The 144,179-nt window shown below is 31.9% G+C and overlaps 3 protein-coding genes and 1 long non-coding RNA gene across 7 annotated transcripts; 2 read left to right on the top strand and 2 right to left on the bottom strand.

The window, feature by feature from the left end:
• Nucleotides 1–22,516: 22,516 nt before the first annotated feature.
• Nucleotides 22,517–39,560, bottom strand: LOC124363767. Of its 2 annotated transcripts, none has more exons than XR_006922554.1 (3): nt 39,212–39,560; nt 38,081–38,190; nt 22,517–23,781 (listed from the first exon to the last, which is right to left on the bottom strand). It is a non-coding gene; the product is annotated as an uncharacterized LOC124363767 (long non-coding RNA). The 2 variants fall into 2 exon arrangements; XR_006922553.1 differs by having other exon boundaries at nt 22,517–23,699.
• A 10,547-nt stretch (nt 39,561–50,107) lies between these two features.
• LOC124363736 (pancreatic triacylglycerol lipase-like) lies at nt 50,108–83,416 on the top strand. Of its 2 annotated transcripts, none has more exons than XM_046819009.1 (13): nt 50,108–50,234; nt 54,620–54,693; nt 61,355–61,453; nt 66,756–66,891; nt 69,838–69,997; nt 71,814–71,917; nt 73,658–73,785; nt 75,307–75,450; nt 76,833–76,940; nt 79,042–79,159; nt 80,831–80,979; nt 81,626–81,695; nt 83,178–83,416. In XM_046819009.1, the coding sequence occupies exons 2-13, from the start codon at nt 54,624–54,626 to the stop codon at nt 83,383–83,385; spliced, it is 1,494 nt and encodes a 497-aa protein (XP_046674965.1). In that variant the 5' UTR covers nt 50,108–50,234; nt 54,620–54,623; the 3' UTR covers nt 83,386–83,416. The 2 variants fall into 2 exon arrangements, with proteins under 2 accessions (XP_046674965.1, XP_046674957.1); XM_046819001.1 differs by lacking the exon at nt 50,108–50,234 and adding an exon at nt 54,492–54,511.
• Nucleotides 83,417–90,386: 6,970 nt separating this feature from the next.
• LOC124363847 lies at nt 90,387–91,489 on the top strand. The gene is made up of 2 exons (XM_046819149.1): nt 90,387–90,882; nt 91,356–91,489. Exons 1-2 carry the CDS (start codon nt 90,387–90,389, stop codon nt 91,487–91,489), a joined length of 630 nt encoding a protein of 209 aa, XP_046675105.1.
• Nucleotides 91,490–92,731: 1,242 nt separating this feature from the next.
• Nucleotides 92,732–143,778, bottom strand: LOC124363752 (catalase). 2 transcript variants are annotated; one of them, XM_046819017.1, is made up of 11 exons: nt 143,611–143,777; nt 125,998–126,169; nt 110,125–110,269; nt 108,330–108,480; nt 107,102–107,281; nt 104,576–104,767; nt 101,300–101,452; nt 96,651–96,734; nt 96,368–96,519; nt 96,122–96,254; nt 92,732–93,448 (listed from the first exon to the last, which is right to left on the bottom strand). In XM_046819017.1, the coding sequence occupies exons 1-11, from the start codon at nt 143,662–143,664 to the stop codon at nt 93,356–93,358; spliced, it is 1,509 nt and encodes a 502-aa protein (XP_046674973.1). In that variant the 5' UTR covers nt 143,665–143,777; the 3' UTR covers nt 92,732–93,355. The 2 variants fall into 2 exon arrangements, with proteins under 2 accessions (XP_046674973.1, XP_046674978.1); XM_046819022.1 differs by lacking the exon at nt 96,651–96,734 and having other exon boundaries at nt 96,368–96,603; nt 143,611–143,778.
• Nucleotides 143,779–144,179: the final 401 nt, after the last annotated feature.

The following is a 144,179-nucleotide window of genomic DNA, read 5'->3' as shown; positions in this document are numbered from 1 at the left end:
CCCTCGAATGACATGGAGAGTTCTTGTATTAGGAATTTTGTCCCGGAGTTCTAGTGTCAAGTTCTTGGATAATTTAACGTTCTCGACAACCCCTCTAATGACATGAAGAGTTCTTGTATTGGGGGTTTTGTCATGGTGTTCTCTAATGAGATTGAGCCTTGTAAAAGTACAAGTAAATCTGGGATGGAAAGAGATTTTAGGTGATATTGTAAACTGGATTTCAGGTGACATTTATTAAACAGCATATTTTAACTAAAAACTAAACTAAAACTTATGTCAATTAAAATCACCCTTTATCAACATACACAATATATATTTTACGTTCCTCTGGTACATCAGTATCGTAAGCGGGCAATTATTAACGATTCCGTCTGTAACACCCTCATAACGTCCCCTCGTGCTGACCAAGTAAATGATGAACTAAGTTAAAATTACGAACAACCGTATATGTTAACAAATCGTCAAACAGCTATAGAGGCATTAACAAATTCAGAATAGTAAACAGTGGCGGTTTGCTCTGGTATCGTATTTGCGTAAATCCTTTCTAAACATCAGTAGTAATCTCTGAATAACCATTTTACAGTGTTTCTTTCTCTAAGTTTTAATTCTATTACAAATTGAACCTTCCTATGTTCTTGTACTTGGAAGATAAAAATGTATCCTATACACTATAATTAAACTACATTAAAATTATACTGTTGCATTTAAGAGAATGCCTATTTTATACTTTAAAATATTGACAGCATCAACCATTTGAGTAGAATAAAATATAGAAATATTGTGATCCCCGATCATGTTTTAAGTACATCAATCTTGACATGGCCTAACAATAGACACGTTCTCAAGAATAAGTTATGTCAAAAACACCTAGAAAACTGATTTGTATTAAATACATTAGTGACCAATATGATTAATAGTACTAAGACCAAAACATTAAAAAGCGCTTTACATGTTTCACACGTTGAATAATCATATAGATTATTCCTGTATTACACCATTGTATAAACATTTATACCTGCTGTTCTCCAGAATCACTGATATAAAGTAAGAGTATGCCACACCACGTGTCACGTAACAGGCTGAGAGTGTACATTGTACACATTTCATTTCATTCTGAGATGTCCTTCGAACAGACAGTCAATCATACAGAAAAGAAACGTTTACATCCCCTCGGTAGAATACCATGGATGGACATAATCGATCTCGATATTGCGTGTTTAGAAAAGAAACGTTTACATCCCCTCGGTAGAATACCATGGATGGACATTATCGATCTCGATATTGCGTGTTTAGAAAAGAAACGTTTACATCCCCTCGGTAGAATACCATGGATGGACATTATCGATCTCGATATTGCGTGTTTAGAAAAGAAACGTTTACATCCCCTCGGTAGAATACCATGGATGGACATTATCGATCTCGATATTGCGTGTTTAGAAAAGAAACGTTTACATCCCCTCGGTTAGAACACCATGGATGGACATCATCGATCTCGATATTGCGTGTTTAGAAAAGAAGCTGCATGCACAATTTCAAGGCTACAGGTCAGTTCGTTCACAAGATATTGTGTGGACAGAAAATCAGGTAGGCAGGCACACGGGAATGAAAATGTTACGAGTGAGTGGCTTCGCCAACGCTGAGCCAATTAAAACGTGTCTTTATATTAATGACATTTTTATATTCAATGCAAGAGGCCGTGAAGTGACGGTAACATGCAGTATATTTTGGTATAAATCATCGTATGAACGAGCATTATTAGTTTTTCTTAATTTATGTATTGAAATTATTACATAAACAATATGTTTGTGTATAAAAAATGTTCTTGATAGCAAACACTCATAATAAGTATGTTTTAGCCGTGGAGATTTTTTTAATGATACCCTTCTGAGAAGAATGATTGAGCACTGCACTGATAGTAAACTACTCATGAGAAATACATAATATCAGAGATTTAATTACGCTACTTTTGACACAAACAATCAAGGAAAGAGTACGAAGTAAACGGTAGAGGTAGAATATACGTGCAGCAGTCTCCCCTAAAGTACAGATCATTTATTTAACGTAATAACGTCGACTGTCACCGAGGGGGCTCCATTGCACTGAATAAATGAACGACAGACACGCAGGTAACAACAGAACGATATTTAGTGTCTAATTTACTTAGAAAAAATGGAATTATGTTGAGATTTGTGTTAATGTCAACTAATATATCATAACTTTACAATACGTAGAGGATTCGGCACAAGCAACTTGGAGGAGGCAAAGGTATAATTTTATGTTCCTCTCCCTAGAACGTTAAAGAATTTTAAATTTTCGCATTAAAACAAACCTCCAAGATGGTTGAAAAATCGTTTCCTGTTCAAAAAGAGTCTCGGTTAAAGTTTGACTGTATTGAGAAAATATTCAATTAAGTCTCCATATTATGGTGATAATTCGGGTTTAAATCCAGTCCATACTGTCTTTAATATAAGAAGATTTCCCATTAATTTAAGGATATCTTTATGGAGTGGGGTTACAATGATTCCCAAAAAAACTTCAGTATAAGCACGGATTCTTGTGTGTTTATGGTGAATCAAGCATTAAAGAATAGAGGGATGAGATTCGACCAAAATTTAAATTGGATAAATTGAAATCAATATTATTTATTAGCACATTTGGATCATTTACATGAAACTAAGCATCTTAAATACCACGCGCGCGCGCGCGCGCGCACACATACACACACACATACACACACACACACACACACACACACACACACACACACACACACACACACACACACACACACACACACACACACACACACAGGTTTCATTATAAATAGAATGAAAGGATATCCCATAAAAAGATGTACTACCATCGAACTCACTCTTGCTTATATACAAATGAAAGTTCAAGGAAAATATCTAGTTTATAATACAATTCGTTTTAGAGATATCCCCCTAAGTGATAGGCTTCGTAAATGCTCAGCCAACTGTTATGAACGTACATGCACCATCATTTAACCACGTGCACATGAAGATTTATGCAAAATTTCAAGTCTATTTATAGATCAAATTGATATATCCAGCGAATAAAATAGACAAAAGTTTTAGTAATAGGGTTCGCTAACGCACAGCAAATTGAAATTCAAAAGTTGTAAGTGGAGTATTTTTATCTACACAAAAAAGACGTTTCATCGTCTTTGAAAGGAAATAATTTACAACTAGTAAACCTGAACTTCAAAATGGGTAACAAGACTCAAAATTTGGAAATCCCAGTGATAAAACTTTCCGTGTGAGAACTCTCTTGACATGAACTGGGTTCCTCTTCTCCCATACAAAACAAATTGAATAATGTTTTCTTATTGTTTGCGTATTTGTCGCTGCTATTGTGCTATTCCATAGAGTTGCTATTCCAGAATCTATAGGGTTATTAGCAATAGCGGGTTTCGTTCTGGCTGGCTCTTATGTCCAAATGAAAAGTACTACCGACAGCCAACACCAGGGCACAACCAGCATCTGCCGCACTCATATTTGGAAAATAAAGCTCTTTCTTAGTAAGCAAAATAGAGATAAAATTTATGTGTAAAATTTTGTTGTATTAAGTTCGAGAGTTTCTGGAACTTCTGTTAGTTGGAACAGTTCACGGTCACGTGGGTTATAACGAGAATTAAAAGGAAGCATTATGGCCAAAATCTGAGTTGCTACCTCCCATTATTTTTTTGAAATTCTAATGAATAGAAATGTTCACAGATTTTCAAGGAGGTCCACAATTCAACTCAAATCAGTTTTACTTTAAACGTGTTGCCCGAAAATACTGCAGTTACAAATTTGAAGCCTCATCCCCCTATAACTGAGAAGGTTTCAGAGTTTAGATTATGGAATTTACAAAACTTATTTTGGCTATAAGGTTAAGAGTAGCACTTCATGTAAAGCAGTTCAATGGTACTAGAAACCTCGTGATGAGTCATTCAGTTTATTTGGCAAAATAAACATTAATACTGTTCCACTACAAAGAGCAAATACGAACTGAACGTCGCGTCGATTCGATTGTTATTATTTTCACCATAAACAGAGAAACTGTAACGGAAGCCAAGTGGAGACGATCGCTGACGGCCACGTGTGACACAATTGCCTGTAGCCACGCGAGAGTCATACAATTACGTGGAGAGCGGGATGTGTAGTAGTACTGTAGGCTCTCTCACATTTCTCGCCCTGTCCACAGTTCGCTGGCGTGCTCGGCATGTCTTGCTGCTGTCATTACACTATTACATGCTAGTAATCGGTGGTAAAGTAGCCATTCAGTAATATTCAGTCAGTTGTAATTTCGAACTTTTTCTACATCAAACATATTTTAATGACCAACCTCTTCTTGTACATTTAGCTGATTCACAAATAGTATATATTCTAATATTTAGCAAATACATTTAAATTATAAATTTCTTAGTTTTAAAACTACCGCCATCCTACAACGTGTTGATAATAATTAACATGTGGATCCTAAAAAAAACTTCCTATACCTGTCTAACGTTTATACTAGACAAGATTATCCATTCACCCGGTTTCATTTAGATTCATTATCAAATCTTTCTTCAACTTTCCCTTTGAGATTTCATTTTACGTTCCTGGTAATTTTATTGAAAGAATGAAAATTATATGGAGTTGAAATTGTTTTATTATATTATTCCTTATGTAACCTTACACTAACCATCTGGCAGAGAAACAGAATTGCAAGATTGCAATTTACTATTTCGATATACGTATCTTTTTGTATAGTTTTCTGACATTTTTGTTGGCGATAAAACTGTTGTTCAACTGTCGTACACTATGTAAATTTCTATTGATTGGATAGATAAAATAGTATATACGGTTTAAAGCGAAACATTTATATGTTATATTACGTAAATTAATAAATTCATTCAACAACTATATAAACAATTAATAATTATTCGTTCTTAATTTGGTTCCTTGCACCATATATCAAAATATCATATATCATTTATATATCAAGATAAATGTTAATAAGAGTTAGACTTATAAACTGCAAAACGTACACGGACAATTTTTCTATCACCTTATGTTAAAGTCTTATTAATCATATCTCTATGACTAACAAAAAGGCAGAAGAAAACCCATGCTAGTGACTAGTCCCCATTGCGATTCAAGAGGTTTGAAGCTTCAGAAGTTCTCTCTAGGCTCTGACTGCATGATCGGCAGGATCCAGTTACAGGAATGCTGACATGACAGTAACTGCAGCATTTATCAAACTGTAAACCAGTTAAGGCAGGGACGGTGTTCAAATACGCCACCAACGTCCCAACTTGGCAATATCGGAGTGGGCAGCGAGTTAACACTTGGCAATTGAATCATGTGCCATGGAGGGGGGTCCGGCCCACACGGACTTTTATCCTCTCGCGCCAATGTTGGAGCTCGCTCGTTGGCCAATTAAAACATCTACGCAACCTAATCAGTAAACAATAGTTTTGGTTATTTATTGTTTTATGAAAATTTATCGGATTCGTACAGTAGGGGGGGAAGCTTCTAAACGTACCACTGCACTTTCTAGCTCGTAATGTTATTCATTTCGGTATTAATGAAACAGGACTAACTTTAGACGAGTTAGAATTGGAAGAAACTGAAGAGAAAGTGCGTGTCTACCGATACACGATATAAATGAGCAAGAGTCACTGTGTGTGACACACGAGTCACTGTGTGCGACACACAGGAGTTGATTTGGTCACATTTTGGGGCCCCAGCAGGTTTTATCGCATAACGTCTTCACTACTACGCGCATCAAAAGACATCTACCAATAACAGATATACGCTAATTAGTAAATAACGTACAGTATTGAAGCCACCCTAGCCTGGATAAATACATATGCCGACGCATACATGGATGTCAAAAGATACTAGCATGTAGGACACATTTTAGCAGTTCATTCCAAGTTGTGTGTACGTGTTTTATCACAGTATTTGCACAGTGTAATGCATTAATACAATAAACATTAATGCCTAATCAACTGAGAGGTCCGCGTTGGTTGTTATGATAAATACATATTATGTAGCTATGGTGGGAAGAGTTGATTCAATGCGAATGTTGCGTTCAGCTCTAGTTCACCTTCCGCCTAATGCAACGTCTGAAATCTGGCGCTGTCACAGACTGGACTCCTGGAATCTAGAGTCGACACACGTGTTAAGAGATCCAATAGTCGGCAACGAACAAGCTCAAAACGAACTATTTGCATATTTTCGACATCAGACACCTAGATTACAAAATCAAATGTAGTCTACATGAAAACGTGTTTTCATTGTCTCATCAGGTGCAATTTTAATATAATTGAAGTAATACAGAGGATGGAATCTAGAGTCGACACACGTGTTAAGAGATCCAATAGTCGGCAACGAACAAGCTCAAAACGAACTATTTGCATATTTTCGACATCAGACACCTAGATTACAAAATCAAATGTAGTCTACATGAAAACGTGTTTTCATTGTCTCATCAGGTGCAATTTTAATATAATTGAAGTAATACAGAGGATGGAATCTAGAGTCGACACACGTGTTAAGAGATCCAATAGTCGGCAACGAACAAGCTCAAAACGAACTATTTGCATATTTTCGACATCAGACACCTAGATTACAAAATCAAATGTAGTCTACATGAAAACGTGTTTTCATTGTCTCATCAGGTGCAATTTTAATATAATTGAAGTAATACAGAGGATGGAATCTAGAGTCGACACACGTGTTAAGAGATCCAATAGTCGGCAACGAACAAGCTCAAAACGAACTATTTGCATATTTTCGACATCAGACACCTAGATTACAAAATCAAATGTAGTCTACATGAAAACGTGTTTTCATTGTCTCATCAGGTGCAATTTTAATATAATTGAAGTAATACAGAGGATGGAATCTAGAGTCGACACACGTGTTAAGAGATCCAATAGTCGGCAACGAACAAGCTCAAAACGAACTATTTGCATATTTTCGACATCAGACACCTAGATTACAAAATCAAATGTAGTCTACATGAAAACGTGTTGTCATTGTCTCATCAGGTGCAATTTTAATATAATTGAAGTAATACAGAGGATGGAATCTAGAGTCGACACACGTATTAAGAGATCCAATAGTCGGCAACGAACAAGCTCAAAACGAACTATTTGCATATTTTCGACATCAGACACCTAGATTACAAAATCAAATGTAGTCTACATGAAAACGTGTTGTCATTGTCTCATCAGGTGCAATTTTAATATAATTGAAGTAATACAGAGGATGGAATCTAGAGTCGACACACGTGTTAAGAGATCCAATAGTCGGCAACGAACAAGCTCAAAACGAACTATTTGCATATTTTCGACATCAGACACCTAGATTACAAAATCAAATGTAGTCTACATGAAAACGTGTTGTCATTGTCTCATCAGGTGCAATTTTAATATAATTGAAGTAATACAGAGGATGGAATCTAGAGTCGACACACGTGTTAAGAGATCCAATAGTCGGCAACGAACAAGCTCAAAACGAACTATTTGCATATTTTCGACATCAGACACCTAGATTACAAAATCAAATGTAGTCTACATGAAAACGTGTTGTCATTGTCTCATCAGGTGCAATTTTAATATAATTGAAGTAATACAGAGGATGGAATCTAGAGTCGACACACGTGTTAAGAGATCCAATAGTCGGCAACGAACAAGCTCAAAACGAACTATTTGCATATTTTCGACATCAGACACCTAGATTACAAAATCAAATGTAGTCTACATGAAAACGTGTTGTCATTGTCTCATCAGGTGCAATTTTAATATAATTGAAGTAATACAGAGGATGGAATCTAGAGTCGACACACGTGTTAAGAGATCCAATAGTCGGCAACGAACAAGCTCAAAACGAACTATTTGCATATTTTCGACATCAGACACCTAGATTACAAAATCAAATGTAGTCTACATGAAAACGTGTTGTCATTGTCTCATCAGGTGCAATTTTAATATAATTGAAGTAATACAGAGGATGGAATTAAAACTGTGGGCAAAAAGTATGAAAGCTCCAAAGTTCATATATATAAGGAAATGAGTTGTTCATCAAACGTTTCAAATGCCTTGGTGATAGTTGGTAATTTCCTGTTTCCGCCCAAAATAGCAATAAAAACTTGACATCCATTTCAACCAATTAGTAGTGAATCTCCAGGACAACAGAGAAGCCCATGTTATAAAACTCTGCTCAGTATCTGCTGTACGTTATTGATTTGTACAGTAACTTGGAATTTCAATGTTATAATTCATAACACTTCATTTCCGTATATCAGCTTTATACTAAACTTGTATTTCATTCATCGTACAAAAAATGAAGCTTTACGAATGTAAAGACAAACAAAACACTTTGTAACAATAATTCTTTTTTTAATTCAATAGCTAAAGTAATATTGCATCAATTATGACACCGGCCCTGAGTGGCTGTGTTTTCGTTAGTCAGTGTTGTGTGTTTTTATAAGTTCGTGCATGTTTAGTACCAAATAGTTGTATTGTGTTTTATTAATCGGTCCAGTGTGTAGTTCATTGTTTTAATACCAATTTAAAGTGTTTATTAATCAATTTTGTGTTTTTAGTAATCGGAATAGAGCTTTTAGTAATTAGTTTAGAGATAGTTGGTATCGTAAAGAGGCGAAGACTAGCACTGAGAACTGTCAACCCCAGACTACTATTATAGAGTGAAACACTAGTGTGAATAATTGTACTCTTCATCTTCACGCGGTGGCTGAAACTGTCCATCGTTATGGATTCTAAAAACATAATATGAGAAATGATCTGAATTCATAAATTCTTGACGTTCAGAATTACTTTAGGGCAATATTGTAATGAAATGGAAAATGACTATTTTGAGGCGGTGTTAGGGCCTCAACAGTAAAATCAACAGAGGGAGAGTCAGTTACGGGTAATATTCAACTGTAGCAGTGAAAGTTATTAATTTCTTCAGTTTTCGGACCTATCAGCTCATAGCACCTTCATGAAAAATTGTATTCTGATAAATCTTAATAATTTAAATTACCTTATTCAACCTTAGGGATGTCCATCAGTTTCAAGGGCTTGATTACCAATCTATGACAGGACACGGTTAACACGGGGATTTGATCAACTTGTATTTATAGTGTTAGGTTCCGGAATGTGTATTAGGTTAGTGAATTGTAATGTTCAGGAACTCAACACACGCAGAGCACGTTTCCGCAGTCGATAAACGATCACAACTTTTCCTCTGCGGTCCAACACTAAGTCCGGCAATCCGCTCCCGTGTAATGGATTACTGTATTCGGCGATACGGCTCTAACCTCTGGACTCCGCGGTAACCACGAAAAGCTTTCCAAGCGAGCAATTTAGGATTATTTGCTCCTTGTCCTGAAACTGCTAATCCTCGCTCATTGTTTGACTCCACAGAGTATTGTCATATACGAGTTGATTTCATAGTTCATAACCGGCAAGTCAACAAACATCCACATGTATTTAACATTACGATTGTGTGTCTGTAATTAAACGAACAAATAGTCTCTAAGCTATACCTTTACAAAGGAGATTTCTTAGTCAATGACGACTAGTTCTCCCACTCTCAATATCTAATAAATTAGTACAATTCTTCGCGTTTATGCTTTCAACATAAAAACAAAGCAATTGTTTTACAGTTGGTCAAGTATTCCTTCATATTTAATGTTCTGCCGTAAGATAGAAAATGAGAATTCTATTAACGCTATAAACAGTTGTATGACAATTCGATATGAATGTTGATACTTACTTTACAAAGACCAAAGTGTATCTGATTGGCATTTTAGTTTTGATTAAACAGTTTATGTGTAAAGATAAAATGTTCTTAATTGTTTAAAAAAAGGCGAGGAAATTGGTAAATATATTATATATATATATATATATATATATATATATATATATATATATATATATTATATATTGGCTATCTAAAAATATAAAACCATTTTCATACTTTAAATATGCAAGCATAGTTACATTTTTCAATTGTTTGTCTTGGAAAAGGCTTGGGAAGATTAAGATTTGTAGTGAAGTATTTAGGAACTTTTACCGTCTTAGTAGTACTCTCAAGGTGTACAAAGGATGAGGTACGGAAGTTGGGTTTCTACCAATTACCATAATTTACTTCACGGATGCCAGGAACAAAGCGATCGAGATAGGAGTCTATATTACACACCTGAGGGGCACAGGCCTCTGGATCTATATAACAGCGATACGGAATGTTTTGTTAAAAACATAGTGACATCTCGTACTGACGATCGCTGACAGCGTTATTATGGAACTTCTCGCCGTTCTTTGGGTTTAACAGGTTAACGTTTTACACTGATGGTTTAGCGTGTGTACAGTAAAATCGTTAAAAACATAGTGACATCTCGTACTGACGATCGCTGACAGCGATATTATGGAACTTCTCGCATTTCTTTGGGTTTAACAGGTTAACGTTTTACACTGATGGTTTAGCGTGTGTACAGTAAAATCGTTAAAAACATAGTAACATCTCGTACTGACGATCGCTGACAGAGCGATCGAGATAGGAGTCTATCTCGCCGTTCATACCTGAGGGTTTAACAGGTTAACGTTTTACACTGATGGTTTAGCGTGTGTACAGTAAAATCGTTAAAAACATAGTGACATCTCGTACTGACGATCACTAACAGAGCGATATTATGGAACTTCTCGCCGTTCTTTGGGTTTAACAGGTTAACGTTTTACACTGATGGTTTAGCGTGTGTACAGTAAAATCGTTAAAAACATAGTGACATCTCGTACTGACGATCACTAACAGAGCGATATTATGGAACTTCTCGCCGTTCTTTGGGTTTAACAAGTTAACGTTTTACACTGATGGTTTAGCGTGTGTACAGTAAAATCGTTAAAGAATTTTTTCCGTTAAAACATTTCACAAGTCCGGTTTCTTTAAGATGGTGTATATGAACTTATAACAAATACATTTTCTTATGACAGTTTTATTTTTTTTAATCCCATTTCCTTAAACTATGTTGTATTAAAAATATAATTTTCGTAAGCCTAATACGACTCATGTATGTACTGTGTAAATGACATTTTTATTTTGAGCTCTTTTAATTTGGTTAAAAGTGCTAACATTTCTTACTTTAGTTGCCTGGAATTCCTTGTGAGGGAAAAAATATATTTTATATTTTTTTGTCTTCAGGAAAGGAATCTTCATGGGCTATGAATGTCAAATAAGACAATATTTTCCCTAACAAATCGGACAAAGATGTTGTTGCGGCGGCAAAATGGCGGCCTGCACGTTCAAACGCGCAGACACCAACCACAGTACATTACCAAAACTTGCTCCATACAATATGTGTCGTACATTAAACGTTTTACATAGTGGTTTACAAAATTAGATAAGACTTTAAGAGCTTCATAACTTGACCAATGTAAATTTTTGAACCACTCTGTCAAGAATGAAAGTGAATATAGTAATTAAATAACAAACTTTTCTTCATATACCTATAAAACTACATACTCAACAACAGTACACTTGTACCTTGTACCTCTCCGAGTTATGAATTTTCAAATTTGAAGTTTGGATGCAATTCGCTAAAGCCGGTACTGTATTTCACTGTCATCAACATACTACTGGGAGTTATCCTTCGTAAATTATTTGCTTTATATACCTAAACACAAAAATAAACCAGCTAAATTTCAACGTGACTTCTTATTGAAGCCTTACTACTTACAGTTTAAGTAGTAAGGCTTGTGTACTTCTACACAAGTTTGTGGTTGACGTTCAAACCTGGGTATATCTCGTACTTTTTGATATGAGAGTAGGCTCTGTAATAAAGTTGTAGTTTTGCAGTTCTTTGAATTTCAATGTTTACTGCCAGCATGTTTTCATACCGATAAAAGATATGATGACGTCAGCAACGTTAAGTTTTAACAAGATTATTGGAGAATGCTTTGACCGATGTTTATTAAATTTTGCATGCGCGTCCAGTGGATTGGTTCGCGCAAGCCAATCATTTCGGACAAAACTGAGCGACGCAGAGCTAACGTTGTATGTTAAAAAAATATATATAATTTTATAATATTTCAAAATTAATATATGATTCTCATATAAAGTTATTAGTATAATACGATATGTAATATCGCTTTGCTTTCACTAGCACTAGCAGATTTATTTCGTAGTATTTAGGAATCGAGTAACACTGCTGGGAGTGATAGGTGTTCTCGTCACTGTAGGATTCAATTAGTGATAAGGCCTAACTGTGCAAACCGGTCTGGCAACAATAGAGTATTCTACCCATAGAAAGGGAGATTTTTATAACAGAAATACATACACAAAAAGTCATTTATTTTTAAAATGATTAAATTATATGTTATATTTTAATACTAAAACAATCAAAATGTTTAATATATCAATGTGTTAAGGCTTCAAATTAAAATGTTCAACCTCTCAATTCACAGCACAAATCTGGACAAAAGGCCTTTCTAAGAGTTTGTTCACTTAACAGACGATCAAAGTCACCCATGCTCTTTGAGTGTCCTTTAATAGTAACAGCAATCTTGGATGTACTGCTTTTATGTGTGAATAACTGAAGTAAATTTAATTACTGAGTTCTCGGTCCAAAATTATTATTACAATAAACGATATTAATTAATTATTTGTATAACATCTCACCCTTACTTTCCTCCAATTCTTTGACTATTTTAAATCCTATTTTTATAACTTTATATAACATAATTAGCTTTAGTTTCACATGTTAAATCATTTACTCTGCCAACACAATATATGTTTTTCATCTTACAATAGGGATTTTATTATTACTGTACACTTAGAGACTCCTGACATTACCGGTGTGACATCCTTAGAACTCGAAATAGGGGACGTTCATAGGTTAGAATAGTACTTTAGATGTCTTCTAGAGTTCTACACAAGCAACCAAACTACACCAGGCGGTGGTATAACATGTAATGACCACACCACGGCCTTAATAATAACACAGGACATGTACTCACAATTCAAAATCTATTACACGAATTTCTGGACATATTTCAGTAACTGACACTAGACATAAAAACGAAAAACAGTCGGGATATAGTCCATCCCACAACTTGTATCACCTATTTACTTGTTTATATCAAAAATAATCATTCCTCGTAAACAGTTTAGGTGCATTATTTATGCCTTAGAAGGAATTATGTTTAGCACTAAAAACTAACCAAATAGTTTCACAATACGGTTACATCTAGGTTACATTGAAACAAAATGTCTACAAACCATTTTAAGATATCATTAACAAAAACAGCAAAAAAATATACCTTATTTGCTTCAACCGCTTATGAAATATCGAAAAAAAAAATAATTTGTACCGCTTTATATAGTATAGAATTGTTTATTTCAGTAATTAAAAATATTTTTTAGTATTCCTTCTTCTAAGGCTTTATTTAGATAAAATGTCTGCTTTTTTCGGTTTTTGTAAAACTAACTAATTATATATCAAAACACCAACTATGTTTAGTACCAAAAACTTAAAACAATATTTTTAGGCCGTTTTTTAAAATACGGATCAATAACTATTACACATATAACACCCTACACTATTTACAAACATACGTTTTTGAAAAAAAAAAAAAAAAAAAAAAAAAAAATAGGCAAACGCTACACGAATCAAACAAATAATATTTTAAAAATTTTTTATTTATTTATCATAAAACTATATAAGTATATATATATATATATATATATATATATATATATATATATATATATAGTGTGCGAAGCAAACACAACTATATTTACTGTAACTTCTGTAAAGTACATTTTTCCCAGTATATTTAAAAATAAATACAAGGATCTAAATACTTGTATAGTCTTCACAAAGACTATAAATTATTAACGGTTTCAGTTAGAGCTACACGTAACGGAGTTAAATATGAAATTAAAACGAGCTTCCCTCAAAGAAGACGAAACTGGGGCAGCCAGTACTGGGTTCCGCAAAGGTCAAAGTTGAAACCCGCTGACATTCACAGACGTTTAGTGCAGCACGCGTACACTGCACATTTCGTCAAGTTAGGACGGCTTTATAAGTTTATAACTCAGTTACAAGCAAGTCAACTTAATAACTTCAACAGGAAACAATGCACACTGTCGACAGAATTTATATAGAATAATAATATGCACAGTACTATTAGCCGAAATACTAGTATGTATTTAATGTTTAACTATTTTTGTGAATTAAATCATTAATGGTGACTGTGTACATATACATGTATCGATTTATATAATAACAACATTAAAATACCCATGTACTACACCAAATATATACATATACTTATACACGGCAAGAAAACTCCAAATAAATGATGTTATAACTTTAAGAAAATTCAAATCTAAATGTTAAATTATAAAAATGGAATTTAGATAGTTTAACATGCCACCCACAAAAATTACGTATTGAAAATAATCCACAACGTGGCTGTAAAAAAAAACCACCCTCCAGGAAAATGTTCTTAGAATCGGTATAAATTATTTTAGAAATGTGGTAAACAGGAATCTACTTTTAACTGCAAAATGTAATTAAACAAAATGTCGTAAGGGACATAAAATTGTGCAGGTATAAACGGTTACGGTGTTTACATATAGTAACACTCAGTAAATGGAAAACATGCAGGGTACGTATTGGTTTTGAACAGTTTCATTTCAAAACAATGCTCCCAGTCCCACATTTTCTAGAGGGGTGAAGCTAGCAGGGGTATCCCATATTCCGTTCACTACGTTTTTCGGAGTCATCAGTATGTTTTATACAATCCACAGTGAGGCGGCGATGCTGTCATAATTCATGAAGGTATAAAGTAATGCATTTATATTTAAAAAAAAAAAAAAAAACGTGTCCATAACACTGCTAATCATCTTTAACATGAGGTCATATTATCATAAATACCGATAATTTGTCAGAAGCTCGTTATTAAGGCGTCCATGACAAGTACTCACATGATTGACAATGACCCATTTGGGAGAGTGGCGGCGGGCACACATGCACGTGGTGAAGGGGATCATGACGACTGAGTGGCTAGGAGACGGGTATGGGGTCGATAGAGGGGTCCGCGCCGGCGCTACACCTCCACCACGTGTCCGGGTACCATGCCCGGTATACTATACTAGTACAATAAAAACACTACCAACTCACGTATTTGGTGTGAATCTCCAAATATATAGTGTCCTAGTTGTTAAACGTCTACTTCCGTCAACTGTAATAGTTGTATCATTGAAAACCTCTTTTGGTATATTTCGTTTTTCCTAAAATAAGTGTTATAATTCCTACAGTACTATTCCCGAATCGTTTAATGTCTCGGAGCCCTGAAAGTCCTGAAATTAGAAAACGGAAGTGATCTTTAATGAGCACCTATAAAACATGAATGTTCATTGTTTTCCGGTTAAGCAGTTCTTAAGAATTCAATATAGGGATGGAACCCAAGTTTGGTACTAAAGATGGTTCTTGGTACGCGTGTATGAGATAGGGTGAATAGATATGTGCGATCTTTTGTGTATCATATTAATCTGAATACTATCTTAAACAATTTTTCATCCATACCTCCATTAAATAGAACTTTTCCTACCTCCATCAAATCAGAAACCTAGAAGAGAAAATAATTCTCAAAAACTGCAATTGTTGTAAAAACTGTCCAATTCCTGTAAATCAAATTTCGTCAGCCAACTAACTTGAATGTTTCAGAAAGAAAGGTATAAGCCAATCATCAAAACTGGAAATACCACCTGTAAGGTCTTTGCTCTCATACACAATCATATTAGTAACGATAGAAATTACTTCCTTTACAACAAAATCAAAATACAGTAAATATCAAACAATTGTAAAACATGATTAAAGATAAGGTATTCGAAATGGGATTTGCTTTGGTGCACCGTGCAAGATTTGAATTGCAAGATTTTTCTTTTGGTTTTTGAAATGCAATGGAATTTGTACTGAAAGTGTTCCTACTGATATGAGCCTAGGTGTTAGCTGATTGGTGACTAGGCCAAACAAAATGTTTTTAATTCTTCGCTTCTTCAAAAGACCGCAATCGAGAAGTCGGTATACATTTTTAAATACAAACATTAGGTGAAGTTGATTTTACGTTAATGTTTATAAGAAGACAAGAACAAATATATGAGGGAAATTAAATTTGGGCTTAAAAAGTGTCATTCTATGAATGAAAATCACAAAAATCTGACCCAAAAATGAATCACATTTAAAGTCACATTTAAAAATAATTGCGTGTATTGTTTTCCATACACGGAGTTTAACAAGAAAGATTTTGAAGAGTTTTGAAAAATTATTAACACTTTTTAATTTCTCTAAACGTACAAATTTCCCTTTACTCAAATCTTCAAGAAATGGGGGAATTTATCGAATTGCTATAACTTTTACACAAACAAACTAGGAAATAAGGAAACCCATTCGTATAACACATTATCTTCATTTAAAATTTTTGTATTTGTGAAATGCACTTAACATTTGTAATAGATTTATTAAAGAAATGTTAATTACTTTGTCCCTGTAATATTAAATTATCAAAAAAAGAGCCAGCACCTTTTAGACTTGCACATTTTATATTCTTCTTTTAATATGAAATTAATAGTTATTATATTGATATTATTAAAATTATATATAACCCTGACTACAATTACATTCCAGTATTTCCTTTATCAACTATCTTTATCAACTGGACAGCATGGCAACAAACTTTTTAAACCTCAATATACTGTTTCATTTAGGTACATGACCTTTAAACAGCAATGAGATTTAAGTCGAAGTTTTCCAAGTACCATCCAACTACTGAAGGTCACGGGGGGGGATGTGGACGATGTGCTTGAAGTATTAAAAGTAACTGATACTGCAAAAGCTCTTTGGCATAAACGAGCCAATAATCTCACATTTACTGACAGTGTCACGTTTTCTGTGTCAGATAGCTTTAAAAAGACAGAGTGTGTAAAACATACGAGTATGCTGCCAGACGCAAAACAATTGTACATCTTTACTATTGCTTCCGCTTCGCGTACGATACCGTATCTCGAGGAAGGGTGAATAGGACATAAAGTTGTGCAATCAATGTTCGGTTAAATATGTTTTAGAATTTTCCAAATATATTTTAGTGAAATTAACAAGTTGTGATAATTTCACTAACTCTAAAACTTGCACTTCATAAAAACGAAACATTTTTTGTATCACTAAATGATGGCAAATGTCCGGAAAATCCTGTTTCCTTCACTATCCTTCCATCGCCAAAAACAAAAAAATATTTTCTTCTCCTACGAGGAGTTGAAGGGATTAAATTAGTTTTTAGAAGCATCCCAAAAGAATATATAGGTTTTGATCATCCTTTACAAATAAAAATCAACCACTGATTTAGTATTTTAAATTATCATTTTTTATTTATGTAAAGTGAACGAAAAAATATTTTGCTTAACATAATATGTACTACTGATTAAAACGAAAGTATTATTAGTAATATTAAAAAGAATGCGGTTTTCAGTTTTTCCTCGTGTTTATTCCCGTAACGTAAACGATTGTAAGCCGTTAATAGTTTAAGTTTTGTTATACATAAAAGCAAAGGCCGACATCCTTTTAAGCCTTATTATGACCGCTCCCCTGGGCCTGTGCGAGGAGGATCTTATCAAGTATAATACAGAGGGAGTCGACAATACGAGGACGATAGTACTGACAAAACGTGTTAGGTCACAGGCAGGACGAACCTGTACTGTCTCTAGCTCAGATTGACAGTCCGACGTCTTAGACCGCTCAGCCATCGGCACTCCCAAAAATATATAAGATGGTCAGAAAATTATAACAATGGGCAGACAACTTATGTGCCAGACCAAACAGGGAATTCCAAAAAGTTTTATACGATTTTGTTTCTCCATTGATTGTTTATCAGTTTAATGATTATTCCTAAACATTAGACAATCCATAATAAAACAATATCTGTAAAAACTGCAACTGAACGAAGCTTACAAAAACAAAATGGCGCAAAAAAGAAATGGTCCACACAAAACACTTTACTTTTTGTTCAATTATAAAGGAATTTTTTAATATTAACTGTACAACATCACATGGAAATTAGATAATAATGTTTTATTTTAGTTTAATTGTTTGTTTGAATATGACAGCAGTTCATCAATACATTTCAATACAGTAGAGAGATAGACACTGAATTTCTTTCATAAAGCAGACCACAATTGTTCTTCCTCGATCATAAAGTTGTAATTTTGTAAAAACATCCCTAGGACCCCCATTAAAAAGTGTACAAAGTATCAAAATTAATAGTGGAGGAATGAACCATAGAAAATCAAACGTGTGCATCCCTATACATGGGACAATCTGTACGTTAAATAAGTAATAGTCACTAAATGTCACTGATAAAGGAGATATATGTTCATTCTAAAAGTATTACAAGTTGTTGCTGTTGGCAACAAAAACAACACGCAGTACTCCAAACACTCGAAATAATCTACGAACATGTAAAATCACTTGAGGTAATGAATCAGATTATGGATTAGTAGGAAAACTGCGCGTTGGATTTGTAAAATGGCTACAACCGAATCGTTGTCCATCCGTCGACAGCTGTCTATCTCAATTTGTCAAATACGAGTAAAGCCAGTTAAGTTGTATGTGATCAGTCGTCACATAATTCCTGGGTTTAACTCCCGTACAACCGTTACTCTAACAACACGTTTTATTTGTTAAATCGTTTTGTATCAAATGTGGAGTATGTCACCATACTCACTAAACCTTAGTGAGTAAAGTATGGTCAACCCGTACGTTTATAAACACTTAAAAAAAAAAAAACAAATACCGCGGCAGATAAAAAAGCGTATTGGCAGCAGATATTGTTAAGTTTTGAGTTGTATGGAATAAGGATGTCTATATATTAAACAAAAAGGTATGATGTAAAAGTGCATATATATATATATATATATATATATATATATATATATATATATATATATATATATATATATATATATATATATATATACATATACAGTATATAGTATAGTAGCATATAATATATATAACAATGATAGAAGGAGATTTTCACAATGGAAAACTCGTATACAACTTTCTTGGCCCTTGGGCCCACAGATCACCCTTATAGTTCTTTTTTGCTATTTGAAAACGTCCGATTGAGGTTTGCAATGAATAACAGAACCCTAAAAGCGAATACTATATGAACCAGTGAGACGTATGCATCGTAAATAATTTCAGAAATAAGTTTATAAAAAACGGACAAATATCTAAGAGACTTATACTATATATATCAATGTGATCAATTTGAATTTTCTAACTGAAGTCAAGCTCGTGGTATGTGCATTCATAATATTCAAGATCGTAACAATATTACAATCGGCGGCAATCTCAGACAGAGTTCGATGTGGTCTAAAAATACTCAATGGACCTTACTTATTTCTATGATTAGAGGTAAACGGTGTCTTTAAAATTACTAACAAGACTACGTAAAATTGCTTATAGCGCAGTCTCAATTTGTTGGGGAGACATTTCTTGCGTACTAACAGTTGAGTAACAGATGCGTCACTGCAACTTCAACTTCTGAGTTGTGTAATATTTATGAGTGTTCCCAGAGTAATTGGATACAATCTGCCGTGCAACTCTGTCATGTTAAATGTGATTTTCAGCAGAAGTTGATTTAGCCTTGCAGATGAGCCTGCTGTAATGTGGCCGCTACTCCCTGACACGATGTCAGTGGGCTAATCACGTTCAACTAAATGTGTATGCATCCCGTAAAGCTTTCTTAACTTACAGTATAATTTGTGATCACTTTCGTCATCAGGATTTTTCGCCTTTTGGAAATTCGTTATTGATCAAAATAATGAGCTCATTGAATTAACCAATGGCAAGTAAATGGGATACCTACGTTTGTGTAATATGTGATAACCTATTGTCAATAAGTAACAGAAATAATTTTAACAAAATCATTTCTTCAAAACAAATCTAATAATATAATGATTTGCTCAGATATTATCCTTGAATTATTGCGAGGGGCTACTTACTATAAACAATGGCAATATATATTTGTAGAGAAAAAACGTTTAAAGCGACGTTATCAATAGAAACCCCTTTAAAATGCGAAGGGTGTGTTATTACATTTATTGCAATACGAAGAATAAACCAATTTATTGTTATATTTTCAGAAATAATATTTTAGACTAGACAAATAACGACACTTGTGTAACGCACAGTCTCACATACTTCCGTAGTCAGTATTAAAGATCACAATGGCACAACAGTTTACGTCCAGTCAGGGTTGGTTACACATTCTGCTGACTTAAAACTGAGTTACTATATTGAACACAAACTAATTGTGTTTTGCTGCATCATCTGTATCATAAAAAAATGTGAAACGTCCACATACACAGGAATTCTCATTTTGTCTGATACGGCATAGGATCGGCAGTACGTAGCAGAAAATGTAATCATTTATGGGATTAAAGGGTAATCGTATAAGATTGTAGATTTGCAGCGAAAAAGTCCAGTAATGAGCGTTAGTATAATTTATTATACAGTTAACTTAGTTAACATTACAGACTACTTATCGTGTGCAAAAGTGACCGAGATGTGTACCCTCCATCTACGAAGGACTTATACAGCATCACATTTTTCTCTACGAGTATTCAAAAGAATTAAATCTTTGGTGTCGCTAAAAAAGAGGATCATTAATCATATAAAAGAATAGTAATCGTTTGAATACATTCTTTGATGTTTTTATATAATATAATATTACGTATATTGTATATTGGCGGTGACAACATTTTATAAAGCACTTTTACCAGGGAATCTCTCGTATACAAACAAACATACGAAATATACAAATTGTAAACCATTTCATTGTGAGTAGAATCAAGGCTAGTTAGTTCAAATCAAATAATAAATAGTTATTTCACGACGTTTATTCTAAAAATATCGAAATTGTCATATATGATCTTAAAACAAATAAATCTTATTTGTGTTTACTGCAAATGTCTCCTGGTTCCCACTAATATCAAACATGTCATCATTGCTGGTGTTAATGTTGTATGATTATGCATCTAATTTAATTAACATACGTGTTATTAATAATTATAAACACTACGACACAAATTGATTTTCAATTATTTTTCAGAATATCAGTTTTAATATGTTCTACACATTTTAGGGTTTATATTTCCACCGATATAAAATAAAGGAAGATATGTTTGAAATTTTAAAGTTATCCCCATATAATATTTCGATGTTGTGGCGTAAATGGAAATATTTTCTATTTAAAAAGAAAAGCATGCACAACGTTAGATCAAACTGTCATAAAATCTGTTTCTTTAGTTTTACACAGATATTTGTAAACAATATGTTAGTTGTGTATGCAAAGAAACCACCAGAGAATCTTCAACTTACGTGGTTTAAGTTATTAGAAGCTGTAACACGAGTAATGTGACTTAAGCAAACATGACGACTTCTGCTGAACGGTTGTTTACACAAGGCAGGTGGCGCATCATGATATGTATCTCTTACATCGACTAGATTGTAGCTAAACTGTGTATTGAGAGTTAAAAAATGTACTTTTACCGTCAGAAATCCAACCTGAATAGGCCTTGAAGTATTTCAAAATACTCAATCTACTAAATGGCAGGCGCTAGACGCAATATGCGTACACAACGCGGCGCCGAGATGCAATATAGATACAGTCTTACTGCATGCAGGGTTGAATATCAGTTGCAAGATTCTCAGATAACTTCTTTACTTTTTAAACTGTAGTAATTATTTATGAAACATTAACTATATCTTTGTCAACAACAATTATCTACATACATAGCATAACATTTCTATATTTCAAAATATAAATTTCATTATTTTCACGTTTGGTCACGAGGCTTTCCCTACAAAACGATTTATCATAAAATCCTCCTATTTACATTGTTATTATTGTAATAAAATCCAAGCTTTCTATGGATTTCTATAACTTTACGATAATTAAGGATCTTTGTTATTCTGATTCTTAGGAAACGCTTCTTATGCCATAGCTACAGCAACTATAAAGTAAACATATTGAAACATCGTGTGCAATTATTTCAGTTTAACGGAAGATAAATTCTCCGCGAAGTACAACGTTATTAAAGTCTTCAATCATGAACATTACGACATGATGTCACTTCTTGAATACCTATTTATTTAATTTATTTTTTCTAATATTTATTTATTCTAAGTACCTATTAATTTAACGAAACGACAGGCTGAAAAAAGTTTTTAATTCTTTACAATAAAAGCATCGTTCCAGTTTAATGCAATTTTTATCAATGTAGAAAAAGCCTAAATTATTCTTAAACTCAACAGACATTTAATTGAAATCTTCAATTTTAGTAAATTAAAATACGTAACGTACGATAGTTGCAGACTTTGATATTGAGAATTTTAAATTAACAACGTCCGGTGCTACATGCAGAATTAGCAAGTTTCAGGGATTGTGAGAAAAATAATAAGAATTCAACAAACTTATTAGGGAATGGAGAAAAGGATTGACTAACTTGTTCTATCACAACAAACAGACGAGACTCCGTCCGCATTTTGACAATAGTGTGTCAGAAATACACGAACCGCTATATCAGTGGCATATCGGTGAGCGAGGGGAGGGGGCATCACGTGACCAGTCACGTGGTACTGGCTGCTGTCGCACGCCCGCGGAACAGCTGACACTGTCGACTGACCATAAAGACTGTTGTTTCCGTTTCATTTTGCAAATGCTGAAAGTTTCATCAAGCGTTCTCGTCAATGGTTGATGAATTCTTCGATCGATCCCAAGACATCGTCGTACCACAAGCATCAAGATAGCATCATTACTAAACGACCTTTTAGATTATTAACCAAATGTCTCTGGAAGGAAATCACCAATGTTAAGACATTGAGTTTCTTACGGCCTCCATTCAAACACATATGAGTAGTCACAACATGACAGCGAAAGCTCCGTAGGTAACATAAACCTTTCGATCAATTTTTCGTTTTGTAGGTCCAGGTTTACCCGAGGACCTTATGTCATACACCAACAATAAATCTACACGTTAAAACGTGCTACACACATTATATTGCGTAACATGACACATTTTACATGGAACGTTACTTAGCTGTGGTTTATACCCATCTAATGTCGTATTTCACTATTAATTTATATACTGTTTGTTACTACTTACTTGGTATTTATATTACTCTCTTCATACCTGCATAATTATTTTGTTTACACATAAAAATCATTACTTCAACGTTTTTTATATAGTTACACCTTTACTGTTACACGTGCTATACTGTGTCTATTCCGTTATGTATCCATTTATATTATTATTGTTGTGAATTGAGTGTTCTCCAAATATAAAAAAAAATGAACTAGCCCTGTCTGGTGTACGATGTCCAAAAAGCCGTAAGTAAAAAGGTATTCGAGGCGTATATCAAAGGTATCACAACTTAAATAGTAAAAAAAATAGCCGTCACTTGATTAAATACTTTAATTTAAACTAAGGACATTGGTTGAAACAACTTTTCATTTTGTTTTTGTGTCCTTAGTTTGTTTATGTTTCTTGTTCCTAATGTCGGTGCTGGAGCGTTACGATGGTGAAGTCAGTAGTTCCCACTTCCACGCAACTGTGGCCTTGTGCGGTAACCTTGTAACAGTCGTAACACTTATCTGTAATGTCCTTTATTGACTGGATGACCCATAGAGCAAATGTTTGGTGAAGAATACTCCTTTAACATACAGTATAAATAAAATCAATTACCTTTACCTTGCTGCGACTTTAGAGAATCCGAGCTATCTGAAGCAAAGTCATCAGGTATGGAAAACAGACCCGTGAACAACTCTTACATTCACTACTAATAACTCGTATGAAGTTTTTGTAAGTTTTCAAAAGTTTCTTCCAGCTTTTGGCAAAATTATAGGTATGCAGATTTGTTCCAACATGTACAATAAAAATAGAGGCATGGAAAAAAACACTACTGCCAAGAAACTAATCAACCTAAATTTACCTAAATCTGGAATAAGACAGATACAGAAAGTACAAAGTTTAAATTAGCAACGTTTCATGTTAATGTGAGATAAGACAACAGTTCGGAAATTTAAAATATAGACTATGCAAGGTCTACTAAATGTTAATATTTTCCTACAATACATATATCACAACACTGACTGTTGCATGTACATGTTTTTATATTCAACAATTTAACAAAACATAATTTGGATGAGGAAATGATATAACTTATAGTTCAACAGCCACGTGTCGATAATGTTAAATTATTTTAACAGTTAAATAAAAAACTAAAATTATTAATATTTCTATCATATTGTGAATTTGAAACCAATCGTTAAATTTTATTTTGTTATATAACCTAATTATTTCCTGTCTCCTCATCTAAAGCAAAGAGATAAACATCAATCCCGGGCTATAATCTAATTATTATAACAAAATCACCAAAACTAATAAGTCTAAATTTTTATGTCAAAAGTGTATGAACTTTTTTTATTAGCTACACCAATGAAATGGAAATGTCCATGTGTAAGTTTTTTTTTTGTTTCACTGGTTTCAATTAATAATTTAGGTACCCCCGATCATTCTAAAAACTAAAAAATACAGCTTCAAAAACTCCATACATTTAAAAACGACCCTAAGACTGATACCTATGACTAATAAGTATACTACAGTATGTTCCAGTTTTTTGTTCTTAGCTCAAATAATGTTTTGACTCTTGTGACACAGAAGTTGAATCGTCCCCAAACAAGCTTTTCATTGACGTGTGTAACCATGGTCACTTTAACACGCCCTTCAGAGGCATGCAGGACTACCCAGAGATTTAAATGTTTTCTTGCTTTAATGTCTACTCAAGGATCAATTAAAGAGGAGCTTAACTTTTCTCGTATCTGTAAAAGTTGAAGTACACACAGATCTACAAGATATCATTTATTGATTATGTAGGCTAGGAAATCAATATTCTCTATGAAAATATGGTGAAGTTAAAACTTAGTAAGACAACATTGTTCGATCAATAAATAGATTGAAATGAAACTATATTCAAACACGTAAACATGGCTAAGTATATATTTCAAAAATTAAATTTTTTAACAAATATAAATTATTTGCCATAAATAATACTAAATATTATTCAATGAGATAGGATTTGTTCTTATGTATTCTATAATTACAAGCCATCTATATTGGTGACCATCCTGATTTCAGCCTAATAAGGACAATCTTAAACATGTTTACATCTTTATTTGCGGTGGTAGAATGATAGAAGATCTCATTTTGAAGATATTGAACACCCATTTGAACGCCTTTTGGTTTTTTAAATATTTTATTGGTTGTTTAGGGGATAATCAACTTGTTACACATTTTCGCTTAAATAACTAAAAAAATATACACTTTACAAGAAAATGTATTTGAATGTGTATTAACTATAAATTTCAAATGAGATGTTAACCATCATTCTACATCTCAATATAAGTGTGAAAAGTGTTTGAAGTTTAATATTGCACTTATCAGGTAAAACCCAAGATGATTTCACTACGGCCTTAGTTGTTTCAAAACTAGTCTATTATATTTATATAATATTTTGTATTGAACGAAATAAGTGCAATACAATAGAAACCAACATAAACAGAGAAGTCCACTTCCACTGTCGTGAGGGAAACCATCTCATCCTGCTATTGTATCGTGTGATGTGTGACTGGTACATGCTATGGAGATCTCTTCTACTCTGTCAATGTAGTTCTTATATTGCACTTAACATGAACTCTCGGTGATGGAAAATTTTATACATGTATCATTAAAATATTGTGTTTTATTTCAGAAATTCTTAAATGTACTTAATTCAGCATTAAATTATACGAAATTTTCAGTTGTGTATTTTTTGGTGCAAACTGGGGTAGTCTTTATTGCACATCATTTCCATTTTCTTTTAAGATCTAAACTAAAGATTTTCAGTGAAAGTAAACTCGTCAAAGTACACGTATCTGGAAGCATGAGCTTTTTTATTTTCTTTTAATTAATTCTCTCCTTAACCTAACATCCTCGACATGTCTCGAATTGGTGATAGAGAAAACAATATACTGTAATATTGAATGATAATGGAAGAAGTTCTCCTTTTGTCCTGGATGTAGATCTTATCTTATTCCAGATCTACAATATATTCCCTTTAAGATTTGTGGATTACTAGCTACTACCAGTAGCACCTCTCACATTCTCAGGCAGTGAGACCAGGAAATAATACTCAAACCCTTTATAAATGGGATACCAAGCTGTCCTGATATAATGTGGCCTGATGTGTGTCAATTACATTCAAATTATTGCTAGACAAAACTAACAATAATTATTATAAACTGAAGTAAAACAAATCAGTCACAATACTTCTGCTTGAAATAATCAACCATTGGCGGCTGTCCAGTAAATAGGCTGATTTACAATAAAGACAGTAGTTATAACAGGCAAACAAGTATAACATTGGTTGTTACTCCTGAGATGCTTGCTACAAAACTTTTGTTACCATTTGTTGGCTGAACGTTAGCGCAGCCTATCACTCATGGGCCTGAACAATTTCATTTCGGTCTGTCTGTCTGCAGGTATCTCGAAAATGAACTGACATATAGACTTGAAATTGTGCGTAAAGCTTCATTTCTACGTAAGGAACACTGAACTTGATTATGGTGAATGTCATGGGATTTTGCTGAGTGTTAAAGAATATTTTTAAATTTTTGGTTTTATGGGTAACCATGATATATAGCAACTAGAAAATAGCAGAATAAATAAATTTGTAAACAAACCCAATATACTCATACAAGATATTAACATTTGACATATTAACACATGTAGCCTAACTATCCTAGCCAACAACATACAAAGTATCATGGTAGAGTATTTTTTTTAATGTTTCTCCATAGTAATCCTACATGTATTTTAAAAGCATATATATATATATATATATAATGGCTTCTTTATCTGGATATTTATTAAAAGGAGACTCTCAGAAAAAATGTGTATTAATTTTCGTGGAGAAACAACAGGTGTTAGAGAACAGCAATATGGTCATGAAATGAAATTTACATTACATTTATAATTTATAATGATATCAAAAACCTGAAATCGGTTTACCTGAAAGCACATGTCATTTGTTTTAAACTTGTGTTCATTGCAATCTTAAACGCTTTGATTGTATAAATTGTAATTGATCTATCTTCGTGCCAGTTGCATAACCTTATGCTGTTGCAATTTTAAAAGTCCTGGAGAAGAATGTTGAACAGTCTTGCTCCAATATAGAAGTGTTTTTTGGAGAAAATTTTAGTTCTGTGTGCTGGCAAAGAAGAGTCAAAGATATGTATATACATATACACTACAAAATGCACTGGGAAAATGCTATTTTTTGTGGGATTCAGCGTATCAGGGTCAAGAAATAAAAAGAATACATAGTGCAGGATACAGATGTTATCATACATTCAAAGCTGACGTTCTCTAAACAGCAATCTCAAATTAACTTTAGCTGAAACTGAACCAAGTCATGCATGTCATTAACAACTGGATGGCAGATCATGGCCTGTCTCTGGCTCTAGCTGAGACAGAGATTGTCTCACCAAGATGAGGATAGAAACTGTCACATCTCTCTGCGTGGGTGGGGTGATGGTTCAGACGGTCTGAACTGCCAAGTACTTAGGGTAACGGTCTTGTACGCTGACTTGGAGGAACCAGATTTTCCGAACTACGGACAAGGTCACTAAGGAGGTCTAATCCCTTAGTCGCCTGATGACCAACATTGATAGCCCCAGCTCCAGCCGTAGAAGACTTCTGATGATGTAGTCATGTCCATTCTCCTGTATAGAACTGAGGTTTGAGCAGATACGCTAAACAATAAAGCGTATCGGATGCGGCTCATATGAGTGTAGCCTCAAGCACCACTCAGAGTCGCACTCACAGTCTCTGAGCCAGCAGACCGATCATTGGAGTCATCCCTGTCAAGCTCTTGATAGGGAAGAGGAAGGCGATCTATCAGCAACAGGGTGATGACTGTTTTAAAAATGAAGAACATGCTTGCATCTACTGACAATGGCAGAATGATGAATCGCAGGGACAATGGACTGCAAGACTCATCCTGCGGGTCCAACCTAGGGTGGAACGGCGACACGGTGAGGTGGACCACTTGCCGAGTGGACATGGGTACATCCAGTCTTACCTGTTTCGTATGGGCAAAACCGGGTCACCAGACTGCATCAATTGCCTGGGTGTTACCAACGACGCAGAACAAATTTTCATCTGCTACTCACGTTGGTAAGGACCCTGCCACAAGGCAAAATGAATTGTTGGTGCCTTTTTGGGAGACTCGGTCTGCCACGTGTTGCTGGAGGACCAAGAACAGTGGGCCTGTTGGTCGCACTTCATCCAGGATATCTCCCATGTAAAGAAGGCTGATCTAGATCATCATGGGGTCTAGACCTTAGTTCTTCGAAGGTTAGATCGACACGAGCCCTGAGGGGTTAGGTTTAAATCACCTAACCTGAAGTAATGTGACAAACAGTTTCCGGATTAGGATACTTGAAGTATAGAGTAGGTATAGAGACTAATCACCTGTGTGTAAAAATGCTTCCTGCCTCTCCCTCAAAAAAATATTTCTAGGTGTTAAAGCAAATGACTCAATTTAAAAGAAGTAAATTATTGCCCCAAAAGTATTATTACACAAAATTATGTTAATTCAATAATTTGTTTTATGTTTTTATCCCTAAAATCCACCAATTATACCTCACTCAAAACAGCCAACCAATTAGAATCACCAGGAATTGATTACCTGAAACAGCCCTAATATGTGAGCATACAAGACATGAAAAATTAGATCTTACAACAAAGCTGAGAAATATGAGAATCTTACCAATAAGAAATGTTCACTTTCAAGATCAACTTAAACATGTTACTGCACATAAATACATCTGAAAACATGAAAAATTCTTAAAAAGTTCAGAAAACTTAGTCTTTCTTAAACTTCACTAAACTTAGTCAAACCTGACAATGGATTCGTCTTAAACAAGTTAAACAACTGAGATATTCCAAATAAAACCTTACTTTTGACACCAAAAGTAAATTTACTGAAGATCTTTTTAAAGTTTGGGGACTCGATCACAGAGCTTAACAACATTCCGAAGACTACAGATGAGTAGGAATACCTGTCATCTAAATATTGAAGAAGGATGTCATCTATCTATGTAATGAGTACAAGTATCTTATCTTATAGGTACAAAAATCTCTAGGCTGCCCATATAGTATTATCATTATCAGAAGAAGGTACTACAGTAATTTCGTTATAATCTGTATTCTGTAATTTTGTTATGTTAAAATCTGTACGTAATGAATCACTATCATTCCTTTCACAGTCTGTTACAAAAACTCACACAATATAAAAATAACATTCAAAACATATTCTTAGAATTCAGAAAATTTCACTGCTTAGATGTTACTATGAACAATGAATGTAATAACTCTTCTTCTGTGTGTAAATTCGCAACAATATTCATGAACAACAAGTTATTTTTATATATTATTACATTAAAAATAGTGTCAAGTGCAACTATTCACAACACTTTTTACCTAGTTTTCATGATTGAGTTTGAACAATGATAAGAGTAATGATAACTTTATCAAAAATTGTTTAGATTGCACAGCACCTGTCACATGGCAATCTCCACAATAATCTATCACAATATTGGATACATTCTGTATTATACAATTATTTAGATACATTGGAATAAAGTCATTATTTTCCAAACATAATATAATTCTTAGAAAATATGGTACTGAAAGAAAATATCATAAATATTATTATACACCTAAACGGAAAGTTCACTTACATTTTTAGTTGTTTAATCTTTCTGCGAAAAACTTTGAGTTGTTTCACGAAACAATTACCCCAATTTATTGCAATCTCAGGCAGTCCAATAACATCAAAATTCCTAAACATCGCACAAGTTTCCCTCATCAACATCTCCTTATCAGCAACACTAAACTTTTTAATGCACTGCGTGACTCACTCAAGGCTGAAAGTTCCTTCAAAGCTCATGAAAAAAGCGTAAAAACTATTTTATTGAACAGTTGCTCGTATAGAGTTCAGGAATATTTCAACCATACTATTACAGACACCTGAATATTAAATATTTTACTAGATGTATATTTTAAATAGTAACAGTATAGTGATAGTTATTACTTTTTAATATCTATTTGTGTAAACACTGTTGGTGTTTTGAGTTCTGAGTTCAGACAAAAGAGAAATTGTCAGCCTACTGTGTGGTATTAGGCTTCCTTAGACAAATTCTATGGTTGGACATGCACCATCATAGAACTCATTCTTGCCTATGTAGAAATAAATAAATAAGTTCCTTATTTGTGAGTAATTTCAGTTTATGTAACTGTTTTACAAAATGCCAATAACTATAAATATATCTAATTTTAGGTACCTATATCCAAATTAAAATATATTAAACCATAGTATAAAAGACTGTACCCTGAAAACGTTATTTAATCAAGCCGGATATAAAGTTTGAACATGTTTATTTTTAATGTCTTATAAGTAAATCCCTAAAACATGGGTGGAAGGTACTTTGGGGTACTCGGGGATCCAAAGTAAGAGAACATTTTCTTTGTTGCCTCTAGCTTTACAAATGGCAGTTGTAGCATGTCATCCTGTAGTGTCGTTCTCTAATCATCGCTTGTGCTTAAATTGTTTAGAGCTTACAAAGATCCCTTACCATGTCAAGCAAATTGACTTGATTTCTATAGTGAGAAATAGGATCAAATTTTCTCAGATTATAATCAAACCTTAGTGCACAATTTTGCCTTCGTGAAAGTATCGAATGAAGCTCCTGAGTCACTTTACAAACAAAGGAAGAGCATAATTATTGTTAAAAATACGAAGCAATTAATCATCTGTAAAACATTCAATCTAAGCCCATGTCCATTGACCAGCTTTTTATATTGACCAACTTGTCATCAGTAAATTCCACAACTTTATTGGCACTTGAAGGAGGTTACCAAAAGAAGTTGAGTGTAGTCTGCACATGAGTAAAGGGAAAACCATGACAATTCATTCCATGGACAGTGGTGTATAAGATGAATATAAGTAGACCCAAAACAAAGGCATCTGAAGTTTTAAAAACTACAAAACTGGTTTTTGGTAATTTTCTTGTATTTTAGTTGTCTGTTGCCGTATTTTTAGTAAATTAGAACAGAACCAATTAAAACGGTATCAGCAAACTTATAAAATTTTAATTTGGCTAGCAACAATTTAATGTCCACTGAATCAAATGCATGAGAGAGGTTCAGCATCACTAGGATACTCCCATGGCTCTTATCCCTTGCCATATAGCCTACAGCTTATAATCTCTACTATTATATAAAAATCTATTAGTGTCTTTATGTTTGTGTATGTGTTGGTGTGTATGTGTGTCACTCAATCACGTGAAAACTACTGTACTCATTTTATTGAAATTTTACATGGTTATTCTTATGGCCTCCTGGTTAACATATTGGCCTACTCTTATTTCAAAAATCCTTCTAGGCTACTCCCCACTGGTCTTGAACTCTCCCTTTTTGACTTAATCAGCAGATAGTAAATGTGTTTTTGTAATCAACTGTACTTTGTAAACATTATAATGTGCCAACATTAATCATATGTTTAATTAATATAAGTACCAGTTTAAATTACTTAATGTTTATATTATTGGAAGCATAGAGTAAGCTTAAAAGTAACAACACTTCCTACTTCAAGCATCTCTTTAATCACTAATGAGCACAGAAGTTATCCAGATAATAAAATAGGAAGTTTTAGTAAAAATATACGTTTAACTATAAATTTGAGCAAATATTAAGTATGCAGTGCTTAGTCATTAGTGTAATGCAGACATCAGACAAATTTACTAATTAATTTTTGCTATGGATTTAAAGATTGTTATAAAACACATCTTAATTGGTTTTTGACTGAAGTAGGCCCTTTAGACAAACTCAACAATGGGACCAAAAATATATTAGACTGAAATAAACTACAATGGCCGTATAAACTTTTTGACTGAAATAGGCTTCTCAGAGTGGTGTATGTGTATATGTTCTTGATCGGGGCATCAACCCACAATCAACTTCCATTTCAAAATGACATAGAGTCCCATTATGCATTACAACATGAATATATTAACTTAAAAGCTAAGAACTTTAACTAGGATTCATCCACACTGGCCTAAAAAATGGATCAGAAAAATGAAGGCCACAAATTCCCAATTGTGGGAAATAAGTTATTTTAAGGACAATAGGTTACAAGTACAAAAATGTCATAAATATAATTTTTATGTGGCTAAGATTATCATGCTATAAAGATTAAACAACTAAAAATGTAAGTGGACGGAAAGGTAAGAGTATTCGAATCCTTAAAGATTGGCCTGAAGGAAACTTGTGAGTTATCCTGAATGCTGATCTCAATGCCCTCTTTTGAAATTTGAATATTGGCCTAGTGCATTCGTATACAAATTCCCAAATGGCCACAGCATAAGACAGATGGATATATCATATAATAAGCAGTAGAGTTTCCGCAAATTTGGATAAGGTAAGAATTACAAATATCCCTTAACTCAATCTCTTGCAGACAAAATCAATGTGATCCTGTAATATTAGTTGGCTGTCAATATACACCCCAAGAAACTTTGAGACGTCACATAGTAGCACAGTAATCTCTCCCAAAAGCAGTTTTGGCTGCTTCAATCGTTTGTATCTATTGGTGATAAAGAAATCTAGTACTTGAGATTTTGCTTCAATCAGCAATAGTCTGTTTCTTTGAAACAAATGCATTAAATTACTGGTTTCTCTAGAAGCAAAATTCTAAAGGTTGGTTTGTCTTTGAGACTTTATGGAAATAGAGGTGTCATCCGCAAAGAGAGAGACTTTAGCATTTATGGCAGTAATAAAAGATGGCAGGATGTTAATAAATAAGAGGGAAAATAGAGGATCCAGACCCTTGAGGAACTCTATACTTTATCTCCATTGAATTTGATCAAACAGAGCTTTTACAACATGTAGAATTCCCAAAAGAAACTGCCTGCGTCCTTCTCATGAGATATGAAGAGATCCAAGAGTGGGAAACTCCTCTAATCCCGTAATAGTCAAGTTTTTGTAGGAGCAAATTTTGATCGACCATATTGAAGGCACTGGTAAGATAAAAAAGACTCCCATAGCCAATTCTCCAACATCAAGAGCTTGCAAAAAAAAAAGAAAGCACATTGTGAATAGCCTCAGTTGTCAACTATAACTTAATGAATCCAAATTGTTTAGGGTGAAGTATATTGTTTTTATTTAGAACAACCAGTAGTCTACTGTATATCTGGAAAATCTTTTCTAAGATCTTAGAGAAAGTTGACACTAACGATAGTTGCAGCAAATATCCAATTTCCCTTTTTTGTGCACTGGTGTCATAATCGCATGTTTAAGAGAATTTGGAAACATACCCTCCTGAAATGACATGTTAATAAGGTATGCCAAGGGATTAGAAATGTCACTGAGTTCCTGTCTCAACAGTCTGGGGAACATTTCGTCTTTGAAGGCTTTGGTTTCAAGGAAAGAATTGTTTTACATACCTTTTCCTCTTTAACCATATTGACAAACAATAAATTTCTCAAAAGGTTTGAAGTTACTGCACTCGTTGGTATGGCTTGTGCCATGAGCCAACATGGAATAAAAGTGTTTGCAACCTCAAAGGAATCTGAAATGATATTACCACTCATGTCGGTTAAGTCAGTCATTTCTAACACATTCTGGGATTTCATGGGTTTCTCAGAATTCACACCTTCCCACGTAGCTTTTGATCTGTTAGGTGAAGAGGAAAATTTTTTTAGTATTTTATCCGATTTGGATTTTTTAATTTATTTCCTATACTCCCCTTTTGTTTTTTCGTAGGCTTGTCATGAATTATGATGAGAATCGAGATCCTTAGCAGCTATGTGCAAGAACTGGAGACAAATTTTTAAAGCAATTATTTCTGGATTAAGAACTGGCTTAGTTGAATGTGTATGAGTACTTAAGTTGCTTCCAACTACAGGGAATGATACTTCAAAGTAACAATGTAGGCTACTGTTTTTAGAAATTCATTGAATTTCGCATCAAAACCTTTTGCAGCCGAAACATCCACCCAAGTTTCCCTGTTCAAATAATGTAGGAAGGAGCTTACGCTTTGAGGACTGAATCTTCAAGACTCCTTATAAAAAGGAACTTTCAGTTGATTCATAGGGGGTATGTGTACAACCACTTCCTGGCCATGATGGTCAGAAAAAGCAGTCACTATAACTTTGCTGTTTATGTGACCACTCTCAATATTTGTAAAAATGTTGTTGATGGCAGATCTTGAGCTTTTCTCCTGTATATAGGAGGGTATTGTGTACCTCAACTCACACATTGCCATGTTATGGATAAATATCTTATTACAAGGACGCTCACTCAAAATGTCTTTGTTGAAGTCTCTAAGGACAACCACTCTAGAACCTTTGCATAAAATAAGATCTAGACATTGACTAATGAGACCAAAGAATTTGTTACAGTCATGACCAAGAGATCTATAAACAGCAAGGATCAGAAAACAATTCTTAATTTTTAATTTTAATTTTGATAGAGCTAGTTGGCATATGTTTTTGGAGGAAAAATCAGAAATATTAGCAGGCTTAACATCTAGTTTAGATTTCATAAATATGGCTACACAACCTTTCCAACGACGATGACAACAAAAAGCTGAGATACGTTTATATTCAGGGAGACAATAACACTCCAACTGTATTTGAGGTAAGTTATGCTCAGTTAGAGACATAATAACAGGACTATCACATTCCAAGTGTATTTGAGGTAAGTTATGCTCAATTAGACACATAATAACAGGACTATCACATTCCAATTGTATTTGTAGGGCCTCTTTTAATCATCCTGATGCCATTAATATTTTAGTGAAGTAAAAATATATATGCATTCCCCACACAGAAGTAAAATTATCCATGACCCGGCAAATAAAGAAACAAATGGATGCTACTTCTTTTTGCATACGGTTCTGATTTGACCTAAGAAATCCAGTTGGTTTTTTTAATTCATCCAAACAGTTTTGTGTGCATTTTGTCTTGAATTGGACTCAGTATCTAATTCACACAAATAATGTCTATTCGCTACGCTTTAAAGTGATATTAAGGGTCTGTACCATGAAAAAGCCAAACTCTTGTTCTGTACACTCTATGATGTGTTCTTTTATGTTTATAATCAATTGTGACCTCTTCGGTAGTTTGAGTTCCCATCCATCCCAAACCAAAAATGATCTTACAATAAGCCAGCAAGTTTCCTCTAATCCAATCCATTTAAATGCAAAACATGCTTTACATTAGAAAGTCTGGGAAATGCCTCAAGAGAAACAAAAGTGATGTGAGTATGGGTATCTGTAATTTTGCTTTTACGTCTTTATTTATTTCCGTTATTTGAGAGCTTAGGTTAGGTTTGTCATATCTTTTAGGAATTCCAAGCATGATAACATTAGTACTTTTAAGTTCATACAGTGTATTGGTAAGCATGTGTTGTAATCACCCATAGCGATCAAGAACATTATTTTTTTCAGCCAAATTTACAGCAAAATCCTGTTTTGAAAGTATGCAAAGATTATACTTTCTACTCTCCAAGACATTTATAATGGTTCACAATTCTTTTTATGTAATATTACAACTATGAAAACTTAATTGATTTAGATTATACATCAGACTAACTTATTAACTTCAAGTATTTGTGAAGATAAAGTAACAAAGTAAAAAAATTAAAAAAAGGAAGCAGAGACTTACCTTCGGTCAAAATACCTTCACCGTTCCTTAACAAAGGGACCACTTTCATCCCTGCCAAAGGGATGTAAAAATGGTTTTTCTGTATGATTTTCTATCTATCTATCTGTTCAAAGAAAGTTTCCAAATTCAAACAAAAATAAAATATCATATTTTTTCACAAGGTTTAGTTTTATACTTTTGAGTACCAGGTTCTCCAAACTTTAGGAAATTTTGTCCTATAGGAATTTGTGAGCATATTTTTACTTTCAGGTGATATTTTGGGATTTTTTTTATATAGTTCTAATAAGACATATCAAAATGTAATTTGAGGGGTTAGGTACTACATATTTGAACCTAAAACACCTTGTATCCCACAATGTTGAATTTTTAACCCGTATATCAAAGTTTAGAGAACTTTTTCAGGATTGTTTCTTGACATGGTTGTGTTCAACCAAATGAAAATCAAATTTGTATTAATATGCACTACATGTTCTCCTTCAAGTTACCAGTTCTAATATTCCACCTAATTGAATTTTTTTTACCTTTATGGACACTTATGATTTTTTAAATTGTACAGGATATTTCTGATTATTACACAGATAGGCTAATCTTAAATATTAAATTTGTAACAATACAAGGTGTAGATAAAATAATCTGACTGACGTTGGAAACAAATTTTACTTACAGATAATTACTGCCATCAATGTAGTCCCCTTCTCGATCTCTACACCACTCCATGCAAATTTTCCACTCATAACAATACTGCAGATCATTTTCCGTAAATCTGTTCGTGACTTTCGTAGCTTTTTCTTATACTGCTTTAACAGTCTCAAATCTCGTTTCTTTCAAAGCTGACGACATTAGGGTACATAAAACAATCACAGGGGGTTAAGTCGGGTGAGTAGGGTGGATGATCTAAAATGGAGATGTTTTGTTTGGCCAAAAACCTCTTCACTGACAAAGAAAGTTTTGTGAGCTAGAGCATTGTCCTGGTGGAGGATTCATGACTTGTTTTACCACAAATTGTTCCGTTTTCTCTGTACACGTTCATATAGGGTAATTCATACAGGACGCTAATGTAGTAGGCTAACTCTGATTCACTGTCTGCCTCTCCAGTACCCAATCAATGGGCATGATCCCTTTGATATCAAAAAAACAATCATAACGGCCATGAATTTTGATTTTTTTCATTTACGCTTTTTCTGCCATAGCGAAAAGCAGGAGATTTCAAAAGCATTGATTGACGTCGTCACCGTACACTTTTTGTAACATTACAAACGTTTCACTAGCTACAGATAATTTTAAGTTTGAAAAGAAATTTGACTCAACATTTTTCCGCCACAAACACAAAAGGTTAACTGGTGCTACGGATGGAATAAGTACAGGAGCCTGATGAAACTCGTGGGGGGAGAGTCATTTGACTAGCCATACAGTATTCAGCCTTATTGTGTTCGTTCTGTGGCTTCACCAATACTAATCCAATTATTTTCTAGCCACACCTCGTACACCCCACCCTCTGATACCTAAACACCTTGTGTCCTACAATTGTGAATTTATTCTGCATGGATTAGAAGACATATTTTATTTTTTGAGACCTTGATTTTGATTTATTACAGGTTATACATATTTGGCTGAACATAATTATAATTTGTCATAATATACTATTCTAATATATTTTTCTTTTAAGTACCTTGTGTTTTACAGTTTTTGTTTATTGTGCTGAGTTTTGAATGGAAGGTTTGTATATTTTTTTCACTGAAAGTTTTTGGTTTTCTATAAAATCTCAAATTTCTTGCATCATGCAGAATTTCATAAATTAATATCTGTTATACATAGTATATATAGACAATTTTTAAAAGGATAATTCTTGAATGCAGAATAACAATAAATATTACTCATATATGGAAAAAAACAATAGGGTACAGTCTGTTATTATTGAATTATTTTCAGTTACTTGATATGAGAAAATGTATGTGGTTAAATAAAACGTTCTGACTTATCACAGTAATAGTATATGTCACTGTTGTTACTGCTGGGACTTGATAATAAGATCCCTGTCTATAAATAGCTCAACTTTTTAATGCTGATTTTTTTATTTATGTACTGAGAATTAGAGAGAGGAAATAATCTTTTAAGACTACATAAAACTATTTACATATTATAATTACAGCTTATTACAGACAGAACAAGAGACTGCAGACTCACCAGTAGTAGCCAGTGCTGCGGGTTGTTCCACACCAAACAGACGGCATGGCGGCGTGCCAGAACCGTAGCAGGGACCTTAATGTCCAGTGGTAACTTTGGGATCTTCATATCTGTCAGGAAATACGTTAAGAAAATTAGTGCTTTACAAGCAAATTGTCAAAGCATACTTTATCTGCAAACAAGTGTAGGCTTAATGATTTTGGCTAAGAGTCAATCGGGGGACTAGAAAAATTTCATTTATTTGCTAGCACATCTCACAAACAAACTGACCTAAGACAAAAGTTTGCATTAAGCTTCATTTCTAAATGGTATCATTGAGTGTGTTGATGATGCATGTCACTCCATGGAATTGGGCTGATTATTAGCAAATCTTTTTACATTAGTCTTACGGGTTGCTATAATGGCAATGAGAAAATAGTAGAATAATTAAAGTTTTAAACAAACAAATTTCATTCATATAAGATTTCAACATGTGATATTTTATTCATAGAGTTCAAAGAAAAAGAAAATGAAAAGCCAATGTTTAGAGTTGGTAACAAGATTTGATATTTATAGCTATAGCTTAGTAGTATCTTTCCACGCTCACTAAAATTTTTATTATATGAACACTGATTTGAAAAAGAAAAAACATAATGAACAAAACAAATTGTGAATGTATCATGTGGCAAGATACTTAAAGAAAGATTTCATATGTAAACTTAATTTTGCATATATCATTTCTACATAGACAATGAGTTTTATTATGGTGTATGTTAAATCATTGAATTTTGCCTGAACATCACTGAAACCTATCAATCTTCCCCTTTGTCTGCCAGTGTGATATTAACATTTATTTTTGTACAATTGTCTATCTATCAAGAATGAAATGAGCTATAGATTTGAAATTTTGCAAGCAACCTCAGTGAAGCCTATTACACGACATTTAGTGTTGCTACTCCTAATTCTGTTTTATGTAGTATACTGAACCTTATGTTAAAAATAAAACTATTTCTAGATCCAGTTATCTCAAATACCTGTAAACTCAGTGAGCCAGGTCAATATGGTTTGTGAAGAATATTTAGATTAATATGACAAAATTACTTTTGTCATGCTAGGTCCTAGGTTGTCTGCCTTTACTTAGGTTATGCCTACCTTTAAATTATCCTGTATATGTCTGTAAATTAAAATAACCAGTTCGAAAACCTAATTTCCACTGATTATACCCTAAACAATACCACTGTACCCTTAATATGAATAAAAAATACAAAGCACCATCATAACCTAAGCACCAGGAACAGCCACAGTTGAGGTTATGTTACAGAACCATTTGCAACATATAATTAATAGATTTTATGACAGCATGTACATTGTAAATGAAAACTGTATTAAAAACTCCAAAGGCACTCCAATAGTTACTTATTTTCTATAAATTACTCTTTCCGCGATTAGAAAGTGTTATGTTATGACTGGTATAAACAATGACACCAACCATGTTTACAAAACACTTTTTGTAATTGAGTGAGTGTAATAACCGAACAAACACGTTCGAGTATTTCTTTTTGAATGGTTTCGGTTATTTGATTTCAATCTGTTTATTTGGATTACTCTATTGAGAAAAGATGGCCCCTTGAATAAACCAAATCTGAGGAAATAAAAGAATAAACTGAGAGTCTCCTCTCTGAAGAAGTTATTGAACTCTGCTCTTTACCTTGGTGAGCCCAGGTGCTTGTTGTTAAGGGTGAAGAAAGAAAGAAGCGATTGTGCAATGAATATTCACAAACTATTAACAGTTTTCCTACGCTAGATGCATACCCACTGCACGGGTGGAGGATATTATAAATTAACCATGAATCAATGCATCTCTTAATGAGGAATATTAACGTTAACGGTTTGTGAAATAATTTTGAAGACCTAAAGATGCTTATTAACACCATAAACCCAAAGTTATTATGCATTCAAGAGATAAAATTGTCACCTCAAACAAAATTATAAATTAATGACTATAACATCTTTCTTTTGGATAATTGTCAGGAAATAACCTGTGGTGGGTGTTGCGATACTAGCAGATGCCTCCCTAAATGCCAGAGCGTTAACCATGGCCACTAATCTGCATGCGATTGCAGTAGAAATCACCGTTACCTTTAAATTAACAGTCTAACCTTTACCAAATTACCTTTTAGTTTGGCTATACGAGATATTTACGAGATATAAGCAATCAGGCCCCCTCTCCCTTTCTTATAGTCGGCGACATCAATACAAATTAAATTGATCTATCTGCAGTTCGGCTTTGGCAACTCGAGTCTATTGGAGTGTACTTCCTGACGTGTCAGGGAATGACCATGCGCCCAATGCCATATCATTTCAGTCTTTTCCTCCTCTGACTATCATATTTTCAAGGTGGAAGGTAAAAAGACCCGATTGGAGTAAGTTCCAAAATAATACGGCTTCTCAAACCACTAACATTCGAAATACAGACATAAACACAGCAAATGCATTGTTTACATCTGCAGTTAAAACTGTGGTCGAGCTAAGATCCCAAAATCTTCTGGGAAATAAAGTCGACGACCAGTTCCTTGGTGGTCCGAGGATTTTTCAAATACTCTAAGAGATCGTAGGTAATGTTTAAAAATATTTAACAGACTTCCGATAGAAACAAATCTTAAAAGATACCGAAAAGCTAGAGGAAAGGCGAAACCAGTTTTCAGATTAAGTAGAGGCAGTCATGGTTGGATTACACAAGCAAATTACAAAGAACTACTCCCGCAGCAGATGTTTGGAAAAATCTGCGAGCAATTTTAACAATCCACCTCTTCGATCTGAAAAAGGCGATTACATAGTTACAGATCCTTGGATTATCGCCAATTTGTTTGCAGTTCACTTCGCGGATTTTTCGAAAACGTCCTCATATGCTCGTGAATTTCAATAAGAAAATATTGCCCCCGAATTTTGTAACAAATAAGAAATCCCCACTGAACCTTCCTTCTCTAAAGACGAACTAAACTCCTTAAAATCTGCATCAAATTTCTCACCTGGTCCAAATAATATTCTCTATACTATTTTGTACTATGGGTCAGGATATGACCTCTCCGGCTACCTCCCTCCAAGTTATCGGCTCACCTCCCTCATAAGTTGCTTTTACAAAATCCTCGAGAGGATGGTTAATCGGAGACTTGTGTGGTTCCTGAAAAAGAACAATCTTCTTTCTTCGATCCATCGCACAATGTAGAGTAAAACTCTCATACTGAAGGGACATTGAATCAATAGTTGTGAGAATATTAAACTTCTGGGTCACACTTTCGATACCAGTCTAACTTGGGGGGCACACCCAGAAGTCTAAGAGAAAAATTTTTAAAGCGGCTTAACATTTTAGAGCTCTGAGTGGAGCATAATGAGGGGCAGATAGGAGCTCATGCTCAAGTTCTATAAAGCCACCATTCGTTCTTGGTTGGATTACGGATGTCAAGCATATGGGTCAGCAAGGCCCAGTGCCCTAAAATTGTCGGGACACAATACACAATTCTGCCTTAAGGCTGGCCACTGAGCTTTTCCCTCAACTCTTATTGTAAGCCTTCTTGCATAAACAGGAGAAGCATCTATAGAAGAACGGAAATGTCCTTAATTTATTTTTATTCAATATCAACTAAACCAGACAACCCTTCTTTCGAACTAATTGTCAACAATCAATTTCAAAAGTCGTTCCTAGCAAGACTAAGATATATGTAGCTCTTCGGTGTCAGGGCTACAAGTCTATGCTGAAAACCTTGTCGCCTTGACAAATACGAAGTTAAAATTTCACGCCAGTGTGACGTCCCACCTTGAAGTGTTTCAAAGCCTTGCATCTGTGTATGGCTAATTTTAAGAAGTCGTCAACACCAGAAGCTGTGCACCGGCAAGAATTCCGACTAATAATAAATAGCCTCGCACCATGCGATGTAGTTTATACCGACAGCTCGAAAGGAAATTCAAGCACAGGGTGCGCTTTCGTTACCGCGAATTGTTGGTACGACTTCAGACGTCTAAATGATTTATTCATTTATACGGTAGAATTCACAGCCATAACAAAGGCTTTGAGCATAGTATGGTCTAGGACTGGGATGTTGGTAGTCTGTACAGACTCCCTTAGCGCCTTACAGGGTATAAGTGACATCTTCTCGAAGAATATTGTTGTTCGGGATATATAGAGCTCTCTCCACTACCTTCAATCTGTAACCTTTGTCTGGATCCCAGGTCATTTAGGAATATTTGGAAACGAGCTGGCAGATAAAGGAGCTAAAGAAGCACTTCAACTCCAGCCTTTCTCTACACGGATGATGGCATTAGACACATTGTCCCTGTGGCGAAGGCTAAACTAAAAGCTAGGTGGAGTTCCAAGTGGCGGAGAGCCGACAACAAACTAAGATTGATCCAAGCAGTGTTGTACCCATCGATGTATAATAGAACTGGATGAGGCGCTCATGTACTCCCCCTACCACCTGTAGGCAACAGAGCCCGGTGTAGGCATACCGTCTTATGGCATTTGTCGTGCACTCGTCCGTTTTATAGGTTTTTCATGTTTGTAAAGCTTTTTTATTTGAAAAGCTTTAGTATAAAAACCACTAAGTTTATTATTTTACTTCGTCTGTAAGCCAAAATTACAATTATTGCAATGATTAATAGGAAAACAGTTCTGACATAATTGGATCTCAGGGTAATTTTAATACTATTAAACAGGAACTATAACATCGCATGTATCCATCTTATTATAAACGTAAAATATAAGGTAAAATATAGTATCACAGTGATTAAAAAAAATATGTATTCGGAAGTAATATTACAAACGTAAATAAAACTATGTACTTAATGCCTGTTAATTATTTATACATTTCTAAACAAAACTAATTTGTTTAGTTTTTATCGAATGCCAAGACTGGCCAATACAGCGTTTGATGTTTTTTCTTTAGCTGAATGGAAACACACTATTTAAAAAAATACATTGGCAATTAATTTTACTAGCACCATTTCGTGAATATCTTTACTATAATCATAGCAACTAAAATGGCCTTTAAATACATTTTCAGCTAGCTTTCTACAGGCTAATATTGTTAAACATTTAGTATCTATTTTATTTTTGGTTCATTACATGTCAGGATGGTATGCAAAAATTTTACAATTTTCATAACATCAGAAGAGACTGATTAATTTTCCCCTAGACACACAGTCAGAGAAATGAGTGTAAGAGCTTAAATCTAACATACTTTTATACATAAGCAAGTTACAACATTCTTCGCATTTAATCGTAGAAAAATGTTTTTACTATAAATCCACTAATGTAATACAGGATATTGTTTTTGTAAATGAACAAATATTATTTTCGACTAAGCTTTTAAGTTTATCTATCTCTTCTACGTCTCCATTGTGTTGAATTCTCAATTTTAGCAAACTGATATCATCAAAATATAAACAATTACTATCTTCAGAGGCCTGTACAATATTTCTGAACATAAGTTTCCTCAAAGCCCACTGGAATTGCTTAACATTAGGATTATTATTATTATTACCTCCTTGAGACCTAATACAAGAAAAAAGCAGTTCCAAGTGATCTTGAGAAAACTGGTATGATAGAATATACTTAAAATCTAAATCAACTAATAATCTCTTAGCTAAAATTGTAATTACTTTTATGTTTATTAGGAATCCAAGAGCAAACGTCTTTCTTGGGTGTTTTAAAATAGATATACCACCAAAATCTTCAAATTAGATAAATAGTTTTTGTAACTATCATTTAGCATGTTAATGCACTCATTCAAATTGTTTTTCTTAGTGGACTCTTATGGTTTTTACCATAAGGACCTCTGGAATTAAAAATATAAAATAGTCTGTCTATAACCCTGATAAACTTTACTGTAGCCTCAGCTTCTACTAAGTCTGGATCCTTTTTCTTAGAGAATAGCATCAGCAACGCCCAAACTTAAAGCCTGAGCTGCAATGTTTACATTAATTTTTAAATTGGTTAACGTAATGTGTTTATTTGACAATTTATTTGTAAACTTTAAATTGTAATACTCTGTTTTATTTGTAAGGAATTATGTCTGTGAATAAACTTAAAATGAACGTGGCCATCTACAGATTGTATTTTGCCCTTTTTTGCTAGTGTGTTTCTTGCTGATTTTAACATATGGCATGCGTCTAAGATATGACATACTTTTCTGTGATTTCCAGTTTTAAAAATGAAAATTGGTTTGTCTGGTGATTTACAACCAAGCTTTTCTACATCAGATAATTATGTTCGTACATGTACCATCGAATGTTTTATTTTCTACATAAATACCTACATCATAAAGTTTTAAAATACATGTTTTTATTAGTTTGGAGAGAACGTGTGAGCTTATTTTATCAATATAAAAATAGCCTACTGCACAGTTAAAACTACCTGTCAAATGTAGCAACTTCAAACACAAGTGCCTTACTAGCCAGTGTCTCAGGAGAATCTATATGCTTATTATTGTTCAATGTGACATAACCACAATTTTGACCCGCATATAAAACCTGCTTTCTAATGCTCATTGCACCAAAAACTAAATTAACATGTTTCAAGTAATGCACCTTGAAACAGAACGCGCTAAACAACTGTAAACTGCAAAACAGATGTGCAGCAAGTGTGTGTAAACATAGGGTAGGCGCGCCTTCTTGCCTACATGGGGGTGGGGGCGGAGTCAGTGGCCGGCCGGCGGACCGATTTTGTGGCGTTTTCGCGCCTTCAGTTAGCGATCCAGTTCTATTATACATCAATGGTTATACCATGGGACACAGCGTCCTGACGGAACCGTCGCGAGGAGGGAGTGTTGTGTCGTCTCTGACTGGGACACACGCTGCAAACACACGATTACGTCATGAGTAGACACTCCAGCCGATCTGCGAAACATTTCGCTTCGCGAATCTGCCAGTCTCATTGAAAGAGTTCTGATGATGACTGTGTTAGACTCCTTAACTTTCATAAGGGGACCTCTTTATTACATATGATCTAATGTATTAACTGTTATTGTTAAATGCAAATAAATTTATTTGTTGTTAATATTGTTAACTGTTGTTTAATTTGTAATTTTTCTTTAAATTAGTATTAATTGTTATTTTTAATGAGTTGAGCCCCTTTACAGCCATTCGATGAAAGAGATTATTTGTCAGAGTTTTGAGCAAAATGTTTTACATTGTTATCTAGTTGTATTAGAATTATTATTTAGATCTACTATCTATATATCTAGTAGGTCCCTTTACAGCCACTTCGATATAAAAAAGATAATAAAACAAATTATTGGTAAAATCTCTAATAAGTTAGTTTACATGCTTTTATTGAATTATAGTATGCACGAGTATACTACGATTATATGACGTTCACGAAAAGCGAGTAGGTGTCAGCCTTCCTAAGGGCGTTGATAACCCAAGCATTTTACGTCCATAAAAAAAAGAAAATCACTGCTCAGTATGGTATACACTTGGCCTCTAAACGGAGGTCATCCGGTAAGAAATCATAAAACTCTAAATTATCTTTAGAATATTTCAGATACAAAATTAAAATAGGAGAAACTAGAATATCTACACTCTTATGTAAATCCATGGCTTCAGGATAGAACACAGTGTAAATCCTTGGCCACTGATCGAAAATCTTTCAGAAACGAACATGAAATTGGAATTCATTCTTAGTATCAGTGGGGTAAATGACGGACATTGGTGGAATTCCTCAACTCTGCACTATGTTGTTCAGTTGTTTTGGTATGGAATATACCAAATGAACCCTATTTTCATCTCAGTTTATAAATTAAATACTTTTTATTTTTCAACTATTTTGCCAAAATTCCACTTATATATTGTCTGGCTGTAGATTGTGCGTAGCGTGTATATCTGTAACTTGAACGCTGACTATAACTTTGAACATTCTGTACACACACTTATTTGCTTTAATTCTTTTTCCCTCATAATTGATGGAGTAGGGACAAGTGTGTTCTGACAGTTTCCCAAACATCAGATGTTAAGCACTTGTTGCTGTCACACTCAGTGATTGACGTAAGTGCATCAAGCAATCTAAACAGATTTTGTTCCATGTGGACCGTTTCTTCCACTTCACTAAAAAGTATTTAATTCAAGTTTACAAATATATCCGCTTATCTAGTTGATGGAAATGGCACGGCGCAATCGTTCTATAAGAGATACAGTTAGACCTTCGGAAGTGTTCCATTTAAACTGGAAATGATGAATGCTTCGTCCTTTAGAAAACTATTTGAATAAACCCTTTATGTTTTTTTTTATTTTGTTTTTTTGCATTAACGTTAACATTAACTTGAACTGTTTGTTTGGGATCTGGAGAAGCATTTTCAACACGCGCTCGAGTTTGCTCAAATGGAAATTCACACAAATAACAAGTATTACTATGTGTTGTATTATTCCTATACTTAATTTTGTAGTTGAATACACAGACAAATTTACATCATTAAACACGTTTAAGATTGATATAGCAGTTAGTGTTTTGTAAGATTTATACAAATGAGACTAGAGTTTTATAATCTGTAACAATGACAAAGGTTCTCCATATAATTAAAACAAGAAGTTGTAACACCCTAATAAATGTTCTTGCTTTCCGTGTAAACTTGGCTGTACGTTTTCACACATTTAGTGCGAGATGGAACCTTGTGACCCTTCAATCTCTCGTTACCATTAGGTACTATCCGCGGGACTGGTCAGGTGCCAGGTCCATTGTATTTTATTAATTGGACTATTATCAAAATATCACAATGTTTAAGACGATCTGATACAAAAAACAAGTATTACTGTTAATTATGTGAATTCAACAATACAAAACATTTCTTAATTTATATAATTACTTATAAAGTGTTGAGTAAAATTACAAAATAACTATAGAACTCCCTTTTCAGGTAAATGTATTTGCATTTTGACATTTATACGTATCCTCCATAGTACCAATACTGGGGCAGCAGGAAACTCCAGTAAGTTACCGGTGGCTTGTAAAGTCATCTAGGTCTGGATTTCGCTTAAATCTTAAAGATTTCTAAGAAAGCAACCAATATAACAACGTTTCTTTTTTTTTATAAGTTACTGAAAATAGCATATGACCTTCACAATATTCTCGGTTTAATAACTTTTTATTCTGCGATTTTCTCGTTGCCAATATGATTAGTGACAAATGTAACGAGAGTCGCTTTTTTATAAACAGAAATTAAGACTCCCAATCGAACAACACATTTAAATCCTCTTTGCTAATTTGTTCGGCAGTTATCGTGTGTACAGAAAGACAGAAATCAGATTTCGTTATCAGCAAAAACTGGCGGGAGAGGAATTGCTAAATGCACAGCTAATAAACTATTGTGTTGTAAACCAGCGATACTCAGTATGTTAATGGGAAAGCCCACAGTTTAAATACTGTGTCCATTAATAAAGCTTTATAGCTACAACAAAGAGTTTAAAAACTAAAAACATAAACATAAATGTAAGTTTAATGAAAACTAATAAAAAGAGGTCCAGTTTTCGGTAACATGATTGACAATATTCACTACATTCATAACGTTACATTGACAATCCTTTTTCATGGGGTAACCATATTGACAGTTAATGTCTGAAACGCTCAAGGAAAATTCAGTTTGACATTTCAGTTTTAATTATTTATTTTAATACAATAATCTAGAAATGGTATATTATTGTGTAATATATTCCCGCGTATGATCGAGATTTATCTTACTACAACAACTTTGCGTTATTGTATAGGAAATTGTCTAATATAACTTTACCCAAATTTCTATTTAACAAAAACCCACATCCTATGCTAGCATCACAATAAACAAAGAAACCAAGTTTGAGTATAATTTAATTTAACACTGAAGTCATTTCGTTTCAGTTTAAATATATTATATTGACAGAAGATGGGTCTTATCGAAGAGGCCACAATACTTGTAATTGTATCTCAGGGTAGTATTCGTTATTATTGTCTTAGCATCGTTTTGCGTGAACCGGGAAACTTTGAATATTCATGATGCCAGCAGAGTAAACTAAATAAACACATTATTATTTATAAACTTAAATAAAGATGTTCAGTATTTATATTGTAGCTATAACTCATTCTGAGTAAGTTTTCATTTATTATGTGTTTGAACCATGAAAAAGCGCTCAAATCATCAGTATTTTATACAATATTTACAACATATGTTAAAATCATGATACATTTTTAAATAATATAATTGGTAATACTTTTTTTAAATTAATAATTAATGGTAATATTAATTGTATGTTGAATTTGCTACTCTGATGGTGATTTTTGTGGGCACAAATTGGACAAATGTAGATTGTACACAATATAATCCCGTTTGAGATTTAGGGATTATTACGGGTCTGCCCTTGAATTTTTATAGAAGAGTTCGTTTGTTTAAACGTATTTCAAATAGAAAAGCTTCTCGAAAAATATGACAGATCGAATCGGCTTAAGTTTTTGAGATGGATAAAACCCCACAGAAATTTACAGATGAATGTTTTTCAGAAACGACTTTTAGACGTCGCAATTTTTATTTTACTAAAAAAAATTAATGCAATAATCTTATGTAAAATTTAAATGTGTTTTTAAACTGGACAAATGTTTTCACATAAATTAGAATATTGACTTTCATTATAATAACCTTGCAGGATTGTACACCTCTCCAAGAAGAATCCCAAATAAACGACATGCTATTTTAGGAAGTTGACTTAATAGTCCAAATCAATATAAGCTGTAGAATCTGAATATAATAATGTTATTTACATTATTTAAAATATAAATATTTAACGTAAAACCTCTTTGTTCACCCACATCCAAGAAATATATTCAATATAAATATGTTGAAAAAAAATATTCAATTCAATCAAAACTTAATTAAATTATGATACACTCCTTGACAAACTTTTGGTTAACTATTAACCACCTTATCATACCAGGTGGTTTGATCAAACAAACGTGATGAAATCACTCAATATAGTAAACTATTTGTAATTTTATGAAATTTTTATCTGACCTGTAGGACAGAGTTCCTACCGATAGTTATTTAGTAACGGTTACGTATAGTTTTTGAAATATTATTAAAGTTTTGGCCTTATTATTTTATATAAGTCGTTAAAATGTTATAAAGTTAAGTTTGAATTAACCAGTTTGACCATTTCGAACTATTAAGTTTGGATAAAACTATAAAACGCAAATAGCCTAAATCTAAGTTAATTATTCAATACAAAATATACAAAGCCTGTTTATGTGCTAATTTACTGTGTTTCCTATTTTAAAAATAAGGAGGTTCAGTTTCTTATTTAATGATAATCAAGATGAATAATGCCTGCACCGTAGAATCTGAATAAATTTCCTGAATTAAAAAAAAAAAACATAGTTTACAATATTTCATAAACATTAACTAGAAAATATATACTAATGTTAGTTATGAACATCACTGTATGTAAACATATCTTTCTGCATAAACATGTCAATCTTATGTTCGAAGAGATGATTTTAACACTAAAATCAATTATAAAATAGTGATGCGTTTCCTTATGGAAGAATAATTGATTACAGATAATCTATTAAAGAATTTCGCAATATTGTGATGAAAAATATCGTTCAATGCTCAACTCGGCAGTTCTCTTGCGGGGCTCGATAGCATTTTCACGAGCATTTTTCAATCTCGCGGCACTTTCGAAATTAGTAATGAAATTCATTTTTACTGTTCTTTTTTTAATGTATAGAACGGGAAAAGCTTGCAAATGAAACAGAAGAGGAAAAGTGTTTACGCTTGGATACAATTGAAATGCTCTTACAAAACTAATCACAAGAGGAACGCGAAGCGAAATTAATTGTGTATCATGAGTACACTCACAAGAAACCCTACTTTAACAAAGTAGGAATTGATTAAAATAAATTTATATAACTTCTGTTACCACCATTAAACCACGTGCGTGTAATAAATAAATTTGCATGAAGAATATAATGTTGATCAAATGTATATGTATTGGTCGGAGAGAGACATGATGTTTGCCTTGGAATCAAACATAGGCATTACACAGTGCAAGAACGAGGCTACCAGCTTGGTGTGAGGTAGGTAGGCTATTGGTAGTATCCATACGTACATCAGCTCAGTCTCATCTCGGCTAACGTCGCTGCTACTACCAGACTTTTAGCTAGGTATGTAGATATGTGTCAAGTTATACGTAGCCTTTTCTCCCCCACTTTCTACTCATTCATCTGGTACAATATATCAGTATCAATGGAAAATTTAACTTTGTTTTTCTCTCATAACAATTTAATCTGTTCGTATTCTATAACAAATTTGAAAAAAGAAACATGTAATTTTTAATGTGAACACTACATATAAATTGTTATATTTACTTATCGGAATGCTTTAAATTTAAAAAATTAGGTATTTATACAACTATTTAACTTAAATAAAACATCTATATGAATTTGTATATGATAACTTTTAAACGATTTCATTATTGTTATATATGATCCAAAGATCTCCAAGATTGAATACTTCCAAAGATCTACTATACTATAGTATATGTATTTGTGAATTAACAATTCACAAAAATTAGATAAAAATAGGAAAACATCTATTTACCATTTAAAATGTAAACAGGAGTTCATTTTCTATTACTATCTATTTCTACTGTGTGATTCTCTTATATATAATAAAGTTTTAATTGCAACAAATTGGTGCGCTAAAATAAAATAACGTCTTTTCTACATGTTTATAATTTTGAGTATAATATATTATACTATATTATAATTATAATTAACATTCGTAATTATATTTATGTGGTTACAATCTATGTTAAAATTAACTACCAAAGTGATAAAATGAATGCTTGATAATTAATGAATTTTTAACCAATTGAAATAAAACGTAAAATTAATTAATGAAATAAAAAATGCCTTTATTAAAGAGGCAGAGTTAGAGCTATTAAGCCCACTCAACCTCATATTGTATACAGTAAATTTACAATACTTTAATACAATTGTGGTAAACTATTAAATTGTTCTTTAAATAGAAAAAAAAAAAAAAATGCAATATACAAAATTAAATGAACTTAATGTAAAACTCTATATATTGAAATGAATTCCATACTTAAAATAAAATACAAAAGAAAAACTGTATACATATTATGATAAATACAAGAAAATTCAAAATGAAGAGCAAGACGCAAGAAACATTCAATCACTATAACACACCGCTTGACCACATAACCGCAACAAGCAGCACCACCGTCACCCCCACAGGCCCCCCACAGCAAGCCCTTCACCTACTTAGGTTCTCAAGCTATTTATATTATGCAATAATAACAATATAAATAATAATAATTGATACTGAGTAATTACCATTAAATTATATTTCATTACTTGTTAGGTCAATTATTTGAAAAGTTACCAATCGTTTGCTTTAAAAGAAAATATTCAGGTAATATTCAAAAATAGCTTTGAATTAAGGTGAACCATGTTAAATTAAACTCCTCTGCATTGTCAGTTTGATAACGGTTGAAAGTTTTTTTTATAAAATCGAATCATTATCGTTTTTGAACCACTCAAACAGAAGTAATATTTAGGTTATTCTTTTTGTTAAATGAAAATCCACTATATGGGGAAAACTCACTGTGTATATTGAGTTCCTAGGTGCAAGTCTGTGTTTTCACTGTGGTCACTATAATTACCTCACTGATGATTAATTTAAACTCCAGAATTACAGTACTTACATATCCAGCTGTGTTTTACAGGTGTACTAGACAATATTCGACAACTTTTAAATGAAAATATTACAAAACTCGTTGGAACTCTGCACGACGATATTAACACGTTAAACGTATCGTACGTGTTTGCTTGTGTACTCTATGTACAATGGCTGTGTTCGCGTTTTTAATGCATGATGGAAAATCACGATGACTAATGTACTGTACTAACTCTCTTTAAACTTTTTATGGTTGAGTAGGCGTTTCAATGAACCTTAACAATAAACAATAAACGTTTATTGGAGTTCCGCGATAAGCATCCCCAGTACTGATGTAAAAATACGTGGTAACTGTAAAATAACTCAGAGATCAAAACTTCAGCTTAACATGTTTATTAGTTATCTAATATTCCAAGGTGCCAAGAACTTTTTTTAATTTTCAGAACGGCAATTGAGTCAATTTTATTCTCGATAGCCTGGTTAGTTCGTCTTACAGATACATACAGTGACACAAACATTTTGTATTGGGTATTAACCCCTTTACCCGCGCCCTTGAGAGAGAGAGAGAGAGAACAAGCATAACGTTGCAATTAATTATTCTACATTACCCAACTTCAAATATCATTGACTAGACTTTTATTTATTCGACCATTATTTTTTAGTTCAATCCTACAACGAATATTTACTTTATCATTAATAATCTGCTGCTCAACCCGGTTTCTTCAAATCATTTCACTCGCATTGTCATTTGACGGATCGTTTTGGCGAATCAATTACACAAATCTTTGAATCGTTAGCATTCAATCAAGCTGTAACCTCGCAGCTTAGCACGTAGTAATCTTTAAAATCAAAATCCTTAGCTTACTTTATTAAAATACTTATGATCTAATATGATGGCTCCCTATGATATTGTTCTATATAATTATTCTGTCACCTAATTCCGGTCTAATATATTTCCGGTGCCATAAAAGACTTTGCCTTGTTGTTACGATGAAGAAAATATTAATATATACTTAGGATTGAAAATTATACAACGCCGAAAACTTCCTTATTCACGGTATAAGAGGGAAATCCTCAGGAAGTTTATGCATTGTTTCAGTAATTGTAGATTTTGAGGTGTAGAAGTCTTGAGTTCCGTACTCTAGCCTGGGAAAGAATGGCTCGTTGAAGCATGTTAGTGTAAAAACGCTAGATCACATTGTCAAGGAAGCGGACCAGTCTTGAGTATTTACACATTCTTGCACATAAACATCCATTTTCCTCATTAAGGTAGGTCTTAAAATATTTTTTATTAGTATTACCAAAAACAAACTTTTAATCAAGTATTTCCAAATCATTATATGTATTTAATGTTCACTGGCTTACCAAATGTACAGGAGCTCCAAAGCCGATGTTCATAATAATTATCTTAGCGAAAGTACTTGTGATGTAATACGATAGGATATTATAGTATTTTTGAAAAAGAATTAGTTACATATCATTAGTATTAGTCGTTAGTATCCATCCTCCAGTGTTCATGATAAATCAACCAGAGGTTAAGCAAAAATTAGAGTAATTCTAATTTCAGGTTTTGCACTTATAGTTCGAATTTATAATATTACAAACGCAGAATTGGAGAGGATTCAGAACAGTACACTTATCTAATTTGTATGGATATAGATATAGTTATTGAAAATTAAAAACTAAAAATCAACATTAATAATACAAACATAATGTGGAACCCAAGATCGAGGAAATGAAAATCACTGCACAACGGTGAGAGTGATTCACATAACACAGCAGAGTCAAACTCTAAAACGTGAGTTTACTAAAAAATAAAGTTAACAAAATCGAGAATAATGAGTTTAACACAACAAGTGTTGGATGTGAACCAACAGTAAAGTAGTTAGTCAAAACATAATGTGAAACCCAAGGTCGAGGAAATGAACATCTGCACAACGGTGAGAGTGATTCACATACACGGAAGACAAGGGGTACAGCGAAGGTGAGTCTTGCTTAACGGTTCAGGATTTCAGTGACTCCTTTCTAGAACGTCGTGTTTTAGTATTTTTTTACACAGTTCTGGCTAAAGCCCATAGAATCCGAGAGCCAATTTGTACTGTATAAACACTCAACTTTGTTTTTGCTTGAAATGAATAGAGAAATAGATAGCAATAAAAAGCCTATTTAAACATATCAAATGATATATTTTCTCAAACTATATTTTATTTACTGTGATACACTTCAAACTGACTGTCAGATACATGAATAATAGTTATATCATCGTCAGACAACTCGATAAAGGGACCGACAGTTACGCGGACAGTTAGGGTTAGCTGGCGCTGATTCACATGTATTTACGTGTTTGACGGTTCGTTTTAAATGTGTCGTATTAAGGGTTTATATCTATACAGTGCAAATTGTCTCTCCTGAACTACCATATTTTTAGTGCGGTAGTAGTTTTAAGACAGTAACGAACTACTTATTTTGGTCAGAATTGGCTAAAAATGAATGTGTTTTTGCTGTTGTTTGTTAAGTTAATAAGGTGAGCATGTTTCTTTTAACAGTTCCTAATTGTAACTTGTGAAAGAGGTATAACTAACCACTTAGAATCGAGGTACACAGTAATAATGAATTTGATATTTTTGTTATTTAGACCAACAGGATATCGTACTAATTGGAGCGATAATAGATCCACCAAAAACAAGTGTGACCCAAATACGCAAGGCTTTAAACAAATAACGCCCCAGCATATTATGAGGTAATGACATAGTAGAGTGTTTTTCCCATGGTTTGAAGTGTCGATCACATTTATAACGCGTATAATACACGCAATGTTCACGCAATCACTCAGTTATTTTCTGTCCAGAGTCATGGCGATGTCCCGCTGCGTCACCCTCCACTTCACGGTCCTCGCACTGCTGCTCGTGGACACAGAGGCTGGTGAGTTAGGCTATTGTTAAAATTATTTATAAAAAAATCAATATAATTTATTTTTAGAAAGATTTGTAACAGTTAGTAATTAAAGTCATATATGCACTGTACAACGTTATATTTAGTTTTAGATTATTAGATACTTTTTGTGATGACTACAATTAGTAACATGGAGGTACCTCTTCTTCAGCAAGAAATAAATTATATAAATTACTAATTTTATTTTTATAATGCTTTATAAAAACGAGGTAGTAGTACGCTACATCGTGTCTCGCGTGACAGGTTTCGCAGAGATCCCTGGCAAAATTTCGGATCTATAGCTCATACAATCATACACAAAAGAGATTTTAATACCCTTCGGCTGACAAAAGAGGAATTATGTCGGCGTACTGATGAAGCTCAGTCATATTCCATGGTTAGACATGCATCACCATAGAACTCATTCTTGTTTACGTAGAAATTAAATTTCATGCAAAGTTATATAGGATGCGGTAGTTTATTTTTTAGGTATCGTGCTGACAGACACAGAAATTTAAAAATTTCAAGCCTCTTTAGTGGTAGGCTAGAACCTACTAAAGAAATTTTTGTATCGAATTAGGAGTAATCAAAATTTGTAATGTCAAGCAACAACCGCTTAATTTTATCATATTGAATTACTTAGAGCAACATTCTCGCTGATATACTTTCTTCTTTCCGTAATGGGTTTTAAACTAAACAATATTTCATCAAAAATCTTTTAGTAGTTCACTTTGATCCAAATTTTAAATACAGTTCCACAATATATGACCTGAGGTGCCTTTCAACATTTGCAGACAGTAACTCACTAAAACTGGCTTATTGTAGATAAATCTAGACTGCGTTATGGCATTACATCTTGAGGGTACGCTACCTCTAGTTCAGAACATTTTTCTGATTCTTAAGAGAGCTTTTGAGGCTTGTCTGGGGCATTGGGCAGTGTGACAGTTGTAGAGAGCTGTTCTGATCGAGTGACACTCTTACATGACTAGTTTACCCGTATTTATATAGTAATATTGCTTAGTGTACAGTCATAAAATATTGTATCGTACTAAAATAAAATAATATATCGTAAAGTTAAAACCCAGGTTTGTTCCATATGCTCAGAAAACTAATGTTCTATTTGTTCAAATAAATGACATTATAATTTCTTACTAGCTCTTGTGAATTTTGATTAAATATGAAAGTTCGACTATATTGTTAAAATTAAATAAAACGCATGAGTTTAACTGTGTATCTATATGATAAAAAACGTTGTTCGTAACACGGAAAAAGGTGTCTTTCGACAGCAGCTTAATCGTATTTCCGACCAATTCGCTTCGCTCGTAAAACATGGTTTTGCACAGAACTCCACCACTTTTACTGCTAGTGATAAAAATGTACAATTACAATCCACATAATTCGTCTCTTAAATAACTATTTTCAGATCTTTCTTTATGCTACCGCACTGACAGGTTAGGTGGGCGTATCGAAGAGTTTCTCGAACAAATTCAACTTGGTTGATAAAATATTGTATCTTTTCTACAATTCCATTTTTTTATCTAAACTTCTTCCATATAACGAAAATAAAAAGCAGATTAAGGAAATACCCTTCCACAAACAGGCTGAAGTTATTTCGAAGTTATGAAGAGTAGTCAAAATAATGTATAGCTGTGTGTACACATTATACATTTTTTTAATCCAATACCAATTACAAGCATTTCAATTCCATCTTTGCTCATCTCAGTCAGTAAGATGTCGTTGTTGGTACAGTTACAATATTTTAAAATCTAAAAAGCCAGAAGAAACTTTAGTAGCAGTGAGTAGTCGTAGACGAGACAAGCGTCCTCCATGGGTTTTGACTTCTCAGTTCAGAATAGATAGACAACTGCTTTTTGACACATTAATTGACATAATGTACACAAAGTTACTAATTGATCAATTATTCAACATGGTTTTATTTAAACATGTGTTTAGCAACGCGAAAGTCACGAGCGAGTTTTGCAATTAAGCTGTCTGTCGTGCACATAAAACGTAGCATGACGGTTGCATAATTTTAAGGTTAGTCATAAAAACCAAGTTTGTAACCAGCCTTCCCCATTTTTAAGTTGTTCTAAAAATAATATAATATACGCAAGTTTAAAAATTGAATATATATAATGTTTAAAACATTATACAAAAAACATACAATAATGTTTTTTGCTTGGGTATACTAAATTTACGAGAATTAGGCCTATATTATTATACAAAATATTTTATAGATTTTTTTGTGGATATCAATTATTTATACGTGTAACAACAAGTATTGTATGTAGTTAATTTTACTTTTTTATATTTTAAAACCTGAATGCGTATTATTATCAAAGTTCATAATTTAAGCATAAATTTAATACAATATTTTCTGAGTTAGGGGTCACGTTCCATTTTAGTTGAATATTGTTCTATATTATAAAGCCCTCAGATTATACTAAAACGAAAGCCGGTCCTACCAATAATAAGCCCAAAAACGCATTTTACTCCTGACATGTCTAAATATGTCTTTATCTAAAGCTTTTGTAACTATCCTTCAGCTAAATTTATAAAGTGTATATACACCATTTTTGCTCTAAACTGATTTAGTAGGATACACAGTTCGTCGAGCACATTCATTTTGTTATCAATTTGTTTATTATCAAGTGACATTGAAATTGTGTTGAAGAATAAAACCACTGTCCAGCAACTGATAACTTTCAGCTTATAGGTGCCTTTATTGATAACGGTCAAGGTCGTGGTCGTTCTATTTTTACGCTGAAAACAAGTCAACTCCATTTAACTCGCTTATTTTGACGCAAACCCAAAAACTTTACTTCTATTAAAACTATGCGTAAAGTACAGCAAACGGTGGTGCTATAGCAGATTTGAGTTAATAGGTGACGAACTCCTTACGTGTATTATTTGTAGCTCTAAGTTCCAAAAGGTTGTATCCCCTCAAACAATGAGACATCCCGCAAAACATTCAAAGATGAAACGGTAACCATATAGATTATAAAGTCTAAAATAAACATAAAAGTAGAGCCGTGTGTTATATTTTCTATACTTGTAGAAAACGTGTAGAATAAATTGATGTAAAATTATCACAAAGCTAATTATCCACGACTTTGGTGTGAGCTAAGAGCATAATATGAGAAAAATTTCAACAGAATTAATGAAACGTGACATTTGACTTTTTTAACACGTTAAATGCGGCAAACGCATTAGTGCGGAGTAGTCTCGTGACACTACTTGTATCAGGATCACTCCGTGTAGAGCCGCACGTTCGAGATTTTAATTTGTTCTTGTGTATGTGGTTGTATTATTTTTATCTGAGCAAATATTTAGCTCTAAAATTCAGATTATTAACTTATTATTAAGAACTAAGCTTAACTTGTTACTTGTAAGGTGTAAACCACTGCGAGATTGGCGAATTATGGTGTGGGATTCACAATTCCGCTTACGCAAATAGTCAGGAAAAAGTCCGTCATCCCTAAATCTAACAGATGTATTATCATTACACTCTCGCCATCTTTCTTATAATTAATTCTTACAAAAGCAAGAATTGCTTAAGGCATTTATTTGTAATAAGTTCATTATTGAAAATGGGGGATTTTAAGGAACGCAGGACTATAGTAATTTCATTCAAATCAGTTTCAGTCTCAAAAAGCTCTTGCTTAGAGTGGTTCTCATCATATATTCTTATGGTATTTGCGCTATTTCGTGTATTTTCGTTTGTGCTCCTCCTGACATAGCATTGTGCTGAACCATGCTTGATTTGTGACGTCAAACTTTGTGTTTTTAACTTTTACAATGACGTTTTTGTCACTTTTTGCTTAGTTCTATAATTTTTGCATTTCTTATCTTATGTGTTAGTGTTTAACATCTGAAAAAGAGGCGGATATCACTGTAGATCTCGAAAAATCAGTTTATTTATTGGCAACCAAGCGGCACAAAGTCATAAATAGGGAGTGTCATAGAACACTATTACTGTGTCGTATAGTAGCGAACGTGTTACGAGTACCGATACTACTCTAACTGCAGTATACAATGTTAAACCATGAGCTTAATTTAAAAAGTAATGTTGATAATTTGCAGATAATTTTGATTTTAAATGCAGATTTGCTTCTTTAAACTCAACTAAAATATTGTGTATAAAGGATCCTGTTATATTCAATGTATATATCTACGTGTAATAAATATTTCTTTAAAAGTAGGGTACGCTACATGAGCTCTGTAAGGAGATAATAAAAAGATATAAGTTTTTTGTGATGTTCAACTCATATTAGTCTTGCAAGATGCTGTAATCCTCAATGAAGATTAAGTAATGCCACTACTTACTAACAGGCAAGTAATCAAAATTGTATTTGGAAAATAATTATATATTTTACATTTAAATTTAAAGGATATTGAAAAGAAGGCTTTAATTGGAAAGAGGACCAGTTTCTCTCCATGAATGAATGTTTACGCAAACTTTTGAGGTATTGAGTGGTCTCTATTGACACTATCACGGCCTGTGGAACACAGCCTTGAGGTCAGACACTAAACCCGACTGTAGTTCGCGTCTATAAGATTCACGGTTTAGTATTAAATCCAGCAATTTCATTAGGTTCAGCAGATAGAGTGCATTATAGTACTAATGAGATGTTGGCACACAATCTACCAACACAAAATATTTCCGCTAATTACCGAAATGGTCATGAAAGCAGGCAAAAACAACATCCTGCATACACACATGTAACCAAATACGAGAACCTAATACCATTTTTATGTTATACAACATGGCAACGAAATCTAAAATAAATTGTAATAGTATATTTACACAACGCTCAGTGGATTGCGTAGATTTCAAACCCATTTCTCAGTGAGAACTTGTTACTCAAAGATACAGTACGTTTCTTTCAATCCCCAGCGCTCAATATGTACGAAGATTTCGTTATACATTCATGAGATATATTCGAAGACAATACAAATGGATGAGCATATTAGTTACGAATCTTTATTTAAATCTATTTAAGATGCCTGGAGAAGACATTTTTTAGTCATTAATAGCGCCTCTAGAGCGCGTAATCACTCAAGAGGCATTCTTATGCACTTAGGGATTCAGATTGAATTGTTGCAGTCTAAATCGTCCCATGTGCTGAGAAAAAATATTTGTATGTAGCTGCAAGGTTTAGACAAGATACAGAAACATGTGTTGAGAGTGTACACACAGATGAGAAATTTATAGGTGAGTGCGTTTTAAATCTCAGTTTTACGTGAATTCTCCTAATGGGTATAAAGTAATCATAAATAGTTACGAAAATTACTTATCATTAGTATTCGTTACTTATAATTAACTAGCTGTTTCCCGCAGCTTTACACGCTTTTCGTAAGCTTTGCCCGTGTATGTGAACTTCTAGTTTAATTGAATTATATTTACAACGCCAATGTAGAGTTTGCCTTGTTGCCACGATCAAGAAAATCTGTTTATGTTTATAGCCATTGTGCACGTACATGTACTTTATTAAAATGTCAATTTATAAGGTTTTGAAGGTCCTAAATATAACAAAAATGATCACAAGAATGTGGCGAACAGTTACAGATTATGAAAGTTATGATCAAGAATATAATTCCCAATATAATAGCCTAGTTCTAAAAAAACAAGTTATTACAAAATGTGCTAAAATAAATGGGTGGAAATCCACTGGAGACTCAAGATCAATAAATTAACTTTACCTTCCTTCACATTATATTTGCCATCATTTTAGCAAATATTTCCTCCTCTAGAATATTTTCAACACTTTGATCTCATTTCTCCATACATTTAAAATTTATTTGTATATTATTCAATTTTTATCATATTAATCTAGTTACACACAGTTTCCTTATGAAGGAGACAACCAACTCAAGATCTAAAATATTGAAAAAGCCACCACTGAGAAAGTCTATGGTCGTATGTAGCCAAATTGACAGATGGGGTATTAATTGCGGATCTGCACACTAATGAGCAACAAGTACCCGAGTCCAGAATAGACAGTTGTTTTGGCTCTTAGTTATCACTACATCAGCTGAATCAACATCTCATCATTCTTTGATACATTACGCTGGTGTGTGTCTCATAATATAGGCATAACGCAATCAGATGAACTTGAAAACAGAAGATGTGATAAACATATACATCATGAACAAATGAACATTATTTTACACTTGATTACAAGTAATTGAATACTGTCAAGGTTGTGGAGATTTTGGCGTTTCACAACTTTTTCGTTATCCAGTGTTTTTATCTAGCTGGTGTGGATCCATGAAAATGAAGGGAAGGATAATCATTATTCACCCCACTCCAAAAAAAAGAATAGAAAAAAGTAATATTGTTCGTCAGTGCATCATTGAAATAAACTAATACAGTTTACAAATGTACACCTAGCATGCAAATTTAAACCAATTGTATCTTAAAAGAAGCTGAATATAAGGAGTAAAACACACAGACTTACTTTATGTGTCATCTTCGTAGTCAATAACAACTTGATAAAGTCATTATTGGACAAAAATCAAACTTATTAGAAGTCTTTAGATAAACTAGTATATTTAGTTGTTCTAATTAATTAACATTATATAAGCCAACAGTGTTTATGTTATATTATGTAAACCAACAGTTTTGATGTATTATTATATATGCCAACAGTATTGAGCGCCATGAGAGCAGCCAAATGTCTGGTGCCCAATGGTGTGGAACACATCTCCAGAGCAGCTATTCTCCAGCAATGCATCTCCAGAAATTATGGTATGGTAATGAAATTGACAACTCAGAGTAATATTTGTTATTATAAATAGCTTCATGTGTCTATAGCAATGTTACACTTGAGCTAAACACCCCTATGACAAATTAAGACTGAAAAAGTGAAAAAGATATTACTTTAGATTCATACCAATAATTTTAAACTATTTTATTCTTTCATAGGTTTTATATATTTTTTAGGTGCCTGACTAAATTCAAAGAAAATCAACTAACATTTCAGCAAAGTTTTAAAATGTCCATACAAATTGTTGTCTTTTTAAATTTACATTGATACAAAGGTTTTGCTTTAGTATATGAGTAAAATGAGTTGCACTATGGAAGTAAGATAAATTTATTTACTTTACAAACTAATCACATTTAATCAATAATCGCTATGTTTAGGTGCTGCTTTAATCAAATGGTGTATGTTTAATTAATAATCAAAGTAATGGTGGTTGCTGTGTTAGTAAATTTCACACAAAATCGATCAGTACTGTTGATTAATAACTATTAAATGCTCAAGATTAAAAAAATGTCACAACAAAAATATTTAACTGTTTCCAATGATTTAAATGTGTAATTCAGTATGAAGAATTTTTTGAAGCAATATACCATTATAGTATCCACACATTCTTTTATATTACACATTTTATCTTGAGGAAATACTAAAATGTCACTATTAACAAATAATTAACAAAAACCTAATAAGATATTCTCTGACATTAATTACATTAATAAACATACACAAGATATGATAACTGGTAGAGTTGTATCTTATGGTGAAAAACATTATAAGTATTAAATGACATAGAGTGACACAGAAGGCTGCTGTGCCTCTATTGAGAGATCACAGACATCAGAAATCAGAGAGGCTCAAGTCAGACATTTTGTAGCTTTCCTTGTAAAATGCATTTTTTATATTTAAACAATAAGTACAAAAATATTTAATTTTTTCTGAATAACCATTTAAAATATAAAATGGCCTAAAACGTGTTTAGAAAATTAAGAATGGGTGTTTATGGAGTATTTAAAGAAAGTTAAGTACATAATTAATTAAACTTTCAATTCATTTTTGGATGGGTGAAATCTGCTACTAATTAAATCAGATTTTAAGTAATATTGGTAGTAGAAAATCTATCAAGGAAATGAACTGTCTAGACAAGTTTTTAATAGACAACACAGCACCGACCTTCCATTTTAAACATTTTCTAAACATTAACCTCGATTATCATTTGGATGCTTATAAGTTGTGCTTTCAAAATACAAAATCTCACAAAATTATATGACTAAAATTAGGGCTAAAATAGTTTTAGATTTAACATTGTTCTTATAAGATAAAACATAGGTACTTGTTAATCTAGCTTTCAGCAATAATTTGTTAGTAGCCTAAAATATGTGCTGTTTTAATTTAATGAAAATATCTTCCAATAACCACACGTAGACAGAAAGAGAAACGCAAACTAGTTCTAGAATCTGAGAATAATTTGAATATAGCCTTGATAGTATAATAAGAAGTGAATACTAAACTACTAAAGATTTATGTAAATGATTCAGTGAAAAAACCCCATGATGTAACTAAACTCTTCATGCATTTAGATTACATGAATCTTTGAATAATTCAACAAATTACTTTGTCACAATCTATAAACCTGGACGATACAATATTTATTGAACAAACAATGAAAGCTATTATAACCATTAAATTTTGAAGATAAAAACCCAATAAGGAAGAATGATTTAATAGTTTCTGTCGTTTAGGAGAACCATATTTATAAATTTTCATTGTGTTTGGCTTCTCAAAAATTAAATTATCATTACATATGGCATTATTGCATATAATTAATATGCTGTAGGACCTAGTACTGTAAAACATTACAGTAGCATTTATTAACAACTTAATCGTTTTATTCATATTACGAGTTGACCCTCTGTTTCATTCTACTTGTATTTATTTATTTTGTTTCAAAGAAAAACCATTATGCCTTAAAAAATTTGATTTATCGAATACAGTGCTAGAGAGCCAATAAATAATTTTTGTCTATCAATAATAACTAACTGCAAACATCTAGTATATTATAATAAAAAAAATTATAAAAAACAATCTATAAATACATTCTAAATATGCCTGTAAATACATAATAATACAAACTTAATAACTAAATAACAACAAAGTGATGTAATGATAATATCAATAACAACAATAACAGTTATCAACTAAGATTAGTGAAGCAACGGGTCTTATAAATTTAAACAAGCTGAAAGTCTCCTCTTGAAGGTATCGTATCTCATACTAAAGAAGTCTAAATGACTAGGTAAATTGTTGGCCAGACGTTGAAGATGAGGAAAATCACTTTGGTACATGGACTGGGTTGTGTATTGCTGTTTTGCAAACAACTGGGAGTGGGGAAGATTACATGATGTCCAGAAATTCAGCTTCTTGAGCAGTTCAGGAGCATCAATGATGGAACAGACCAAATTCTTCAATAACATCAGATCATTAATTTTATTATATGAAGCGGTTTTAAGTTCAATTGAAGTTGCAGATCATTGGTTAAGTCTGAAGCAAGTGTGACACCTAGATCCTTGATCTTAGAACAAAGTGTAAGTGGTTGATTGTTAAAGTTATAGTGATTAAGAATAGGAGCTTTTGATCTAGAGTAAGGTATAATGGCACACTTAGAAATGTTCAAAAACATATCATTCACATGGTGTATTCCACCAACAAATCAATACTATTTCATAGAGCTACACAATTTTTCAAAGATGCAAATCCATTGAAAATTTAGCATCAAGAGCAAAATATTTAAATCCAGATATTCAACCAAATCATTAATAAAAATTGAGAACAGAACTGGGTCTAGTAGGAAGCCCTGACTTTCCCTGAAGCCCTGAATTAGAAAAATCAGGGAAAAGTTGGGATATAAAGCCTGCCACTCGCACTTGAAAAAACCGACATCGAGGTAACTCTCTAACCAGAATAAGAGTATCCCATTGACACACAAAGCACTAAGTTTTCCAATAAGGTGTTTGTGATTAACACGATCAAATTCTTTTGAAAAATTTGTGTATAGGGTGTCGATCTGATGAAAATTAGAGAAAACTGAAAATATGACTTGAAAAGATAAAAGGTTTGAGGTGGTTGAGTGCCCTTTGATAAACCCATGTTGTACAAGGTTGAAAACCCTCTTTAAATAGAACACCAATCTTCTGAGGATGAGCGATTCAAAAACTTTAGCCAAGGTAGACTGTTATGTGATAGTTGTTGATATAAGAAGAAGATTCAGAATTTAAAATAGGTGTTATATACTCAATCTTTACAATGGTAGGAAAGATGCCAGCGGCCATAAGGGCATTGAAGAAAATGGTAATATGTGGTAATATTACACTGCTACAATATTTCAGGATCATAAGAGAAATTTTGTCTCGACCAGCATCCTTATATTTGTATTGAGTGATTTTGTCTCAGCCTCCACTTTTTCACAGCTAAATTTGCTTGAACTTATTAAAGTAGTTGCTTCAAGGTTATATACTTGTGGATTAGAAGATAGAGGCCTATAGGCTGAGGGGAAAAATAGAAGAATAGGTTTGAAATATCTTGAGAGTTTTCAGTGGTTTGATTATCAATGTGCATTCTACAAGGAAGAGATGGTAGTTTCTTGGAAGACTTGATATAATTTCAGAATTCAGGAATGTTATCTTGAATTGATGAGTCTACAGTTAGGATGTATGCCAAGTAGCACTCTTTAACCAGTCTCTTGCAGGCATCACGAGCACCACAAAACTACAAATAAATTTTATCATCAAGACTCTGACTGAAGCACCTGTGTAAAGTTTTCTTCTTAGCTATCATCAATTTTAGCTCGGGAGAGAACCATATAGGAAAGCATATATCTCTGAGAATCTCAGGTGGGCTCGCTTCTTTAATAGTTCAACTAAGTTTTAGCAGAAATATGAAAAAATATAAGATTAACAACAGTTGTATTATCAAATATAGGATAATTGAGACGTTGCACCCACTCCAATACCAGGCCAGTGTCACATTTTCTCACATTTAAAACAATGAGAAACACTATAATTAAGGTCTTTTTTAGGGTATACAATGTGTTCCATTTGTGTTCCAATGTAGCATTTTCATAGCAGCACTAAATGAAAATTTCAGTATAACACCACCATAAATGACCCCAGAGCCCAATAATACTCTTGGTCCGAAGTTTATATACAGTACAGGGTGTAACAAAACTCTCTACGGAAACTTTTGGATATTATTTCTTGGTTAAAATGAAGAAAAATATCAAATGCAACCAATGGTTTATCTCTTTTTGTTTACCTTCTGTCTGTCTGTATGTATTTTTTTGTTTTAATTTTTTGTGTCAGAAACCAGTAAAGAAAACTCAAATTTGGCAAAAGTATTTTTCTTGCAGTCTGAAATCAAGAGTAAAATTAATATTACATTATCACAACAAGTTTCAAGATGGTGAATAGTTGAAGTTTTTAAAGCTTAATAATGTAAAAACTGCTAAGGTTATGAAACACCTTAAAGAAAACAAAAGTTGTTAAAACTAATTAAAAACATTATGAACCCTAGATCATAAAAACCAGTCAGTAAATGTAGATATAAACTTTTAACTATCATAATGCATGGTTAATGATGTAGTAAACATGTAAACAATGAAAGCTTACCATGAATTTCAACCACAATAAAATATTCTGAAATTGCATATAATATTTCCTAACATCTTTGTTATAATTGTTATGTATCTGAAATGGTTTTTGATATAAGTACATAAAATTCCTGTAAGAAATAAATTATTAATATTTTAGTTACACAAAACCTACCTGCTTCTTCAAAAAGAGCCAAAAAGGCTCAGAGAATGTTACAAAGAATCTCAATTGAATGTTAGAAGCCTAATTGAAGCCCAAGTTTATTTTTAACCAAAATATGAGAATAAACTGTAATATTCTTTGTTGAAAATCTGTTTACTGGTGATGGTTGATTTAAAAGAAAAACAGGATTTAAGACATTTACCTCAGTCATGTGTTATAATAATAGGACATCACATCACCATGTGGTAAATGTCTGAAATCCTGTTTTTCTTTCAAAAACTTATAATTTCCAAAGTTTATAGGAACAGGATAACATTCTTGTAAATACAGTTTAATTTCATATTTTGTATCTATTTCATTTTATGTGATAATTATTATATTTTAAATGGTGTTCTCCTTGCATTGAAAACGAGTTAATATTTATGTTTACATTGAAAACACAATCACATTTTTTAAAAGATAATATTACACTATTCTTTTACAGCTCAAGGCAATGAAACAACATGTTACCCAGAGCTGGGATGTTTCCCAGTAGACTCACCTTGGACAACACTATTGCGGCCATTCCCGTCACCCCTCCACCCTGCAGAAATCAATGTGCGCCTTTACTGCTATACCAAGTACTGTGTTTTTCTATTGGATCATAATTTCGGTTTTTTATTATAACAATTGTTATCACTGTACACAATTTCTTAATGTATTGTGCTATTAGCTAACTTTACTCAGGGGCATTTTGACTCTAAACTACCTTAATAAAAATTAATATTCACACATACATAACTAATATAAAAATGACTGAGTTATCATTTTATGAAAAAAGATTCTTGTGTTAATAATTTTAATTAACAGAAATATTCTCATCTAGTGTTTAATACGATAACACCCTAACCATTGTAACAGGTCAAATTACGACATTTGAATATTCGCGGGGAATTGGCAGACTGTGACGTCAATGAATCGGCAGACTGTGACGTCAGTGAATCACATGTTGTCGGAATTGAGATTTATTTAATAACGAAGAAATTTATTGAACTTTATTCGGGAAAAGATTTGATTAATTAAAATGAAGTAAACATAACCAAAATTCGTGTTTTATAAAAACATTAAATAGAATTACGCAGAAAAGCCAATTGTGGTATGAATGACTTGTATATTGATGACGTCATAAAGCACATGTTGCTAAAAATTTAAATAAAAAGCTTTGAAAAAATAATAAAAAGAAAATAGAAATACTTAAATTGATTAATTATAGTAAACGTAATAAATTTCGACAATTATAAAAAAAGAATTAAATTAAATTTATTCGTGAAGACGCTGATTTGAACGAGAGAGGGGATGAGTATTGTTTTGAGTCGGTATCCGTCGTTTTATACGGAGATTCGTTCTTCTTTCACCAGACTCGAAGCAAGGAGGTTGTGTTAGTTCTCCTGGGATAGTAATGATCTGTTGTATAGTATATTGAAATTTAATCAAGGATGGGATATTGTTTAGACTTTTAAAATTATCAAAGCACTGCAAGGTGAGTGAAATTATAATATGTGTTGAGAGTGTGACATTTAATAAATTAATCTCGTGGTCACTTGGTTTGACTTTCTTTAAATATCCCTTTTATAAAAAGTGTGGAGTGATGTTAAATTTTGTAATCATTACTTAACATATTTTGGAACCCTGACATACTTGTCTCTGGTGATAACATCAGAGACGTTCAAATCTAATAATTTTTGAGTAATACCGAGGGAATACAGCTAGCATTGGGCAAGATGGCGACCGATACCATGATGAGCAACATGGTACAACAACGTGCCACTGATGACAAGGGGCGTACAACTACATGGTGAGTCAATAACTCTAAAGAACTGACTTTCAGCAAATTATCTCAACCAACGTGGGGGTGACACATAGCAAATTGGCGTTATAATCTGCCACTCTCATCAAATTGACATCACTTCAAATCAGAAATACATCAATTGGCGCAGCAACGAGGGGCCTTCATCAAATTTGATACTCAACAAATGACGCTGCCAAAGAGGGGCACACATCACCATCTTTGTGGTATAAGCTCTTGTTTGGTGTTCAAACTAAATTTGTAAACAAAAATAAATCACAAAATTGTTTCTACTCTCTAGATACCACAATATGTCATTGCAGCATCAAGATCTGATATGCTCGTGATTGAACTGATCTTATTAGTTCTCAGTAATAGTTTACAAATAAAACAGCTATTTAGCTACTCTGGCTCACTTACTAAAAGTTTTTAATCCACTTTAGAGAATTTCAGTTTGTGTCAGGAAGTAGAATCTTAACATTATAAATGCCATTTTCTTACAACAGTTATTACATTAAGTTTCTTGAATGCATTTTGTTGATAAGATTTTACTATGAGATATTCAAGTTAGCCACAATTTTCAAAATCCTAAGTTGTTTTATCCTAAATAATTGTAAAATATGAATGTCATGGGGATGTTAAACATAATTTTAAGTGTTTAGTTCCTCATAAAGCAATGTCTCAAAAAGTTGTGTTAGTATGTAAACTAGTTTAAGAAAATGATTGTCCATACCCTTTATAATCTTGGAATTCTCTCCCATACTTTTGGTGAAGGTAAAAATCTAGACAGGTATTTCCATAAATTCAGGATAAATTAACAAAACAGAACTGCAACTTTCAGCAGTTACTATCTCGTACTGGCTTCAGGTTAATCGGCTTGAATCCTTCTTAACTCTATAGATCAGTAAGTGACTAAGTATTATGCCATAACATGTCCACATCTTACACCGTTACAGGAGATAATAGTGTATGATAGACATGACCATCTGCCACTTGTCATATACCAGGATTTCTGTCATCTTATGTGTTGTCAGAAATCTAATCCCAGAATATGAGTTTAATATCAAACTTCACTCTGACATACTTCCCAGTTATCTTAGAGTAAATGTTGTTTTAGTTTACTGAATGAATAAATATTCTCCGTTTTGTGAGGAGGATGATCTTTACTGTTGTTAAAGTTAAGTGATACTCACCCATTTGTGATCAGCACTTTTATTGAGATTCAGTTTACCAAGAAATTACACTTTGATAATCCTGATGAAAATCATCACGGCAATATAATAGTGCTCAGGATCTCAGGCATCTCCATTTCGAGCAATCATTTATAAACAATGATCCACAAGTTCTGTTCTGGAATCATGCCCTTAGATGCATCTGGTGAGGTTTGTTGGGTGTCATATTCCTACCAGGTGTCATATTCCATAAATCAGTGCCTATTCCTGTAACAATATGTAGCCTCCTTTCCACTTAAGGATTCATGTTTTATTGGTTTATACAATATAACAATGCATGCATGTCTAGTAACCAGAATATACAACACTTTTCTAGAGCTGTAGTAATTGGATATTTTTAAAATGAAACTAATTATAAGCATTGTTTTTTTTTAGAAAAAAACAGTTAGTAGAGTAACTTTTAACTTGAATAATGCAAAACAATAAAACATTTAATAATTATATGACTACATTCAAGTAGATTACATCATAGCAAAAACGCTACTAAAGCCACAGGGGATAATGTCTAGAGAATCACCAGAGAGGTACAACATCACTCTATGGCCTGACATCTCCTTAGAGGGCTGCCCATTCCGAGCTGACAGAAGAACTGCCTTCATCACTCACGGGTTTGCCAGCAATGGCAACGCTTCTTGGCTATCTGACTTGAAGGATGACTATTTGAGTGCTGTAAGTAAAGAAATTCTGAATTTTTCTGTAACAAGGTTTCAATTATTTTAATATAGCTATCAAAATCATTCCCTTAAAGCAAACTAGTTTAATTTAGTATGAGGTAATTTGAATTTATGTGAATTTAAATTAGTTTCTTTTAATTTGAGTTAGTACTGACTGTATTTATTAATTTTATCCTATACATTGTAATTCTAATTTATGTTTTATACAAAAATTAGCTTCCTTGATTGTATGATCTTTCTCCAAGATCTTAATGTGATTATTACATTTTTCCCTCAAGTACGTTGAAATTAGCTGCTACTGCCATGGGTTACCTAGACAGTAAACTGCATAATTACCAAGTATGTTGAAATAATGAGCTTGTAGCTTGTCACTTATCACACCAGAGAGAGTACAAGCCCAAGAGTAAACTCCCTCCCAGCCCACCACAATACAAAGAAAAGGCCCATATAAACATCCTTGGACAACTGGACAAATATCTCAACTTTGTAAATTTCACTTCCCCAAGTGTAATACTATGACAAAAATGCGGAATAATAAATTAGTACATAACTTCAACAATGAAATTTTATACAAGTTTTCATGATCAATTCAAGATATTATTGAATGTCCCCAACTACCTATTTCTGCTTGTAAGTTTATACAAAGGAATTAAAATAACCATATCTACTCTTCTCCAACTAGCTGTTTCTGCTTGTAAGTTAATACCAAGAAATTTAAATGTGTAAAATAAACCTATCTACTCCCCAAGTGAACAATGAAGTTACATATTTTGTCTGCCTAGAAAAGAAAAAAAAGAGTTCCTGTACAACATTTCTACATCATCCTGCCCACCAATTCAATATTTCTACATCATCCTGCCCGCCATTTCAAACAATGTCAACCTCCACTTATAGAGGCCTTTTTAAATTTATTAGCATTCGTAACTTAGCCAGAACTATAGCTAGCTACAACAATGTGACATTAGTGACCTTCAAATTCCTTCATATTACTTGGTGACGCAACTTGATACTGGGACATTTTTAACCTCGCTTTGGAAAAATACCAATAATTAAAACTGGAATATCCTCAGTAGAGCACTGATCAAATTGATTACATTTATATTACAGTAAAAATAGCTCTACTAACATTACAATGGAAGCCACAAATGAGCTGAAATGAAAGGAACAAGCTAAAATTAAATCATGACTAGGTACAGATTATATTAATCACTGATTTCCGAAACCTTGTTTTTAAACACGTTGGTACCATTTTCTCCTGAAATACTGATCCAAAATCCATGATTTTTTTTCTGGTTGTTGATTATATTAGTATGAACAATATGTATTAGAATTGTTTTAATATACTTAAAATTAAAAGAGTAATAAAAATAAAATTACTTAAAATATTTTTTTTTTACAGTTTTTTAAAAGTGATACGATTATTTTATTTATTACTACATTCTTCTAAAACTAGTACAGTTTGTGTGTTATATACTATATAATAGATGGTAAAAATCTCAGGACAATATGTTGAATAGTTTTTAAGATAATGGTACCTAACTACATGCTGAATTTCCCATATAAATAGCATTGCGCTAAAAAAAGTGCATCGCTCCCCTTAATGATTGTATAATCTACACATAGTGTGTTTCAGACCTACCAATATTTCAAGGCATTGTTTCTGAGCCGAAACCAAATCTGAATATAATATTGAAACTATCCAATTATCAACAAGATTATCAATACAGGAGCCATTTAGTGTTTCTCACATACTTTTTTGTAAACAACCGTTAAATGTATAACTGTTGTTAATGTGTATTAATTGTGTGCAGTTGGATGCTAACATCTTCTTGGTGGATTGGGGACAGGGAGCTGAACTACTCAACTACCTACAAGTTGCATCCAACACCAGGATTGTTGGTGCTGAACTAGCCAGGTAAGCTGCACCCTACACATTGTTTTGTTATTTACTGTGAGAATTAAATTATGACTGAAAAGAGTGAAGAGTGACGTAGATAAAAGAGGGAGTCCAGGGGATCCGGACACCACCAAACTCTGGAGAAATTTTAAATATTATTTAGATGTTGTTTGTTTAAAAAATATTTTAAATAAATAACCCGCTGTTGATTATTTGTTTTAGATCTCTCCATTTTCTTCTATGCCTCATTAACTATTCACTAAAGTTGAGAGTAAAATAAGACAGCCCAAGTTCAGAAGAGGATATTTCATCACTGCTTGCCAATGAGATCTATGAGAAAAGTCGGCTATACTTGGAATTGGCCAAGTTGTGGCTTTGTGCTGTTTATCTACTCTTTTATTTCTAGTAAATGTCACAGCACTCCAGAATAAATTTTTGGAAAATATGTGTGTTTTTAGGTTTAATTTCTTAAAAGTTAATTTTCATGATGATGTTAAATTTTAACTCCAAACAAAACAAGGTTTTTAACAATGTGTTAAAATTAGAATACAATCCGATTGTGGGTTTCAGAGGTATACAAGTTTAAAGCTGATACACAGTAAAAACAAACAGAAAACTTTACTTTTGCTATTCTAACTCTGACAAAAATGCTATCTGATAAAAACAGGATTTATTAACGCTTGTAATAGAAATCTTCCACCTATCTAAAACTAGCACACCAACTACGGTTTCATCCACTGATGTACCAACTGCTAGATTAGCAGATATCTCTATGTTGGTGTCGATATAATATACGTATCAAACGTGGCCAAAATCTTATATTCATCAAATACGGATATTATCAATCACCATTACATTCGTCATTGTGAGAAAATGTTTTCAGTTTTCAATCCATGTTAAGCCTCATTATCCAATACTTATGAAGAATGTTAAGATCATGTGATTGATATCGCTGACCATTTTTCACGTTTTATTATGAAAGCATGCAAAATGCTGTTGTGAGAGTATGTATGGTATGTGACTTATATGGGACCCTAATGCCATTTTTAAGTTGTAACACTTAATAATGTGATGAAAGTTGACATTAAAAGTATATTGGTCGTCGATTATAATCAAAATGTAAAATTATGAATTATACTAATGCTATACGAAATGCATAAAATAATTTTTGGAACTTCTTAAAACATTTAAGCTGTTTGAACTTTATTTTTTGCAGGCTGCAAGCTTGTATGTTGTCACTGTAGTATAGTTTGTTGTTGAAGAGTTATTAAACATGAGTTTTTTAATAAATTAAAGGTTATAATATTAAGAGCACTTAAGCCTAAGATATATTGTTTGAACATCGCTTGAGTATATAAGGTTAGTTTCTTGTGATAAAACTAGTATTAAAATTATTGAGATCTCTTTACATTATATTAATAAATAATAAAGCTTGACGACTAGAGATGCAATTACATGTCATGTACTATAATGTCAACTGTGAGGCTGCAAGCCTTAAACATGTCTTGCTGAAGAAAATTCAGGACACTTACAGGTTAACACTGCAATTATTAAGAACATAAAATTAATCTATTATCACTTTTTAAAGGCTGGAAGTTTTGGAACATATGGTATGTGTTGGCACTATCAGTTTACTGAAACCTATCTATTTGTTTAACTTTTATCTGCCCTAAAAGAATATAGGTAGTGTGCTCACCAGCTGTAAATTATATTTCCTGTCCAGTGAGTGCATAGTATGTCAACATCCAATGTTGTCAGGTTTGTCAAGTACCTCCAGGAGCAGCATGGTCTACAGGTGGACAATCTTCATCTGATGGGTCACAGTCTAGGGGCTCAAATCTCAGCCTATACAGCCAAGGCGATCCCTGGAATTTATCGACTTACAGGTAATTTACAACTGATTCAGGTTCAACCATAAAACAACTACATAGAGTACTTGGTCAGCTGACACTCATTTAACATTCATTTCATGTCTGATGGTGGTTTTAAGTGTGTCAAGCAGTGGTGTAGTGGAGCGGGAACACGTGGAAACAGCGTTCCTACACTGGTTTTGGCCATTTTGGGCAGATAAAGAGTGGCCAATGTTATGCTGAATATTGATTTGGCATAAAATGGTTTATGTCAATAATAAAATAATATTTTACAAACATTTGTAAATTATAACTAGATAGACGTTGATCAAGCTTTATTCAATAATAATATACATTACTGTGAGATCCCAAAGATAACCTCTCTTGTACTCTAAACTGTACATATGTAGAATATTGTAGACCACACATTTTAGTCACGTGAACATAATCATATCACCATCTTGATAGAGACTTACCATCATCAGACATGTATCAGCGCTGATGTTTATCAAGCTGAAGGAACCAAACATTCAGACATGAAAACTGGAGGACTACGTCTGCACATGCTATGACAACACTGCTCAGCCGATGACACAAACTCAACAAGCTCAACCTGACAGGAAAGAAGTGGAAGAGAACATGTTTGCTGACTATCTATTTAATTTCTATCTGTTTAAATTCTCTCCTTGTATTTTTAAAATATATGTTTAATTTAAAGGAAGAGGAAAGAAACAATCATAAAGTAAATTAGTTGAAACTTCATAACAGTTCTTAATAATGTTTAATAATAATTTAAATACATAAAACTAAGATTTCTATTTCTTAATTTTATATTTCCTATAGTTTTCAATATAAGATAACGTAAACTTCCTGAAGGCTCAGTGTTATTCCGTGAACTTAGTTACATTCAATTGTATGCTCGTAGCTATTGTAGGCATTCTAGAAAATCATATAAATTCAAACTTCATTATAATTTTTCAAATGTACCTAGCGTTCCCACATTGGACAATTGGCCACTACACCACTGGTGTCAAGCTAAGAACAATATGATCTGAGAAAAAAAATTATCGTTTCATATTTTTAACACATTCGATACCCTCCCATTTCAATGTCCACAGACACTAGCATGGCTGATGATAGATTTCTTTCTTAGAGGAAATACCTATACCAATTTGAAGAAAACCTCGGTTGTGTAAATTTGTAGAATGCAATTTGGATCTTCCTAAACTATATAGCATAACAAATCAAGTTCATACTATACTACTATACATACTTGAGGCGCATAATGACATATTCATATTATCGTAGTATTAAAGTACTGTATTTATTTATTTTTCCTTCATAAAAATATTATTATTAATTTTGGCTTCATGATTTTTGAAAACTAGAAAATTGTGTTTACTCATATTTTGAAGTTTCCATCAACATCATAAAATGCTATTGCTTTATGTGATATACTGACTCATATATCCTTAAAATAATTTTAGCCATAAACATTTTGAAACAGATTCATTTTAAAATTATCATTTTAAATGCAGTAATGATGTGACATTGCAGCTATGGACCCAGCGCAGCCAGGCTTCGAAGGTCAAGCAAAGGAAGTGAGGCTGGACAAGGATGATGCCAACTTTGTCGAGGTGATTCACACAAATGCCCTACCCTTCCTTCCGACCCTAGGGTTCGGGTTGATTATGCCCCATGGTAAGTGCCTCCAGCGGATTATAATATAGTTGATTTTTTAAGTGTGATTTTTGGGATCAAATTGATGTCAAATTGAAACTTACCAAATATGAAGTAAAATTACCCACACTAACTCAATAACCATCTAAAAATAGGTTAATAACAAAGTTTCATTCCAATTGAGCTGATAAATTAGTAGTTTGAACTCTTAATGCCCTTATGAAGGTGAGAAACAACCATATGCTGCATGAAAGTTAGTGAGTTAGAATATGTCACAATTCAATGTATGGTTTAGAGGGAGACTCCCAATTAACTAATCCAACATAATTGGCTAATTCTGCTTCCTTGGAATTTCGGATTCAGTTTTGATAAATTTCCTTTTAACAACTATGCCCTGGCATTATTGCTACATATAGGAGATTTCCTCATATAGCATCATACATGTATACATTATCAGCAACATAAATGGAAATAAACATTGAAAGTTATTAAAATAAATGAGAAAATGAATTATGAAGCTCTGGTTCTCTTGGTAGTGATCAAGTTACTCATAATTAATTTAGTATGCATTATTACCCTCCCTCTATGCAGCTCCTGCAGCTCTGTTGATTGCCTTGTTCCACCTATTAAATGTTATATGTTATGCAGATGATGTGAGGCTCAAAATTGCCAAGAATGCTGCACTCTAATTTATTCCTGCAAAGATATTATGTACTAAGAAAGGATAATTATGTCAGTAGCCTCAGTACTATAAGAGTTGAGAGAGAGATGGTCTAGAAAATGGCTACCTTGATATTCAGACACTTCATTTGCTATTCAGTAGTACACAGATCATTGTCTCTTTTTCAGACCATTCTGCATTTGTCATCGTTGCCAAACAATTTATTATTCCTATGTGACGTTCCAACTAATATCAGATAATATTGCAGTTGTAACTTTAGTGGAAGAATTGTCAAAATCAGTGAACAAACATTAGGCTATGGAAATTATGACCTTTTCGTACATAATCATCTCAGAGATATAAACATAAAAACAGTGAAACTTTCCACATAAATTCATGTGATCTCTCAAAAAATATGAAAAATTGTCAAAATTGATAAACTTATTTCCAAAGACATTCCAAAAATACATGACTTATTGAGGTTTAATATCTAGTTTATGATTGGTTCTGTACATGGAAGTTACTAGGTCTGGCCATAGGATTATGCTGTAAACTGTGTTCCAATGACTTGTTTTTATCTTACCTGTACTACTCATTTTTGTCATCTTCATCACTCTAACCACATGGCTCATCCGTGAATCCTATGATTGTCAACTGTTTTTCATCAGTTACGAAGAGTTCTATTTTTATCAAATATAACTTTGAAATATTTATTATCATTTGACAAAGTGTGTGTGTTCAGGACATGTGGACTTCTACATGAATGGAGGTCTGAGGCAGCCCGGCTGTCACCTGCCTGACATCACAGAGATCAAGAGCATCAAGGATCTCACCAAGTTCCCAGTAGAAAGTAAACAGCTCATTATTTTAGTAATTTATGCAGTCAAGAATTACATTTAAGAACGCCATAGTCTATCATTACTATAGACATTCACAAATTCAAAACAAATACAATTTCCATTTCAATAGATTTTATAATTCTTTGTAAGCTTATTTAAAAAAATTAGAGGCTTTGGGCTTGATTGAGTGGTTCTGAACTGCTCTGCAGATAGCAGCAATTGCAGGTCTGGGACTTCCTCTGTACCTCTGCCCACCACTACTGAGGTGTTGCAGAACGCTGTGATTTCTGTAACATTTATATTTGATTAACTATTTATTATAAAAACCTGTCAAAAAGGATTACAGGCTTTTGCAGACCTGTAAATTTTAATCACAGAAATGTTCAATGACTTTAGGACATACTGTATATGATGATCTTACTATTTTGATTGTTTGTAGCTCGTTTGTTGTTCGTTAAATTAAATACATAGATTTTGAATTTATAAGTTTTCACACCATGACATTATTAATTTTGGACAGACTCAGTTGCTGGCAATTAAACTATACGCATTTAAAATATACAAAGTGGAAAATTTATAAAATTTAGGTTGTCATCCATGAGACAAAAAAACAATTGAATTGTAATGAGTTTTTAATTACATTGCTTTAATTTACTCTGATTCACTCTTGTTCCTATTTATATTCACTATTATTTGTTAGGTGTTGGTTTTTTAATGTTACTTAACAATTAAAGTGTAATGCAAAATATCGACATGAGAATATTTTAAAGAAAATGTGACAAAAATATAATTGTATTATTGCTATGTTATATTATTTTACATGTAAACAGAACTGAATATAATCTTCAATACAAGAACTAACACTAAAGGAATGTACATAAAGTGAACAAATATATTATAGGCAATCTGCTCTATAATTAATATCTCAAAATGCTTCTAAAACTAAAGAGTAGCATATAAAGATGTAAATAAAGATATATTAACTATCTCAAACAGCATTTGAGTATTTTTCATTCTGCAGGTTACAGATTAATCATTATGAGTATCATATTTTATTTATTGTATCACACTACAGTAAAAAATAAATAAATAAAAACCACTGGTTGCTATATTGTACTGTCCTATAATTATTGACTTAACTCATATTTATTTAAATTGGTTACATATACTTTTCTTATAGTTCTTGTAAAATGTTCGGCTAAATTTCTAATTACAAGTTGTATGATTGTATGTGTTTTTAATACAGTAAAATATTAAATTAATTTATGTGTCGTACTTTTATAACAAGGCACTTAATGAATCATTACTAATAAATGAGGCTCTTTTTACTATGTCAAATCTGACTTTGAAATATTGAATTTCTCAGTGAAAACATTACCACTGTTAAAGAACTCAAAGGCTGTTAAAATTTTAGCTTAAGTGGAAAACAATTATTTTCAAAAAAAGAACCAATAAAATATTTCATTACATAATATAATTGCCAGTTTAAAAACAACCTGATTATATTACAATAGTTTCCATTTGTTAGGTAACAGTAAACTTTAATATATTTGTTGACATTCTATCCTTTTTCTGTGCTGTACGCTTCATGAAAGTGGTATTATTTTAGTATAAAAGTCATTTTTATTACTTCCACAAAATTTAATTTCAAAAGCTCTTTAATATCATCTGTGAAATCAACAGAAAATATGTCTATAAAACAGTAAACACATGATAAAGCAGTTAACAATTTTAACTAATAGTAAAAACCAAAAGTTATTAAATTATAAAAGTAATACATGGAAAAATATGGTCATTATCCAATCCTTCATGCATTATGCACCTAAATTCTGATAACACTTGGAGTGTCTATCCATTACTATTGTAGATATCTATGTAAATTTTTCCAGCTATACAGCTGATCAAACACAGGCATTTTAAATGTTGAATAAATATTTTTCAGAATATGTTAAATCTTAAAAATATTGCGTTGTTACCTTACAAACCCTAACTCCAAGCAGTATTCTTTTTTTTACTAAAAATATGATGAAACAATTTTTAATATTAACTATTAAATATATTTTTAATTGTTTCACTTGGTTTGTTACTTAATTTCTTACATGTAAATTCCAGTTGTAAACATGTGGGTGAGCTGCTCCCACGGTAGAGCCTATGAATACTATTCACAAGTGTTACGGAGCAACTGCACCATTTGGGGACGAGTAGCCTCGCTCACCCGTCAGATACTCAAGTACTTAGAGTTCTTATTAATAGCTTAAGGATCTGTAACATTCCTTTATTGTACAAACCTATGCCAGTTTTATGAGTTTTTCTCAAAAGCTTAATTTTAAGTTGTAATTTCCCAAAGTTCATGAAGTAAATTAATGAGTTGGGCAATTATAGAGGTTTCCATTCATGGAGATTCATATTTTTATGTGTTATGAAAATGGATTAAAGAAGTTTATCTAGACAGAACTTTTAGGTTTTGTACACAAAGAGTGTAAAACATATTGATACTTGTATGTGCTCTTCTTTTTTTCCACAGAGGCATGTACATTTTTCTGTAACCAGGGGGATATTATTTAAGAAAAGGCTGATTTTATGAACTGTTAAGTTTCTCTCTTTAAGTACAAAATATTTACATGTAAACTTATCTGGATTAGATATACAGATCTGTTAAGATTATTGAGAGATTTAATGCATAATTACAATAAAAATAAATTATGTTGTAAATTTATCTAGATAAAAAACACTCAGACCATTGTTTAAAAATTTGACTTAGAAATTTGTAGACTAATATTTAGAACAATTCTAACCTGTAGTACAATTCTAGACTTCTGTAATGTAGGTATCTAGGAATTCATACATAGATGATATGGCAGGATTATTTTTTCAAAATGTAGTATGTGTGCTGATAATAATCCAAGTAAAACTGTAGGATTTTCATCGATAAATTGTTTTTTGGACTATTAATACATTATTGTTGCTAATAAGCAGTACAAATTAATTAGAAACAAGCCTTATACCTTATTACACTGAACTATACAGATTTTCTAAACATATAAATGTGGTGTATGTGTGCATGTGTGCACATGTGGGTATGCATGCGTCTGTTGATAGTTAGTCCCTTGCAATGGTTATTGATAACAAACTTACCAAACATTCATAATTTGCAGTATGAATGTTGCCACACAGTCTAAGGCACTAGGATTTGGATTTGAGTAACAGATAGTGCAGCTTTAATTCTGTCTGTGACTGAAGTGCTGTAAGTGCACTAACATTGCTAGTAACATTGTACTAAACTGACTCTCTCACTTATTCTTTTTGGTAAAGTCCTCACACAAGCCAATGGCTCATGATATAGACAGAATAAGGTTAAAAATGGTACTGACATCTTACAAAAATAACAATATGTTTATGGGAGAATAACAATCTGGGAATGAACATAACATTGAACTGTTTGTCAATGTCATATAATCAATTTCTATCTTCAATATGAATCACATCTTTTTTGATTTCAGAATGCTAAAATAATAAGTTTATAATAATATAAATATAATTTCAAGTAAGATACTATATTTTAAAATACTGAACTATTTACACTATCAGTTTGCATATTATTTGTTTAACTATTTCCCACAGATAAAAATCAACTCAGAATTTAGATTAAATTTCAATAATATCAAAAAAAACTATCCTGAGATTACAAAAATAATGAGCTAGTAGTAAAATTTGCTTATCACACTGGACCAAAAATATAAGTTTAAGATATAGCAACAAGTTGCTCACAGTTAGTATTAATATCTTACTTGTGTGAAGTTACGGTAAACCTAAAATTTACTTGCAATTTGTTTACAAACAAAATTTGTTTAATTATTTCAACAAGAAGATTCTTTTGAGTAATGTTGTGTACTTGATTCAGTGCTGGAACATTGGGCATGCTGGAGCCACTCTTCTCCAGCATCAAGAGATGTGATGCAGATTCGTGCATCCCCCTTGGACTGGAGACGCCTGAATTCAAGGCGAGGGGTGTCTTCGCTGCTACCACCCACAAGAGTTCTCCATATTGTGGTCAGTACTACTTACCTAGTTCCTAGACAAGACCATTTCCAGTTAAGTACACAAAGTGCACCAACCAGAAGAATAAATTACCGTGATTGTTTCAACAAATGACAGATTAAAAAAATAAGTAATAAGTAAATTTACATACATAGCATTCATGAAGTGCATAAAGTAAATCTGAGAAAATTACCACTGTGTTCTCTTCAGATTTTTTAATGTTCTTCTTCATCTGTTATTTTCTGATTAAGAATGATAGTACAGTATTTTTTTATTGTCTTAAGATTATGATTCAGTAAAAAAAATCAAATGTGAATTTCAGTATAATTCCTCTAAAATGAAGGCTACCTACTTTAGGAGCAGTTGGGATTTGAATAGACTATTTGTCAAGTAAAGAATATAATGTTAAATTGATTTTTCATCAGGTTTGAAGCATTTCAAATGTATTATTTAATTTTTTTATGTTTTTTTAGAAAGAACTAAGAAAAATATATCATGATTAGTTAATGAACGTTAATTTTAAACATGGTTTTAAAATTAGTCAACATTTCACTCCACCAATGGATACATTTGAATTATTTACACCACTGTTCATAAACTACTATTTGTTTAGAAAAGTAAATAAACAGTTTCAAAAATTATAAATTTGTGTGTGCAGAGACCAACTTTGATGTAAACAGCAGAATATTGAAGGAGATACGGGATGAGATTGACGAGACAACTTCCAAGTAAGTTTTTTATATCATGAGCCACAAGTTTATCAGTCATTGAACTTATTTCATAATAATCAAAACAGGAACTTGGCCACAAAAAAACTGACTTTCCCACAAGAGGAAACAACAAAAACCTATTTGTTGTGTCAGGAACTTCAAATGCAGATAAAATGGCAGACTTAAATCTATACCGTGATAACCCAAAAATGGACAATAATGTGATTAACTTAGATAACACATTCTCATGTACCCTTGAGCAACAAGAGCTCAGTGACTCAGAAGACACAGACACATGTCAAACCAGATTAGTTGCACGAAAAATAATACGCAATACTGCAGTAAATACAAATACCGGCCGCATTTCATTTTTAAACATACAGGATACAAACAGGATTAGTAACCTGAAAACTGTACTTTGTTTTGGAAAAACTAATTTAGTAAATTGTCCTTACCTTTCAGCAGCTAAATATAGAACCATCATGGTTTACGCTATATATAAATCTATAGTAAACCTTTAAACAAGGTTGTTTTAATCTATATGATTCTGATAAAATCATGAAAAATAAATGTCTTTATCAATGGGTCTGATAATATGTACTAATGATGATTCAAGAGCTTAACAATTGAATACATGTGCTACAAGACATGATTGTTCCCACTGTTTTTGTAATATTCATAATTAAAATATGTGTTGAAACAAAAACGAATAACAAATCATGAAAGATTTTGTGTGTTGAACAAGAAGCAGTCACGTTTTGTGAATATTCCTTATATGAGGAGAATATTTGTTCTTAGAACGTGTACAACTATTATTAATAAACTTTGGTTTCTGACTAAGGTACTTATAAGAAAATATTCCTCTGTTGCTTTGGAATTCATCAGTAATAATGTTTACTGTACTATTCAGAGTTTAAGGTTGGCAATTATGTAGTGTGGAACCCTCCTGGAGTATGACAGATTACTAACAATTATTGTTTACAAGGAGAGGATCACATAAAGTAACCAAAGTAGGTAGTTTAAACACAGTAAAATTATATTTTTGTTTAGATATTCAATTATTAGTTATCAAAAAAGATTCTGAACCCAAGTACATTGTTGTTTTTTTCTTTCTTTCATGCATGAAAATCATAAATTACTGCATGAATGTAATCATTATACTTTATCTCTACCTCTCAGGTGACTTACAATCAATATTGTATAGCTCCAGACACACAATTACATCAGTGGGAAAATGTGATTGCAAAATGTTATTACTTGAACCATGTTGCTGTTATATATAATTGTAGAATCTAAAAAACTATGCTTAACTGAAAAATACTTATATATTATAAAATATACATGACCACAACTGATAAGTACCAATTACATTAGTCTTGTACAGAATCTGCTCATATTACTGCATTTTTTATTTAACACCAATTATTTTTATTTTTTAACAAATATAAATTACATTTTTCAAATTGACTATCAATTAAATTTTTATTTAACGTATTTCAGAATAACAGACACAGTGAGGGGAGTTGTCAGTAGGGGCAAGGCTGTTGCTACAGGAGCTGTCGACAAAGGAAAAGCTGTTGCTTCAGGACTAACGGGAAAACTAGGAGGAATTGTGCGTTTTGGCAAAAAGGACAACGGTGATGATGATGTTGATGATGATGCCATTGTTGTAGATGAGGATGAGATTGCTGAAGATTGTTTAATTTAACAGCTGTGTAAATAAATGTTATGCCATGTTACAATATTGGTTTATTTTTATGTACATTAATTTTATGTGTTATAAATTAGTGCTCAAAACTAATGGGAAAGGATTGTCTTTAAAATTTGTCACCAGTTTTTTTAGATGCAAATGACTGAATTACTAAGTAGATTGATTTGCTAACACAGAAACTTATTCTCAACATCTATAACTTTACATCCAACATTAACATATCTACTTGGAATGTGGACTGATGTTTAATGATGTTGCTGTTTTGCCGTATCGTAAGAATGAGCAAGCATTTTATTTTGATATTCCTTACCATTCTGGACATATGTATTCTTGCAAGGGGTCTAACCAATAAGCCAGATATATAAAAAAGCTATTAATGGTATAAAAATGTTTTTCTCGTATAATTTTGAGTAAGTTCAAAATTTTACAGAGGATGTTAAGATTTAAACTTAGGAGCCAGTTGTATTGGCTTTATTTTGATTTTAGTCCACTAGTTATGTCCTTATGCAAGTCATAAGGTCATAATGGTCATTGAATTATGCAAGATACCTCATTTAAAACATATAATTAGAATGTGACCAAATGCTTTATAGTCTTTTAAATCTTTTATTGGTTACTAAAAAAGTCACTACATTTTTTATACTTCATACTTTAAATATTTAAAAAGTATACACTTTATGAGAAAGACTATAAAGCGTTTGTATAAGTATTAATCATATCATTAAAATAAGACACCTCCCTATAATTCTACAATAAAAAATAAGTGTATGATAGTGTTTAAAATTGATGAGGTAATAATTAAGGTCGTTTCACTTCAGCCAGATCATAATGATCTGAATTTTTCTCAATATCTGGATTGTGGATGTGTATAACAACAAGTTTTCTTTCTTTAATTAAGATTAAAACTAGTAATACATAATTTCTTTGCTGTAAAAACTAGTGCTCTATATTAGTTTTTATAACATTAACTATTTATTTTGATTTCATGTTAACTTTTGTAAATTAAAAATTTGTATGTTACAAAAATACATTTATAATTATATGTTTTTGTATCAATTACTAGGTCTATTCCTGTTTTTTACAACTTGTAAAACTAGCATATTTGGAAAATTTATGTCATTTCTAAAAAAAATCTTTTAAAAACTAAAACCACTTGAAAGTTTTAAAAGGCAATAAAGCCTATACTTTCATACATTTAGCTTAAAAAATGTAATTCTCAAACACCACTATTGCAAATAATATTGAAGCCTGTTCCAAAGATAGATAAATAAAAAATTTTTACCACTATAAACTTTCAATTTCAAGGCGTATGAGCATCAATGTTGTGCATTAAAATAATAGGTGTGCTAATTTTTAAACAAAGCCTATGAATTGAAACTGCAGAAAGTTCTGAAGAGTTTATAAATTCCATTGAGTGTCTTTAATAAGCATTTTTTTAAATTTTGTATCTGAATATGAACACCGTCAATACTCTCCTTATGATGAATAAAAAAGTGTCAGAATACAGGTGCTGAAACGATACAGTTGTCCTCATTGCCGATCTACATTCTCTGACTCTAGAGAGACATCAAGAATCATGGTTTAATTTGATTTCACCTAGATGAATAAGCAACATGGAATGTTCATGACAAAATACAGGTGATTAAGATAACTAATTTTGATGTCAAACAAATCTTACAGGAACACTTCACAAAATCAGAACGTTGCTAGAAGACTTTAAACCTAAATGCGTGTTGACAGTACATTTATTTTCTGGTGTACTCTATAACGGAGAAACATCTCAAAGTTTTGGCTGTTGTACTAGAAGATCTACAGATTGTGTTTTTTAAATACTTTTTAAGATATATCAACATGAGAAAAAAACAAACATCAAGAGGGTTTTATCAACCAGAAACATTCCTTTGACTTAGTGCACATTTCATGCATATTTCTAGGAGAATTCTCCTCTTGAAGTTGGTTGGTTTTAACCTTCAGCCAATCATTATAAAACCTCATCCCTTTTAAATCAGTTATACATATGAATGCTTATTTAGTAGTTTTGGGTCTCACAGCAAAACTAAAATATTTCAAAAATGTGTTTCCCAAACTTTTTTGACCTAAGATTCTCTTTAGGTCTGTACTACTTTCTGCAACACCCTACTCAGATTATATCTACTCAAATTCATCACAGTTCATAATATTCTTTAGTTTCACATGCTAATCGAACATATTTACTAAATGTCTATGCAAAGAATCAGAATTTTTCCTTTAATTGGTTAATAAATTAAAATCTGGACTGATGTTCGATACTGCAACAATCACTTCTTTTTAAGTTTATAGGTTTGACAACCAGAATATTTTAATTTTATGACTGCCAAAGTTGAGAAGCCCTCACAAAAATAGGAAATAACATATGTTATCAACACAAGCAACGCTTTCCTGGCAATTTGTGGGTTCACTTTTTTCAACGTTACACCAAAACTCTAGCAAATTCTTTATTTTTAATCCAGTCAATGCAGTATCTGCTTGGAATTCAACCAGTTTTTCACTCTCATCATCCTTTAGATATATTTATTTGTTAGATGGATTTGATACCCACATTATAGAGTTGACATCGTTGATAGGGAGATATTAATCAAAATACACTCAGTTTGGAAAGATCTTTCTTCAATAAACTCATTCAAGGTGAAAAATTCAGTGTATTCACCTTTAGTCATGATAGCTCTCCATAAATTGTTTTCTTTTTAAAACCTTTCACTTTGTCTGACAGGTTTAAGATATTTGTTTCTTTTCTTGCAATGACTTAGTATGTGTAAAGTTTCAAACAATTCAACAAGAAAGGCTATCTTTGACAGAAATTTCTGTTTAATAAATTGATCCTTCCGGTAAGCATAAATTTATCCTCGGTTTTTATCCTTCTGGTAAGCATATATTTCGTGTCTCAGCTCAAAAACTCTATAGAGGGGGATAACAAAGAGACAAACAACAAGAACTACCGTAGAATTAAACATGAACGGTCAGATCCAATGTCCTCGTACATTTGTTTAAAAAAATCTTACTTTATAGGAATGTTTTAATGTAGCTGATTGCACCGATTACAATTTTAAGTATATCATGCAGTTCCTTAATGAGATGTTCAGCGGCTAATGCTTCTCTATGGATCATGCAATGGTCACTTTCGCTGGAACGGATATTGAAGCTCCCTTTTTGATCCAACATTGAACTGCCACTGTCAGTAGACTGCAATTTACAACACATTGTTGTCATTAAATGTCTTACTTATTGGCTTGTCTGGGTGGAGTGATGTGTAGCATCAAGACAATAAGTTCCAAGTAATAGTGGTGAGTGTGCCTTTGAATCTCGCTATAATGCTATTCATGCAATGACGTAGCAATCTCTTTTGTTTATACTTAATTGTTTAAATATAACATTAATTTTAACTAATTAGCTGTAGGTATATTAATGATAATAACATAAATCAATATGGCTTTATTAATCTAGTCTAGCGTGAAGGCAATAATAAATGTATATTTTTAATTTTTGTACATGAAACGATATTTTCCTAAACACTATTGCTCAACTGTGGCACTACTGGCAGGATTTCAAGGTGCCCCAGGGCGCCACGGCACACACTTTGGAAAGTACTGGTGTAAGCAATGCTTTACGTAACCCAGGAAAACTTAGATGTAGGCATTAGTATATCATTACATTTCGCTTAACAGTACTTGTACTTGAATGCATTATAATATTATTACTACATGTCTCATAAATATGGAGATCTAAAAGAGGCAACTCTAAACTTTGTTGGGTTTATGCTTGAGTCTTCATTCAAGAATACAACACAAAAATTAACTTGCTGATTTCATGCCAAGTACTGTCCGGTCCTTGAACCAAATAGAATGTTATGCTGTATAAAAAGCATGTCCTGCAGCAACTATGTTGTTTTCCTTTATGTAAGGGTCCAATTATTAACTATTGAATTAATAATTAACTATTAACAGTAATTGACTGTTATATTATCAAACTCATGAAAACACTTTAAATGACAGATTTCAGATTTCCAAAAATCTCCATGAAAACTAAAACAAGATATAACTCTTCAAGACAAATAGCTGGATAAAATATACCCAATGATATAGATAAAGACAGTTTTGTTTTGAAATGCCAGAATTTCTAATGTGTATGAAGATAGGAAGTACCAAAAACAATAGACATATACTACTATATGAATGTAAAATATATTGAACCTCCTAAATAAAATAATTTGAAAAGTGAAGATTGATAATAGAGAGAGACAAATCTTCCAAAGACTTGATTGATGGCTTTGTAAGATAAAAGATAAACACATAAACTAAATGATAAAACCATACTCAATTACAAAGTAAATACATATAATTAAAAAATATATATTCATAAACAACTGTCACTTTCTAGTAAGGGAAATGACCGGACCATAGATAGTGAATAATGGAGATACTCTCCATTATGGTTAAGGTAAAATTTCTCCCAAATCCGACAGGTAGGGAACTGAATTTGTGAATTATGTTTTCACAAGTCGTTAAAGGCACAACACCCTGAAGGTGATGTATCCTGATTTGGTGCCCATCACACTCATTGTGTTAAAAATTATAGTGTCAATTAATAAATATACAATAAACAATATTCTTTATTCATAAACGTTGAGTTTAGAATTTTTGTCAATACAATAAAGGACATACAGAGCAGAAAATTTAAAATATCAGTTCATGATGCAATTGATTTCCAGTTTATGATCTTGAATAGTGTAGAAGGGTTGCTGGAGAAACCAACTTTTGAGTGAGTTCTTCAGGTGTTTGACTGGTGTTTTCTTCAGAGTCTGGTAGAATGTTGAAATAGATTGCTCCTTTGTATGATGGTTCCCTCTCATATAAACTTAGGTGGTGTGTTTCAAGAGCAAAGTGGTGTCTATTTCTTGTGTTGTAGCAGTGATGGTCTCCAGTTCTAGTCTGTCCAGTTGTTACAGAGTGCAAAATAGTATAAATTATATAAAGAGCTACTACTTTTAAAATCCTCAGTTCTCTGAAGGCTTACCTGCAACTGTCTCATGGTCTCAGCCCAGTAAGAACTCTGATGGTTCTCTTTTGTATTATTAATACTCTTTGTAAATTTGTTGCTGTTGTACTTCCCCATACAATTAATCCATATCTAAGATGGGTCTCAAAGAGAGAATGGTAGGCTGATTTACCCATATCAGTTTATAAAGAAATTAAATCATTACCAAATAATATTCCATCTATCAATTATAAGTACTCACACTTTTATTTCGGGGGTTTGTGGGTAACATATCAACCACAAAGTTGAGTTAAAAATAATTTTAATTTCATAATTTCAATCATCAATTATATGTAGTTTTGTGTTAGAGGTACATAATACTGTCAAATAAAAACAAAATCATCTTACACAAAAAGTCAGTAATTAATTAACTAACAGTAACAAATACTGTAACCACTTTTACAAATTAGGGATACCAATTGTCATTAATTTTTAATTATTTTATTTGTTTGTTTTCAAGCAAATTAAATTTATTTAAATTTTATTGACTTTACCCATATAACTTTTTCTTTAAATCTGTAATTTGCAAATATTATTAAAAGACTGATCTTAAAAACATCTTGAGTCATTGAGTCAACGATTAGTAGTGTAAAGGACCAAATTAACTTGTGACCTAAATAGACTATTATTGTTGATATTGTTTTCGTACCTGTTTTTTCTCCTAACAATATTTACAACACAATAAATTAGGCATCATAATCAACAAATTAATTAACTATAATCTTAAATCAACTGCAGAATCACGGAAAATATTCAAATAAAAATATTATTCTATTCAAACAAATGAAAAAAACAGAAACTTATTATATTTTTGTTTTAATTTATATTATTATTCATTGAAGTTCCTCGATCCTGCTCATGTCACACTGTCAGAGGTGCTTCTGCTGAGTGATTCCACAAGATCGTCGATGTTACTTCTTTGGTATGATATGTCTGTCATTGACCTTCTAAATAGGTGTACATTTGTTTACCCAATCAGGAACCCTCATGCTGGATATTTTATCGTCTAGAGTTTTATCGCCTTGGGAAAAAACTGCCCCTAAACCCCAACCTTAACCATCCAGAATGTCCTGTCACTCAGGAAGCAGCACAAAGGTTCTTTTAGGGCAATTTCTTAGCTTCTTGTTCTAAGAGAACAAAAATGTAAATACAGAAATTACTTTAACATCCGGCACTACTGGTGGTGAGAGAAAAGAAGAGACCTGGCCCGTGCCGGCGCACAGCTGTGTACTATGTAGTGTGTTGCCGCGCGGTAATTTCAGGCGTTTCGCCCCACAGCCAACCCTGCGAATTGTTTATCCTAGCAATGGAGTTGTTTGTTTTCAGTAATGTGGCATTCCTGCAGAGTGTGACTCTATTGTGTGATAGAGATTTGTGATAAAGAAGCGAGTGACAAAGTGTTAACAGTGCCTCTTGCAAAAGCAACAGAACGTGCTGCTAATTATTGCAAAGTTTTGAAACAATCAATAAAAAGAATAAGAAAAGAAGCAAAATCCACTCTTGCAGAAAAACTGATGAGCCCTGGTAAAAAGTCAAAGATGTGATCAATACAAAATTAAAATAGACGAGTTCGACAGGCGAGTGATTGTGAATGTCATTAGGGACTTTTATGCAGTAAAAAAAGTTGTGCCAACCTATAAAAAACTCTTACCAGTTTTACGTGAAAAATACATTTTGTATGGAGTGAGTGGGCTCTTCGACGTGAACTGAAAAACATGGGGTTCAGATGGAAGAAGTGTGGGTCGAATAGAAAACTGCTTATTGAAAGGCCAGACATTGTCAACTGGAGATTCGAGTATCTGTGAAACATTAAGAAGTGCCGAGACAATAAGAAGAAGATATTTTACCTGGATGAGACGTGGATTGACTCTGACTTAACGTTTCAAAGGTGTTAGCAAAGTCTTGAAGTGGATGGAGTATTGCCGGACATGTACGCAGCAAACCGCGTGATCGTTGTGGACATAGGATCTCAGGATGGCTTTTTGAAAGGTGGTCGCCTCATCTACAAAGCTAACTGTTCCACGGGAGACTACCATGGACAGATGCATGGTGTGATCTTTGAAAAGTGGATAAAAGAGCATGTGCTGCCAAATCTACCTGATGACTCTGTTGTAGTGATTGATAACACGCCTTATCACGAGGAACAGGTAGATAAAGAACCCAGTAAAAGGGCTACAAAACGCGTCATGATAGAGTGGCTACAAAGACATGAGGAATCCTACGATGAAAAGGCGACAAGAAAAGCAGTGTTGTATGAAGCGGTTCAAAGATTGAAGCCACCCAGAAAGATCTACAAGATTGACAACTTGCTGAAAGAAAAAGGTCACACTGTGTTGAGACTTCCATCCTACATGTGCGACCTCAACGCTATTGAGTTTGTCTGGGCTCAAGTGAAACAATATGTTCGACACAACAATGCTTCAGGTAAATAATTTGTAAAATATTTATATTTCTGTATTGCGTTTTATGTAAATCCAGTATATCACAGGTGCTGCATTTCTTATTTAACAAGGCATTCACTGTTGTGAATAATTTACAAAGCTGTCCTTATTTACAAACTCAAAAATTTGGACCCAAGTGAACTGCACTGTTGTTGGACGAAAGAATAAAAATAATATTTACGTAAATATCAAAGTTGCAAATTTATTTGTAATAAGATTATTGTAATCATTACAACAAGAAATTTAATTATACTTAGCAAAAACATTCATACCGTAATTTTTTTAGGTAGTGTGTCCTTAACGAAACTATCAAATATGGCGACAACGGCACTGGACTCAGTGACTCCTACTAAGTGGAAAAATTATTGTGACCACGTGCAGCACATTGAACTGCATTGTACTGGGAGAAGGACGGCATCACGGAAGACGCAATAGATGAGTTTGTCATACGACTAGGTGAAGATGGTGATGATAGTTCCAGCTCTGACAGTTCGGATGACCCTAGTGACCCTGAGTCTGATGAAGAATTAGCAGTACCATTGCCGATGGACACTGATACAAGCACAGAGAACAAAATGTTTTCTAAATGAATGTGAACACACTTGTTTAACCTTATATGTAAAATAATGGGTTGTTAATTTCAACATTACTAACAGTAAGTTTTTTTATGTTATCTTCCGAACATGCTTACCATTGGAGGATTAAACTGTGTCCTCTCGGTTTCATATTCAACAATTTACAACTTTAGCAAAATGTAATTATTTTCTTTGACATGGTATTTGTAAAGCTGTTGAAGCAAATTTTTTTTACCCAATTACAAATGTTCCTATTTTTTTACGTAAGAGGTTTTTTGTTTACTGTATATTGTGTTAGTCAGTAAGGTATCAATGTTAAAAAAAGCACTACATTTACATTAAACATATATGAACATTAGTAATTGTTATCTTAACAATACAAAAATCTTCACTTTCAGCAATTCATTCCTTTAATTATTGTTTGTTTACAACCACTGTAGAGCCTAATTATTAGAATTTAGTACAAACATAAATTTTGCTCAATTTTAATTGATCAAAACAGTAACGTCATTTAAATTATCTTATAAAACATAACAATTAGGCCGCAAATCAATCAAAACAGTGAAACAATAATGGAATTACGAAACAAGGCGCGGCAATATACTAGTAGTAGCGCCTGCAATTTTCAGATAGGCCAGAATCCAGGTCTCTTCTTTACTCTCACCATCAGTAGTAGCAGAAATCCATAAATACTCATGACAGACTTAGCTCTGTAATTAAGAGCGGGTCATTAGGGTTAAGAATAAGTTCACAGTTCAATGTTTCATTTAAAGACAGGTTTTCCCAGTCATATTAAATTTACATAATTTTGTTCTAAACATTTGTATAGTATTAATATTTCCATAATTTTGACTTTGCTATTGTGAATAAGGTAAATAAACATTGAATCACCAATACATACCACAAAATACTTTTCAACAGCCATAAATTAGATCTGCATTAACTTTTTGTAGTTGAACTTTCTGCGTTGTTAACAGCCTAAAGCTCTTTAATCAACACGTACTCCCATTACAGATCTTCCAACTCCTTGAGAGCTTTCCACTTGGTATGCCAAGTTTTTTAGCTTCATCTTGTATTGACATTTAGCTGTTCTACAATTTATGTATACTTACCCTTATATTTATACTTTTATTTTACTTAGAAGTTACTGTTATTTATTAAATTTTCAATGACTTCTAGAAAAATCATAATTTAATAGAAAATTTTGTAAATTATATTCTTTTAATGTTTTATAGGTATTAATTAACAAATCTGCTGTAATATTTGTACTCTTATTTATTCACAATACATTCAAAAACATAAAAAACAAATAATAAAATTGTACAATAACTCATTATACAGCTAAGTAAGGCACCACATGTTGATTACAGAACATCGAATGGCAATATTACCAAGTTAAAGTTTATGATTGAATGGAATGAATTTTTAGAAGTATGAATGAATGGTTTGTGCGGTTAGTGTTGTAATGAAAATTAATGAAATTGTATAAAATACTCATAGTATTGATGGGGTTCAAGTTTTATTATAGTTAATTAGTATAATAACAGTATTTTGAAAATCTTTTCTACTTAAGTGCATTACTTTGTTTGTTGGAATTATTTTTATAAATATGTAAAACATTCATTCGCACCAATTATGTTAGTTTAAAACTATTCCCTAGATAAACAAAGAGAGAATTAAAAAGCTTTCAAACATTTAGGTTTCATGAAAAGTATGGAATTAGTTTACAGCCAACACCTTAAAACACCATCACCGCAAACAAGAAAATTCAAATGTTATTCCAGAATTTGAGAAAAAATTTGATTACAATGAAAAACTTTTGACTTGGTAACATATAAGTTAACACAAAATTGTGCGACACAATAAAATCAGGTTAGTGATTTAGAGCTTGCTGATTGTGATTTTACGCAAGCCCTCGGCCAGGCGTTGTCCAAGGTCTAAATCCACCTGGCTGAAGTTCTTGACAGCTCGGTCCTACACATACCAACATTCATATTAGCTTACCAGTCAATGAGAAATTCGCTTTGGCAAACATACAGTAGACTCTGTTTTAAATTAAACATATTGTATTAAAGTCACTTTACAATTAAACAGTGAAATATACAATTTTTGGTTTTCACTATTGTAACATTTTATCTACTCTTATAACTTTATTAAGAACAACAATATTAACCCTCGCTTGTATGAAGAGTGTATACAGATGTTTTACTGTTATGCGTACAGTAATTTCTCTCGCATCTAGCCTGGAATACTAAATCCAAAACCTCCAATATCTGGACCAATTTTCATAGCTATTTTTCACGAAAAAATTATCTTAACTAAAAGATATTGTTCACTGACAATCATTACTGATATATAATTGATACTGATACATACATTAAACTTCAGAGAAAATTTGTAGTCCTAATTTTTTGTCATTATTGTTAGTTGCTTCTTGTGAAATTTCATTAAAAACTACTAAAAGTTACTCAATTTTATCTTCATTGTATAACAGACATGTTGACAGTTTTTAATCATTTTGTATTTGTTTTCGCAAACTTCTAGAAGGCAAATTAAGTGAGCCTTATGTTTAGATGGTCATGTTCATAAAATCAATTAAATAATTAAGGAAATTCAGGAGTTTATTATTACAAATCTTTTTGTTAGATTTTTATTATTTCCAATTGTTTCCATACATCAAGAAATTTGATTGTATTTGTTTTTTCACACATTAGTTTTGCCGATTGTTCCCTGCTAACAGATAGTTAAATGCACAGGTAGCAGAATCTTATTTACTAGGTAATGAAAAACGTACATCCAAATATGATAAGTGCCTGAATTTAAGTGGTAATCATGTGAAAAACCGATTAAAAGTTTTTCTTTTGAATCTATATGTTAGTAAAGTTGTAATTTATTAATTATTTTCAATTTACAAAATGAACTTAATTTCTGAACAACCCTCAACACATTAGTTCAAACCACATAAAATATGCAGATGTTCATTTTATAAAATACTAATATGAAAGACAAATCCATCTGCAGTGTGATAGAGAGAGAAATTTGTAAATAATATGACCTGTTGCAACAACAACAATGTCAAAAAAAGGACTTACAAATTAAATGTCAAAAACTCATACTTATTTAAATTTCTGGCATTCAAAAATAGCTGTACATGTAAATGTTCTATGGCATACCAACTAAGGATGAGAGCTAATGTAATCTTGTGGCATGAATAAAAAAGTGGCTTTATAACACACAAAAACCAAGACTCTCCTACTACGTTCACTTACTATATTGGAAGATCAGGTAGGGAGCAAAAACTGAAGTTCACTACTCAGATTTTATTCCAAAATTAGATAGGAAATTAACTGATCTAATTCAAAGATCTATTTTATAACTTATTTGTTTGTAAGATATTTATCAGATTTATCAAGAGGTATACAAGGTGTGTTGAAAAGTAATACGATTTTTTTATTTTCGTGGGTTTGGAGAGTCTAACTGTCAAGATTGTCTTTTTTTTATTATATTGGTACTCATGCTCCTGAAGTATAAAAATTTCCAGCAGTATTCATTGTTTACTTTTTCAGTGGTAGATGTTAAGGTTAGACGTGTTTTATGAACTCAGCAATTTACATTGTTTAAAAAAATAGATTGAAGATTTTGTATCAAATGAATGATTTTATGAAAAATTAAAACAAATTAAATAAAGTGTAACAAAGTGTGGAAATGTTAACAGGTGTCTATGGTGAGTCTGCTATGAGTAAAACAAGGGTTCACAAATGGTATATATGTTTCAAAGATGGCCGTGAAGAGATTGAAAATGGCAAACGCTCCGGATGCCTCAGCACATTAACAACTGATGAAAACGTGAAAAATGGAAGATATGTTTATGAACCTATTACAATCAGAGAAGTTGCTGATGATGTTGGCATATGAAATGGCTCATGCCATGGAATTTTTATGAATGTTTTGGGTATGAAACATGTGGCAGCAAAATATTTTTTTCAAAATTGTTGTATTGTTCCTTTTGTTGAAAGCGGCGAATGGATGTTGTTCAGGAGTCATTAAATTAAGTCAACGACGATGCTGAATTGCTGAAACTTGTTATAACAGGTGACAAAACATGGGTTTATAGATATGATGTCGAAGTCTCAATCATCCCAGTAGAGGCATTCTGGATTACCAAGACCGAATAAGGCTTGACAAGTGCAGTCAAACGTGAAGGTTATGCTCACTCTGTTCTTAGGTTTTTATTGTATAGTGCATAATGAATTCTTGCCATAAGGTCAAACCATCAATAAGGATTACTACTTGCAAGTTCAACGCCGTTTGCGAGAAGCAATTAGATAAAACATCCGGATTTGTGGCATAACAATTCATGGCTTTTGCACCATGACAATGCACCTACTCACACTTCATTGCTTGTTTGTGAATTTTTGGCCAAAAACAGTACTGTAACAATGCCCTAGCCTCCATATTCTCCAGACATGGCTCTGTGTGACTCTTTTTATTCCCAAAAATATAGAGAACCTAAAGGGCCATCATTTTACAAGCATAGATGACATTAAAAGTGCATTGATTAGCAACATTATTGAAAATGAATAAATATATTTTCAAAAAATAAAAATTGTTGTTGCTTTTGAACATACCTCAGACGATTCACCTTACCTGTATAAAGGAAGAAGCCGCCTTCAAGTTGCCAACAATGTTGTTGACCAACCGGTTGCGCTCCTCTTCGTTTAGAGTTTTCTTCCAGAACAGAGTGGCTTGACTGAAGTTGTCATCATCAGCACTGTTGTATCTGAGCGAAACATAAAACATTTTTGTGTTTCAATTAAAAAACTCAAACTAAATAATAATATTTAAGTGAATATAATTGCTAACCATTTGAACAGTTAAATAAAAATTACTTACTTGGCGACATCACCAGTGGCACTGAACTTCAAGTATCCACCTCGGGGGCTCTCTTTCTGCCCATTAAAGCTGTTAGGGAAATAGTTGGGGGCACCGGCCTGGTTATTGCCAAAGCACATGGGCCCATCACGCAGGTTATTGTTGAGCGTAACCTTGTATGGGCAGTTGACTGGTAACTGCAGGTAGTTGGGACCCAGGCGGTGACGGTGAGTGTCAGTGTAGGAGAACAGACGGGCCTGTACATATTAACACTTCAGTGAGCATACAGTTTGTTGATCGTAACCTTGTATGGGCAGTTGACTGGTAACTGCAGGTAGTTGGGACCCAGGCGGTGACGGTGAGTGTCAGTGTAGGAGAACAGACGGGCCTGTACATATTAACACTTCAGTGAGCATACAGTTTGTTGATCGTAACCTTGTATGGGCAGTTGACTGGTAACTGCAGGTAGTTGGGACCCAGGAAAATAAATGATCAGCTGCTGAAAATCTAAATATATATAAATGAAAGTCGTGTTAGTTACACCATTGTTAACTCAAGAACGGCTGGACTGATTTTTGTGTTTTTGGATTTGTCTTTGTCGGGAATAGGATAATAAGTATTAATAATATGATATTATATCAATAAAAATAAAATATACAAAAACAAAGTTTGGTTAATTACATAATTTATAACTCAAGAATGGCTGTGCCGATTATAATAATCTCTGATTTATTAGATTTGCCTCCGTTCCAAATAGCAGAATAACTATTAATATGTCTACAGAAAGAATCAGGTAAACAGAAAAAGAAAAGATTTTTATATCATAGTATAGATTGAAATAGCCTGTTAAATTTAAACATCTGTTATATGTAAACATTGTTTTATGACAGCATAACTACTGATGGCGAGAGAAAAGAAGAGACCTGGCCCGTGCCGGCGCACAGCTGTGTACTAGTGTGTTGCCGCGCAATAATTTCAGGCGCTTCGCCCCACAGCCAACCCTGCGAATTGTTTATCCTAGCAATGGAACAGTGAAACAATAATGGAATTACGAAACAAGGCGCTGCAACATACTAGTAGTAGCGCCTGCAAATTTCAGATAGGCCAGAATCCAGGTCTCTTCTTTTCTCTCGCCATCAGTATATGTTTTATTACCTTAACCACTATTTTTAATTTATTTCACCTATAGTCTTGAAATTATAGAGTAAGCTATATAGTTACAACACTTCTTATTTCAACCTTTTTTTGCGACCACTATTGAGCACAGAGTAAAAAATTATACAGTTAAAAAATTAAGTATTCAATGCTTGGTCAGTACAACTAAAATACAGATATCAAAGACAAAGTAATTATAAAACCCGTCTGAATTGTCTTTTGATAGAGGTAGGTTTCTCAGACCTTTATATGTGCATGTATATATATGTGTGTGTGTGTGTGTGTGTATATATATACATTAATTAAATTTTGTATAAATGGCAATAGCCTAATTTCATTTTTCAATAAACATTGAATCACAAAAAGTACTTGCTCCGCTGGGACTCGAACCCGGATCTCTCACTTGCCTGGTATAACATTTATACCAAATTTGATTAATGTAAATAAAAGTCCTTTGACAGGTATTTGGTCTTCCAATCATATGTTAGTTTGGTTATTTAAACGCATATGTGACAGATACAGCCAAATACAAAGTAACTGAATCATAAAAAGTAAGGGCTTTGTGGTGTAGTGGTAGCACACACACCCGGCAAATGAGAGATCCGGGTTCGAGTCCCGGCGGAGCAAGTACTTTTTGTGATTCAATGTTTATTGAAAAATTATATATATATATATATATATATATATATATATATATATATATATGTATGTATATTTTCTTCATCGGGAAAAAAGTCAAATCAACTATGAGGCAAAAATACTAGGACTGGAATAAATAAATTACAATGGCCATATACAACTATACAAAATTGATTGGGAAAACAAGGAAAACTGAACATTGATGTCGGAAATATATTTAATTCAAACCAGAAGTGTTCATAAACGTGTAAAGCCTAAGAAATTGCGTGTGAAGTCCCGGATAACTGCTAGTAATATAAATAAAATATAAAAATTTATTTTTTTTATTCTTCTTTTTACTTCAAAATCTAAAATGTAAAGATACATAAAAATGTTACCGTATTACATTAATTCATTAGGTCAGGTCAGGACTTGTCACTGACCTTTCACCATGTTTGGTTTTGGTAATCAGTTGAATGTAGTTGAGTAAGGCATAGCAAAGTACTCTAAAACTCTGTACTGCGCTCAATTGTGCACAATCAGAATACATCTCCACCAAGACTACATTGGATAGCTGCTGTATAATTGTAGCCTAGCTGAAAAAGAACTCTTAGATTCAAATGGTGTTTATTTGATTATTTTTTTTTACCATCTTTAACAGATGTTTTTAATTAAAATAGATATATTGCGGATATGTTTATATCCTGATCAAAATGTATTTAAAAATTCATCCAATTACTAAAATAAGTTTTTAAAATTTTTGAACCAATTTTATAAAATACTATTGGATTATTAACATCACATGTGTACATCAGTATATACGAGATAAAAGTATTTTAAGAAATCTAAGTTAACTTAATAAAGTTAATGAGGTCCAAAAACTAACAAAAACTGCAGCAGAGGTACATTTTAACCCTTTTAACCCCGGCCATTAAATCAAGTGATGTGCCAGAAATCCCAAGCCATTTTCAGACAAAATGTAAGGGTTTTGTAAAAAATTCATAACTCAGTTATTTTTTAAGATATTTAGGTAATTCTTTTTTTGTTTTACTTCTTTATACATGTAGCTTACAGAAATATACAAATAAAATTATTATTTTGAAAGTAATTTTTTTAAAATGCATATACATATATAATAATATAAATAAAAATGAAAAAATTTCAAGTTTGATCATGGAAACCATATAGATAAAAAAATATTTGACACAAAAATACCCATTTACTTTATGATATATTTAATCCTTAATAAAAGGAAACAAAAATTATAGGCCTACCTTATTTACAAGTAGAGTAACATCAATTTTTGTAAAGCCGTGTAAATTTTTCTTTTTGCCATTTCTGGGCAAGGCAATGTAACAAGACCTTTGAAATTCACAGTACTTAAAATAAACATAAAACCAAAGTTATTTCGGACAAAATAACTAAAACTGTTCATAATCTAAATTTTAAAAAAGTTTTAAAACAATATTTACATCACTACAAAATGTAAATTTTCAAGATATCCATCACTCAAATCGTCGTCCCTAATCACATCCACACCATTTGCAACTAGGTTACTAATTATTGTATTTTCACTTACGGGAGACTTTGAAGATGTCTTTTACTCATTTTGAAATAAAACAAATAATAAACTAAACTTTAACTGCCGTACTTTATACTGCTTTAACCTAAAATATATATGTGAAGAAAACGGAATATTCACAACCACATGATATACAGCTGTCTGCAACAAGCGTGAGCAGTCGGTCGATCTGAACTGCAATTGCTCAGTCACAGACTGACAAAATACGAAGTCAAACCATTACAAACTAATATATTTCAATGCAAAATATCTTTGTGCACAAGTCTGTGAAATTTCAAAGCATTTGGTGAAATAGGTGGCCAGTAAAGTAATAAAAAGTGCACGTCCGCACTATACGGACGTCGGGAGTTGACGCCATTTTTACGACGTCCGTATAGTACGGACGTCGGGGTTAAAAGGGTTAAAGCTAAAACAAAATAAGGACATAATATGTCCTTGGTCCAAATATTATGTGGAATGATTTTGTAGCCAGGAGCTCATCGAAGATGATCATTGTGTCGGATGCCCGACGACTGCTCAAACCGATGCTCAGGTGGCCAAAATGAAAACTGTTTTGAACTCTGACAGGGATTTAACCATCGCCCTTATTAGTGAGGAGAACGGCCTTTCAGTCACAGCTGTCCACACCATTGTAACAGAGAATCTTGCGATGAGGAAATTGTGCACGAAGCTGGTGCCGAAAGTCTTAAGCCAGGAACAAAAACTTCCACGGATGGAAATTTCACAAGAAATTTTGGACAGTGCCCAGAAAGATGAAAATTTTCTTGATTACCTGCGATGAATCATGGGTGTTCCAGTACGACCCGGAAACAATACATCAAAGTTCAGAATGGCTTACACAGGGATCCCCATGTCTAAAAAAGCTTGAATGGCAAAATCAAAACAATGCTAATTGTTTTTTCCGACCGACATGACATTGTTCAAAAGGAATTCGTGCCTACTGGAACAGCCGTGAATGCTGCATTTTATGTGCAAGTGCTGACATGTCTGTGAAATGGCAAAACGCGTGTGCGACCAGCCATTGCGAAGAATTGGAAACTTCACCATGATCAAGAGCCGTGCTATGGTGCGATTGATTTGTGGCAGCTGCTGCCAAAATTCAGCAAGCCAACGTTGCCTCAGACCTGGCTCCACAAGACTTTTTCTTATTTCCGTGAATGAAACAGGAGCTCAAAGGACATCGGTTCGACTCCATCAAGGTGGTTCAAGACGCGGACGACAAAAGCTCTCAATAATATTTCAGAAACCGACTTCCAGCGGACCTTTGATGAATTTAAATTATTGGAACCCGTCACCATACTTATTGAACAGACCCTGTATACCCAGGTGGAGGGAACTTGGCCGAGCATAAGTTGAGATTGAAGAAGTTAATTTAAAGGCCATTATTAGTTCTTGTAATTACGATTTTGTTCATTACCTCCTTGTCCTATCTTCAGACCAGCTCATTGCACTAATGGTTCTATTTTTGCTCAGATGATTTTGTACAATGGTATTTTTACATACTGAGTTAAATGTAATAATGAAACGATGAAAGTATAGATAATACTTTGAAGGGGTTAACAGATCAATTATGTCTCCACATATAAGTAAGTGATTACCTGCAACATCTTGTCGGGACTGGGTTCAATGCCGGGCACCAGATGGGCAGGACTGTACGCTGCTTGTTCTACGTCCACAAAGTAGTTGCCAGGGTTCCTATCCAGGACTAGTTTGCCCACTTTGATTAGTGGGAAATCCGAATGTGGCCAGACCTGTAAACATAACATTCACAAGTTGACACTGTGTCCAACCATTTACTTCATGTGGACATTTATTCTAGCACTTTATGTCTAGTGGACAAACATATTTATGAAACTTAATCACATAGATGTTTATGTTTACATCAAAATAAAACAATTGTAAAATAAACTCTAGAAATACTTTTTTAGTGTATGCCTTTGTGGTTTACCAACATGAGCAAACTTTTCAACAGATTTCAGATCATAGATTTGAATGAAAATTTTTAAGGTTTTAGTATGTTATTAACCTGTTGAGGAGTAGCTGAAAGTTGTTCCAAAAGAGTATTGACGGTTATGACCGTCCATGACGGGGTTGCTAAAACAATCAATATTGCAACTGTTTATGCACTCTAGTGGCGTTCTTACATACTATTTCAACTGTGAAATGTTCAAAATAATTATTGCTGTACGGTGCTGTCTCCTAGTGACGGAATACATAATCACAGATTTGCCGCCAAATGTTCTGTAATTTTCTCGCGCTATGTCCATTTATAGGCTATACATGGTATCAAAAAACCCAAATGCTAAGGTTCACATCATGGACTTCCGAATTAACATTATCAGACAGATACTGGAAGCACATGTTGCACCAAGAGAAGAGGCTGCAGCTGTGACGCATCCGTTGGGCAGAGCCCAGCAGCCGCTACGCTTGTCAGGTCGCCATTTCCTCCGCCCACTACCAATAAGGGAAAATGGCCGAAGGAAGCTAAAACGCTGCTTTGTGTATTCAAATACAACACGGGGTGAGCGTAAAAGGAAAGAAACTGCTTATGAGTGCACAAAATGTGAAGTAGCACTTTGTGTGTACCCGTGTTTTGAACACTATCATACGTTTGTAAAATTAAAAAAAAAAACAAAATGTATGAATTTATCAAGTTGTAGATCCAAAAAATGCATTATTATGATATTTTGTAAGGTTTCAATACATTTTGAATGAAAACAAAAAAAATTTGTTCTTTACTCCCTGGAGTTCATTAAGGATAATTTTGCTTACTCTAGTATACACTAGGTAGGATGACGGTTATAGCCGTCAGTACTCCCCAACAGGTTAATAATAAATCTTTAAACATCTTTACTACATTGATAAACTCTTCTGTTTTTTTATGAGTCTACTTTTTTAGACTGTGTTCAAAAACTCCTATCACTTTTAGAAGCAGGACTGGAAGGATTCGTCTGGATTTGATCCATCAGTTTTTGACTTATGTAATGTCAAATTAAAATAGGGATCCACTAAGTGGATATTCAAGCATCGGAATAACCAGATGTTGCATAGTCCTATATCAGGCAAGTCAGAGCCTGATCTAATACTGAGATGCTAGGTTTAGCCAAGAGGTGTTGTGTGTTCTTACATTAAGGTAAGAGGAGCATTTCTCTGACAGAGTGTCAGTTAGGTAGTTAAGCAAACATAAAGACGTTTATGCCAAACGGCATCATATGGGTGATGCAAAACTTCTAAATAGTACTCTAGTGTGTATCAGTCACTTTGGCACATGGTCATGATGGTTTACTCCATTCTAGTACATAAAAACCAGGATAACATCAACTTTGCTTTTAATTTGTCTTCTATTCTTGCCCAGTAATGCTAAGATGTTAAAATGTTTAAAAGTATATAAATAAATTAACAACTATAGCATTAGTAAAAATTTTAAAATTATTATGTCCTTCCAGGTCTATGTCCATAACTATGCTGTTAGTGTAAACTATATGAAAACTAAATTTTACTGAAATATTAATTTTGTGGTGTACATATTTTCACTTGGCAGATAAAACTTTAGCCTTTAAGGTAACATGAATGAGTCATTACAATTATAATTTCTTTTAAGAAAGTTCAGGTTAGCTTTTTAAAGTCCTAATCAATTCAAGTTGCAGTTGTCTCTAATCTGATAACAAGTTCTTTAGAAAACATGGTGGCAACTCTGAGTATGCCCAAACCATTCATTAAAATCTAACAAAACCAGATCAATACTGATTTCTCTCTCTGCTACTAACTCACTGATGGCAATATGTTAATTCTCTACTACAAAACTAAAAACCTTGTGGATAGCTTCAGAATTTTGTGTTGCTATTGGTCTTTTCACTGTCCATTGACAGCTATTTCTAAACCTATTTTGTTACTCTACTCCTTCATTATAACATTCATGGTATCTTCATCAAAGGCCTGTTGGAGTGGTTTCTACTTGAGAACCACAAAGTTTTAGGCAATATTTGTAAGCATGTCACTATTCAATATGATATTGTAATACTGTAATATTGCACAAGACAAACATGCAATAGCATTCAATGTGTAATTGTCAACTGAGTACATAGTGTCCTACGTGACCTACCTATGTATGCAGCTTGTATTAAATGCCTGTTAATGATTTATTGAACAACAGAAAATATTTTGAACATACCTCATACACTCATATTTTTTGGACCTAAATTCTCATCTTCTTTTCATTTGAACAGTTTCTTTATGATAAATTATTACTAGTGATCAAAGTAGCCTAGATGATTGAAATATCAGATTAATTTATAATTTTGTTATACCGGTCTTAAAAGCTCCACCCTCTCTATTAACTTTCTTATGAATAGAGATGGAGTGCTTTACTTTGAGGGATGTTAATATGACCAACTAAGGAGTTTTTTTGACGTATGAAAATTTTTTAATTCTGCCCCCAAAATGGGGTATTTTGGGGAAGTCAAAACTTTTAAATAGGAATCTCTAGCAAGTGATGCCTCATTTTAAAAGTATTATAAAAAGAAGAAGAATGGCCTCAGTTTGCACCATTCTTTTTCTTATATTACTAAAACAATAATAATTATTGTTATTATTGCATTATGATTATAGTTACCATGAACAAAACTAAAATTGTTATCAAATCATTAATGAATTACAATGTTAGGGCTTTAACCAATAAATTTAATAAAAATATCATAAAACCTTTCACTAATACCTCTAAATGAAAACTTTGGCCCCTATTTACTAATATCTCAGAATTGTTTGGCACGAGAAGAGTTAGCTGATAACACTGATTCAACTATTTAAAAACTACTAATATCAGATTTATCCAATAATCACATTGAATATTAAAATTAGATTATGTTCTTCCTGACCTTGGTGAGATCGAATGGGTTCCACTTATAATTCTCTGCCTGTTTGAAGGTCATGATTTGTACATAGAAGGTCCAGGAGGGGAAATCTCCACGAGCGATGGCATTATACAGGTCTCTGATAGAGTAGTCGGGGTCACTACTAGAAAGCTCTGCAGCTTTCCCTGTGTCCAGATTTTTTATTCCTTGGTCTGTCTGAAAAACGTATAATAACTCATTTAAGATGTCACACATACACATATACATGACTTGAGAACAAATTACAAGGTGTGTTCAAAAAGTATCGTGAATTTTGAATTTTCGCAGGTTACATATATTCGAATTTCGATTTTTTTGTGGTGTTATGTTGGTACATATGTCTCTCACTTATGTTGATAATTTCGGCCATTTTGAATGTTCAGTTAATTGTTGACAGCTGCTTTGCTTGCACGTGTTTTGGTTCGTCTTCGATTTTTACCTATTCAAAAAAATGGAACAAAGAACCTGTATCAAATTTTGTGTGAAAAACGAAATTAAATGTGCGGATGCATTCCGAATGTTGACTGTGGCATACGGAGAAGCTACTTTGGACAAAAAAGAGCGTGCCGGATGCCCGAGCACTTCAACAATAGACGAAAAAATTGATGAAGTGAAGAAAATGGTATTGGGCAATCGTCGAATCACCCTTAGAGAAATTGCCGAGGACCTAGGCATATCGATTGGCTCGTGCCATTTGATTTTAATCGATAATTTGGGCATGAGACGGGTCGCCGCAAAATTCGTACCAAAATTGCTCAATTTCGATCAAAAACAGCATCGCATGAACATTGCTAATGAGATGTTGGAATCTGTCCGCGACGACCCGAATTTGCTCCAGAGGGTCATAACTGGTGACGAATCGTGGGTTTATGGTTATGACGTGGAAACCAAAGCTCAATCATCTCAATGGAAGCTGCCGCACGAACCAAGACCGAAAAAAGCACGCCAAGTTCGGTTGAATGTAAAAGTTTTGCTTACAGTTTTCTTCGATTGCAGGGGCGTGGTGCATGATGAGTTCTTGCCACAAGGTAGAACGGTGAATAAGGAATATTACCTGCAAGTTATGCGCAATTTGCGCAAAGCAATCTGCCAGAAACGCCCGAATTTGTGGAAAAACAAAAATTGGCTTTTCCACCACGATAACGCCCCTGCTCACACATCGCTGCTTGTACGTGACTTCTTGGCCAAAAACAACACACTAATGATACCGCAGCCACCGTATTCCCCCAAATCTGGCCCCCTGTGACTTTTTCTTGTTCTCGAAACTGAAGAGGCCCATGAAAGGACGACGCTACACCACGATTGACGAGATAGAGACGGCATCGAAGGAGGAGCTGAACAAGATACAAAAAAATGATTTTTTGAAGTGCTTCGAAGATTGGAAAAAACGTTGGCACAAGTGTATAATATCCCAGGGGGATTTGAAGGGGACAAAATAGATATTCACAAATAAATAAATAATTTTTGAAAATACACAAAATTTGCGATACTTTTTGAACACACCTCGTATGTTGTTTTAAGATGTGAAACAGAGTAAAACTGTACGTCTCAATGAATTATTGTTCTAATGACAAGTCTAGGACAAGATGTGTTGTGTCGTTGAAGAACATATTCACCAGAGAAATACTTTTCTATTTGGTGTTGTTGGCTGATTTCTGCTAATTTCCTACCTTAGTCTTATTAGAAAAAGTTAGGAAAAGAGTAACAGAGTTAAGGGTAACAGTTTGTTAGTACAAAAAACAATCCGTTTGAAGTAATATCAAAAAGAGCAGTGTTAAGTGGTAGCCATGGTTGCGTTCTTGATCCATTGCTATTCTTAATATATATTAAGACATTGGAAATGTAAGTAATCCTAACCAGAAAACTTTATATACAGATTATACGTTTATACTAAATAAACATAAAGCTAGAGGATTTAGAAACCATAGGAAATACACAAATTAATAATATAATGCAATACTTCAATAAAAACTGTTTAACAGTCAATGCAAATAAATCAGTACATTTAAATTTCATTTCAAATAAAAAACATTCCTTTGAAATTCAATTAGCAAAATTGACAATTTAGTGATACCAACTTATGATGAACTTATGTCTTGGACTGGTCATCAACAAACATTTAAATTGGAATTATCATATAATTACTCTTTGTTTAAAGTTATCTAAAATAATATTTATGATTAGAAAACTGTCTCAATTATTCAATGTAAAAGTTCTTAAAATGCTATATTATGCATTTTTACTCCCAATTGGTTTATGGTATTAAAATATGGGGAAATACATTTTTTTAATATTAATACAATTTTGTTGATAAAAAAACAGTAGGTCATGTCCCTGATACTGGTTATAAAGATTCTTGTAAACAACAATGTAAAGAACCTCAAATTATGACAGCCTCTTGTTTAGTTGTGTATATATTGTCACTCTATATGGCTACAGTAAGTAATGTTAAGTAAAAATAGGGCAACTATTTAGGATTACATTTTCACTTCTAAAAACTGAAGTACTTACTTTGTAGTGGAATTTGCAGTAGACTGCTTCATTGGCAGCATTGACCAGTTTGAATGTGTGTGAGCCGTAGCCATTCATGTGTCGGTAGCCATCAGGGATACCTCTGTCTGAGAAGAGGAACATAACCTGATGAGTTGTCTCTGGTCTCAGTGAGATAAAATCCCAGAACATGTCAGGATCCTGAAACAATGTTACTTCAGACATGAATGGATAGAAATGATCAGGCAATCATCTTAAATCACAACATGTTCTATATTTTAATTGAAGGAAATGAATGAGCATTCAAATAAATAAAATGAACTTAATTTAGAAAATTACTTAGTTATCAGTTACCTTTTAAATATATTAAGTTATTTAAATAATTTAGTTCCCATACATGAATTATTTCACATATATATTACACATAGATAAATATACTTAAGTCGTGGGTATTTTAAAAGTCAATTGAATTTCTTCAAATTAAACAGAATATATAAAGTTAAAAAAATAGCTAACTATCTTAATTTATTATTTAGACATAAAATTATATTAAAGATTTTACATATTTAAGAATAAAAAAGTAATTGAAAAGTAGTCATTTTATAGTACATTATACTGGAGGATATTTATACATGGAGATTCCATAGTGAATTCAATAATATTATAATTAGTAAAATATTTTACGAAATTTTTCTGTTATTTTTTAATTTCATTATACTTTATAATAAATATTTGCATTTAATTTTAACAGTAAGTTTGATGATTATATTTATGTTTGATGAACAATACAGAAACATAGAAGATGCAGGAAAATTATAAAATGAACAAAAGGAAAAATAAATAGGAAACATAATAGTTTTTTAAAGAATTGCATGGGGACTAAAATTCAAACAAACACTTAAAAACTGAATTAAAAAAATATCTCCACTACAGTCTGTGTATACATCTTATGTTTCAGGAAATTTATTTCAATGGAATTTTTATTAAGTTATACAAAATTAATCCTTGTTCATTTTAATTGGACATAGCAAAGTAAAGTCCTGGTAGCATTAAATTTAACCACATTTTCAAGGTGAACAATTTAATACTTCTAAGCTTTTACAACAAGTATGAATAAAAACTAGTATAAGAGAAGAAGTTTTGAACTAATATCGGACAAAAAGCCTTTACAGTTTACTTAAAAACATAATTTTAGTGAATGGATACTGTAAGTACTATTTCGGTCAAGTATATACATGTAAGCTAGTACCTTGAGATGGGTCTGAGGGTTGCGCTTCTGGGTATGGATGAAGCTGGGGAACAAGACAGGGTCTCGGACGAAGAAGATCGGAGTGTTGTTGCCTACCAGATCCCAGTTACCATCCTCCGTGTAAAACTTCACAGCAAAACCTCTTGGATCCCTACAACAATCCTACAGTTGTATCAACAGTGCTTTGTGGATAATTTGTTAGATAATTCACATCTAAATTGTATCAATTGTGAATTGGCAACTGATACTGTATTTTTCTTCTCTTGCTGTAAAAGTCGTTCATTTTGGTCTTAACAAAACAGTCAGGGCTCTTTTTAACAAAATGAAAAAATTTGTAGGATAAAAAATGATAGAACTGTTAATATATTGTATTTTAGAAATATGCTTTACGTGAAGCATTGTAGATTAATTTAAAACAAACCTGGTTGCTTTATTACATAATATTAATATATAATTAGTTTTTAGTATTTTTCCAGAAAACTGTACTGTAATTAACCATAAATCCAGTTATATTTAATCACAGTAGAATATGTACTACTAGAGATTAATACATTCTGCCACATCAAACTCAGATGTTACACATTTAGGTACAAATACTGACAGAAAACTTACTGTGCAAACCTGTCTAATAGTGTTTGAATAAAGATTTGATAAACTTTAATTTAAAAATATTAGATCAATTTGTTTCTGATTAGTGCTATTTTAGATTTGAGAGTTTAAAATTTATTTTGGATTATGACATCAATTTTTCGTTTGTTTATTTTGAATATTGACATTTATTTTCTCATTTATGTTATTTTAACCTGTTTAGGAGTGTCAACATCTTAAGGTGTCCACTTTTCATTACTGCTGATGAGTGACACACATACCACATTGAGTGGCCCCGGTAAGTAAATAAAAGAAATTATAATATTAAATCTAAATTGTTCTATTACAAAGAAAATATCAAATTAACATGAAAATCAGAAAATAAACATAAAAATACATACAATACATACAAAATACTGGGTTAGACCTAATAATACCTAATAATACCTAAATGTATTCCTTTAGTGCTGTCCAAATTGACAAAGCCAGCTCAAGAATACCCTGCTCAACCTATTTGCTTCAAATATTACAAATAGGAGTGTAAACTGTCTAGCAAAATAACAAATTAGCAGCTATTGAAATAAGATCAATTCTGTAATGAAATCATTTTATACAGGAAAAATATTTTCATTCTATAAAATACTTCTAATGCAAGTTAGATACACACCATTATGTTCTAATAATACATTTAAAATTGTATGCATTTTGTTTAACCTAAGTTAAACATAAAATTTTCATGGCTTGTGCTGTATTCATAAATGTACAAAAAGTAATATTGAGTTATCTGGTGAATTTTTTAAAAAACAACATGAAATAGTAGCACCATACAACTGGTCTCGTAAATCCGATTTCGGTTATGCCGCACCCGCACTAGTAGTGCTTGCACCCACAGTTGAGAATCTGACAGAGATGTTAGTTTTTGGCCTACATACGAGAACAGGGCAGTCTTGCAGTACTTGATGGTCTCTGGATTAGTACGTGTACGTTTTTTCCTACATACAAGAACAGAGAAGCTTTGCAGAACTTGTTGATCTCTGGGTTTGTACATCTGACTCTGATTGTACCTGACAATCTCAGCAGAGCCGCTCTCTCCGCTAACAGTTGAGAATCTGACAGAAATGTTGGTCTTCTTGCCCACCTCCGAGAACAGGGCAGCTTTGCAGTACTTGGTGATCTCTGGGTTTATACATCTAACCTCTAATAATACCTGACAGTGTCAGCAGAGCCGCTCTCTCCGCCAACAGTTGAGAATCTGACAGAAATGTTGGTCTTCTTGCCCACCTCCGAGAACAGGGCAGCTTTGCAGTACTTGGTGATCTCTGGGTTAGTCACCTCAAAGTAACCAAAAGCACCTAAAAAAAAAAAACAATTTTACTGAATGTTTGATATATATTCATACATATTTAGTTAATTTTTCAAGACTAGCTAAGTTAGTATGCTTTGCATTTATAGCCATATTTAGCAATAAAAAATTGCTTTAACTAGTTCTAGAGATATAAATTTATCTTGAGATTAGGAAACAGAATTTAAGCCTATGTTGTAAAAGTGAAATAAAAATTTCACTTGACAAGTCAATTCCAAACCATTGATTGATTTAAAAGAGAATTGCCCAACTTCCTGATTTTGAAAGTTCTTTGTCTTTTTGATACTTAGTAAAATATATTAGTATATACAGCTTTGTGTTGTGCTACCTCGCTTTGGAGTGTCAAATTCATGTTCTTAGTTTTAATTTTACTTACTTACATACAGTAAACATCCTTGATGACTAACTTTACATTTTAGATTTTTGTTGTTTGATTCCCGATTGCTATATGTCAGTGATTATGGTTATATTTAATGATGCCAAATATCCTGAACAGTCTCATCTTCTCAAGCTATTGTTTACTGACAATACATTTTAAGCAAGGGATTCATAGAGTTAATTCATAGACTCTTTCAAAGAAGCTTATTTGTTTGATATAACAAACTGTCATTTATAAAAACTACTTTAATACAATTTGCAATTTTAGTGTAATTTTTTAAAATCTTAGTGTTTTTTGGACTCTTATGTATTCCACATTTAACTGCTTCCTGGAATGGTCATCTAGTGGATTCAGTTAAAAGTGCCAAAATGCAATGATTTGCTCAAAATAATATTTTTGATCATGAGTCAATTAACAATTCCAGTAGTTTGTTGTTGTGGTAAGTCTTCAATGGGTTAACCAAAGACACTAAAATTTAGATTTTTTTACTTTTTATAAGTTGTAAGGTATAAATTGAACACAAAAGAATCAACACACATTTATTTGCTCAGTTTTTAATTTATTTTGTTGGAAATTGTAATAAACATATTGTTGTCTCCTTTGATAGACAGTAATAATTTCTCTTGTTTCATTTTCCTTGTATTTCTGTTGTTTTTGTTTAGTTTGATTTCATTTTTTTGGAAATCTGCCTCGGATTTGTATCTCTTAATGTATTTAATGTAATATATAAACTTGAGAAAGCAGAAAAATCCAAAAACAAAGAAGAATTGTTATGGATGGATATACAGAAATGTATGTTTTACAAATTATATGTCCTATGTGTTGGCACACATCATGACATCTGCCTATAACCATGACATACCATCACTATCATTGAGAAGAGGTTCTAAAAGTGTAATACTTAATTTATAAAACAATATATTTCAAAATAAAACTTTAACTAAATTTATTTTTATAAGTATAATAGGCATAAAATTATTACTTTATCAACATATTTTAAAATGATTATGTTACCAAAAGTTACAATTTTTATTTGTTACTTTCCTTGAGTAAATTGTTTATAATTAAATGTTGATAAACAGTTGAAAAAGCTATGCATACTTATCCCAATTTCTGTTGATATTCTTTCTCTGGCCATCCCAGATTTGGGATGTAGGCCAATTTGAATATGGCTTGACCAACTGAATACAACTTATAAATCAAGAAATATAAATCTTTAATGGACATATTATATAAAAAATGATGAAACTGTAAACATGACTTACTTGGCTTAGTACCAACTCAACTCACAACACAACATAATAAATCAATCACACGTCTGGTCAATAATCAATAACATCTGTTTACAATACAACAGCTTTTTATCATACATCAGCTTATAATAGAACAACTATTTAAAATACAACAAATAGTTAAAAAATAATACGTATCAGGCTTTCTCTTTAAAATTGCAAGGTATTACGGTGCTTCTAGATCTGGCCGTCATCCATTATCAATGTGTAGTAGAGATGACATTGTTTTTTAACACTCTTCCGAACCTCCACTTTTTTCTCAACTCACAACACAACATAAACCAATCACATTTCTGTTCAACAATCAATAACAGCTGTTCATAATACAACAAAGGGTTAAAAGAGAATACATAACAGGATAGACTTATAGTCGGATATATTATAAGATTGTTTATATCAAAGTTCTATCCATGTTTTACATACCCTGCTTCCCTGAATGAGTGAATTATTGGTTCCCAACAATATTATTTCAGATAAAAATTCGGTTCATAGAACACAACAAATTAAAATAACAGATTGCAGCTGTGACTATTAGGTAAGATTACATCTTATTAATGAAAATAAGAGTTGTATAATATATTTGTGTGCAATCGTAGTAAATAAGCTTGTGAATTCAACAATGTCAGTTTGTAATGCCATAATTCTTGTAATATATTATCATTGACAAATTTCCTTAATCCTGTAATCTCTTCATATTATTCGTCGTTATTAATAAACTTTAAAATTGTGTTACTGTGAAAACACATTGTTTATTTAAACAATTTTTTATTATTAACTCCAAACCAGAAAATAGAGTGGAAAGATTCATTATAATTTCTTAAGGCCAGAAGAGAAACCAGTATGAGTTTATTCACAATTAAGAATCTTTGGATCAAAGTCAAATTGAACCAGAAACTAGTGAAACAAAAGACAACCTGCCACTTAGGCGTGTCTACTCATCTAGGCTGTGTGATTCATATTTTTAATACAAAAGTGACCCTTGGGGCAGGCAAAATAATCAAAGGGGTAATAAGAAGAAGTCTATTATATACATGTTATGAATCTATCAATGTGAAAAACTGGGGTATATTCTAAGAGTAAAAAAACACAAGTTTTAACTCTGTATTTTTTAAATATCTGTTTGGAGTCTGGGCCTTCCAAAGTTAAAAATTAGTGATGTATTTATAATGCTATAGAATCTACACTAATTGGTAAAGTGATAGATGGCTATATCTACACTAATCTGGCTATGGCTACTTGGAGCTGCAATTCTGTCCAGCACGAATCTTCAAAACATCCTCTTATCTACATAACTGGACAGTTATGCCAGCAATTTTTGGCCAAGGATGCTATGTCCTTTAACCATCAAACTTGATTTTCTCGAAAACAATATTTTTCAAATACACTCTTATGATATAGATAAATTTTATAATTCAATATTAGATCTAGTCAATTAGTATACAGAGATACTTTTTAGGTTGAGTTGTATCAGTATCTCTAAAACCATAATCTGTAAAATCACATTTTAACATTTGAGACTATGCCTATTTTAATTTTTATCTTTATTCAATGATTGGGTGTTCTCCCTACAGCAGCACTCCAAATGGTGAATTACAAAATTCAATTTATTACAGCTCCTAAATGAGTGGATTTTTAAAATAAAGACCAAAAAATAAAATCGTCCTACTTGCATTTTAAATCGAAATTAATTATAAAACACAGGCTGTTCTATTACAACAGTTACAGTTGGCCGCTAATTGGAAAATATATGTGATTTTCGAAGTTTTCAAGATTGATTTTTAAAGTAAACAAAAAATTAAGAATGGATCCCTGTTTAATGTTTTTTGTCAGACTTACGGTTTAAAAGATACTGATACAACCACATTAAAAATCACAGAATGATATTTTTTTTAATCAAGAAACCCAATTTTTATGACAATTTCCAAATAGAGTAGCTATTACTGAAATAAACATGAATTTTTTTTCAAACTGATGAATGTTTTGAAAAATATTTCATAGAAAAAATTGTTATGAAGGTTCAAATAAACTGTGTGAATTTACTTAGTAAATACTAAGTAAATAACTAGAGGCAAGCAGAACATAAAAGTGAACCACTTTTCTCTATTTCCTCCATTAGTTGTTACTCTGAAAGTTCCCACGATTCTTTCCACCTACAAAAAAGTGAAAACTATTTATTGAAAATCTCAGAGTAGTAAAAATTGTTGTCGCTTCAATAGGGAAGCATATCATAACCAGCTGAACATTAGAAGATAACAGAATGGTAAACAACAAAATGATGAGACTATACTTGTACATTACTACAGTAGTACAGTTCAATCACACATTCACTTTTATAATCAATCATATTCTTTGAATTGAAAAAATTTACTTTACTTAATAGTTTATTTCAGTATTGTAAATCCAAATACTACCAACAAAAAGTGCTAACATGAAAGTCTCACATTTCCAATTTCAGCCCATTAAATATTACTAACTTTGGACATTTTTTTGAATAAAGTTAAAATGGTAAACTCACTTTGGGCTACACAATAATAACAGAATTCTTTTAATAAATCAAGTGGGTAAAAAAAATCAAGCTACAAAAGTTCTTAAATATAATCTGATGAAATAAATACTTATATTTAATCTGTGGTAATCTATTTTATGTTTTATATTTAATACAAGTTTAAGTTATAAAATAAATTATGAATACTTGTAAATACATACTATGCATGTCAAATCTAAACTCTTGTAAAAACTGGATATTAAAACTTTATAATTATTTCAGAATATATGCAATTAAATAAATTAGTTATGATGATTCATTTGTGCACTGATAAGTAATATTTTTTTAATATTTATTAGTTCAATTTTTATATTAGAATGTAAAAGCCCATTATTTTATTCAGTTTATTCCTAAAGAATGAGTATGTCATGTTTAGTTTTACCAAATTATAAAAATTTGTGAACATAAAAACTTTTATCGTCTTGGTAAACCAATTTATAATAGTTTTTGTATGCGGTTATGTACAATGAATGTTGAAATTTCATTCATCTATAAGGTGATGTATTTCATAAATTACTGAAAACTTTGTTATTTTATCTAGGCGGTTTAAGTAGAAAGCTTATTAAGAAATACGGGTCATAAATTGTTAGATCAGATAGTGGGACTTGCAATGGTATTTTACATTTGTTAACCATTTATTTTAATGGGATACTCTAGTTGCTACCAAGAAATATTATGAAACTTCTATGTTCAGATCTTGTGACCTACAAAATCTTCACCATTGTAAATACATAGCGCTTACATAAGTTTTATACACAGCATTTAATTATTTAACTTTGTTATTGACAATGGATGATTTGAAAGAATAATAGAATTTCATACATGTGCCATCATTGTATGTGAAAAATAGAATACTATGTTTCAAGGATTGAAATTAACCATTTTCTTCATGTGTCACAAACCCATTATACATAAGGTGTGCAATTAAAACTTTAAACTAAAAAGTGTGACAATGGAAATTGTGTGGCTATAATATCTTTCCCGTTGTAAATACATCAAGAGCTTACACCTTATTTATTATTTATAATTAAAAAGTACTTAAATTTAATCTATGGTAATCTATTTTATGTATTCTATTTAATACAAGTTTAAATTATAAAATCAGTAAAGAATACTGGAATAAACATATGATGCTTATCAAATTTAAACTCTTGCATAAACAAAATAATTTACATTTTATAATTATTTTAGTATACGTGCCATTATGTAAATATGAATTAGGTAGATTAATATGTACTGATAAGCAATCTTTTCTAAATATTTATTAATTCAATTTTTATATCAGAATTTAAATCTCACTATTTTATTTTAATTCAATTTCTAAAGTATTAATACACCATGTTTATATTTACAAAATCAAAAAAATTATGTAAGCACAAATTGCTTCTATCATCTTGATAAACCAATTTATAATAGTTCTTGTTGTTTTATATTCGGTTACAATTAATGGTGAAATTTCTTTCATCTAACTCAAGTTGTTTCATAAACTACTGATAACTTTGTTATTTTAAGTGTGCGGTTGAAGTAAAAAGCTTAGAAATAGTTGTTAAAAAATGATTAGATCAGATAGTGGCAGTGAACCAAGAGTACTTTAAATTTGTCAACTATTTCTTTTTATGGAATACTCTAGCTATTACTGACAATATTGTGAAACTTCTTTGCATCATCTTGTGACCTACAAAATCTTCAACTGTAAATGTATCAAGGGCTTACTCAATATTATTTTATTATTTAAAAAGTTCTTAAATATAATATTATAAGTATTTAAATGTAGTCTATGGTAATCTATTTTGTTTTTCATTTTATAATAGCTAAATAAAACAATGTCCTTAACAAAATAAATACTAAATTTTATTATTTATTACAATGCAAAATACTCGTACATCATGCTATGGACAACATGGTTATTAAAATGAATTCAGACATAATTAGTTTTGGTACTTACTTAGGGTAATGAAATAAAAATTAATAAACTATCAATAAAACATTTATCATGCTTTATTACTGTTGAAATATTATGTTATTGATTGTTTTGGTATTAATGATAATACCTTCAAAAATATAAATTTAAAATAGAACAGATGTATAAATTTAGTGTTTGTTATGATGTTTAACTAACACAATTTATAGAATAAAAATCTATATAAATTCAGAAGCCTAAATAAGACAACCAGTATTTATGACTTTATGGTCTTTCTACCAATATATATATATATATATATATATATATATATATATATATATATATATATATACAATATATATATACATTTTATAGGAACTGTTTACTTAATAAAATATTGAAACAAAAAGTATATCAAGTGTTAAAAACTTTGTTAAACTTTTATCTTATTGACATCTAGATGACATGAAAGGATAACAGGATTTACATCATTTGCCATTGTTGTATGATATAAGAATACAACACTGTGTTTTTTTTTAAAAACAACAGAACAAGTTGTACGTCAACAAATCCAAAAATATACCTTAGGGTCATAGTAGTGAGAAGGAGCATAAACTACAAGAATGTTTGTTCTTTATCTTAAAGTCACTGTGTCTTCAAATTTTATTGGCTGAGGATTTTTTGGCTGTTACAATTTGTTTAGATTAGTTAATTTTTTTTAAATATTGATATCCAAATTGGCCTAACTTCAACAGAAGGTTGATTTTGCTAGTTTTATGAATGAAACCTCAATTAGATTACATATTTTTAAAAGATTTTGTGTGTGGTATTTTTAAAAGTAAATTTACCTTAATAGCATTTGTACTTAAATGTTGAGGATATTAGGTTAAACTGAATGAGGAAGACAATAAGAATAAACATAAAGTTCTTGTCTAGAGATAAATGAATCTCATTCAACACACTTTTAAGAAAAGTGTCTAGATGACATTTGAAAGAAAATAGATCTTTGCTGGCCGAAGATGAGAAACTTCCCTCCTCCCCATTGCAGTTATACCTTAAGCTGGAATACAAAATAATACTTAAGGATGGATGGATCTTATTACTTGCTAATTAATAAAAATAAAAATTCACTTGCTGAACATAAAGGAGTTTATTAATCACAACCAAAAAAATAAACTAACACTTTTCTAATAAATTTCTGCTCTCCTCAACTTAATATAGCGTTACATCAATGTATGTTTTGGCTTCAGTACATACTGATTATTCTTTATCAGACTAATTTGATTACGTGACTTAATTTTTGAAAGTACTTGGTAAAGTTCAGCACAATCAATATGCCAGTCGTAAAATGGTAATAATCACAGGCTTCTGATAGACACAAGCTCCAAACTCAGACTGCCACCCGGACAACGAGCAAGTTTGAACAGAGAAACAAAATACAAGAATATCAACAAAACCAGTAAAGAGCTGCCCGCTCCACACCGTGGTTGTGAGATAACCAAGATGATGGCAGCGAACAACTACCAATCATTTAATTTGCATATTGCCTCTTGAGAGCCTAATTTCCTAGGATAGTTGCAGTTAAACACGAAAATAAACTACACCCCAAAATTACATTAACTTTACAAATGGTACACAAGTTTATATTGTAAAGAATGACATTTTTTATTTGAAGGAGATGTTGGGTAATACCTGACAAGGATGGCAATAACTGATAATGAATCCAGCTATAAATACATACAAAGAATTGTAACTATCTGCTAGCTTTATTTTTCAGCCTGGTTATCCCAAATTTTGACATAATGAATTCTTTTGAAATTCTTTTTATAATGTTCTTAGTGATACTTGGTTTATATCTGGTTATGAATAGAACATTTTTTCACCGACAATGAGCCTTTCCGTGTTACACTAACAGATAATAAGAATGAAAGCTTGTGTATTATTTTGCAACAAAGTTCTGCTATTTTTTACAATTTCTGTACGTAACAGTAGATGGCTTTTATCAGTCGAATTTTAACTGTTCTGACTAGAACTCAATTGCACCATTTAGGAGGAACACAAAATAATTCTGTTTGGTAATGGCCAAAACTTACATACAAACGTATGAAGGAACATTATTCAAAAATTATTTCTTTTTACTTGGAAACAGACATTTCCATTGAAATACAAAATTTTATCTGTTTCACTATAACAATATTACATATATAGCTTAGAAAACAAAAAGTGATGTACCATATTATTTATACGCAATAATGAATATTTTGTAAGTCAATTGATTTATGCAAGTTTCCCAATGTAGTCATTGTTCCATACACAGAATTATTTAATCAAGTTAAAGTGCTATTGCACTCACCTTATCTAATCTTATGTTGAATAACATTATTTCTATTCTTCGTTTTTGTTTTTGTTTTGTTTTAGTTTTTTAAAGAACATAAAATACAACGGTTATCAATGTCAGTTTTCCTCATGATGAATATTATCTTAGTGGCGCCAAAAGATAGCACTACACATAAAAAGGTTGTAAAAGTGTCCTATAGTTGAAATTCAATTATAAAAATTAACATCAACAACTAGTTATATCAAACTTTAGTTACAACTAACAATTAATGTTAATGAAACAAAAACATTTTAACACACAATTACTGAAAAACATTCATTAACTACCAGTTCCCATGGCTTTGCATGCATTTTCGTAGGCTTTGCACTTGTATAAGCACTTCTGGTTCGAGTAAATTATATTTCAGACACCAAAATTCAGTTTGTATTGTTACCATGATAGAGAAAAATATCAAAAAGTTTATATTTATGGCCATTGTAGTGTATTCTGGTCTTAGCATTTTTTGTGTCATAGTTGATTTTTCCTTGTTTCTCCAATCAAGGATATATGGTACACATACATACACAAGTGTGACACGCCTACGTCTGTCAAAGGACAACCAAGATGGGTTATAAACAGTTTTTTAATTTATAGTAAATTAACAGTTTACTACAAATTCATGGATTCGTACTTTTTTTAATCGAAGGACCTAGTCTTCTTATTGAAAGCATATGTGATTTAACATGGAGCCCTATAATATTTTTCAAACACAAGCAGGCCTATACCTGGTACTTATTATTTCAGTGTCCATGTTTAACAGATTCAAAAGTTAAATAGAATTTTTACACAGTCTTAGTTCAGGTGTGCGCGCGTAGGAACATGCATTTCCGGTTTGAATTAATCACATTTCAGATGCCACAGTTGAACTTGCCTACCCTTATTAAGAAAATATGTACATATAATACAAAGGTCTCAAAACTTACTTTGGTCAAAAAAACGTTAATTACGAATGTTTTTATTACTTTGAGTCTAAGGTATTTTCATTTGATTTTGTCTATGACTGAAAAGTTACTGTGGTCAAAAAGTGTATACTACGGCCATTTAAATTAACATCCAGTCTAATTTGTTTACAGTTTCACAATTGAGTTTGTGTTATATATATACGTATATATGTAGATCTTGGAAACCAACTTAGATAAAGATTTTCTACTTCCGATCTACAATGTTTCTGGTGCTATAATTGATTTTTATTTCTTTTTTCACTCTGATTATGAAAATATATAAATACGTAAGCTAAAAGACTGTTTTGGTCAATACTCATCTTTCTGTTGATTATGTTTTGCCCCGGTGTAAGAGAAAGAGTGAACAAATCACAAATCCTTGAAACTACGTCCATGTAACATTTCAAAATAATCATTTATAATAAGATTGCATGATATAAACCTGTTGTTTTTAAGACTGCAATCTTGAAAAGAATAGCTCGTTGAGTGTAAATGAGTGTCTATTCCTATGTTTTTCTTTAAGGTATAGTAAAAATATAATACACAATGTCAAGGGAGCCAACCAGTTTTAAGTAATTACTATGCAAACACTCATAGCTTTGTTCATTAAGGTGGGTTTTATAACAGCATCTAAACAGCATTTACCATGCCTTAAATGGTTTAGATTTGTCACTGGTGGAATCTGTAGTAAAAATTAAATAGTAGCTTCATCTTTGCAATCTGCATTACACTAATGATCTAAAATTACCGTTGTACATCTAAAATTGAAGTATAAACAAATGTTTCTGCCTCTTTAGCACTTAAGTTGAAAGTGTGACCAGCGGTTTACCATTTGATAGATTCAAATTATGTTTCATAAGTATTATCATTATTTTTTTCAAATTCTAAAGTATTTCAATATATTTAAAATATTTTTCCAATTTTTCTCTCCATATACCTTTCTTGGACTGCAACTAATGTTATTAAAAAAAAGAATTAGATGAACTGGTCCAGCCGTTCTCTAGATTAGCGCTTAGCAACAAATTTAGCGATTCATTTTTTTACAAGAAATTAACTGTGCCTTTGATATCTGCATTGTAGTACTTACCAAGAATTGCATAATTAATATTTGCTCAAATGTCAGTTAAAAGTGCATTTTTACTTTCTTATCTGGACATTTTCTTTCTTTGTGTTCAACAGTGATTGCAGAAAAAGTTTAAATAAGAAGTGTTGTTACTATCAAGCTTACTCTACATGCTTTCAAGACTATACATATAAATAAATTGCAAATAGTGGTTAAATTAATTAAACATATTGTTATGCTGTAATAAAACAATGTTTACACAGAACAGTTGATTACATTTAACAGGTTTTTTATCTATACTGTTATATAAAAACCTTTTGCTTTTTCTATTCACTAGACATTTTTTCTGTTAACTTATGATGTTTTAATAGCTATTCTTCGTTATGGAGTGAAAATGAATCCAACAAATCAGAGATCATTATAATCGGTACAACGATTCTTAAGTTGTAAATAGTGTAAGTAAACTGACTTTGTTATATGTATATAGATTACCAAACACTTGGAACTATTTATAAATGATCTGAGTAAACTTTTAAAAAGACCCACCCAGTCTGGACCAAAACTAAAAAATTCTGTTGTTCAGGTACATGAGTGGCCGGCCCTTCAGAATCTGAACAGCAAATATTCTCAGAAATCCGGCATAACAATTTTTTTCAAAAATATCTTGAATAAATTCATTAAGCAGTCAAATCTGAAATTAAGCAGTGTTATGGAGGCCCGTATTGATAGTATAGTTTTTTTTTTTTCAGTTTTGTTTGATCAAATATTTTCTGATCTTCAAGAGAAAAATACATTTATACTTGAACATTTGAGCAATTAAATTTAATATAACATAAATTTAAATACTTTCATCACATTTTTAAAGTGTGTTGAAGTGCAATACAAAACACATTACAAGAACCTATTTTAATGAAATTTGTTTATGTTATAATTATAATAGGACAATCAAATATAACTATTTAAAATATTAACATGAAGATACATGATGCAAGGGAAAAATGCATTTTTAACCAATTTGTTTTTTATTTGTATTTTTTAGTTACAATGTGTGTTTACACATTTAAATGTAATTTATGTTTGAAATGTTGGATGAGAAATGTCTGACTTTCCACATATGTAACCACGTCATACTTTGCTTGAGCTCTAACCTGGAATTACGAGGTTAAGTATATAGCAGTATTTTAGACATGTACCAAAGTTACAAAAAAATACGAGTGAAATATAAACCAAACAGTGTGTATTCTTGTTAGATTATTTTGGGTCGATAGTTAATACTATATAATAAGGAATAGTTGTTAAAATTGTAGACATTCATTGAGGATTGTGTGAAGTATACACTTCTATAAACAAAACATTACTATTGTTAAAACAAGCAAAATATTACTGGTGTAAGTTTTCCAGGAACCTTTTTCACAAGGTGTTGTGAAACCATGGCAGCTGGTCATTATCAACTCTGCCTTGCATCAATAAGCATACAATCAAGGTCAAGAATAAACTGCATGTCATCACGAAACTAGCTTACTCTGCCCTCAACATTCCTCTGGTATCAGTCAATGTCATTAAAAATAACTATCTACACTTTTTATTAGAAAAGTGTATCATATCAAAAGTGATTTTTTTTAGTTATTGGAATAACAACTATTTCATTTTTGGAGTACTTTTCAAAGTCAGATACATAATTTTATAGCACAGCAACACAATAAACCAGACATTTAAAACATTTTACATTTAACAAATTTAGAATAAATACCTATATGGTTTTAAATATATGTGTTTATTTACAGTCTAAAGACAATATTTTGTTATTTCATAATTCTTTGAGGACCAATTAAATTATATTGCAATTTTTAGATTAAAAGATTAATAAAACCATAACTAATACAAATCCAAAATATAAATTTATGAACTGTTGAGTCGGACTCGTGAAAAGAGAGAATTGTACTGACTGACTAAATTTGAGCACAACTACATACAACATACTTTACTAACATAATTTCTGTTATCAATAACACTATCTGAAATTGTTTGAAAACCCAACATACAAGACTACAATGATATAGAACAATGTATCTATTAGACAGAGTACTACTATCAAATTAATTATAAACAATTTGAAGAAAAATTTAAATAACCAGTCATATAAAGTATAGCTAATTACTATCAATAAATGTTTAGACAATAGCATAACATGCATAAAATATCATTTTTATCATTTTGATTGATTAGAATCCTCTGCAATAATTTTATTTTAATTTAAAATTTAAAAACATGTTTGTTTTTTATTTATTTATATAATTAGTATATTAGATACATATTTAATTATGTACATATCATTTTGCATAATTTTGTACACAATTTACGAGCATTCTGTGCAAATAATTCATGTCTATATTTATCAATTGAATAAATTTATAATACAATTTTTGTTTCAGAACCTTCTCTCAGTACAAATAACAAACCAACAAGTAATACTACTACCAAACAAGTAGACCAAGCATCTCTCCTTAAGTATTTCATATTTCATATTTAACCCAGATTCACAAGTTTAGTTTCACCAATTTTCACAAATTGCCTTCTGTGACATGAACAGTAAATAAACCATATCGAAGAATGTTTTTAGTGACCTTTATAATCGTTTATCACTTTCATAGTTTGCCAGTTGACAAAGTAACATGTGACTACGATAATCCATTATTTACGCCAAGGTGACATATATTTTTCACATGACTTTATTGTGTGTCTATTCCTCATTGTAGGTCTCCTTTTATATCTACTCAATGCCAATATAAAAAGGCTGCCCTTGAAGTAACCATAACTGATTTATTGAACCAAGAACAAACAATTAAAATATTTTTAGACCACACTTAGTTACTTTTAAAAATATTACATTCTAATATCATAAATAATTCTTCATGTCCCTATTCAAATATAATTATAGCATACACACTTCTATTGCAAATTCTTTAAACAAAAATAACGATAAGTCCATTCTTACACTGTTGTTTATTTACGAGAGTTACAAGGTGAACCAAAGGCTGGTTACTGTTTCGAAAAAAAAGTTACAATTCAACAATAATTAATTCAAAGTATAAACAACCAGAGGCAATCAAACAAGAATCAAAACAGTTCACTAATTATTAACATGCAAATAAATTAAACAGCTAAATAGGTAACCAAGCATGTGTTTACTCTCCGAACAATTGATTCTATGTATTAATCCCAACAAATAATGGCTATTATAATTTCTTTTCTGAAATCTTTTGTTTTTCCAGTAAACAGCATGACACATATTACAGACAAAAAATTGCAATACAACACAACATTGTTAATCATGGAGAGACATTTTTATGAACAAATATTACAAAATAAAACAAATATATTGTGTTATATTTACTCAAACTAATTTTTACAAACACTTTTATTCAGTATTTGTGATTTAATGCTCTGAAACCACTTTGGGTGCTAAACTTTGTGGTGTTCAATTAACATAAAAGTCAGCAATGCCTGTGGAATAAAGTGGTTGATGCAAGTTTACACAGAGAAAGTGGAATTCTTATCAAACCACTAAAAGGAAGTTATCGGTAACACAGTTCTCAGGATTGTGCAAGACACAGCAAGGTCATTCTTTGTCAACACAAAGCAAATTAATCACTGCAATTAATCCTTATATCACCCCTTTTATAATTTCTGCCTACAATTTTTAACAAGCTGGTTAACAAGCCAATTATAATATATACATGCTTCCACTGAAGACAATCCAACTTTATTTTAGTGACGGGCATGTTTTAATGATGATTTTAACTTCTGCCCGCCTTTTATTCACTAAGTTTAAACTTCATACTAAAGTTAGCAGCAGTAATTGTTTTAAGGCATATTTTCAACTTGTACCATGATTAAAATTAGGTAAATTGAAGATGCACATAAAACCAGAGTAATCATAGATGTTAAATAGGGTACACTTCGCATCAGTCACATATCTTAAACCATGGAGCTGCCAGTTATCATGATAAATTTGTTTCTTTGTGTGACAATTCAGTAAATGTTATCAGTAACCATTGTACGACAGATTGAAGGATAAAACAAAAATGTTTTTGAGTAATTAATACAGACTGAACAGATAAAAAATAATAGCTGAAAATGGTGGAACGTTATTGTCATTCTTTACATTAGTTTCTTAATTAAACTTACATACTCTAACATGAGACAGCTTGTAATACCCACAGAGTTAGTTTGAACCTTTCTTGTCATGAAAATACAACTTCAATTTTTAATTTTGGTAAAGTGCTAACCACACTAACTACATGTGTATGTAAGTATGTATGTATGTATGTATCTATGGACTTATGCAGTATATTTTGAACTTATGAACACAATAAATGTTTAATTGATTTATACTGAAGTTATCAAACACAGTATTTGCACATGGCTTGGGTGAGTTCATTAGCTAGCTGGTTTAAACAAAAAAATTAAGATGGCATTCATTTGCACGATATTATCTTTAGTAGAATAGTAAAATTAATATGTCATATTTCATTAAACATATTAGGTCATTTTAAATTACTTTGAATCAAGTACATGTGTGGATATCTCTCTTAAGGTTTCAAGTTGATGGCCGTTCAAATTTTGGAAAGGGAATAACTATATCTGTTTTAATGCATCGTAGAGCAAAATAAATAGTTTTAGAATTCTCTGATCATTTACAACAGTGTTTTGTTTAGGCGATTTTCATATCTCAAAAGGTTTCAATAGAAACAGGCTATACAATGTTTTTAGTAGTATACAACAACACTGCAGGAATAATTGTAAACATTATAGGTGTTGTATTTTTTACCCGATTTGAAATAAATTTCTTACGAGTGATAGTATTTTCACACGGCTTGGATAAGTTTGTAATCCAGTCCCAACCAGTAAAAGATTTATATTCGTGTACAAAATTTTTAAGGTGTTACAAAACATAAAATGAAAAATTACATATCTTTTATAAACTAATCATTATAAGTGAATGTGTACATATATAATTTCTGATTGATTGTAACTAAGTCCATGTTTTAGGAACAAATTTATATGCTGACAACGATTTTTGTCTAGATGATTGAGCTTCTAAATATTTGAAAGTTTTACAATTACATTAATATTCCAATATTGAATCATCATACCATAAGTATTGTCTCTATTTAAACTTCTAAAATAATAAAGCATCTCCAATTTGCTGCTCACCTGCTCCCTTAGCGTGCACCACTCTCTCAGGTATCCGCTCACGGTCAAAGTGAGCCAACTCATCGATGAGGGTGAAGTCCTGAAGGACAATGGGGCCCCTGGGACCCACAGTGACAGAATTGGTCTTGTCCTCCACGGGTGCTCCATTGCTGCTGGTCAGCAGAGGGGCTGTCTGCATACACCACAGTTATATTAGTAAATCTTACTAAACAGTTATCTTATAAATTCATACTCATAAAAAATACCACAAATAAGTGTATTAAAAATGAATACTACACGTTATGGATGAATAATGAGTGTAGCGACAGCATCTTCACTAGCTAATATTGACATTTTCTAAGCAAATGTTATTTACAACTGGTCTCATAATAATCAATCTGTTTAAGTGTGATCAGAACTAAGTCAACTAATATCATGTAAATATAGGTGTTAGAGTGAACGGCAAGAAGAGCTGAATGACTTACTTTGAAAATTTATCAACCCTGGCCTAAAACTATCCTGAAAAACCTATCTCCAAGAGTGGTGTTGACTGATCTGAAGGTGTCTGACAGTGCAACATAAGATTTTTGCAAGTCTACATTGAATTTTAATCGTGGCAGCCTTTATAAAATCTGGTGTTTCTCCAGAGGTGCTTCTGACATAGGAGGTAACAGATGTTTGTAATATATGTGTACTAAAAGTCACTATGGTTTATCAGAACAAGAATCAAGAATGGTACTCTAGAGTAACTACATGCAGCGATGCAATGAATTCTCACCAGGAGTAAAGACTACAGAGCTTATCCTGGACATGGGGATGTGGGTGTTGAGAGACCATATCAATGTAGATTTCCAAGTAATGTTTTTGTAAGTTCTTCCAGGACATAAAAGTCTAAAAATATCCAAAGATTTAATTTCAAAAACTCACTAGAAATTATATTCTGTGTATCATAATTATATGCTAGAACACAATCTTGGAGTTTAGAAGATGGGACATAAATAGAGTAAAATATTTTATAAAAGAATATTTTATATTGGACCTTTAATAATGAATGTCAATGTACAAAATATTTTTAAGTACATTGATAACTGTAACAGCGATACTGCAATCTATTCTATCCACAAAGAATGGTGGAAGACAAATAGACCACTGTTAAAATAACTCCTCTAAGCTACTGTAATATACCATTTTGAGATCCATCTAATGAAGGAAGGAATTTTACGACCATAAAGATGATTGAATGGTTAGCAGATTGGATCATTTTCACACTTATTAAGTGACGCTAAATGGTTGACCTTTCAAGAAGTAGGAGAGCAGATTCCACTTTTCAACAAAGAAAAGTACTTTATTGCTTATGATTAACATACCTTGATTACTACCTCAGTTATGATTACAAGCATTCAGGTTTAACATATTGGTGTTCGTAGCTGTTCTGGCTTCAATTGACATCACCTTCATGAATTAAAAGGTACTTTATTGCATACGTTTTAAACAACCACATTAATTTCAATTTATATTTGTTTGTAAAAATATTGACCTTAATATTTAAGATATAAATGAAATTGTTTAATAAAACATATATTATTATAACATGGCTTGAGAACTATATTATTCAACTTTTTTATTTATCCAAACAGAAATTAATTTAGAAATAATCACTATTATTGTAATCAGCATAATGCAGTAACACATATATAACGACAACAAATTGTAGATAAATAATTATGATAAAACACTATTTATATATGAGGGATTCAGTTTATTTCTTGACACTGATTATGTAAAAGTAAGTATATTGTTATGAGTATACTTGTGAAGAGTCCTTTGTTTCGAGATTAGCTGACTGATAAAACATTGAGAGCTCATAATGGTGCAATAGAGGAAACACTTGAAGGGCAACTCCTTCTACCAAGTAACAACAACTTCACATTAGTCCTCTGTGGGATCTAATTTTCATGCAAAATTATAATTACTGCAAATGACTGTAACAACTCGCACACGTTTTCTTTTTCACTGGCATTTATACATATAGCTCAGTGCTGGCATTAGTGTTATGAGAAAATGGATTTATTATCTATACGTTTGCAAAACACAATATCTCATGGGAGAACCCAGAACCTTTAAATACGATATTCATTTCTTATTTAAAATGTTAACACATTTTAGTCATAAAGAGTTTTTATAATTATTATAGTGTGGATTAACACTGCATACTAAGACCCAATTGGGTTCTGAAAGCAGATTCAAAAATTAAATGTATTTTATTGCTAATGATTTCTAGATCTTGAGTAATAATCCAGTTATGACTATAGAATTCAAGTTCAATGTGTCAGTGTTCTTTGCTGTTCTCATTTAAATTGGTACCACACAATTCTAAATTATGGGAGAAAGAAATTGACATCAAATGACATTAATTTCAGGTGTGACAATACAACTCGTTTGAATAATTTCTTGGCATTAATGTTTAAAATTAATATATAGATAAAATCATTAAGAATTGTAAAGATAATAGGTAAAATTCCAATACAAAAAGGTTGTTTGTTTAAATTGTCCAATGATAATAAATTAGAGATAAAATAGATTTATTATTTGAGAGGGATTTAATTCATTTCTTGACACTGATTCTGTGTGTTTTGATATGTGAATATGATGTTTAATATCTCAAGAGTACTTGGTTTGATATTTTCCGGTAACATGTAGAGGGTCTATAATATGGTGCAATAGAAGAAGCACTTGAATGATAGCTTCTTCAAAAGAGTGACAACTTTAAGTTAGTGCTTTGAAGGCTTTAATTTTAATACAAAACAATAATTTCTACAAATTACTATTAATAACATACAATACTGGGGTTTTCTTACTACTACACTGGTATTTACATATGCAGTTTAATGTATTAGAAATGAATGGGTAAAAACAATCTCTTGGAAAAAAATTAGAATCCTTTAATTTGATGCAAATGAATAGTACCCACAAGCAAATTACTAATAACATAAATATGCTACCTTTCGTTTTAGGACAACAAAAGGCTCTCTCTTTCTGTGGCTACCTATCATTAACAGCTGAGTGTTCAAATCTTCACGAGTAATTTTTTAAATGTCACAATTACAAAGTAATGTCAGTGATATATGAGATGAATGAAGACTGCCGGCTGGTGATGACCTTGAGGTAGTAATCAGGCCACAAGAGTTGAGTAAAAGGGAAAGTGGTCCTGTCCCTCCAGGTAGCCCAGCCTGGCCTACACGACTGTAGTTTCTACACATGACACCTCTTCTCTCCCCGTATAGGTATAATAGAAGGAGTTCATTCTTATATTGTAAGAATAAAAACCTCAAATTTACATTTTATAATATTATATACCTATTATAAAACCCACAGTAAGAGCCATCACAAAAAGCCCATTAAAAAACAAAAAATACAAACCGAATTAATGGTAAAATATTAAATTTTGTAAATAAACCAGCTGTAAACATGAATTAGCATGTTAGAGGCACATTAAATGTGCAATTTTGCTGTGTTTTAGTTAAAAAAATTAATTTCTTTGACATTTTTGTATTTTTGTACAACTTAGTGTATTTTTTTCATTCTTAATTCCTAACCTACCTATTTATACAACTGTTTTAGAGCACAATGAGTTGATGTAAATAGAATTACCATATAACAATAGATAATAGTAATTGTAAGCACCATTACTACAGAACATTTAAAACCCCCCAAAAATTGTGTTTTATTTTATTTTAAACAGGATTATAAATGAACTTATAAGTAAAGTGACCCTCATAAGTCTTCATGCTTAGTTTGATATATTTTTCTAAGTACCAGGACTCATCCAGATATTGAGTTTGTAATGGGCAAGCCATCATCTTATATTTCGTTAGAGGGGAGGGGAGTATACAGTAATATCTCCTTTTTTTTTAATATTATAAGACTGTTTATAACTTTGAACGAAAGTTTCAATATTGTTTACATGAATTTGAATAAAATATTTTCCTCCTTCACTATCCACACATTGAGGTATGTCCCTATCTACCATGTTGTGGTGAATAACATAAACTTACTAGTAAATTTACATTCCTTAATCTTATATAAGTTGCAGTATTCCTTTGGTAATAGCTCCAAGTAGGATTCAAGCTTCGATACATAATTTTAAAAACATACATTTCTACCAATATGAGAAACAGATTTTAACCAAACACGTTTATTGTAACGATAACGTTTTGACTGAATAATAAGTCTAATTTATGTCTACTATAATATTGTTTCTAAAAGCATCATGATTCCACTGAACTGGTCGAAATTTTGTCACAGATTTTCTACCTGGTTTGAAACAAAAGTAATAAACTATATGTAATGGGAATAAACAATAAATCCATCACTTGTAAACCATAATTCAAGTGTTTTTATGTGGATTTTTTAAACTAAAAATACATAAAATTTATAGTTTGAATTAATATGGCACTGAAATTATTACTAGAAACTGTAGTCAGATAACTTTATTATTTCTCGTAGACGGCCACAGGAGAGTGGGAGCTCCTATTTTAGACCCAAAATGCCAATTAAATAAAAGAAGTTGGCAAAGTTTAAACTTTTCCAACGTACAGCTTGTTCAAATTTTACATTTCCAGCTCATAATTAGTGCTTATACTTAGCATAATCAATCAGCCAGGCCATTTATTATTGTACAGTTCTAGTTGTACAGTATTTTCTCTTAAGTTCATGGTGTAAAAATACTGATTATAAATTTGTTTTACAATAACTGTATTAATAATTTGGTAAAATTTTTTTTGTTTAATATTTTTTTAACTATAATTTAAATCATAACGTAACTCTTACAAAATACACTTTAATGAAGCATTAAACTTAATAAACATTTTTCGGGTAGTTATAAAATGTGTACTGTTTATATAACATGTAGGGGAGAAGCTGAAAGTGGTTCCAAAAGAGTATTGACGGTTATAACCGTTTTATTCCAAAAGAATAATCAGATTTAACCGTCTATCATGGGCTTTTTCAAATAATATACTATGGCTGTTTACGTTCTTCAGTACTATTTTGACTGTGAAATGTTCAAACTAATTATTGCTGTAACGTGCTGGCTCCTAGTTCGACAGAACATATAATCACATCTTTGCCGTCAATGTCCCGTAATTTTCTCGCACCAAGTCTATTTATATGCTATTCTCAGTTCTAGAAATTCATTGATCATTGATGTACAGTCTTGACTCAATAGTGACAGAAAAGAAACTGCTTATGAGTACACTAAATATGAGAAGTAGCACTTCCCATGTACCTGTGTTTAAAAATTATCATACTTTGCCAAAATTCTAAAAAAACTGAATGTAGTTTTAAAGCCAAAAAAGTATCATAAGGCAATAGGAATAATAAGGTATTTTTGACCTTTTATAATGTTTCAGTACATTTTGAATAAATATACAGCTTAAAAGTAATCTTTATTATCTGGAACCCATTAATGATACTTTTGCTTACTTGTCTAGTACACCCTAGACAAGTTGACAGTTATAGCCTTCAGAACTCATCAACAGGTCAATTATACTTTTGCTTACTTGTCTAGTACACCCTAGACAAGTTGACAGTTATAGCCTTCAGAACTAATCAACAGGTCAATGATACTTTTGCTTACTTGTCTAGTACACCCTAGACAAGTTGACAGTTATAGCCGTCAGTACTCCTCAACAAGTCAATGATACTTTTGCTTACTTGTCTAGTACACCCTAGACAAGTTGACAGTTATAGCCGTCAGTACTCCTCAACAAGTCAATGATACTTTTGCTTACTTGTCTAGTACACCCTAGACAAGTTGACAGTTATAGCCTTCAGAACTCATCAACAGGTCAATTATACTTTTGCTTACTTGTCTAGTACACCCTAGACAAGTTGACAGTTATAGCCGTCAGTACTCCTAAACAAGTCAATGATACTTTTGCTTACTTGTCTAGTACACCCTAGACAAGTTGACAGTTATAGCCTTCAGAACTCATCAACAGGTCAATGATACTTTTGCTTATTCTTGTAGACTCTAAACAAGTTGACGGTTATAACTGTCACTACTCCTCAACAGGTTACATGTGACACTCATACAATTAAAAGACATTTTTAATACTATTTGAATATAATCAGATGTGTTCTAGATTGTTGGTTTTTAAAATGATTGTAAAAAATAATAAGCAAAATTAAACTGAATATGATCCATAGCATTTTAATGATAGCCACTTGTTATTGCATGGTTATCGCTAAGTTCATTTCATTAAACATGATAAAGCAATCTACTTTATCTGTGGCTCAATTTCACATGACATGAAATTATCACAATGACGTGCTTTGAGAAAAAATAAATTTAATCTGTTGTTATCTTAATTCAACATGAAGTTTTAAATAGAGTAGGCCTATAATTCAAATTCCCCATATCTGATGTTTACAACACTTAATAGAATTTTAAAACAATCTTTCCAGGCAAGTAAAATGTTTACCTATGGTTTTGAAGTCCTGGAATAAAATTTAATATTGCTTTTTTATTAGGGTGTGTTATTTGGGCTGCTTTATTAATATATAAGAGAGAGACTACTATTCAGTTACTATCCTGCAAGTCTTGTAAACATGTTATTGAATGAATATGTCAATATTGCTAGACATCCTCACAGTCTACATCATGCTCTGCATAGTGATGCAGTGAAAGTATAAATCCTTTAAGTGCAGGGTTTTTAAAAGTGCTATCACCCCGCACTGTCGGGTTTATTTGCTGTGTAAAGAGCTGCTCTACAGTCAGCATACACGCACAACAAACACCGCTGTTAGAATCTCCTGATTCATCACGTTAGATTGTGGTTAGAATCTCCTGATTCGTCATGTCAGATTGTGGTTCAAAATTGAGTGCACATCCCGATTGTCATCATTCTCAGAAAAGTTACACACTGCTGAATGCCCAACTCATAAAAACACATCAAGACAAAAACTAAAATTGATAAAACATCCTTATCATTATTACAAATAACTCCTACCTTACCTACTGAACTAAACTTAAAATGGAAAATAAAAAAATACAGACAAACAAAAATTCAAAAACACAATTGAAAAAACAATAACGTTTTGTTTCTAACATCTTAAGTGCTTTCCTGATAGTTTCTTAGTTGACTGTCAAAGTGTAGTAGCAATTAAACAGCACTACTATGGATTTGAAGTAGTTAAAAAAAACACTGCTAGAGGCCAATATGTGTCATCCTATAGCTGCCTGGCGTCGTGTAGCAAAGCAGCTCTTCTGCATGTGATAAAACAGATGTGGCATTTAAACACAAAGTGGGATCGCCCGTGTTAATATAGCTGTGGCAATTAAGGGTTTAAGCAGAAAATATGAAATTCATGCAGTTATCAGAATAGCTTTGTGGCCTAAATGTCTTTTTTTTCTCTTGGTTAATAAGCTGATAAAACATTACTTTTGCACTTTTGCTTGTAATTTAATTAAAATTGTTATTCTAATGACCACTGAAAGAATATTAATTTGTGCAAGAAAATAAAGTTTTTAATTAAACCTGATTTTAATTTTCCACTATTTTCATTGCTAAAAAGTCTGATTGAAAATTAGTACAAATACAACAAATGCTTTTAAAACTGTCTCTAACCACATTTTAGAACAAAAATGAGTCATAGATCATGAATAAAAATATTTACACTCATTGCTGTCAGTTTAAAAATTGTTCTGGTGTATTAGTAAAAAGTGAGAGGCAGACAAAGGTATTTGTGACCAGGTTAGAGGTCAAGGTCATTATCCCACCTTAAACAAGACTGGGTCACAAACCCCACCCTTTGGTGCCCAATTGTACATTACATAACCTCTCTCTTTCTCTCATTGCCCTTGTGACTCCACAATTATCTAGAGTTCTAAACTAACTGAGAGAGACCTGCGTGCAAAAGTCATACCATTTTGAAACATTCACATAAAAATGAATGTATAAGTAAACATTTTAAAAAATCGAAATTATAATTTTGTTATCTTATCAAGAGGCTGTAAAAAGTTAAAAATGACCTGTTAACTCTATCAGACACAAAAATCATGAGCATTTAGAAGAATTTATTTAACTCCAAACCTGATATGCAAATTTCTTGTAATGACACATATTATTTTAAGCACAAAAATTGCTCTAAATGCAAAATGTTAGAAATAATGCTCTAACAAAAACACTCAAAAATATATTGTTACAATTGTGTTTACTTTCGTTATACTTTTATGATGCTTTAACACTTTTACAACGGAGAGCTAATATTGGTTTATATAACACAAACTGCTAAACCTTTGCTAGCAAACGTGTTAAAATTATGAGCAAAAGTAAACAAAAATTCAAAACCTAATTATTTTTGTACCTAACTATAAGTGTAAATGTATGTGTATAAAACAAACTGTATATATATTAAATAAATCCAATAATATACAAAGCATATAGGTAAATCATCCAATACTTTATAGTACTTCAGAAATATATAGTATTTTTTAGTATATATAGCTTAAAAATACCTGAGCATATGCACATTGATATAAAAATGTTAATACATTATTTTCCATTCTTAGGGGAATAGCGAAAAAATAAAAAATATAGATATATCTAATAAATAACTTTATCTTAAATTTAATAACGAGTATTTTTTTAAATATTTGGTATTTATTTACAATACCGTGACCATGAAAAATGGACTTTTTTTCATGGGTTGGGCATTTATAGCCAAGTATTATTATCACAGGTGCATATAAACTGGGGGGAAAGTATATTATTGTATTATATTGATGCCTTTCGGGCATTATTGCGTTAAAAATGGAAAATAACCGACCGACAAAATTTTGTCGAACAACACTTGGAGGGTTAAGGATCAGGGGCATCACGTGATCTGGGATTCGACTTTTTGCAAGCTCGAGTTAATTTTTTTTTCTAAAAGAGCAAGCAGTGCGCAGCACTGCGCAGCGGGCAGGCATCGTTGACAGAATTAACGTACTTGTCAGCATCATTTCAGTAAAATTGCCAGAGATACTGTCAAAAACAGAGTTTTCAAAAAATCGTAACTCCTTTGATTTTCGTTGCCGACGAATTTTTTCTTCACTATTGTTTTCAGGAAATATTGTAGTTTTCAGGGGACAAAAATGAACATACCTTTCCATGGTCACGTTATTGTAAATTGATACCAAATATTTTTATAAATAATAAAAAAATGGATGAATTTAGTTTTTATTTCATGTGATAAGTCAAAAACCAAAAATATATGTAATATGCCAAAAATTATAGTTATGATATAAATTAATTAGAAATAAAAAACCATTGATATAACATATTTGTATTTATATGACAAATAATATCAGTATACAGTATATTTGTTGGAGCACCCATGGAACACCAAAAACCCAATATTATTAAAAAATTTAATATTTTCTTTTTGCAAACATACTGACTATTGCAATCACATAATACTCACTCTTTCTATAGTTATGTAATGTGTTGGTACATAATCGGACTGGATATCCATCAATGTTTTTTAAAAATGATCTGATTGGATGGATATCTGGCTTATGCCAGCTGTAAGATAAATTCAAACATTCAGGAAACATAAATTACTGTGGTACCGTACTTAAATACATAAATTTGGATGTATGTTTAATTGTTCCATAAGAATTATATAGTTGAGGATATTAGATTTTAAATAATTTTTTATAATTTTTAAGTGGTTATATCATTCTAATTTATATGATTAATTGTTCAATTTTTACATATATTTAAAATTAAATTTAAGATATAGCCTTGCTAGGACAAATTTTTTTATTTAAATACATAGTACTTTTAATTTGATTTTGATTAGATGTGTTAGTATATTTTGTATTTAAATATAATAAATGCTTTTATCCTTTTTTATTTTAAAATTGGAAATACTTTGGTATTTATGGTAGTTGAGTGATTTTTGCTGACATACAGCCTAAAACCATTAATTATTTCAGTAATACTCAAGAAGTAATAATTCAAAGTACTGTATATTAAAATATATAAAAGAGAAACTCTCAGTACTAACTTCATCTAATAAAATCAGTCTTGCTATAACTTGCCACTAATTTATGATGTTTGGGTCAAGCATCACAACTCAGAATATAATAAAATGGCTATGACTCTTTGTGATGTTGTTGGACTTTAGCACAATCAGAATCCATGTCCAATAAGGTCTGTAAAAGTGACACTTAGATAAGTGGAATAATGCCACAGAACTGTCAAAGTATTGAGATATCTTGTACTTGTTAGTTCATCACTTTTGTCTGGCTATTATTCTGTCACTTCTATCAAAGTTGTAAGAGTAATATTCTTTGGATATTTAGTTTGAATATGTACAATATCTGAGTAGGGGATCCATTGAACTTAATTAGGATTATATCATTTACTCAACATTTATTATTCATATTGTAATTAAATATTTATATATTTCAATGTTTTTTAATTTACACCTGATGATGTCATCTTTGATTTTGAAAGGCCCTTGTATTAAATTGAAAAATATTGGACGATTGTGTAATTTCTTCTACTGCAATATTTAGTATTCTATTTATTGATCCTGTTTAATTTGTCTAAGATTATTGGACAACAGGTACTGAAAAGACATTAGTCAAATAATTTTGATTGTGTAATGTAGTTAAATGTCTTTACATTTTGTATTTAAATTTCAAAAGTTCTGTAATATTGAATATTTATTGTGAAAACTCGATTTTTAAACATAAAATATGACAGTAAAAGTATTTGGAACATTCTAATAACTGAACATTGAATAATAGTACTTTTTATTTCAACAAAAAAAGGAATGGGGTTTTGCTGTAAAACTGATGTGCTTCAAATTTTGATTTTGTCCATCGCATAAATGTGTAAATCATTCTTGATACAATTTTCAAAATGTGAACTGTTTGGTTCTGCAATTGAAAATCAGATGTTTTATACAATTTTTCTAAAACTTCTTTTATGTTGTAATGAAGAAACAGTGATTTTTTTATTTTGCTTACTATGTTGAAATTAGAGACATAATATAAATAGCCAAACATATTCTGTTTGATCTAAAAATGTTATTTAAATTTTCTTTACAATCCTGATACACCTGATACTGTTATTTCCATTAACGTGTTCAATTAATAGTGATTTATGTTAAAAATACATAACTTATCCATTGTGGTTGGGTTAGTCAAATAGAGCATCATAAAGTTTTAGGTTCGAATCTACATTAATGTTTGACTCTGGGTTGGAACAAATGTCTAAGAAATAATTGGTCTCTCAGTTCAGAAACATGACGTTATTAAAACGAATTCCCAAACATATAGATTGTTACAAGTTGCCTTGCGTGTACTTTTCCACAGCGTAACAGTGGCTTCACAGGTGTTGTGATCATTCTTGAAACAAGAGATTGAAATGATTGATAATTGAGTCTATTATTGTAATTGTTTATTGTGCACTTCTTTTTTATTCATAGTTTATTGTAATTTTGAGTTTTTATAGTTTATTTGTTTTTGAATATAGACAGTATCAATATTTGTCTGAAGTATTACACCTTTTTTGAATAAAATTATAATATATTTCAAATTATGTGATAAAAATAATACCATATGTTATATATCAACCGTATGATTTGTATTGGATTGAGAATTTAAATCAAATCCAAATTTCCAATCATCAGTATTCTTGTAACTGTTATGAGTATTTCAGTATTGTTTTCATAATAATTACAAATTTTCTTTTTTTTGTATATATTTAAAGCTGATTTAGTAAGATGGTCAATCACCCTGAGCCATTCAACCAGAGGGAAGGCATCATTGGATATGATAGAAGTTTCATTGTCAGCTATTGATCATCAATAAATAACCTTTGTCACACTTGTTTGGTGAACAGTATTATAGCTGACTTGTTTTCTTCAGGTCATTGCTCTTGACAGAAAGTTATGAATATTCCTTTCCTGATTTGAAGTAATTTCTGGTAATCCCCTTATTTCTTGGTTTAGTTTTCTAAAGTATGTACGTAAGATTTTAAATAAGATAATAAGACTAATAGTTTTTCTTCAATAACTCCTACATAGTACTATATTTCTTCACTCTTCTATCATTACTCTAAACAGTATTAGATTTTAAGAATAATGTTTTTGTGTAAATAACTGAAAGATATTTATGAACTAAAATCTCAGCAGTTTTACTAGCAGAAAAATTACAAAATATTATGAATGTACAAGTTGGTTTGATATTTGTTATAATAGAATAATATAAAAGAAAATAAAATAACATTTTTAGATCAAACAGAATATGTTGGGCTATTTATATTATGTATCTAATTTCAACATAGTACGCAAAATATAAAAAATCACTGTTTCTTCATTACAACATGAAAGGAGTTTTAGAGAAATTGACAAAACATCTGATTTCCAATTGCAGAACCAAACGGTTCACATTTCGAAAATTGTATCAAGAATGATTCACATATTATGCAATGGACAAAATCAAAATTTGAAACACCTAAGTTTTACAGTAAAACCCCGTTCATTTTGTGTTGAAATAAAAAGTATTATTATTCAATGCTCGTTTATTAGTATGTCCCAAATACTTTTACTGTCATATTTTATGTTTAAAAATTGAGTTTTCACAATAAATATTCAATATTACAGAACTATTCAAGTTAAAATACAAAATGAAAAGCCTCTTAACTACATAACACAATAAAAATTATTTGACTAATTTCTTTTCAATACTTGTACAATAATCTTAGACAAATTAAATAGGATCAATAAATAGAATACTAAATATTGCAGTAGAAGAAATTACACAATCATTCAACACTTTTCAATTTAATACAAGAGGCCTTTCAAAATTAAAGATGACATCATAAGGTGTGAATTAAAAAAATATATAAATATTTGATTACAAGATGAATAATAATTGTTGAGCAAATGACCAATCCTAATTATGTGCAATGGCCCCCTACTCAATTGTTATACATATTCAAACTAAATATCCAAAGAATATTACTTTTTCAAATTTGATAGTAGTGACAGAATAATAGCCAGACAAAAGCAATGATCTAACAAGTAAATAGAGGTTGACTGGTTGCCCTTGTCTTACTTTATCTGACTACATTTCTTGTATTGTAGCATTAACTAACATGCACTGGATTACAAATCTTGTTTCTGTAAACAGAATAAAAATATTATATCAAAAAATTACTGACAATAAGCTTTTAGTTCTATTTCTATTTTGAAACCTTTTGGTTTATCCTTTAAATCTTTTTTAACATTGCTTTGTTTAGCATTTCTTTGTGTTTTATACTTAACAATTCATATTTCACTCTCATAGATAGCATTATACCTGTAATTTTTCTTCAACACTTATTTAGTTACTACTTGGCCAAATTCAAAATGATAATTAATTATTATACAATGCTACAAATATTGTCAGCACTACAAATAATAATAATAAAAAAAGTAAAAAAACATTGAATATTATCCTGAAAAATCCACACACACGTGTGTATGTGTGTTTGTGTGTGGTTAATCTTAAAAATATTAGACAGATCATTTGTGAAAACTAATACAATGCTTTTCTAACTAAAACTACTAAAAAGATACTTCAGGAAAAAGTTTATATGTTCCCACATAAAATGACAGATGGTGCCATGCCTATGATGTAAGCTGTTGAGTATTTTTTAAATTAAAAGAATTAATTTTATATATAATGATAATGTCATAAATAACAAGGAAACCATAGCCATAAAATAAATTATTTAAGTCAGAAAAAGGCGGAGAAAATCTCATTTAAATAATAAAGAATCCATTACAGCAACTCAAACAATTAGGACTATCTTGTTTATAAGTTTTTCAAAGGTCACAATCATTTTTATTTAGATAGTCACTTTTAAATCAAATGATAGCCATGTTTAAAATCTGAAAATTCGTTAACATTTTATACTGTACAAATGATTTAAATTAAGTAATTGTTCAAATTGAACCTGGAACTAGCGTAGTCGTAATTTATGATGCATTAACCCCCCTTGAATACAGGCTTATGCATATTACAATTTGGATGTTGTTGTGGTATAAAATGAGTTTCAACAGTAAAAAAATTATGGTCATGATTCAATAATACATGCCTGTAGAGTTTATTGTTGTTATTTAGCTATAGAGCATAACTTTTTTATAGGGAAGACAAAAATGCAAAACGGTTGATTTGGTGGTGATATAAGAAAATCACTTAACTTCCACCCAAGCCAACCACTGTTAATTTAAGTTAGGTCCTCCCACCGGCTTTGTCACAGACCAGTGACTCTCATACATGAACACCAGACCACAAAAATCCTTAACGCCAGGCGCGGGAATAGAACCCGTAACTTCAAGGCTAACTCCTGCATCCGACAGGTGTGCCTTAGACCACACAGCCATCCTGACTTGATGTCTTGAATGTGTAAATAGTTTACTTAGGATACCTGCTAATACTGTTTGAATCAACTGGATTGCTTGCCAGTTCTAGGGCTAATTAACCAATATCATTGGTTAATATAGAAGAACCAGGTCCCTTTATCATACTCTACCCTACAAGTCACATAAGTAATAGTCATCGAAAGGTATTCCTATCTCATAATCACTTGTCAATAACAAAAATGTATGTTTAAACCCTCCAAATAGCCATAGTAACTTCTGAGATGGCAAGCCCATTTTGGCCAATTTGTATTGGTTTTTCTAAACTGCTTTAAACTTTAAAATGTATACGATTTATGCAAACGTACACTTATTATATATACATTTTTTTGCCAAAGTATGTAGAGTAAGAATATTGAACTGGAACAAATACCAGAACTCGTAAAAAAAAATACTTTCAAAAACTAGTAGTTGCTAAACAATTTTAGTGCAAAACCACAAGTATCGCATTCTCTGGTTGTGTACCAAAATATTGCTTTACATACAAACCCAACAAATGTTATATCATAGTAATACCAAATAGTTGTTCTATTAGGTTAATGTTAATTTATGGTCTAGCTAAAAAAGTACAAAAAATTTATTTTGGATTTGATGTTTATATTATAGGAATTCCAAATAGATGTTACATTAGGTTAATGTTAACTTGTGATCTTGGGTAAAAAAAAGAAAAAAATACAAAATATGTTGAATATCAAAAATATAAAAAGTTAGATAAACATTGTGTTGTATTTATGTTGGTATTTTTTTGTCAAAATGTCTTCAGTATTTTTTTGTATAATAAAACATGTTTAAATGTTTATTCTTCCTGGAATAAAAAGTAATTCAAAGTAATATTGTTTTATATATAACAAAACACAACACCTATGATTTTATAATAATAATTGTCATGTTTCAGCATAAAATATAGGCACAATAAATAAAACGCACATAAAATATAAATCAGCAAGTAATTCTCATTCTTTATACGAATAAAGTCTGTGCAATATACTTCATATCTTTTCAACTGGCATTTTCAGTCCAGGCAACAGCTGACAATGACAGTAACAGCAACACAAAAACTGCACTTCTTCTATAACTGGAGCCAAGTTCAACAGTAGCAAACAAAACTCATAGACTGCTAAAAAAAATCTTCAATTCTTCTAGTTTTAAAATATTTAAGTTCCGCCCTAAAAACTATATCTAAACTGTTTTTAGGCTATTTGTAAAACAAAACTGTCTAGATTTGAATCACTTTCCATTATAAACATATGTACTTTTGCGAGATGCAGACTACTATCTGTATGCAACTTATTATACGTTGAAAGAAAACTTATAGACTTGCTACCAAAAAAACTAAACTTTTCAAAAGTTCCCTTCAACTAGTTTGATACATGAAAATATAAGTATTTTTGTACCCTTCTCACAACTTTGCGGCTGGCTCTAACTATGCAACTACTCTAAGTTGCTAAAGTCAAAAAGTGAGATTTGTTAAGTTCAGCTCCAGTTCACCTTCCACTTAGTGCAGAGTCTGAAGCCTAACGCTATGACAGATTTGACTCCTGGAATCTGGAATCAACATCCATCTGAAGAGATCCAAACAGTCGGTGACGAAGAAGCTCAATACAAACTCTCGACATCGTTTTGACATTAGACACACCTTGACTAGAAACACATGTAATCAAGATGAAGTGGATCTCAAGAAATCCGACTGTTTCGGATCTCTTCAGATGGATGTTGATTCCAGATTCTAGGAGTCAATCTGTCACAGCGTTAGACTTCAGATTCTGCACTAAGTGGAAGGTTAACTGGAGCTGAACTTAACATTTTTATTGAATCAACCCTTCCCACCATAATTGCTCTATGTTATGTGTAGTGAGGTCTATTGGAAATACCTTTTTCGGATAGTACAGTTCATTGTGAACAAGTAGATATTTATAAATTTTGACTGGATTAAAGCTCTGTTTGATACATCACGGAAGCGGAGATGACATAATGTCTTAAAATGATTGCTGCTGGCCATTACAGAGTGAACCTAGAGATACTCATAATGAGTCGCTGGACTGTGGGAGGGTTAAATACTATTATGTTGAAGCCCTAAAATCAGAGAGCAAAACCGTAGCTTCTATAACCGTCAAAAAGATAACTAGAAATTATAGTATTTAATTGAACAAGTTCCTAAGATTTCAGTAGTTGGTACTGAATTATAAAAAGCAAGAGTCAGAGCCCTGTCATAAACCCTTTCTAATGACATATTGTGATGGAGTCCTATAGTAAATTTGAAACATAAATAAGCATATTTGATGAAAATATTATTTGGCTGCAGTATAATAAGCTGTCAACATGACAATCAAATCAGTGAACCAAATTATTGATTAGAAATACCTAAATAATTAAATATAAAACAGTCTAACTATAGTATAATGGCAATGAACATGCGTTATTTGTATCACAAGCTGTCAAACACATTTATCCTATGAATTAGTGAAAAGTAAAAGTTTTTCACTATTTTGTTTGTTACATTTAATAAATATACATAAGATAAGTATTAATTTTAATCCTTAAATTACTATTTTATTATTTATATAAAAACTTAATTTGAAAACTATATTATAATTTCATATACCTATATAACATGAATCAGTTCAACATTTTGGTTTTTTATTGTTTTGATAGTTTAGATAATTAGAAATATTGTTGTTTCAATTGTTCTGAAGGCGGCTTATTACTCTGCAGCCTAGTATTGTAGTGTTTAATAAGTTCATGCTAAAACATAAAAAAATCATACTAAGCGGTTTCATTGTGATTAATAAAAGCAAAATAATTCAATATTTAAGCACAAACATCCAACACAAATAATGAGAATCCTAAGTTTCAAATATGCTTAACAATGTTTAGTGTAAATTTAGAAGCCACAAAACAGAATAAATAACCAAAACTTGATAAAGGCTTGTTCTATTAATTATAACCGCTATTATTTGTTAGCATTGATAAACGGATTTATTAACAACATTTAGTTATATTTTCTAAATTTATTTATCAGTGTGTAAACAAAACATAAGACTGCTTGTTGTCTTCTAGCCTGTACCCTATAAGTGTGTCAAAACATAACCTAATATTTAACATGATATTTGACAATATTAATTTATCATGTATACATACCATCATAAATATTATTTATAAAAGTACCTGTTGTTTCTTCTTGAAGTCTTCAAGTTGATCTTCAGCTGGAGAACGGGACATTGTTTTCAAACTTTTTTGAAACTTCAATGTAAACAACACACCAAACAAACCTCTAACAGGCAACTCTTCTCTGAGCCTTCTTTTATACTTCTGCCTGCTGAAGGTGTCCAAGTAACAGCTGAATAAGTCAATTGAATGAAGTGTCAATACAGAACAAACACATGGTAAAATCGTGATCAGAGTAGCCAACATTACATTTATAATTTCACTACTACGATTAATCTTTTTCCAAAGGAAAGTAAAGTTATCTATGATGCATTCAAATTTAATTAAAGGGATATTGGGGATATAGCAGGGATGTATACTTGTAATTATATAAAGCATTATATGTATACCAACAGGGAATATATGTATTTATATTATTATGATAAAGGCTTTTCAATAAATGTTTAATTGATAGTTTCGTTTGCTACTACTGAACATAAAAATAAATAATTCCTTTATTAAGCACGTAAAGCAGTTCGTTTTTGTAGCAGTACACCCATTTACACGCTCAAAGTTAGTTTTGAATCCCC

The sequence above is a fragment of the Homalodisca vitripennis genome, chromosome 1 (genome assembly GCF_021130785.1).
Source record: "Homalodisca vitripennis isolate AUS2020 chromosome 1, UT_GWSS_2.1, whole genome shotgun sequence".
In the NCBI taxonomy this organism is placed as follows: Eukaryota; Metazoa; Arthropoda; class Insecta; order Hemiptera; family Cicadellidae; genus Homalodisca; species Homalodisca vitripennis.
The sequence above is the reverse complement of the archived record's forward strand: the minus strand, read 5'-3'. Positions and strand labels throughout refer to the sequence as shown.

Bases quoted from the DNA above. Each gene is read 5' to 3' on its own strand.
- LOC124363736 (XM_046819001.1), top strand. The intron at 73,786-75,306 runs GTAATTTACAAC...GTGACATTGCAG, and splicing joins TGGAATTTATCGACTTACAG to CTATGGACCCAGCGCAGCCA. The intron at 79,160-80,830 runs GTACTTAGAGTT...TACTTGATTCAG, and splicing joins CTCACCCGTCAGATACTCAA to TGCTGGAACATTGGGCATGC.
- LOC124363847 (XM_046819149.1), top strand. From the start codon at position 90,387: ATGTACGCAGCAAACCGCGTGATCGTTGTGGACATAGGATCTCAGGAT. The intron at 90,883-91,355 runs GTAAATAATTTG...TCATACGACTAG, and splicing joins TCGACACAACAATGCTTCAG to GTGAAGATGGTGATGATAGT.
- LOC124363752 (XM_046819022.1), bottom strand. From the start codon at position 143,664: ATGTCCCGTTCTCCAGCTGAAGATCAACTTGAAGACTTCAAGAAGAAA. The intron at 126,170-143,610 runs GTACTTTTATAA...TGGTGTATGCAG, and splicing joins ACTTCAAGAAGAAACAACAG to ACAGCCCCTCTGCTGACCAG. The intron at 107,282-108,329 runs GTACTAGCTTAC...ACATTGTTTCAG, and splicing joins ACCCTCAGACCCATCTCAAG to GATCCTGACATGTTCTGGGA.